Source organism: Oncorhynchus mykiss, chromosome 12 (genome assembly GCF_057628025.1).
Source record: "Oncorhynchus mykiss isolate SJ-2025 chromosome 12, ASM5762802v1, whole genome shotgun sequence".
In the NCBI taxonomy this organism is placed as follows: Eukaryota; Metazoa; Chordata; class Actinopteri; order Salmoniformes; family Salmonidae; genus Oncorhynchus; species Oncorhynchus mykiss.
Genome location: NC_143033.1, coordinates 69,502,471 through 69,632,260, shown reverse-complemented (window position 1 = coordinate 69,632,260; position 129,790 = coordinate 69,502,471). Strand labels below are relative to the sequence as shown.

The 129,790-nt window shown below is 42.4% G+C and overlaps 6 protein-coding genes and 1 long non-coding RNA gene across 19 annotated transcripts; 1 reads left to right on the top strand and 6 right to left on the bottom strand.

Annotated features, from left to right (window-relative positions):
* Positions 1-11,753: 11,753 nt before the first annotated feature.
* Positions 11,754-21,166, bottom strand: LOC149979352 (uncharacterized). The gene is made up of 4 exons (XM_090193137.1): positions 21,001-21,166; positions 12,857-12,922; positions 12,484-12,712; positions 11,754-12,325 (listed from the first exon to the last, which is right to left on the bottom strand). The coding sequence occupies exons 2-4, from the start codon at positions 12,886-12,888 to the stop codon at positions 12,203-12,205; spliced, it is 384 nt and encodes a 127-aa protein (XP_090049263.1). The 5' UTR covers positions 12,889-12,922; positions 21,001-21,166; the 3' UTR covers positions 11,754-12,202.
* A 351-nt stretch (positions 21,167-21,517) lies between these two features.
* On the bottom strand, positions 21,518-42,656 carry LOC110538063 (abl interactor 1). 8 transcript variants are annotated; one of them, XM_021624627.3, is made up of 12 exons: positions 40,757-42,656; positions 40,412-40,627; positions 31,282-31,452; positions 28,849-29,028; positions 28,096-28,154; positions 27,379-27,480; positions 26,890-27,194; positions 26,296-26,421; positions 25,782-25,913; positions 25,272-25,367; positions 23,109-23,237; positions 21,522-22,930 (listed from the first exon to the last, which is right to left on the bottom strand). In XM_021624627.3, exons 2-12 carry the CDS (start codon positions 40,541-40,543, stop codon positions 22,764-22,766), a joined length of 1,599 nt encoding a protein of 532 aa, XP_021480302.3. In that variant the 5' UTR covers positions 40,544-40,627; positions 40,757-42,656; the 3' UTR covers positions 21,522-22,763. The 8 variants fall into 8 exon arrangements, 5 of the variants coding, with proteins under 5 accessions (XP_021480304.3, XP_021480306.3, XP_090049260.1 ...); XR_016485205.1 differs by lacking the exon at positions 21,522-22,930 and having other exon boundaries at positions 25,141-25,367; XR_016485207.1 differs by lacking the exon at positions 21,522-22,930 and having other exon boundaries at positions 25,141-25,367; positions 27,379-27,477; positions 40,757-41,194.
* Positions 41,191-42,629, bottom strand: fam187a (family with sequence similarity 187 member A). The gene has a single exon (XM_021624632.3). It carries the CDS (start codon positions 42,627-42,629, stop codon positions 41,334-41,336), a length of 1,296 nt encoding a protein of 431 aa, XP_021480307.3. The 3' UTR covers positions 41,191-41,333.
* On the bottom strand, positions 41,191-49,524 carry LOC110538065 (dynein axonemal assembly factor 19). Of its 4 annotated transcripts, none has more exons than XM_021624633.3 (4): positions 49,050-49,524; positions 44,200-44,346; positions 43,868-44,006; positions 41,191-43,502 (listed from the first exon to the last, which is right to left on the bottom strand). In XM_021624633.3, exons 1-4 carry the CDS (start codon positions 49,148-49,150, stop codon positions 42,957-42,959), a joined length of 933 nt encoding a protein of 310 aa, XP_021480308.3. In that variant the 5' UTR covers positions 49,151-49,524; the 3' UTR covers positions 41,191-42,956. The 4 variants fall into 4 exon arrangements, with proteins under 4 accessions (XP_021480308.3, XP_090049262.1, XP_021480309.3 ...); XM_090193136.1 differs by having other exon boundaries at positions 41,191-43,393; XM_021624634.3 differs by lacking the exon at positions 49,050-49,524 and adding an exon at positions 48,857-48,986.
* Positions 46,528-49,051, bottom strand: LOC149979351 (uncharacterized). Its single transcript, XR_016485208.1, has 2 exons — positions 48,002-49,051; positions 46,528-47,849 (listed from the first exon to the last, which is right to left on the bottom strand). It is a non-coding gene; the product is annotated as an uncharacterized LOC149979351 (long non-coding RNA).
* LOC110538062 (integrin alpha-3) lies at positions 49,524-87,301 on the bottom strand. Of its 2 annotated transcripts, XM_021624626.3 has the most exons (26): positions 86,730-87,301; positions 62,435-62,562; positions 62,046-62,137; positions 61,546-61,789; positions 61,144-61,239; positions 60,578-60,809; positions 60,183-60,376; positions 58,405-58,493; positions 58,055-58,191; positions 57,804-57,881; positions 57,583-57,650; positions 56,575-56,711; positions 56,243-56,389; positions 55,876-55,973; positions 55,488-55,656; positions 55,149-55,232; positions 54,951-55,030; positions 54,732-54,809; positions 54,509-54,611; positions 54,243-54,419; positions 53,871-53,993; positions 53,533-53,646; positions 53,318-53,416; positions 52,974-53,099; positions 52,566-52,721; positions 51,925-52,055 (listed from the first exon to the last, which is right to left on the bottom strand). In XM_021624626.3, the coding sequence occupies exons 1-25, from the start codon at positions 86,927-86,929 to the stop codon at positions 52,614-52,616; spliced, it is 3,201 nt and encodes a 1,066-aa protein (XP_021480301.3). In that variant the 5' UTR covers positions 86,930-87,301; the 3' UTR covers positions 51,925-52,055; positions 52,566-52,613. The 2 variants fall into 2 exon arrangements, with proteins under 2 accessions (XP_021480299.3, XP_021480301.3); XM_021624624.3 differs by lacking the exon at positions 52,566-52,721 and having other exon boundaries at positions 49,524-52,055.
* A 15,016-nt stretch (positions 87,302-102,317) lies between these two features.
* On the top strand, positions 102,318-122,950 carry LOC110538061 (globoside alpha-1,3-N-acetylgalactosaminyltransferase 1). 2 transcript variants are annotated; one of them, XM_021624622.3, is made up of 7 exons: positions 102,318-102,507; positions 116,824-116,862; positions 117,014-117,049; positions 119,814-119,867; positions 120,212-120,244; positions 120,478-120,612; positions 121,193-122,950. In XM_021624622.3, exons 1-7 carry the CDS (start codon positions 102,440-102,442, stop codon positions 121,881-121,883), a joined length of 1,056 nt encoding a protein of 351 aa, XP_021480297.3. In that variant the 5' UTR covers positions 102,318-102,439; the 3' UTR covers positions 121,884-122,950. The 2 variants fall into 2 exon arrangements, with proteins under 2 accessions (XP_021480297.3, XP_090049258.1); XM_090193132.1 differs by lacking the exon at positions 102,318-102,507 and having other exon boundaries at positions 116,830-116,862.
* Positions 122,951-129,790: the final 6,840 nt, after the last annotated feature.

Genomic DNA, 129,790 nt, shown 5'->3' with positions numbered 1-129,790 from the left:
CCAATCAGAGACAATGATAAACAGCTGCCTCTGATTGGGAACCACACTCGGCAAAAAATAAAGAAACTAGAAAGCCCACCCAGTCACACCCTGGTCAAACCAAAATAGAGAATAAAAGCCTCTCTATGGCCAGGGCGTGACAGGGGCAAACGTTTCGCGTAGCCTTCCACAAACTTCCCACAATAAGTTGGGTGAATTTTGGCCCATTCCTCCTGACAGAGCTGGTGTAACTGAGTCAGGTTTGTAGGCCTCCTTGCTCGCACACTATTTTTCAGTTCTGCCCACATTTTCTATAGGATTGAGGTCAGAGCTTTGTGATGGCCACTCCAATACCTCGACTTTGTTGTCCTTAAGCCATTTTGCCACAACTTTGGAAGTATGCTTGGGGTCATTGCCCATTTGGAAGACCCATTTGCAACCAAGCTTTAACTTTCTGACTGATATCTTGAGATGTTGCTTCAATATACAGTGCCTTGCGAAAGTATTCGGCCCCCTTGAACTTTGCGACCTTTTGCCACATTTCAGGCTTCAAACATAAAGATATAAAACTGTATTTTTTTGTGAAGAATCAACAACAAGTGGGACACAATCATGAAGTGGAACGACATTTATTGGATATTTCAAACTTTTTTAACAAATCAAAAACTGAAAAATTGGGCGTGCAAAATTATTCAGCCCCTTTACTTTCAGTGCAGCAAACTCTCTCCAGAAGTTCAGTGAGGATCTCTGAATGATCCAATGTTGACCTAAATGACTAATGATGATAAATACAATCCACCTGTGTGTAATCAAGTCTCCGTATAAATGCACCTGCACTGTGATAGTCTCAGAGGTCCGTTAAAAGCGCAGAGAGCATCATGAAGAACAAGGAACACACCAGGCAGGTCCGAGATACTGTTGTGAAGAAGTTTAAAGCCGGATTTGGATACAAAAAGATTTCCCAAGCTTTAAACATCCCAAGGAGCACTGTGCAAGCGATAATATTGAAATGGAAGGAGTATCAGACCACTACAAATCTACCAAGACCTGGCCGTCCCTCTAAACTTTCAGCTCATACAAGGAGAAGACTGATCAGAGATGCAGCCAAGAGGCCCATGATCACTCTGGATGAACTGCAGAGATCTACAGCTGAGGTGGGAGACTCTGTCCATAGGACAACAATCAGTCGTATATTGCACAAATCTGGCCTTTATGGAAGAGTGGCAAGAAGAAAGCCATTTCTTAAAGATATCCATAAAAAGTGTCGTCTAAAGTTTGCCACAAGCCACCTGGGAGACACACCAAACATGTGGAAGAAGGTGCTCTGGTCAGATGAAACCAAAATTGAACTTTTTGGCAACAATGCAAGACGTTATGTTTGGCGTAAAAGCAACACAGCTGAACACACCATCCCCACTGTCAAACATGGTGGTGGCAGCATCATGGTTTGGGCCTGCTTTTCTTCAGCAGGGACAGGGAAGATGGTTAAAATTGATGGGAAGATGGATGGAGCCAAATACAGGACCATTCTGGAAGAAAACCTGATGGAGTCTGCAAAAGACCTGAGACTGGGACGGAGATTTGTCTTCCAACAAGACAATGATCCAAAACATAAAGCAAAATCTACAATGGAATGGTTCAAAAATAAACATATCCAGGTGTTAGAATGGCCAAGTCAAAGTCCAGACCTGAATCCATTCGAGAATCTGTGGAAAGAACTGAAAACTGCTGTTCACAAATGCTCTCCATCCAACCTCACTGAGCTCGAGCTGTTTTGCAAGGAGGAATGGGAAAAAAATTCAGTCTCTCGATGTGCAAAACTGATAGAGACATACCCCAAGTGACTTACAGCTGTAATCGCAGCAAAAGGTGGCGCTACAAAGTATTAACTTAAGGGGGCTGAATAATTTTGCACGCCCAATTTTTCAGTTTTTGATTTGTTAAAAAAGTTTGAAATATCCAATAAATGTCGTTCCACTTCATGATTGTGTCCCACTTGTTGTTGATTCTTCACAAAAAAATACAGTTTTATATCTTAATGTTTGAAGCCTGAAATGTGGCAAAAGGTCGCAAAGTTCAAGGGGGCCGAATACTTTCGCAATGCACTGTATCCACATAATTTTCCTTTCCTCGTGATGCTACCTATTTTGTGAAGTGCACCAATCCCTCCTGCAGCAAAGCACCCCCACAACATGATGCTGCCACCCCCATGCTTCACGGTTGGGATGGTGTTCTTTGGCTTGCAAGCCTCCCCCTTTTTTCACCAAACATAACGATGGTCATTATGGCCCAACAGTTCTATTTTTGTTTCATCAGTCCAAAAAGTATGATCTTTGTCCTCATGTGCAGTTGAAAACCGTAGTCTGACTTTTTTATGGCGGTTTTGGAGCATTGGTTTCTTCCTTGCTGAGCGGCCTTTCAGGTTATGTCGATATAGGACTCGTTTTACTGTGGATGTAGATACTTTTATACCGGTTTTCTCCAGCATCTTCACAAGGTCCTTTGCTGTTGTTTTGGGATTGATGTACACTTTTCGCACCAAAGTATGTTCATCTCTAGGAGACAGAATACGTCTCCTTCCTTGCTCCCAAGGATGAACCAGACTACAATTTTTCTTCTGAGGTCGTGGCTGATTTCTTTTGTTTTTCCCATGATGGCAAGCAAAGAGGCACTGAGTTTGAAGGTAGGCCTTGAAATACATCCACAGGTACACCTCCAATTGACTCAAATGATGTCATTTACCCATCTAAAGCCAAGACATAATTTTCTTGAATTTTCCAAGCTGTTTAAAGGCACAGTCAACGTAGTGTATGTATACGTCTGACCCACTGGAATTGTGATACAGTGAATTATAAGTGAAATAATCTGTCTGTAAACAATTGTTGGAAAAATTACTTGTGTCATGCATAAAGTAGATGTCCTAACCAACTTGCCAAAACTATAGTTTTTTACCAAAAATTTGTGGAGTGGTTGACAAACGAGTTTTAATGACTTCAACCTAAGTGTATGTAAACTTCTGACTTCAACTGTATATGGGGCTTTGGTGACAAACGGATGACACTGTGATAGACTACATCCAATTTGCTGAGTAGAGTGTTGGAGGCTATTTTGTAAATGACATCGCCGAAGTCGGTAGGATAGTGAGTTTTATGAGGGTATGTTTGGGGGCATGAGTGAAGGATGCTTTTTGAGAAATAGGAAGCCGATTCTAGATTTAGATTTAGATCAAACACGGTCTATGACCCCTGATTGGTGTCACACTTTATCCCCAGCCCCAGCGAATACACCTGACTCCAATAATCAACTAATCATGATCTTCAGTTTAGGACGCAATTAGTTTAATGAGATGTGTTTGCTAGGGATGGGGGAAAAGTGTGACACCCATAGCCACAGGACGTAGGGGTGCTGAGGGTGCTGCAGCATCCCCTGATAAGTCATAATAAAATAATTATTAATATACAAATAAATTACCCATCTACGAGCAGAGAAAACTAAAACAAATGAACTGCTGCTGAGGTCCCTTATACTTTGAGGGCCTAACCACAGTATTACATGCCTTTATTTTTAAATCACATGTAGTCCCATTTCAGCGTACGTGTAATGTTTTGTATTGTAGGATGGAGCGCTACAGCTCTCTGAGCCGAGAGGAGGTGGTGGGGAACATCCCCATGATGTTCATTCATTCCCCCTCTGCCAAAGACCCCACCTCCAGAACCCGCCATCCAGGTAGCTGTCTCAACCCACACATGCACCAATAATAAATCAATCACATCCAATGTGTGACATGCTTCGTAAACAACAGGTGCAGACTAACAGTGAACTGCTTCCTATATAGAATATAACACTGTATTTGAATTCATAGAGCACCGTCACACCCACAGAAACTCTGAAAAGACAGAGTAAAGCACAGTAAATCAAATTTTAAAAAATTGAGATGATCAGTGATGATCCTTCAATGCTGCCGAAGGTCTTTTCATACAAAAAAAAGGGCAGAGAGTTTGAGATATTAATGATGAGAAGCAGTATTTATAGTTCAAATGATTGTGTTCTAAGACTCTCTCTCCACCTCCCAACAGGGAAGTCCTTTATGACTCTGTTGACCATGGCCAAGTTTGAGTGGTTTGAGGACTGGAAAGATACCGAGCTAAACAAGAGAGGGTTCGATTACGAAGAGCTGAAGATGAGCATGGCCAAGGAGCTCCTAGATTGGGCACTGGTTGTCTTCCCTCAGCTCAGGGATAAGGTACTTTGAAAATATAGCTTCATTTGAACATAACTGGTCAAAATACATTGTCATATTCAATTTTAGGATGTATACCGTAGAGTAGAGTTTTTTGGACAATCCAAAGAGGCATTATAATTCGTTACCACACCCATTGTGCTTGAAATCAAGACTTCTTTGAAGCAATAATGTCATCCAATTGTAATGATGTCTCATACCTGCTGGCTGTCTCTGTACCTACCAGCACAAGATGTTGAAAATATGTATTTTTGGTTGAAAGATGTTGAAAAAAAAACGTATTTCATCCAATTTTACTCACTGGGTACCTTGTGTGTCTATAGGTGGTGTATATGAATGGATGCTTCCACATCCCTGACCAACATGCACTACCTGGGCGCCCCGCGTGGGGAGATGTATGTGGCTGAACACAACCTGGACTGCTACAGCCGGGAGACGGTGGCCAGAACCCGGCCCCCCACGCCCATCAAGGGATTCTACCTCACCGGTGAGAAAGAAATTGTTCAGTGTTGTAGTATTTGAGTTTTATTTGAGTACATTTGTCACAAAGGCACAAGGTGATGCTCGACTGTGGCAGTTGTACGAGTTAGTCAGTGGAATAAAATGCAAGAACTGAAAGTCATTTTAAGGCGCTACCGTAGATAATACTGTTTCTGGTCTATGCTAGATGGTTCTACACATTGTACAAACTTACCATCAGTAGTTTTCATTTCAGCAAACCCTTTTGTCTTGTTCTGAACCCCAGGCCAGGACGTGTTCTGTAACGGGATGGCTCTGCACAGAGGAATCCTGTGTGCCTCGACAGTTCTGGACCGTATTCTCTACATGGACCTCCTAGCTCTGAAGAAACATCTCAAAAAGCAGACTCGTGAAAAGGCTCGTAACAAAGCCTGAGAAACCATTTGGACACAGCACTGACCACAGTCAAAATCATGATATAAACCAATATAATGTAGGTTACTGCGTACAGTATGTCACATTTCTTCACCCTATCAATCAGTTTAATGTAACAGCGCCATTTTGTCTTATATTGAATTCCATATGTCTTTCTTTATTACCTGTTATTATCTGTTACCTGTTATGGTCACTTTGCCATCTGGATTCCACACAGTCGTGAATGATTACTACTCTTTAGTCAGATCACACCAGGCAGAAACGTGGTTTTGTTTTATGCTTTGTTTCCATTGAAGTGCTTCTGTAGTACAGACACGCCTCATTAAGGTGCACTTTTCCCCCTGAAAGTCTGTTACATTTGTCCTCTCCAATGTGGGTAGTTTCAACCAGATTATGTACAAATTATACTTGTTACAATCCATTGCAACCAAGTAATTCTGTAACGGTAATACCTATCACTGTAACACTGTGGTTACACTGCTGTAACTTTTGCGCCTAGTACTGTAGCCAGCCACCGGGTAGGTTTCAGCTTGTTCTGTTCTATCAGCTTGTTCTGTTCTATCTACTCAAATGCAGATAGGAGAAAATAAGTCACTCTCAAATGCAGATAGGAGAAAATAAGTCACTTTCAAGCTGCACCTCACGTCTCAGTACAACACTGTGCTGGGAACTATACTTTGAACTCTCATGCCATTAAAAACACTTCACAACCAGTATTACAGTGCATTTGGAAAGTATTCAGACCTATTCTTCCACATTTTGTTATGTTACAGCCTTATTCTAAAATTGATTAAATTGTTGTTTTCCCTCATCAATCTACACACAATACCCCATAACGACAAAGCAAAAACAGTTATTTTGTACTTTTATTTTTATGTTATTAAAAATAAAAAACGGAAATATTAAATTTACACAAGTTTTCATACCCTTTACTCAGCATTATGTTGAAGCACCTTTAGCAGCAATTATAGCCTCGAGGCTTCTAGGGTATGACGCTACAAGCTTGACACACCTGTATCAGAGGAGTTTCTCTCATTCTTCTCTGCAGATCATCTCAAGCTCTGTCGGGTTGGATGGGGTGTGTCGCTGCTTAGCTATTTTCAGGTCTCTCTAGAGATGTTCGATTGGGTTCAAGTCCAGGCCCTGGCTGGGCCATTCAAGGACATTCAGAGACTTGTCCCGAAGAAACTCCTGTGTTGTCTTGGCTATGTGCTTAGGGTCATTGTGCTGTTGGAAAGTGAACCTTCACCCCAGTCTGAGGTCCTGAGCGCTTTGGAGCAAGTTTTCATTAAGGATCACTCTGTACTTTGCTACGTTCATCTTCCCCTCGATCCTGAGTAGTCTCCCAGTCCCTGCCGCTGAAAAACATCCCCACAGCATGATGCTGCCACCACCATGTTTCACCAAGCATCCTACAGATGTGACACTTGGCATTCAGGCCAAAGAGTTCAATCTTGGTTTCATCAGAACAGAGAATCTTGTTTCTCATGGTCTGAGAGTCTTTAGGTGCCTTTTGGCAAACTCCAAGCGGGCTGTCATGTGCCTTTTACTGAGGAGTGGCTTCCATCTGGCCACTCTACCATAAAGGCCTGATTGGTGGAGTGCTGCAGCGATGGTTGTCCCTCTGGAAGGTTCTCCCATCTCCACAGAGGAACTCTAGATCTCTGTCAGAGTGACCATCGGGTTCTTGGTCACGTCCCTGGCCAAGGCCGTTCTCCCCCTATTGCTCAGTTTGCCCGGGTGGCCAGCTCTAGGAAGAGTCTTGGTGATTCCAAACTTCTTCCATTTAAGCATGATGGAGGCCACTGTGTTCTTGGGGACCATCAATCATGCAGAAATGTTTTGGTACACTTCCCCAGATCTGTGCCTGGACACAATGCTGTCTCAGAGCTCTACGGACAATTCCTTCAACCTCATGGCTTGGATTTTGCTCTGACATGCATTGTCAACTGTGGGACCTTATATAGACAGGTGTTTGCCTTTCCAAATCATGTCCAATCAATTGAATTTACCACGGTGGACTCCAATCAAGTTGTTGAAACATCTCAAGGATGATCAATGGAAACAGGATGCACCTGAGCTCAATTTCGAGGATCGAAACTTCTGAATACGTATGTAAACAAGGTATTTCTGTTTATTTTTAATGTTTAATACATTTGCAAAAAAAACAAAAAAAAAACAGTTTTTCACTTTGTCATTATGGGGTATTGTTTGTAGATTGATGAGGACATTTTTGTATTTAATCCATGTTAGAATAAGGCTGTAATGTAACAAAATGTGGAAAAAGTCAAGGGGTCTGAATACTTTCTGAATCCACTTTATACTATGTAAAAGTTGATGAATCACACTCACGTGTTGAGTAACTTTGCACTGAGACCTGTCCTGAAGACATGTGTTAGTTCCCCAAGTTAATGCCTAGGGCTAACACAGTCCACAAGCAAACAAGAGACCCAGGTTTCGAACCCAGTCTGTCATATTTGCAAAATGCTAGTATTGCGCATCACACATTTTGAGACCCAAAACAGTGTTGGGTTAGTAGCATTGAGGCATCTCAATAACAACTGCTCAACCTCTGGTCTAGTCTTAGATAACGAATAACAGAGATGGGCCATATATCTGTTTTGATCATAGTTCCTCATAATTTTGATCATAGTTTACGGTCATAGACGGAGTCCATCCAAATCATCTTGGCTCCTGGACTCTGTCCATGCATTTCAAGGCTGTGTTGAAACAATGACTTATCAATGATCCAAGACCAGCTAAGTAAATCCCTGCCATTGTGACAATGCGTCATCATAATGCTGACTCAAATGTCCATGATCCTCAAGGCGTTGTCAGACACAATGTAAGTAATGTAATGTATGTCCCCCTAATTGCCCTGAATTCCACTGTTGATCTTACAGCTATTGTATGCAGTAATCATTAGCCTATGAACCAGAGTTATACTGTTAGCACTGAGGCGGTGTGCCCTAGTAGGAAGAACGCTGTATGCAGCTCACCCTGCACTATCAGCCCCAATATAAATAAAATGACCAAGTCTACTTCTGATAAGCTTCCCAGTAAAGCTGTCACACCCTGATATGTTTCACCTGCCTTTGTGCTTGTCTCAACCCCCCCTCCAGGTGTCACCCATCTTCCCCATTATCCCCTGCGTATTTAAACCTGTATTCTCTGTTTGACTGTTGCCAGTTCGTTTTGTTCGTGAAAGCTACCAGCGTTTGTTCCCCTGCTCCGGTCTGTTTCTTGCTCCTGTTTTCTAGTCCTTCCTGGTTTTGACTGTTCTGCCTGCCCTGACCCTGACCCTGAGCCGGCCTGCCTTTCTATACCTTGCCCCACCTCACTGGATTATTGACCCCCGCCTGCCTTTGACCGGTCGTTTGCCTGCCCCTGTATTCTAAATAAACTTTTGTTTCTTCGACACCATCTGCATCTGGGTCATACCTGAAACGTGATAAAAGCATTAAAATCAATCAAGCAGCCCAGAGAAGTGCTAAAAAACTGTCCACATGAACATATGCAGCCTGAGAAACAAGGTCCATGAAGTCAATAACTTGCTTATAACAGATGACGTTCACATTCTGACTAGCTCTGAAACTCACTTACATTATACCTTTGATGATACAGTGGTAGCAATATATAACGTCTACAGAAAAGACAGAAATGCCAATGGGGGTGGTGTTGCAGTCTGTATTCAGAACCACATTCCTGTAAAGCTTAGAGATGATCTCATGTGAAATACTGTTGAAGTAATATGGCTACAGGTTCATCCGCCTCACCTTAAGCCCACTCTTGTTGTAAGCTGCTATAGACCACCAAGTGCTAACAGTCAGTATCTGGATAATATGTGTGAAATGCTTGATAATGTGATATCAACAGTATATTTTCTGGGTGATTTAAATATTGACTGGCACTCATCAAGCTGCCCACTCAAGAATAAAATTCAAACTGTAACCAGTGCCTGCAGCCTGGTTCAGGGTCTCAGTCAACCTACCAATGTATTTACAAACAGCACAGGAATTAAATCATCAACATGTATAGATCACATCTTTACTAATGCTGCAGAAGTTTGCTTTAAAGCAGTATCCAAATCGATAGGATGTAGTGATCACAATATCGCAGCCATATCTAGGAAAACCAAAGTTCCAAAGGCTGGGCCAAATATACTGTATAAGAGGTCATACAATAAGTTTTATAGTGATTCAAATGTTGATGATGTAAATAATATTTGCTGGTCTGTGGTGTGTAATGAGGAGCAACCAGACGCTGCACTTGACACATTTGTAAAATTGCTTATTCCAGTTACTAATAAGCCTGCACCCATTAAGAAAATGACTGTAAAAACGATTAAATCCCCTTGGATTGACGAGGAATTAAAAAAATTGTGTGGTTGAGAGGGATGAGGCTAAAGGCATGCCAAATAAGTCTGGCAGCCCAACTGACTGGCAAACATACTGCAAATTAAGAAATAATCTGACTAAACTAAATAAAAATGAAAATAAACTATAATATGAAACAAACAAAAATAAATTAAATAAAGAATGCTAGTATAAAGCTTTGGAGCACCTTAAATGAAATCTTGGGAAAAAAGGCAAACTCAGCTTCGTCATTCATTGAATCAGATGGCTCATTCATCACAAAACCCACTGATATTGCCAACTACTTTTTCATTTGCAAGATAAGCAAACGTATATATGATATGCCAGCAACAAACACTGACACTACACAGTCAAGTATATCTGACCAAATTATGAAAGACAAGAATTGTACTTTTGAATTCCGTAAAGTCTTTGTGGAAGAGGAGAAAAAATTATTGTTGTCTATCAACAATGACAAGCCACCGGGTTCTGATAATCTGGATGGAAAATTACTGAGGATAATATCTTGACGATATTGCCACATCTTCAATTTAAGCCTACTAGAAAGTGTGTGCACTCAGGCCTGGAGAGAAGCTAAAGTCATTCCGCTACCCAATAATAATCAATCCCCCTTTACTGGCTCAAATAGCCGACCAATCAGCCTGTTATCAACCCTTAGTAAACTTCTGGAAAAAATAGTTTGACCAGATACAAAGCTATTTCACAGTCAACAGATTGACAACAGACTTTCAGCATGCTTACAGGGAAGGGCACTCAACACGCACAGCACTACTGATGATTGGCTGAGAGAAATTGATGATACAATGATTGTGGGGGCTGTCTTGTTAGATTTCAGGGCAGCTTTTGAAATTATCGATCGTAGTCTGCTGCTGAAAAAATGTATGTGTTATGGCTTTACACCCCCTGCTATAATGTGGATAAAGAGTTACTTGTCTAACAGAACACAGAGGGTGTTCTTTAATGGAAGCCTCTCAAACATAAACCAGGAAGAATCAGGAATTCCCCAGGGTAGGTGTTTAGGCCCCTTACTTTTTTCAATCTTTACTAACGTCATGCCACTGGCTTTGAGTAAAGCATGTACTGTATGTGGATGACTCAAAACCATACACTTCAGTTACTACAGCAACTGAAATGACTGCCACACTTAACAAAGAGCTGCAGTTAGTTTCCGCAATAGGTAGCAAGGAATAAGTTAGTCCTAAATATTTACAAAACTAAAAGCATTGTATTTGTGACAAATCACTCACTAAACCCTAAAGCTCAACTACTTCTCATAATGAAAAATGTGGAAATTTAGCAAGTTGAGGTTCACAGCCCCAAGTCCAGAACAGACTATGGGAGGCGCACAGTGCCACTTAGAGTCATGACTACATGGAAGTCTATTCCACATCAGGTAACTGATGCAAGCAGTAGAATCAGCTAAAAAAAAAAAAGGTAAAAATACACCTTATGGAACAACGGGAAATACACCTTATGGAACAACGGGAAATACACCTTATGGAACAACGGGAAATACACCTTATGGAACAACGGGAAATACACCTTATGGAACAACGGGAAATACACCTTATGGAACAACGGGAAATACACCTTATGGAACAACGGGAAATACACCTTATGGAACAACGGGAAATACACCTTATGGAACAACGGGAAATACACCTTATGGAACAACGGGAAATACACCTTATGGAAGAACGGGGACTGTGAAGAGACAGAAAGGTACAGACACATGCATACACATACATTGTGATATTGTTGTATGGTGGTATAGTACATTTTGTTTTGTAGATGTGTAGTGGGGTAATAATGTTATATGATGTTCTGTTTTATGTTTTGTTTTATATGTAATGTAAGTGCTTTAATATGTTTGGACCCCAGGAAGAGAAGCTGCTGCCTTGGCAGAAGTGAATGGGGATCCATAATAAATAGAAATAGGCAAGGGGGCATTAATTGAAGGGGTTACCATTTTGCTGTCACTTCATACACTACACATCATCAGCCAAAGACTTGTTCCAATTCATGTAAGGATATATGATTGGGCAACTGGAGTAACAGGAAATAACAGATTTATAACCGAGAGCTATGCCACAACCTGTCATGTCCATCACATAGTACATTTTTATCAGATTGTCTGTTCAATATCTTCCCAGTGTTTCACAGAACAGCTTCCTGGGTAGAGCTGTTATGTAACCTATTGGGCCAAAGAGCATGGACGATGTGTTACAGCATCATAAATGGCTAATATAGGACAGATCAGATCATTGATATAAGAACAGACTTTATTCCCAATGTCAAAAAAGTTAAAATAATTTACCATATTACACCAGGTCCATGACATTGATACATAAATTAATAAACTATTCTGAGTAACACTTTGAAAAATAAAATGTGAAAGATTTCTTAATATTTACACACTGGTTGTACAGATTGGTAGCTATAGCTACTACGCAACCCCATTCGATCTCTTATCCCCAACTTTTGCTTTAAAGTACACACTTTCATAGACGTCCAAACACGCTTTTCCTTATGGTCTCCAAACTTTCCACCTCACGTCCCCATTCCACATTCCCAAGGACCAAGTCTCTGTGGTATACATGTCCAGCTTCAGGATCCCCACTCCACATACAGTATGTGCCATTTTCTGTGTTATTTATCCCTTAGTCTGTGGCCTCAGGCCTCCCCCTCACAGGATTCCTAAGGTGGTACAGTCCTATGGTTGGGAGTGGGGTTCAGGAGGCACTGAGTAAGATTGCATGGGGAAAACAGGTGTGTTGGAGAGCTCAGAGTAGGCTGGAGGAAGCTCTGGGTGGATAAAGTCTGGCTTCATCTCCACCTAGACATAATTAGATCAAAAGTGGATGAATAGAGATTAAAACACATTTACAATACAGTACAGTGTTTTACCCAACACATGTGAATAAAAATCCATTGTATTGTGTAAATCCTACTGTGCGGTACAATTTTTACCTCATGTTTAGGATGGACTATTACCTCATTGTAGGCAGGAGGTGGGCTGTAGAACTCTGAGGTGCTGTAGCGAGGAGGCCTGTGGATGTCTTCGTTGTCATAAGATACTGCGGGGAAGGGAATGACATAGATGGAGGGCCTGTCTCGTCTCTCCTCCCGGTCCAGATGCACCTCGCGGGCCCGGTGTAAGGACTTACAGAAGGCTATGCAGCAGACGATGCTGATGCCAAATGTGATCAACGGGATGAAGATTCTAAGGGAAGAGAAGGTAATTGGTTGGTGAATTTCTCATCGCTGTAGGAGTTCATGACAAGTGACAGGCAAAGTCTATTTCAGCGTGTGCTTGTGCGTGTGTGTCCTCGACGGATATGAATGTGAACAGGAATGGGACTCTTACTCTAAAATGAGAAACGTGTCTTGTATCGGCATCTTGTGAAGTTAACACCTGCACCTCAGTAGAAACCTGCAAGGACAAACACAACTACCTCATGAAGCTGGTTGAGAGAATGCCAAGAGTGTGCAAAGCTGTCATCAAGGCAAAGGGTGGCTACTTTGAAGAATCATAAATATAAATTAATTTTGATTTGTTTAACACTCTTTTGGTTACTACATGATTCCATACGTGTTATTTCATAGTTGTGATGTCTTCACTATTATTCTATAATGTAGAAAATAGTCTGTAATAATTCAAAGTGCAGAAGTATGAAGAATAATATTGTTATAATAGGAATAAAGAAGGATGAAAACAAAAACTATCAGTCAACGGAGGAAAAAGTCAAGGTGTTGATGAAACGTAATCTCAAGATGACAGGTGGTTTTCAAAGGGAAGGCCTCGTCCAATCGTAGCTATGCTGACGCACATTACAAAATGAAAATTGCCTTGTTACAACAGGTTAGGGAATTGAAGAACACCCCGTTCTCTATTAATGAACTATTTCCCCATGAAATAGTGAAGTGATGACGTGCCCTGTACCCCATTTCAAAGGGCTCCGAGCAGAGAAGAAGAATGTTCGTCTAGTGGTCGATAAATTATAAGTAAACAACCAAATGTTCAAGGACTCAAAGATTGCAAGGTGGCTGTGAGTGATAGCTACCTCCTGTTGAAGTAGTCCTCGATACACATATGCACCTCATTACAAAGTACAATTACGGATTAATTTGTTTTTTTACAAAAAATGTTTTTTTCCATTATGGACTTTCTTTATTCATGCTGTATGGAACCGTGGACTAAGTGGACTTAAAGTTAGACTTATGGCAATGCAGAATGGATATGATAAACTTGAATCTTCAAATTAAATCATGGTGCTTTTTAATGGTAAGTTTACAAACATTGGTTGTGATAAGTATAATGGAAACTTGGGTATCATTATGGTAAGTGGGGAAATAAGTATAGCCAGTTGTAATTGTAATGACTTAGCAGATAATAAATAAATAAAAAATATTATTTCTCTTTGCAGGTAAAAATGTATCTATTGTTTACAGGAAACTCATTCTACAAATATAGATTATGTTCAGTAGAAAAAGGACTGGGAGGGAGAAATATATTTTTTGTCATAGGCAAATAAACTCAAAAGGGGTGATTATACTAATTAATACACATTTTGATCCGAATGTGCAAACTGTGCAAACAGATCCACAAGGAAGATGGATTATTTTAAATCTGGCTAATTAATCTACAGTGCCTTGCGAAAGTATTCGGCCCCCTTGAACTTTGCGACCTTTTGTCACATTTCAGGCTTCAAACATAAAGATATAAAACTGTATTTATTTGTGAAGAATCAACAACAAGTGGGACACAATCATGAAGTGGAACGACATTTATTGGATATTTCAAACTTGAACAAATCAAAAACTGAAAAATTGGGCGTGCAAAATTATTCAGCCCCTTTACTTTCAGTGCAGCAAACTCTCTCCAGAAGTTCAGTGAGGATCTCTGAATGATCCAATGTTGACCTAAATGACTAATGATGATAAATACAATCCACCTGTGTGTAATCAAGTCTCCGTATAAATGCACCTGCACTGTGATAGTCTCAGAGGTCCGTCAAAAGCGCAGAGAGCATCATGAAGAACAAGGAACACACCAGGCAGGTCCGAGATACTGTTGTGAAGAAGTTTAAAGCCGGATTTGGATACAAAAAGATTTCCCAAGCTTTAAACATCCCAAGGAGCACTGTGCAAGTGATAATATTGAAATGGAAGGAGTATCAGACCACTGCAAATCTACCAAGACCTGGCCGTCCCTCTAAACTTTCAGCTCATACAAGGAGAAGACTGATCAGAGATGCAGCCAAGAGGCCCATGATCACTCTGGATGAACTGCAGAGATCTACAGCTGAGGTGGGAGACTATATATTGCACAAATCTGGCCTTTATGGAAGAGTGGCAAGAAGAAAGCCATTTCTTAAAGATATCCATAAAAAGTGTCGTTTAAAGTTTGCCACAAGCCACCTGGGAGACACACCAAACATGTGGAAGAAGGTGCTCTGGTCAGATGAAACCAAAATTGAACTTTTTGGCAACAATGCAAGACGTTATGTTTGGCGTAAAAGCAACACAGCTGAACACACCATCCCCACTGTCAAACATGGTGGTGGCAGCATCATGGTTTGGGCCTGCTTTTCTTCAGCAGGGACATGGAAGATGGTTAAAATTGATGGGAAGATGGATGGAACCAAATACAGGACCATTCTGGAAGAAAACCTGATGGAGTCTGCAAAAGACCTGAGACTGGGACGGAGATTTGTCTTCCAACAAGACAATGATCCAAAACATAAAGCAAAATCTACAATGGAATGGTTCAAAAATAAACATATCCAGGTGTTAGAATGGCCAAGTCAAAGTCCAGACCTGAATCCAATCGAGAATCTGTGGAAAGAACTGAAAACTGCTGTTCACAAATGCTCTCCATCCAACCTCACTGAGCTCGAGCTGTTTTGCAAGGAGGAATGGGAAAAAAATTCAGTCTCTCGATGTGCAAAACTGATAGAGACATACCCCAAGCGACTTACAGCTGTAATCGCAGCAAAAGGTGGCGCTACAAAGTATTAACTTAAGGGGGCTGAATAATTTTGCACGCCCAATTTTTCAGTTTCTGATTTGTTAAAAAAGTTTGAAATATCCAATAAATGTTGTTCCACATCTTGATTGTGTCCCACTTGTTGTTGATTCTTCACAAAAAAATACAGTTTTATATCTTTATGTTTGAAGCCTGAAATGTGGCAAAAGGTCGCAAAGTTCAAGGGGGCCGAATACTTTCGCAATGCACTGTATATGGGCCAAATAATGATGAGCCATACTTCTTCGAAAATATATATAATAATCTATTGAGCTCACAAGCAACATATTCATCTATTATTATCTATTATGGTGTGAGATTATAATACGGTTTTAAGTACATCAATGGATCGTAAAAGAAATCACACAACAAAACTATCACCCTTCAAGCACTTAAGGAGATCCCGAAGATCATGTATACATTATTAGAATATATGGAGGCTGAAAAACCCTGACCTAGTGAGATATACATGGGGGAGGCTTAATCAAGTTCACCGTCTTGATTACTTCCTAGTCTCATTCTTGATGGCATCAAACGTTTTTTTTAAAAGTATTAACAGGAGACCGAATGCGATTGGACCACCATCTTATTGGCCTCTAATAACTCTTACAAAATTTCCACGTGGACAGGGATATTGTAAATGTAATCAAAGCCTATTGAATGTTCTTAACTAAGACAAAATTATTTATAATGTACTTTTTTTGCACAACATAGGTACAGAGGATCCTCTTCTTGTATCGGACAGTTTTAAATGTACTTTTAGAGGCCATTCAATACAATGCTCATTGTATTGAATTGCAGCAGGTAGGCTAGTGGTTAGAGCATTGGACTAGTAACCGATAGTTTGCCAGATCAAATCCCAGAGCTGACAAGGTAAAAATCTGTCGTTCTGCCCCTGAACAAGGCAGTGAACCCACTGTTCCTAGGCCCTCATTGTAAATAAGAAGTTGTTCTTAACCGACTTGCCTAGTTAAATTAAGGTAAAATTTAAAAAAGTACTCATCATTAAAACAAAAGCAGTTTGGGTCAAAAGAGTTTAGACTAATGAAGGAAAAATAAGTAACAGCACAGGTAACTGAAACTGGACTATAGAGAACTGTCACGCGACTAGGGAGGTTTCTAGGTATTATATTTCTATGTTGGTGTGTGTGTATGGTTCCCAATTAGAGGCAGCTGATTGTCATTACCTCTATTTGGGGATCATACTTAGTGTGTCCTTTTTCCCACCTGCTAGGTGGGATATTGTTTTGTGTGAGTGCCTATGTGCGCTACGTATTTCGCGATCGGTATATTTTTGTTGTTTTGGAAGTATTCACTATCATTAAAATGTAGAACTCTACTCGCGCTGCGCCTTGATCCAATTATTTATACGACGGTCGTGTGTCACGGCTTTCTTCCTGGGAAGGAGAGGCGGACCAAAACGCAGTGTGGTTATAGTTCATGGTTCTTTAATAAGAGACACTAAACATGAACAACTACAAACCAAGAAACGTGAAAACAGTCCCGTGTGGCACAAACACTGACACAGGAAACAATCACCCACAAAATGCCCAAAGAATATGGCTGCCTAAATATGGCTCCCAATCAGAGACAACGATAAACACCTGTCTCTGATTGAGAACCAATCCAGGCAACCATAGACTTACCTAGACACCTAAAAGAACACAACCCCATAAATCTACAAAAACCCCTAGACAAGACAACACATAAATCACCCATGTCACACCCTGGCCTAACCAAAATAATAAAGAAAACAAAGATAACTAAGGCCAGGGCGTGACATCGTGACAGAAACAAAATAGGTTAGAGGAAAAACAAAATGAAATGGAGGTACTTATTCAAGAATGATCAAGTGTAATATATTACAAAAATAAAGCCAAAATAGTGACAAATTCACAACATTTGTATTGAATCTTCAACATAGAAATGCTATCAAAAATAATTTACAGAAACTCGTTACAACTGATGGAGTCATCCATGATTCCCAATTGATATTTTGAAAGAGGAAGCAAAATATTTTACGCATATGTTTTCTTTTCATTCTCCTCCATTTCCACTGAATGGTATTAATTGTAAGGATGTATTTCCTAATAATAATGTTAAAATTATGTACTGCAACCCCAGATGTAAAATAGAAAATAATTGTTACTTCTACGAAAGTATTGAGCTTTTATGAGGAGTAAAACAAGGCTGTCCATTGTCTCCATACATATTTACTATGGCCATTGAAATACTAGCTATTAAAAGTAGATCCAATAAGAATATCAAGGGGTTAGAAATCCAGGGGATAAAAACAAATGTGTCAATGTATGCTGATGACTCAAGTTTTTTCTTAAGTCCGCAATCTGGATCCCTGCAGTCTCATTGAAGATCTTGATCACTTTTCTAGCCTCTCTGGACTAAAACCTAATTATGACAAGTGTACCATATTACGTATTGGATCGTTAAAAAACTGTTTACACTATTTTGTAGTCTACCAATAAAATGGGCGGATGGTGAAGTAGACATACTTGGTATTCACATCTCAAAAAATATAAATTGAACTTGCCAGAATTAATTTCAATAGAAAGTTAGCAAAAATAGATACGATTCTGCAACCATGGAGAGGTAAATACATGTCTATCTATTGAAAAAAATCACATTGATTAACTCTTTGGTCCTATCACAGTTTACTTACTTACTAATGGCCCTGCCTACTCCCCCTGCCTACTCCAGATGACTCGATTTTTGAATCATATGAGCAAAATATATTTAATTGTATTTGGAATGATAAGCCAGACACATTTAAACATGCCCACTTACAGTTGAAGTCGGAAGTTTACATACACCTTAGCCAAATACATTTAAACTCAGTTTTTAGTAATTCCTGACATTTAATCCTAGTAAAAATTCCCTGTCTTGTGTCAGTTAGGATCACCACTTTATTTTAAGAATGTGAAATGTCAGAATAATACTAGAGACAATTATTTATTTCAGCTTTTATTTCTTTCATCACATTCCCAGTAGGTCAGAAGTTTCCATACACTCAATTAGTATTTGGTAGCATTGCCTGCATTGCCTTTAAATTGTTTAACTTAGGCCAAATGTTTTGGGTAGCCTTCCACAAGCTTCCCACAATAAGTTGGGTGAAATTTGTCCCATTCCTCCTGACAGAGCTGGTGTAACTGAGTCAGGTTTGTAGGCCTCCTTGCTCGCACACGCTTTTTCAGTTCTGCCCACACATTTTCTATAGGATGGAGGTCAGGGCTTTGTGATGGCGACTCCAATACCTTTAATTTGTTGTCCTTAAGCCATTTTGCCACAACTTTGGAAGTATGCTTGGGGTCATTGTCCATTTGGAAAAGCCACTTGCGACCAAGTTTTAACTTCCTGACTGATGTCTTGAGATGATGCTTCAATATATCCAGATAATTTCCCTGCCTCATGATGCCATCTATTTTGTGAAGTGCACCAATCCCTCCTGCAGCATAGCACCCCCACAATATGATGCTGCCACCCCCATGCTTCAAGGTTGGTGTTCTTCGGCTTGCAAGCCTCCCCCTTTTTCCTCCAAACATAACGATGGTCATTATGGCCAAACAGTTCTATTTTTGTTTCGTCAGACCAGTGAACATTTCTCCAAAAAGTATGATCTTTGTCCACATGTGCAGTTGCAAACCGTAGTCTGGCTTTTTTATGGCGGTTTTGGAGCAGTGGCTTCTTCTTTGCTGAGCGGCCTTTCAGGTTCTGGCAATATAGGACTTGTTTTACTGTGGATATAGGTACTTTTGTACCTGTTTCTTCCAGCATCTTTACAAGGTCCTTTGCTGTTGTTCTGGGATCGATTTGCGCTTTTCGCACAAAATTCCCTTAATCTCTAGGAGACAGAATGTGTCTCCTTCCTGAGCGATATGACGGCTGCGTGGTCCCATGGTGTTTATACTTGTGTCCTTGTGCAGATGAACAAGGTACCTTCAGGCATTTGGAAATTGCTCCCAAGGATGAACCAGGCTTGTGGAGGTTTACAATCTTGGCTGATTTCTTTTGATTTTCCCATGACGTCAAGCAAAGAGGCACTGAGTTTGAAGGTAGGCCTTGAAATACATCCACAGGTACACTTCCAATTGACCCAAATTATGTCAATTAGTCTATCAGAAGCTTCTAAAGCCATGACATAATTTTCTGGAATTTTCCAAGCTGTTTAAAGGCACTGTCAACTTAGTGTATGTAAACTTCTGACCCACTGGAATTGGAATAATAAGTGAAATAATCTGTTTGTAACAATTGTTGGAAAGATTGGGGTGGCATTTCTTTGGGGGGAAAAGGCGTTGTTGTGCCCTCTTCACGACTCTCTCTGTGTGTTTGGACCATGATAGTTTGTTGGTGATGTGGACACCAAGGAACTTGAAACTCTGGAGACGTGACACTTCATGTGTGATATCATCACGTGAAGTGATTTCACATATTGAAATCGTGTTTTTCCACAACTGTCATAAACATGAAACATGACTCAAACATTAAATAGTACCTTTGCCACATTCAGATAGAAAAGAACCAGAGCTGTGTTTTGTCGCAATGTAATCCCAACACCCAGAACCAAATCTCAGCTACGAGAGACTAGCTGCAATATCATTTTTTATTTTACCTTTATTTAACTAGGCAAGTCAGTTAAGAACAAATTCTTATTTTCAATGACGGCCTAGGAACAGTGGGTTAACTGCCTGTTCAGGGGCAGAACGACAGATTTGTACCTTGTCAGCTCTGGGATTTGAACTTGCAACCTTTTGGTTACTAGTCCAACTCTCTAACCACTAGGCTACCCTGCAAGTTTGAAGAGCATTGCAGCAAAAATGGAATATAAACTTCTGTCACCCTCAATTTGAATTGGTCAGAATCAAGGTAGAGTTAGTATCGACCTTCTACTATGGCTTGAGCGAGAGGCATAGGTGATTATTTTTTACAATGATGGTCCAAATGCTAATGCTAGCACTAATATATCACAGGTGATAATATACCATGTTATTAAGTCCACAGATTGATAAAATTCCAAGTAGATAAAACCATATGTGGAAGTGGAGTGAAAGAACTAGCTGCCAAAGAAAAGCATACCGAACCGCATAGTCAATGTGTACAACACAGAGTCAACACCAAGAATAATCTATTCCATCTGTCAGAGTAGATTGTTTATTTATTTAACTAGGCAAGTCAGTTAAGAACAAATTCTGATTGACAATGACGGCCTACCCCGGCTAAACCCTAACGACGCTGGGCCAATTGTGTGCCGTCCTATGGGACTCCCAATCACGGCCGGTTGTGATACAGCCTGGAATCGAACCAGGGTCTGTAGTGACGCCTCTAGCACTGAGATGCAGTGCCTTGGACCGCTGCGCCACTCGGGAGCCAAATCATACATTCATACCAACAACGTTCTGTTGACCTATAGTCATATTATACTGAATGTTAACGCACAGCAAATAAAGGAATCCAAATTAACTTTATCTTACCTTAAAGACAGCAGCCACTCCAGTAAACCTGGGACTTCAAACGGAAATCAATAAGGACCTGAACCTTCTTTGTACTGTGTGTGTGTGTACACGTGTGTGTGTGTGTGTGTGTGAATATAGAAGACCTGAGTGTATGTGTACTGTGTTAATATGTCTCTTATCTGGCAAAAGGTGTGCTATGGGACTGAGGGTTAAGGTTACAGGTTTATGGCAACCCTTTGCTGTTTAAAGGCACAGCACCTGATCTGCCATGGCCATGATGAGGCCAAACACAATGGTAAAGTTACTGTATCATGCTGTCTTAGCATTAGAATAAGACCTATTGGGGCATGTTTTAGACAACAAAATGACATGGACTTAGTTTGTTACTCCTCTTAATGCTCTTCGTAGCACATACAGTAGTCATCTTTTTTTCTATAGTTGGTTTCTAGACTAGCATGAGAATATTGGAAGAGATTAACTTTATCTGAATTGGGTTGAGGTTTTATAATTGTAAGAGGAGTTACAATCGGAAAAGTTCATTTGGAAAAGCATTTATTGAAAGACATGTCAATAAAACATTGTTCAATCTAAAAAAGGTGTACTAAATATCAAAATGAAACTAACTGAAAACATGAACAAGTTGAAAAGCACTTTCAGATTTTTCAATTTCATGACATCACTACAGTAAAATATTTTCACCACGTGATAGAATTCAGACAAATATATTTTTTTTTTGTATGAATTTTCTCAATAATCCATATATTACTTCATCTTAGTTTGAATATTACAAAATATATTAGTGCAATTCTAATGCAGAGACCAATATCATCATGCAGAGCCAAAAACTGCAGCAGCAAAACAGGGCCTGGTTCCATTGACAAAAAAAACAGATGCAACTTTACCACATCATTTTGCAGCGTTCCGGGCTTGTCCTAGTGAGCACAACAGCGAGGCCAATCTAGTTCACATACTGGTACTACAGTACTTGTAAAACAATACTTAACAGGACATACAGCTATTATATAACTTGCAACGCATTTTCCCTCTTTACCAAGTATTCACTACCTTCATGGTTAATCAGCAAGCCGACTTTGAATCTTGTATCTAGTCTTGGTTGAAAGATAGCAGATACTAAGTCGTCCTACCTAGTGACCCTCTTGGTAATATATATATATATCCTTGTATGAATATTGCTTTATTTTCCGTTCACATTACTTTGACCTGTAGAGGTCAGTAGAGGTCTTTCTACAAAGCTAATAGTTGACTATGTCCCCATCAAGAAACAACCCAACAACCACTAGCCCTAAACTCTGGTGGTTGAAATTCCATTTGGCCTATCAAAGGGACAGGTGACGCTACAATAGTTATTGATTTTTTACCAATGATGTGAATAGGTATGATTATACCTGTCCAATTCTTCCTGGTCAACATACCTAGGTAGACTTAGGGTATAGGGTTAGGGGTCATTTGTGGACAGAGCCTACTTTCCCTTTTCATATTACAGGTAGAATAAGCGAAATGACATTGCCACGAGCAGCACCACATTTATTGTGATAAGCGAGATGCACGACTCTGCTCTCACACAGTCACACACAGAATCTGCGCATGTGCACGGGTTCGCTTCACACTTGTACAACATGGTAGCCACAAGACCAAAACAGAGGACAAAGTTGAGCCTCGAGCTTCAACACTCTTAGTTGTAGAGGAAATTGACCCACTATGCTGTTTACTTTCTGCGTATACGTCATATCGCTGAGTCTACCTTTAAGTGGTCTAATATCTTAGCTGGTGGAGGAATCTACGTAGTTCCCAGGGAAGAATCCCTCTACTCCGTTGAGCAGTCCCTCACACCAGCCATCTTCATTCCTCTTGATCAGGTAGATGACTTCTCCCTGCAGGAACACCAGGTCTCCAGGCTTCCCTGAGTTGTAGCTGTACAGCGCCACCACTGGGAGGGAAAGTGAATTGCAATGAGACAACCAAGACAAAACACAAATATAGGCCAAATGTTATGGTATGATTTGGTCAGACATTGAATAAGTACTGTAAAAGTATGCATGCAATTCGGGCCATGACGGCATTTAGTAATTTATCTATTGGTGAATACGCATGGAGCACTATCATACCTTTCTCCAAAAAGTCTGCAGGGCCAGTTGTGTCATAATCCGCAGGGGGGGGTAGGGGTGACATGTCGTCATCAAAGCCCACCACGCTGTCGGTAAAAGGTGGAGGAGGAGGGGCTGGGATCACCAGATCTACAGGATTGGACAAAAGTCATATACAGTTGAAGTCGGACGTTTACATACACCTTAGCCAAATACATTTAAACTCTGTTTTTTTGCAATTCCTGACATTTAATCCTAGTAAAAATTCCCTGTCATAGGTCAGTTAGGATCACCACTTTATTTTAAGAATGTGAAATGGCAGAATAATAGTAGAGAGAATTATTTCTTTCAGCTTTTATTTCTTTCATCACATTCCCAGTGGGTCGGAAGTTTACATACACACACATACACAATTAGTATTTGGTAGCATTGCCTTTAAATTGTTTAACTTGGGTCAAACGTTTCTTGTAGCATTCCACAAGTTTCCACAATAAGTTGGGTGAATTTTGGCCCATTCCTAATGACAAAGCTGGTGTAACCGAGTCAGGTTTGTAGGCCTCCTTGTTCGCACACACCTTTTCAGGTCTGCCCACAAATTTTCTATGGGATTGAGGTCAGGGCTTTGTGATGGCCACTCCAATACCTTGACTTTGTTGTCGTTAAGCCATTTTGCCACAACTTTGGAAGTATGCTTGGGGTCAACGTCCATTTAGAAGACCCATTTGCGACCAAGCTTTAACTTCCTGACTAATGTCTTGAGATGTTGCTTCAATATATCCAGATAATTTTTCTTCCTCATGATGCCATCTATTTTGTGAAATGCACCAGTCCCTCCTGCAGCAAAGCACCCCCACAACATCATGTTGCCACCCCCGTGCTTCACGGTTGGGATGGTGTTCTGCCTCCCCCTTATTCCTCCAAAAATAACAATGGTCATTATGGCCAAAATGTCTATTTTTGGTTCATCAGACCAGAGGACATTTCTCCAAAAAGTACGATATTTGTCCCCATGTGCAGTTGCAAACCGTAGGCTGGCTTTTTTATGCCGGTTTTGGAGCAGTGGCTTCTTCTTTGCTGAGCGGCCTTTCAGGTTATGCCGATATAGGACTCGTTTTACTGTGGATATAGGTACTTTTGTACCTGTTTCCTCCAGCATATTCACAAGGTCCTTTGCTGTTGTTCTGGGATTGATGTACACTTTTCGCACCAAAGTACGTTCATCTCTAGGAGACAGAACACACCTCCTTCCTGAGCGGTATGACGGCTGCGTGGTCCCATGGTGTTTATACTTGCATACTATTGTTTGTACAGATGAACATGATACTTTCAGGCATTTGGAAATTGCTACCAAGGATGAACCAGACTTGTGGAGGTCTACTGTTTTCTTTAACTGAGGTCTTGGCTGATTTCTTTTCATTTTCCCATGATGTCAAGCAAAGAGGCACTGATTTTGAAGGTAGGCCTTGAAATACATCCACAGGTACACCTCCAATTGACTCAAATGCTGTCAATTAGCCTATCAAAAGCTTCTAAAGCCATGACATCATTTTCTTGAATTTTCCAAGCTGATTAAAGGCACAGTCAACTTAGTGTATGTAAACTTCTGACCCACTGGAATTGTGATACAGTGAATAATAAGTGAAATAATCTGTCTGTAAACAATTGTCGGAAAAAATGACAAAGTAGATGTCCTAACTGACTTGCCAAAGAGTGGTTGAAAAACAAGTTTTAATGACTCCAACCTAAGTGTATGTTAACTTCCGTCTTCAACTGTAAACCCAAACTGATGATAGGCTGCACCACTTGCCATACAAGTAATTCAGCATACGTTCCAAAGTGTATCAAAACTAGAGCTATACTGCATAACTTGTTCCGAGGACTCTTTAAATCAATTTCCAGTACCTAGCTTATTTGAAACTCTTTTCTACACATAAGGTGTTATCTGTCACATTGAAAAACACAAGACATCATATCTATCAAGGGAAAAACAAAGACGTTACCAACCCAGTGTCTGACGGACTTTTAGAGGACAGAATCTGTCCATGGCTTTTACCTTCCAACACAGTAGACTCAACAGCAATAGCAGCAGAAGCAGAAGCAGTCATTTGGACAGAAGTCACCCTCTCACGCCCCCCTCTCCATGGCCTGGAGGGTGTACTGCGGTCGCACACAGTCCCCACTTACCCAGGTGATCCAGGCGGGCGGGCAGGCTGGACAGGGGGCTCAGCGACACGGGAGGGGTGAGGGGAGGGGGGTATGACGGGGGAGGGGGGATCATGACTGACCGGTGAGGTCACAGAGGGAGAGGTAGGAATGGGTGACGGAGAAAGATGACATCAGATCAACCAAAAGGGGTCTTTAGCGGGGACTCCACATGTATTTTAATCAATGTTTTATTGGACCTTTATTTAACTAGGCAAGTCACTTAAGAACAAATTATTTTTTACAACGATGGTCCAAATGCTAATGCTAGCACTAATATGAAGCTAACACAATTGCTTAAGCAAGGCTTGAACTTTCATCATGCATCATAAACCTAAACAACGGTGGTGTAATATTAAACCAGTTTCGCATTAGCCATGTTCAGCTCCTCATGAACTAATGATTGGTATATTAATACTAAGTCATGAGGCCATATTGGACTACAGCTGGGGGTAGGACCTGGGATGTGGTAGGTTGCCAAAGTAGCCTTACGTGATTGGATGGTTGGCAGGAAGAGCGAGCGAGTGTAGAGCGAGCGAGAGCTAGGGCCTTTGCGGACCCTGAGGGACATGGAGCGCGAGCTGGGAGGGTGACGACGTAAACAAGACCGTCTGGGCTGCAGAGCTGAGCCGGAGAGAGACAGGTCACAGGTCAAGATCAAGCAGACAGACACAGAGAGAGAGAGAGCGAGAGAGAGAGAGAGAGAGAGAGGAAGACACAGAAGAGTCTAATAACAGAGATAAGGACAAGAAAACACCAAAGATCAGCATCAGCGAGCATGCTCTACATAGAAAGACAGACAGATAGATAAACAAACCTCAGACAGACAGCTAAACAAAACAAATAGATACCAACATTTTAACAAATCAGATCCTTTGCGGCATTAGAAATGGATGTGAGGTCTCATTCTAGAGTCCTTTCAAAACCACTTGTTGAAAGACCATTAAAAGTACAGTGTGACACATTTAGGGCTGGGTGGTCCACCAATCCAACCCGCTCCTTTTACCTTCATCCACCTCATCACTCGGTGGACGGGGAGGGCCAGGGAGCTCCAGGCCCTCACTGGTTGGTGGAGGGAGAGGCTCGTCAGATGGTGGTGGCATAGGAGGCGGGAAGCCGTTCTCTTCAGCCACTAAGAAAATAGTATATTTATGGAAGAGTATCTGCTTCCTTCATCTGATTTAAGTTGATATTCAGCGTTTCATACCGTGTGACACAGGCATGCAACTAGGCCATAAAAGTATTTATTTTAGTATCACAGTGCAGGCACAAGGTTGCTTGTTCCTGGTTTTCTGCCTCTAGATGTGTCGGCATGTGCATGTCCCTGGGTGTCTCTATGCACACTACGTGTTCTCATTTCCTCTGCTACACTGTGCTGTGCAGTGTGCGTGAGCTGTCTCACAGCGTGGGCAACACAAAAACAAGCGATATTTTCCACCTAGATGTTTGATATTGAGTGTGATATTCATTTTATGACATGTTAATGTACTTTAGTTACTCATACAATACGTTTACAGTCAATTACTAATAGTATTTACGCTGGTTCCAAAAAGTGTATTCATGCTTTACGAAATTCATGATACAGTGTACAGACACTTACCAGTCTCCAGTGGGGGTGGGGCAGGGGGAGGGGGGATGTAGGCTAGGCTGGTATGGGCAGGTTTAGGGGTGCTGGTTGCGGGGGGCAGTGGAGGGGGAGGAGGGACAACCAGAGAGGAGGCAGGCGGCGCCATGGGAGGAGGAGGAGAGGCCGGAGTGGTCATGGCGGCGTCACCATCCTCCATCAGAGACAGGGGCGGTGGTGGGGGCGTGGCCTCCTTCAGCAGAGTGGTGATGATGTCAGAGTCAGGTGACGTGGGCCAGCTGGGGACCACGGGGGGAGGCACGGCCTTGCCGAAGCTGGACCTGTTACAGGAGGGGGAGGGCAAAGTCAAATTAAACTCAGGGGTATATTTCCATGGTCTGGGTGGAGATATTCTACAGGCTACTCTACACACAAAATATACAAATCCAGAAGCACCTCACTTAACTGAGGTGTCTGAGTACTCGTAAGGAATGGACTGTTTAGTAGTGAGAAGTGTTTTTTTACCCAATGGAGCGATCATGGAGAGAGGTGAGGGACGCCCCTCGAGACAGAGAGGGGGCTACGGGACACTGGACAGGCTCTGGGTGTGCTCTGGAAGTGCTCCTGCTGAAAACACACACACAGCCGTAAGCGTCACATAGCATCATCACAAATACTGGCACTTGAACTCACACAGACCAGCTCTATCAACTCACACATAGTGAGAAACATGTAGAAAGCTTCAAATCATGCACATTGACTGAGAGATGTTATCTTCTCTCACTCAACAGTTTAAATATACTACTCAGTGCAAATGATACCCGCATATTTGATTTCTATACTTCCTGGTTTGTTTTTGGCATAATCACATTGTGAAATCTCTGTGCTCTTTCTCCTGCCCACAGTAAATCTCCCTCTGGCTGAATGGCATTCAATCCCCTACTGAATGAACACAACAAACATGATTGGACAGGAGGTGTGGTTAGCCATGAATACTGTTTAACCTCCTTCCCCAACCCTACCCACAGCACACACAAATTATTTTAAGGATTTCTTTTGCTGATGTTTCTGGTCTTGAATAAAAGTTAAATAAAGTGTTTTTGTGGGCCACTGAGCATAGAGGACGTGCGGAAAGTAGGCTTCCTGTCTGAATGACTATTTACAGGAAGTGAAACAGCTACAGTTAGACTGACAGTGTGAGAGCAGAGCAGTCAAATGGAGCCAGCAGTGTCAGCATCATACCTGATGGTGCCGCCATATTTGCGTGTTGACCCTGGTTTCCCCAGCAGCTTACCAGAATCCTGCGGGGAAGTGGTGAGAGAAAGATAGATAAAGGGAGAGCACAGTGAAAAAGAAGAGGTAGTTTATGTGTGTGTGTGCGTGTTGTAGATGAGTGAATTGTGTTGGAGCATCAATGAAGTGGCTTAGCCTTGGCAAAACTAATTAGTGCGTCTAGCCATTTTCCCACGGTGCACAGTGGCCTGCTGGCTGCTTAATCTCTGTGTGTGTGTGTGTGTGTGTGTGTGAGCAAGCGTGCGTTGCATCCGTGCATGCTTGTGTGTGTGTGTGTGTGTGTGCTAATCGAGGTCGGCACTACGCAACAAGCTGCTCCTCTCTAAGTGGATGTGGTGTAGACTAGAGGCACGGCGGTAGAAAATAACGGCTGCTGCTGCCTAGCTGCATCAGAAAGGCTCGTTGAGAGGGCCAAGGAAAGCTAACGGAGCCTTTGTCTCCCGCCGTGGTATCCTGGTTTTGAAAAGTCATTTTTCGCCAACTTTGTAATACGTAATTACATTTGCACCTCAGTCATTTCCAACATTACTGCTGAACACTGATTGCAACGTACAGTAGTGTACAGTTTTGTATCTGTGTAGTAAGACACTTGCAGGGAAAAGTATTTATTTGAACCGTTGACCTTTTTTCAATGGCGTGGGAATGTGAGGTAAAACATGTGTTGTGAGTAACTGCACTTGAACTCGAGAACTCACGTCTCACCTTCATGCCATGTCCCTGTGTGTCCAGGTCCGAGTAGGTGATGGGACTACGGGTGTACTTGGGTTTGGGCTCCTTGCCTGTTGCCGGGGGGATTATTTTGTGACTGCGGGGAACCCTCTTGGCTGTGGTGAAAGCCCCTATCTCTCTCCGGGCCACCTTCTCTCTGTGCATGTCCACAGTCTACAAGACAGGAGGCAGAGGATGTTGCCATCAGGGTATGAACCAATAACACTTATTAAATTAAAAAAAAAATTGAACTACAGATAAACATGTGCCATTCTTAATTCCTCCCCTCTGGTAAAACGTTTTCCAAAATACAAAATAAACCATACAGGATGGAATAGCATGGTACCCTTTCTCTGACAACATCATTAGCTCAAAGCTCATTCATGAACGTGGTAATATTGTCAAACTTTCTTTCCTTCCCCAAATAGAGGAAGTTCAAGTGAGCCCTATCATTTAGTATACAGTTGTTAGGGACCCTTCATGGGTGCCAGCAGACAATGGAGGACATCAATCAGAGGTTAGCAGGAAGGAACATTCCATCCCAGCCCCTATGATGCTCTGCGTTGAAGGTCAAGGTTCACACTGTAGCCCCTTAACCCACTCGCCCCTCCATCCCCAACCCCCTCCTCAAGAGACCTGGTTCCGTATGATAATGCTGGGCACGGGGCATGCAGGAATGACTGGGGTCTGTGCCAGCTTTGGGGACAGTGGGGCTACAGAGAGGGGTAGAGGGGGCAGCGGGGGACAGTTGGGCTGGTGTAAACCTGCAAACCTGCCTTTTTAACAAGGATAACTGTGGATTTCTGCTAACCAGTGGAGGCTCCTCAGAGGAGGAAGGGGAGAACCATCCTCCTCAGTGAATTACAGAAAAATATAAATAGTGAAACACTAAAATGTTGTATCCTTTTTAGATAAAACTATGCTAAATATATTCACGTCACCAAATAATTGATTAAAACACACTGTTTTACAATGAAGGTCTACAGTAGCCTCAACAGCCATCTGTAGGGTAGCACCATGGTGTAGCCAGAGGACAGCTAGTTTCCGTTCTCCTCTAAGTACATTGACTTCAACACAAAACCTATGAGGCTCGTGGTTCTCACACCTTCCATAGACTTACACAGCAATTATGACAACTTCTGAAGTACGTCCTCCAACCTATCAGAGCTCTTGCCGCATGAACTGACATGTTGTCCATCCAATCAAATGATCAGAGAATGAATCTAGTACTGAAAGCATAAGACACAGCTAGCTAGCACTGCAGCGCATAAAATGAGTAGGTGACTCAATGAGAGAGAAAGACAATAGTTTAACAGTTATGAACAAATTAATTTCTTCAAAAATGAATAAGAGAGAGAGAAAGCTAGCTATATTTCAGTTAACTTTTTTGACACGTTCACTTACTTAGCTAGCAAATGCAGCTAGTTCGTTTAGCCTACTCAAACACCCGGCTCAAACAAAGAGGGATGCTATGTTAGTTAGCTGGCTATGACTATCAAACACTGGAACTCTTACAAAGTCAAGGTAAGCCTTTGGTTTTACTAATTTATTGCCACCGGGGCTTGCCAGTGTAACTGCTAAACTGCTTGCTGATGACTGTACACTGTACTGCATGATTGTCACAGGTTTACTAACGCGTTAGTTCTAGTAGCTATGTTGAATATGACAATATGGTGACAACGATGTAGGCTGTGTGTGGCGGTTAACGGTTATGTTAAGAAGGTTTTGCTTGGAAAGGTTTCCTTGCCTGGTCCCAGACCGCTGATGTGTTAAACACTGAAGTCCACAAGCTAAGGGAAAAGGTGAGAGGAGGAGAGGGCATAGATGTGAGAAGGACTATACAATGATCAAAGTGATAATGCTGTTTGTATGTGGCTGCTATGAAAGTGAACCGTGTTTGCATGTGACCAGGGGTGTATTATTTCCGCCAAAAACTTTTCTTAAACAGAGGCAAATGGAACGAAATGGGTATAAACATACCTGAATTTGTCCAATAGAAACTCTTGTTTCCAACTGTTGGACTAATGATTACACCCTAGATCAGCTAGATGGAGGCAAGAGTGTACAAGGCGGTATTGAATGTGTTAATAATGTATGTCACCTTTCAAATTTCTCTCGACCTGTGCACCTACGTTGTAAACTTTCATTCATAGGCTAGGTTGTAGCAACCTCATGATGGGTATAGAGACAATTTGAGTATCCTGTAGTAACCTAAACCTAGCGATGTTACATTGAGCTGGGTAAATGGAATATGAATGGCAGTCATCCAATACGCTGTAATAGAAATTAGGCCATGCTCATGAAAAAATAATCGTCCTCCCTCCTCGGCACCAACCACCACTGCTGCTAATATACACATGCTTGTGTTCTCTTCCTGAAACTGAATCGGAGCCTAAGACATAAGTTGAGACATGCTAGACATGCTACCTGTCCGATGAGGTTGACAGAGGACTCCATGTGTCTGAGCTGGGAGTTCTGTGCATCCAGCAGCTTGAGGACGTTGGAGGCGAGGTTGCTGATCTGGTAGGCCACACTGGCCAGAGACTGGGTGGTGAAGTTCTTAGTCTCCTCCAGGGCCTTGGCCGCATCTGCACCTGCCTAACGGGAGGGAGAGAGACATGGAGAGACTGACAGTCATGAAAAACATAAATGCATGCATGATGCTCATGACCAACCATCAAACAGGAAAAGCGTCAATACAGGACTAAGATCGAATCGTACTACACCGGCTCTGACGCTCATCGGATGTGGCAGGGCTTGCAAACCATTACAGACTTCAAAGGGAAGCAGAGCCGATAACTGCCCAGTGACACAAGCCTATCAGATGAGCTAAACTACTTCTATGCTCGCTTCGAGACAAATAACACTGAAACATGCATGAGAGCACCAGCTGTTCCGGACGAGTGTGTGATCATGCTCTCCTCAGCCGATGTGAGTAAGACCTTTAAACAAGTCAACATTCAGAAGGCCGCAGGGCCAGATGGATTACCAGGTCATATACTGTGAGCATGTGCTGACAACTTGCAAGTGTCTTCACTGACATGTTCAACCTCTCCCTGTCCGAGACCCGTAGCACTCACTTCTGTAGCCATGAAGTGTTTGAAAGGCTGATCATGGCTCACATCAACACCATTATCCCAGAAACCCTAGACCCACTCCAATTTGCATACCGCCCTAACAGATCCACAGATTATGCAATCTCTATTGCACTCCACACTGCCCTTTTCCACCTGGACAAAAGGAACACCTATGTGAGAATGTTATTCATTGACTACAGCTCAGCGTTCAACACCATAGTGCCCTCAAAGCTCATCACTAAGCTAAGGCCCCTGGGACTAAACAGCTCCCTCTGCAACTGGATCCTTGACTTCCTGACAGGCTGCCCCCAGGTGGTAAGGGTAGATAACAACATATTCCACACTGATCCTCAACACAGGGACCCCTCAGGGGTGCGTGCTCAGTCCCCTCCCTGTTCACTCATGTCTGTATGGTCAGGCACGACTCCAACAACATCTTTACGTTTGCCGATGACACAACATTGGTAGGCCTGATCACCGACAACAATGAGACAGCCTATAGGGAGGAGGTCAGAGACCTGGCCGTATGGTGCCAGGACAACAACCTCTCCCTCAATATGATCAAGACAAAGGAAATGATTGTGGACTACAGGAAAAGGAGGACCGTGTACACCCCCATTCTCATCGATGGGGCTGTAGTAGAGCAGATTGAGAGCTTCAGGTTCCTTGGTGTCCACATCACCAACACACCAAGCACACCAAGACAGTCATGAAGAAGACATGACAAAACCTATTCCCCCTCAGGAGACTGAAAATATTTGGCATGGGTCCTCAGATCCTCAAAAGGTTCTACAGCTGCACCATCGAGAACATCCTGACTGGTTGCATCACAGCCTGGTATGGCAACTGCTCGGCCTCTGATTGCAAGGCAGACCGTACGGCACAGTACGGTGCCACCCCACGGCAAAGACTCCAGCCACCTTGGTCATAGACTGTTCTCTCTGCTACCGCACAGCAAGCGGTATCGGAGCTACAAGTCTAGATCCAAGAGGCTTCTAAACAGTTTCTACCCCCAAACCATAAGACTCCTGAACATCTAATCAAATGGCTACCCAGACTATTTGAAGTGCCCACCCCACCCCCATCTCCCATTTTACGCCACTGCTACTCTCTGTTATTATCTATGCAGTCACTTTCATAACTCTACCTCAATTACCTCGACTAACCGGTTCCCCCGCACATTGACTCTGTACCGGTACCCCCCTGTATATAGTCTCGCTATTGTTAATTACTGCTGCTCTTTAATTACTTGTTCCTTTTATTTATTTTTCTTATTTGTAATTTTTTAAACTGCATTGTTAGTTAGGGGCTTGTAAGTAAGCATTTCACATTCTACACATGTTGTATTCAGCGCATGTGACAAATACAATTTTATTTTATTTGATCACTTGGGGATCATAACAATCATGATAATAGTAGCATCTCATTTTGAAATTGACAATGTGGGATGACATTTTTCAGAGTTATGAGTCATATGACGCTGTTGAAGTGTCTGAGAAGAGCAGTGAAATCAGACCTCTCACTTCCTCCTCACACAGTAGAATTCCTTCCTGTTCTAATTCTTCGATAATATCGAAACACACAGCTCAGTGCTAAACACAATACCCCCTTTTTTAGATGCCCAGTGAAAGCACCTATTTACTAGCCTGGAAGAAACAGCCTGATCGCTGCCTTCACAATTCTATTTCATTTCATGGTGAACGTACACAGCAATTTCTCCAGTGTTAAATCAACTCTGACAGTGTTACATTTAACACTGGGCATGTGTCGTTACAGGTCCACACATTTGTGCGTTAAATTAACAATGAGCTTAGTGCTGACGCTGTTACACTTTGTCAGTGATGGGGAATTAACACTTTCAGTGTCGTGCAATAACACCTCACAAAGCATTTCTAACACCAGGAAGTGTATATGTTTTACACCAATGGTGTTATGCAATAACACCTCAAATAGCATTTTTAACCATCACACTAAAAGGTCCGTATCTCTTGACAAGGTCATTTCATGTTGGACATTATAACATTATTTACAAGTCGTTAATGCCACCTGCTCTTATGTAAGGTTTTACAAAGACTTCAGAACTGTCAGCAGACGCGCTCAGACTTGAATTTAAAATGTTTTTGATTTCTCCTTTATTTAACCAGGTAGGCCAGTTGAGAACAAGCTCTCATTTACTGCGACCTGGTCAAGATAAAGCAAAGCAGTGCGACACAAACAACAACACAGAGTTACACATGGAATAAACAAACGTACAGTCAATAACACAATGGATTTTTTTTTTTTTTACATAACCATAGACCACTTAATTGATACAACACTTCTACTCACGGGTGGCCAAAACTAAATAATTCAAAGCCACGCCGCCCATGACCCCAATATAATTTCAGACTGTGCGTTGCCTTTTTGAGTGAATTATAGAGTTACCACCCATGACTGTACTTGTTAGTGACAGAGACATGATTGTTGAATTCGTTCATTCTCAGTCCTGTAGACTTCAACGAGTTCCTACTGCTAAACTGTTTATGACAATATGTTACATACAGTATATCATAAGGTCTTACTTTGATGGCCATGTTTTACCCCAACACAGAGGTGTTACAAACCTACTGGTTTACGGGCCACATCAGGCCTGCAAGTCACATTATGCTGCTTGTAAAGTGATATGTAATTCCCATTGGAATCCAGCCAGAGTTAGGGCAGCCAACAGTTGTAATTTTTATTCACCTGCAATCTGCATTAAGAATGACTGCCAGGGTTAGGAAAATTGATAAAGGAGCCTACCTATACAATTTAAACTGGAACAACTATTTCAGTGATTGGATTTGTTTAGAAAAATGTATGCAATTTATCTTTGTGTAGCATAAGATGAATCAATCAATATCTGTTCAAAAACAGAGGTATTAAAAACAATCCCAAACAATCGAGCATGCTGGGAAATCACATAATGTTGGTTTGGTTTTGATGTGAACGTTTTACTCTACACCAAGAAAATCGGACAGAATCAGACATACACTCAACACTGGTTCTTAACATTAACACTGGGGTTATTTTACACCACTGAGAGTTAATTTCACTCCTGAAATAAAACCTTGTAATGTTACACTGAAAAATCAACACTTAGGTAACATTGTCCAATTTGCTGTGTTGCGATCAGACATGTTCCAGCAGGCTACTTCAGTATTTAGAGCATCACCTAACAACTAGGTTGACAATAGGCTGCACAGCATGGGGAAGTAGAGCCTGCCCTTATATGTGCACTCCTTCACAGTCACATAGAAATGGGCACATAATGCATGCTCACTTCTAACACGCAGATGCACAGAGACTTCCTGTGTTACTTTCTGTGCTCAGATGAACTCTATCTCTCTCACACTCAAATGCCGATGGAGAGACACGTCACACACAGACACAACCAATTAGGATGCACTCAGTTGTGTTTCTCTTCATCTCGAAATCCTCTCTTTACACTGAAATATTTGAAGGAGGTGGGTGTCACCGGAAGTGCACTTCGTCTTGCTCATCTTGACAATGCACAATCTAGCAGCATCACTGTTCCAGTGTTCACACTAGATTAGAATACAAGCACAGAAATGCTCTTTGTCAATTTTGTAAGCTTTCTAAACTAGTGTGAGTACTTCTGACTTCGTAAACTAATCTGTTCCTCTTTCTTTGACAGGGATGTTTCTTAATGTACACTGAACAAAAATATAAACGCAGCATGCAACAATTTCAACATTTTACTGAGTTACAGTTATTATAAGGAAATCAGTCAATTGAAATAAATTCATTAGGCCCTAATCTATGGATTTCATGACTGGGTATGCATCTGGTATGCATCTGATACAAATATGCATCTGTTGGTCACAGATACCTTTTTTATTTTAAGTAGGGGCGCGGATCAGAACACCACTCAGTATCTGGTGGGACCACCATTTGTCTCATGCAGCCCGACACATCCTCGCATAGAGTTGATCAGGCTGTGGATTGTGGCCTGTGGAATGTTGTCCCACTCCTCTTCAATGGCTGTGCGAAGTTGCTGGATATTGTCAGGAACTGGAACAAGCTGTCATGCATGTCGATCCAGAGCATCCCAGACATGCTCAATGTGTGACATGTCTGGTGAGAATGTAGGCCATGGCAGAACTGGAAAATGTTCAGCTTCCAGGAATTGTGTACAGATCTTTCCGACATGGGGCTGTGTATTATTATGCTGAAACATGAGGTGATGGCGGCAGATGAATGGCACGACAATGGGCCTCAGGATCTCGTCACGGTATCTCTGTGCATTCAAATTGCCATCGATAAAATGCAATTGTGATTTTTGTCCGTAGCTTATCCCTGACCATACCATAACCCCACTCCCACCATGGGGCACTCTGTTCACAAAGTTCACATCAGCAAACCGCTTACTCACACGACGCCATACACGTGGTCTGTAGTTGTGAGACCGGTTGGACGTACTACCAAATTCTCTAAAATGACGTTGAAGGCGGCTTATGGTAGAGAAATTAACATTGCATTCTCTGGCAACAGCTCTGGTGAAGATTTCTGTAGTCAGCATGCCAATTGCACGTTCCCTCAAAACTAGCATTGTGTTGTGTGACAAAATTGCACATTTTAGAGTGGCATTTTATTGTCCCAAGCACAAGGTGCACTTGTGTATTGATCAAGCTGTTTAATCAGCATCTTGATATGCCACACCTGTCCGGTGGATGGATTATCTTGGCAAAGGAGAAATGCTAAAGTGCCAAAATGTCCCTCCATCCACCCTCTGTGACTTCTAGGAAGATTTTAACCCGCTAATCCCAGAACATACTCCCAGGTTTTCACCATGATTGTAAAGCCCTTTTGCGTTGCTTTGACAAAGTTATTTCTGAAGATTATTATTTATTTCATGTGATTAGTGATTAATTTAAGTCTGTGTTTTCAACCCTGTTAGCCATGAATAGACATGTTTTAACAATTTAAAGTTTGTAGTGAATCTTGCATTCAATTGTCCCTCCATGTTGCACACAATAAGCTTCCATTCCCCTTGTCACAAAGGGATTCATGGCTGATTTAACTAATAATTACCAGTTGGAGGGCCGTTCAAGTGGATTTTTCCCAGATGTGGTAAATTCCCATTTCCCACTTGGTTACGAACGCACCATAACACTGCTAAAACTCCACTGTAGAGCTGTATAGTAGTAAAGTAATAGTATAAACACTAATTGGAAGCACAAGACACAGACCTACACTTTGACATATTGTGGACCGTTGTACAGTTTATTTAAATCAAGCACAGCATTTTTTCAACATTATTTAACTACGCTGAAGAGAGGCCCATACTATAGTAATTTTATTTATCTATTGAGATTGGAAAACATTTTTCACAAAGTTGAACAAGTGCCGTTTATGACAGAATGTTAAAATTAGGTGTAATCAATGTTGTTGTTTTTTACTCACCATCACAATTTAAATGATTTCACTGCCAAGTTTTGGCTTGGTGGCCCCAAAAATTATCTCCATTGGTCAATATGTAAAGAGTAACTTAAGAAGCTGAATTAGGAACCACTTTGGCCACGTGCTAGACTACACTCTTAGAATTAGTGGTGATTCGAGGAACCCTGGAGATTCTAGTCAATGGTTCATATTTGCACATTCGGTTACTTGATGGGTTCTTGGAGGAACCTTGAATGGTTCAGCGTAGCATGGCATTTATGGAGGAACCCTTGAGTGGAGATATATACACTGCTCAAAAAAATAAAGGGAACACTTAAACAACACAATGTAATCCAAGTCAATCACACTTCTGTGAAATCAAACTGTCCAATTAGGAAGCAACACTGATTGACAATAAATTTCACATGCTGTTGTGCAAATGGAATAGACAGGTGGAAATTATAGGCAATTAGCAAGACACCCCCAATAAAGGAGTGGTTCTGCAGGTGGTGACCAGACCACTTCTCAGTTCCTATGCTTCCTGGCTGATGTTTTGGTCACTTTTGAATGCTGGCGGTGCTTTCACCCTAGTGGTAGCATAAGACGGAGTCTACAACCCACACAAGTGGCTCAGGTAGTGCAGCTCATCCAGGGTGGCACATCAATGCGAGCTGTGGCAAGAAGGTTTGCTGTGTCTGTCAGCGTAGTGTCCAGAGCATGAAGGCGCTACCAGGAGACAGGCCAGTACATCAGGAGACGTGGAGGAGGCCGTAGGAGGGCAACAACCTAGCAGCAGGACCGCTACCTCCGCCTTTGTGCAAGGAGGAGCAGGAGGAGCACTGCCAGAGCCCTGAAAAATGACCTCCAGCAGGCCACAAATGCGCATGTGTCTGCTCAAACAGTCAGAAACAGACTCCATGAGGGTCGTATGAGGGCCCGACGTCCACAGGTGGGGGTTGTGCTTACAGCCCAACACCGTGAGGGACGTTTGGCATTTGCCAGAGAACACCAAGATTGGCAAATTAATGCACTGGCACCCTGTGCTCTTCACAGATGAAAGCAGGTTCACACTGAGCACATGTGACAGACGTGACAGAGTCTGGAGACACCGTGGAGAACGTTCTGCTGCCTGCAACATCCTCCAGCATGACCGGTTTGGCGTGGTGTGGGGTGGCATTTCTTTGGGGGGCCGCATAGCCCTCCATGTGCTCGCCAGAGGTAGCCTGACTGCCATTAGGTACCGAGATGAGATCCTCAGACCCCTTGTGAGACCATATGCTGGTGCGGTTGGCCCTGGCTTCCTCCTAATGCAAGACAATGCTAGACCTCATGTTGCTGGAGTGTGTCAGCAGTTCCTGCAAGAGGAAGGCATTGATGCTATGGACTGGCCCGCCCGTTCCACAGACCTGAATCCAATTGAGCACATCTGGGACATCATGTCTCGCTCCATCCACCAACGCCACGTTGCACCACAGACTGTCCAGGAGTTGGCGGATGCTTTAGTCCAGGTCTGGGAGGAGATCCCTCAGGAGACCATCTGCCACCTAATCAGGAGCATGCCCAGGCGTTGTAGGGAGGTCATACAGGCATGTGGAGGCCACACACACTACTGAGCCTCATTTTGACTTGTTTTAAGGACATTACATCAAAGTTGGATCCGCCTGTAGTGTGGTTTTCCACTTTAATTTTGAGTGTGACTCCAAATCCAGACCTCCATGGGTTGATAAATTTGATTTCCATTGATACATTTTATGTGATTTTGTTGTCAGCACATTCAATCATGTAAAGAAAAAAGTATTTAATAAGAATATTTCATTCATTCAGATCTGTTTTTTTTTTTTTTTTGCATGTGCAAGCGTTGCAAAATAAACATACACATACATGTTATTCAATAATTTAATCCAAACTGCTCGCTTGAGTCAACAAGCGTCTGTTAGCCAGAACATGATTTTGTGTGAATCAAAATGGGTCAAAATTTTACTAAGATCCAGAAAAAAAAGACCTTGTGCATTTCAAGTAAAATAACAACCCAATGTTTATATCCCAGGACAAATTATCTAGCAACAAGCTAGCTAGCTAGCTAAATGACCATGAATGTCTCATGTGTTTCAACTTGTCCCCAAATTAACATAGTTGGTTCAGAATTCGTTTTGATATTTCAACCTGCGTGTCCTGATCACATTTTTTGTCGATGGGCAAAATCAACATGCGCTCATGTGCCGGGTCTAGTCAGCATGTTTGAGTAAATGTCATTCCTGTTCATCTGTTATATTGTATTGTTATCACATGTTAAGGTTGAACACTAGCAGTTGTATAGCTTCAATAAGGCTAACAGAGTTATGAGCCTATGTAAATCCCAAAGTTGGGGTAGTTACCACTTTATTACTGTATGAACTCAGCAAAGTTAATATATTATATTACAATATGTGTAATATGCATACATATTCAAGGGACATCTTAATTTGCAGTTTACAAACTTAACATTATGAACAGGAATGACATCTACGCTAACATGTGACCAAAAATAACAATCGGAAAGCCACGACTCCAATCTGATAGGCTGCCACACCTACAATGTATTTCGTTTTAAAAAGGTGGAACGCCTCCCATCACAAAAAGGTCCCGGTTTGAATCTTTACACAGGGGTTCCTCTAAGACCTTTTTCAGAGGGGTTCCTCAAGGAACCTTTTTAAACTGGAAAGGTTCTGCCGGTGTGGTGACCCAAAAGGTTCTTCCAGGCACCTTTACATCTAAGAGCGTACACTCTTTGAAAAAAAGGTTCCATCGCAAACCTAAAATGATTCTTTGACTGTCCCCATAGCAGAACCCTTTGAAGAACCCATCTTGGTTCCAGGTAGAACCCTTTCCACAGAGGGTTCTACCTGGAACAAAAAAGGGTTCTACCTGGAACCAAAAAGAGTTCTCCAAAGGGACAGTTGGCACTATGCATTGAGGTAGGTAGCGTTCTCCTAGCATCCGCCAAACCCAGAATCATACTAGCTACGGTATAACTTAGGCCCGTGTCCTAAATGGATGTCTGCACTAAACTTCCATCTCACCTGCAGGTAGTTATTCTCGCAGTATTCGGCCAAGTTCATCAGGTTGTTGTAGTTGTCCAACAGGGCTTGTCTCGCCGGCGCAGCCTCTTGGAAGATTTGTGTAATTTCATCAGTACAGCTTTGGTCCTTCATGACGAACCTTTTCGCGCAACTCTCTTCCTTGGAAACCCGTGGCGACTTCAACCTCTCCGCGAGACCCTTGTGGGAACTTGTTAGCTGAAAAAAATAATCACTTTATAAGTCCACCACTCAGTGACATCATCACTTTGCAGAAGCAGTACCAAAAGTAGGGCTGGAGAATCTCCCGACTTGCGTTACCAAAAAAAGAGAAGCTGTTTTACTTACCACTTGGCTGTGTGTGTCGTGTAGCTCACTTGATCTTCCTCTTTCTGCAACGCCTTGACATTTTGCAAGGCGTAGTTGCTAATGGTGTGTGCAACGCAACGCAAAAAGCCTTTGATGTTGTTTCTATGTGAACCTGCCGCGGAATATCACTGCGCATAATAAATAGGCCTAATGTATGGAATTGATCCCTAAATTACCTCCTTAAAACCAGTGAGTAATGGCAATCAATCTTTTTTTAAAGGTATGCATGTCAGTTTAGCCTACGGTAAAACATGTCTTAAATGAAAAAGTAATAGGCTACGAGCTGTCTGTCGGCGTCATAGTGTCCGCATTGACATCCAGGCTAATGCATGCAGCACTAGTGCCACCTATTGGCTATAAGGCAAAAATCCAATAGGGTAGGCAATTACATACGTTTTTTTTTACACACATTCCTACATCATGAGCACACTTTATTAACACACTATTTCTTTAGCTAAGATTTAGACAAATTGGACGTAAAGACAATCATACATTTCACAAAATGATTTGTTCAAAATAACTCAAAAAGAAATCTCATCAAGTGGCAAGCAGATTTCTAGTATTTGGCTACTTTTGGTCTTACTGTGCGCCAAGTATACTTCAACAGCACTATCAAAACAAATACCCCAGTCATCCCCCCGTAGCAGAGGAGAATAATCCTCAGGGCATAGAGCGACTCAGGGTCAGAGAGCAGACGCTTGCGGCCCAGACGGTAGTAAACCCCCAGCCTGATCTCAGCAGCCCTCTTCCCCTGGATCCAGCAGTAGTAGGACCCTCTGTCATCCTGTGTTGCTGGGCTGAAGTGCAGGTGGTGGCCTGTGTCTATGAACAGACGGAAGGTCACGTTCAGACCCTCCATGTACTGGGAGCGATACAGAGGCCTAGAGCCTTGGTCCCAGGCTACCGCATGCTGAGGTTTGGCTCCAGGGCAGGAGAGGATGAGTGGGGTGTCCACTGGGTGGTTGTGGTAGTAGACAGGGACCCCATTAGCTGCTGGCTCGTTGTAGCCCAGGAACTCCAGCAGGGCCTGGTGTTCTGGCTGGGCGATGGACTTGGGGGGGCAGGGGACCTGGCAGCTCCGCACCCCCAGCTCTGCCCCTTGGTGGTTGGTCTGGGTGAGGCCAAACCGTTGGGGTACAGCGGAGGAGCCGCAAGAGGCCACCGTCTGAGATGTCCACCTGTAGCGCACGTGGAGGTAGTCGCTCTTCACGTAGCAGAGTCCTACGCGGGTCTGCTCACCCCGCACGCCACAGCGGTCGCACACAGACCACGGCCAGAAGCTGGTGAACACCTGGTAGAGTGGAAGATCCTGGTTTGATCTCGAAGCTGCCCTCGCCGCCACTGCTGCTGCTCTCCCCCGTCTCTGGGCACGACTCCAGGGAAAGGACACCCTGTGAGCCTCTTGGACGTCCACGTCATAACCATAGAAGAAGTCCCCCTTGTTCGTCCCACAGAGGTAGTGGCCCGAGTCTTCCTCCTGGGCCCTAAAGATGAGCAGGCTGAAGAGGCGGATGGAGAACCTACTCCGGAGGTCCCCTCCCCGGCCCACTTTGGATGAGTCCACCACAGAGGTGCCCTGGAAGTCAGTGAGGGCCCTGGTGTCCGGGCTGCCCAGCTTTTTCTGGTAGTACCACACCACAGAGTGGGCCTCCTCAGGCTTACAGTGACAGGGCAGCTCTACGGTCATGTCAACCAAATAGGCAGCATTGTCAAACACAAGGAAGGCAGGACAGGCCCTACTGGCAAAAATGTCCTCCTTGTCTTCAGGGGCCTCATAGGTAGACAGTAGGGAGAAAGAGAGGATCTGGAGGAGGAGTAGCAACAGGGACATGTGTTTTAAAGGGATCATCATGTCCCTAGCCCCATCGTTGTCCTCTTCAAGTTATTCTTAGTCTATCGAGATATGCTATGAAAGGGCCATTACGTATTCTAGAATGTTCAGAGATCCACAAAGAGATTCTCTGGTTACCATGGTAGCTATTGTCATTTCACTTTGACACTGCATTGCATGGTACTGAACATTGTCCTTCATATAACTTATACATATTATACATTTCAGAATAAAGAACAAACAAACGATATTGAAGTTTTTGCAACCACATAAAGCTCTACAATGTATAGTAACAGTCATTGTTATTTCTGAAAACAATAAGTCCAATATGGGTTTGTGTAATGTTTCTTACTGAGGAGGAGAGACCGTTTGAACCCCATACAACTGCATTATACCATTTAAAGTTTCAGTATCACTGCTTCTTCCGGCAGCCTCGCTGGTCTGTCCTGGTAACAGAGTCTCTGGCTCAGCATCTTGTGTCTCTTTAATCTCTTCCACATTACTTCCATGGACAATGACATCCCCTTTGGATCCTTTGACACTGCTATTCCCCGCTGCTGATGCTTTCCTCAGGTTCTGAAACAGATCTCCACATGCCTCTCTCTCAGCCCGGCTCAGGAGGAACACATTGAGGCCAAACCTGGGGGTCTTGGACAGCCCCTCCAGGATCCCTATCACCATGGCCTCATCCCCAGGCTGGAGACCACTGGAAAGGAACACAAGAAATTCCCCTAGTAGTCCGAACCCCACCTCAGCCCTGAAGATGTTCCGAAGGCCTTCTCCACCTAGGGAGAGCAGGAGACTGTATTTATCCTCTGGGTTTTCACTGCCGAACCTGCGCCAGTCCCGGCTGAACTCTGATGCTGTCCTGGGCTGGAACTCGGACAACTGAGGCTTAAAATAACATATAGGAGACATTGTGTGTCAATTACTAATTTAATGAGATTGTTTGTTCATCAGATTGCATTAATATGCTTTGCATGCCTGTGTGGTAACATCCCTGCCCTATACTATGAATATATCCTGTCTAATATAAAACTTGGACTCCATATACAGGGTTATCCCCATGATTTTTAACAGCAATCTAGAGAAAAAAAACAACCTAATATGGTGTGGTGCTTGGCCTTAAATTACATTTCAAATATAATAAAATGACATAGTGGTGCAGCCAGTCCACAAGGTGGCGCAGCACCACTCACATAATCCTGCTATTAGAATGGAGAGATGTTTGTGTTGGTGTGTGGTGGCAGAAGTCTAACCTTTAGGCCTATTTCATCACAGCTAGTCTGGTTCTGCCCTTTGTCAGTGGAGGCGAGAGCATTCCATGGCTGTTTGCGAGGAGCTCCAGCTTTATCCTTCCTGTCCAGTGGTTTCAGGTTGGATGCCAGGACTATGTCCCTGAGAGGATTGATGGTCAAAACAAACCATAAAAGTGTCTGCTGTCTGGACTTCATTGTTTCAAGACAACATTTCAATTCTAATGGGACATCATTTATGATGAAAAAACATAGTACATGTGTTGTCTATTCATTTGTGAAACAACCGTGTGTAGGATATTATATTGAAAAGAGAATCAACCTAACCATCTCACCTAAACTCCTCATACGTTCCGACCTTCTGGTGTAGAGCACGAAACTTTGCATCATTTTCTCTTTGATATTTCTTGTCTGCTTCAACAGCAGACTGCAACTCCCGCTCCAGCGCTGAGAAGTTTAAAACCTCAGGAGAGTCATCCATCCTGTGAGACAAGACATGACCAGTGAACCAATGGAATCTCTTTTTAGTTCTGTGACACAGACAATGTACTCAGAATTGCCTGACAATCAGACTGTGATACTGTACCTCTGGTTCAGTCTGAGATTAATGTCATATCTTTGTTTGAAAAATGTCCTATCACAAGCTCTACAAGCCAGAATGTTGAATACAATTATATTTGAACTTACTTTACTGGTTGTCCGTGCAGTCTTTTTGCAGGTAGGAATGTGAGACAATATCCACAGGAAAGAATGATTAAATCAACTTTTCAATGCAGTAGTGACTTCAGATTTCTATCCCCGGACGCATGCATAGGACCTTGCACCCACTGGGCACAGATATCAAGTCAATTCACCATCTTCTTCACATTGGTTGAATGTCATTTTATTTAAATGGAGTGGAAACAATGGTTGAATCAACCAGTGATTGCTTAGTGGTTAAACACATGCACAAGCTTGGCAAGTATGAATGCATGTATTTTCATATTGTGCAAATGCTTCAGGTGATAGAAACTTGAATGCACTAATTTTCCAGGGCTTTGAAAAGTTATTACACAGTCCTGTGAATGTCTTACATCCCTACATGCAAAATGACCAAGCACACAGTTAAATACCATTTTATTTAACATTCTGGCATGAAGAGGTCTTGAGAGGAAATGTTTCTGATCCAAACACGTTTATGCCCGACGTAGAATTCTATCCAATTCCACGTCGTGTCTTCAGGCTGGCTATACGTCTCAGAACTGCTTGGAGAATTAACTCCAACTATGTTGCCAGATAGAAACCTTCAGAGACTACATTTTATTTCATTGATAGCGCGGTGGTGAACTTACCTGAGCTTTAGGTTAGCTAGCTAGTATTATTTTGATGAACAATCTTAATATGCTGATGCTCTTGCTGCAAGTCCGTGTCCCCTTCCTCAAACACACGTCGTCACCATGACAACTTGGGTAAGGAAGGTACTATTTAGGCTAGTTGGGACGTCCCAACACCATTGAATTTGAAAATGAGGTAAGGATTTGGGTTTAAGGTTAGGGTTTTAGCAAAGATAGCAAATATGTTTGTCATATCTGTGTTTTAAGGTAGGGACCTTCCAAGGATACTGGATTGCACGAGCCTTAAAAGCCCATGTGTAACACAACTTCAAAATAAAAGTTCCCCACGATATGTCTCATTTACTGAGACCCAGCAACTCATTTTTGTCCACACCAATGAACATAATTTCTTGGTCCGTATCATTGACCTCATACTTAAAAAATAAAAAAATTGTTCAGTCCTGTTGCACATTTGAGAGTTTCAGGGCTTTTCAATGATATCACGTGTTTCGGCGTGTGAATTTGCTAACTTTCTCTTACTGGTTCTTCAAATTGGCTGCTAATCACAATTACCACATTTTATGGTAAAACGAAGTTGTGTGTGTAATTACAATTTTTGTGAGTTTGAAATTAAAATAGTTTTTACTAAGGAAGTATCTCAGGAATAGCTTGGGGTGTTTTCAAAAAGTGTTATAATTTCTTCACATTAAATAAGAGCTTGTTTATAAATGTCTAATGTAGAGGACATCAGGGTGTGCCAACTTATTTTCTGTACACATTTACTGTAATGCTACATTTTTATATTTACTAACCAAGTCCTAATGTCCACATACCATACACACACACACACACATACATATATATATATATATATATATAAGGCCTCCCGAGTTGCGCCACAGTCTAAGGCACTGCATTGCCGTGCTAGAGGCGTCACTACAGACCCGGGTTTGATCCCAGGCTGTATCACAACCCGGCCGTGATCGGATTAGGGGAGGGTTTGGCCGGGGGGGGCTTTACTAAGCTCATTGCACTCTAGCGATTCCTTGTGGCAGGCCTGGTGCCTGCAGGCTGACCCGGTAGTCAGTTGAACAGTGTTTCCTCCAATACAGTGGTGTGGCTGGCGGGTGGGTGTTAAGAAGTGCGGTTTGGCGGGTCATGTTTCGGGAAGACGCAATAAACAATTAACCTTTTAAAATGATAAACTTGGATTAGCTAAAACAACATGCCATTGGAACACAGGAGTGATGGTTGCTGATAATGGGCCTGTACGCCTATGTAGATATTCTATTTAAAAAAAATAATAATAATAAAATAGTCATTTATAACATAATCAATGTCTACACTGCATTTCTGATCAATTTGATGTTATTTTAATGGGGCTTTTCGTTCAAAAACAAGGACATTTCTAAATGAACCCAAACTTTTGAATGGTAGTGTACACCGGTCTATAAAAAAATATAAATAAGCATTTTATATTTAAGACTCGGGCACATGGGGCCACTGATGTTGACTTGCTATTTTTGTGTAGTACTCCCAATGTCCATGTGTTATTCCACACACTGAGACATTCAATGGGGTGCCTTCCTCTTCCAGCAGCATGTGCCATGTCCACGCTCTCCTATGGAGCTCTTTGCGGGGCGTGCGTGTCCCTGGCGAAACGTTGCTGTTGGTCCAGGGTTGGTTTTGCCAAAGTTTGATAGAGCGGCTATGAGTTCACTGTCTGTTTTCATCTTCTTGAAGCTGGAAACAAAGGATGCTACTTTAGAACTCACAAGATCCTCCCTCATCTTCTTTTTGAGGTCTTCAAAGATCTCCATCCAGTCTTCCTCTAACGTCGCACCCTCAGCTGGATTTCCAGATGTACCTTGGAGAGCATTACAACCATAGTATTTGAATTACAACCATCATTCAGATTACCAAATGAGTTATAGGTATACAGTCTTCAATTGAAGCCCTTCACTTGGTATCAGATATATTGTGGTGATATTGTAGATATACCTGAGCCGTTTACATCCGAAACGGGAGCACACTCGATTTCAACAGTGTCCTCAGACACGTTGCCACAGTCTATTGTAGGAGAGAATTACAACCATCAGACAACCAGATTGTTAGTCTTCTATATTGCCTGTCAGGGATAATGTTGCGTAATTGTAGATTTCTTCAGTTATTGAGGAACATACCGAAAACATAACATTCTGGTGAACATTCTTCTTCATTGCAGTTATCCAGATTCTCGTGAGAATCGTCAATCTTGTTCTCTACATACGATGCAACCCATGCTTCTTTGAAAAGCTTGTGGTATAATCTGTAATGGACAAATGAGGAACACACCTAAAGCAAATGATTTCTGGTAATAACATTTAAATACACTGTATGAATCAGCAGATCAAGTGTGTCAAGCAACTGACTTGTAGCAGAATTGAAGCTGGGGCAAATGGAGGGGTCCACAGAGGCATGCACATGGTTGTCTCCATACTCCACTTGCAACTCCTATTTGATCATGTTTAGAGCTGATGAAAGAGAGTGGCCTATATCAAACAGCTTTGTCAATTTCTCAATGGTGTCCGCTGACACATTTCTCCTCTTCAGCACCTCAGCACTTGTCAGACTGTGGTTGTCGCCATTCCGTAAACGCCCATGAAAGAGGCAACCTCCTTTCATATGGAGATCTGCAGACGTACAATGAATGGGATTAAAATAGGAGAATTCCAAGGTACTTTCTGAAAACAGGAACTTCATAACTATTAGGCCTACTTAATAACTTTGTTTTGACTTGTCTTATGATAGTGTGGGTAAATTGTGTTGCACTTATATTACAAACCTTGATTCTCTTCGTTGCGAATGAATCAACCTCTTCGGGATGAAGTACATTATTGCACCACAACATGTGTTGTTGGTACTTCTGGCTGAAGTGGATCTTTTTCTCCAAGTCAAATCTGATGTTCTCTGGAAGTCTTTCAACCACTTGTGGGCCTCTTCCTCAGAGCACAGTTTCAACTTCAGGAAAGATCTGAAATGTGTTTCTCCCAGTGGTTAGTATGAGCCCAATGTGTTGTCATAGTTCTCAGGCTAGAGAGTCTTACAAATGAATAGCCAAGTAAGTTATCAAACTCTGGTCCACGCACATGCACTGCAAGCTGCGAGTACATCCAACGCATGCGCACGGACCAGAGCCAGTCGTCTACTATGCATACCTTCATATACAGTCATTGAGGCATTCAGAGAAAGGTTTGCCTGCACTATAGCAACAACTTTACTTTGGTGAGTTACGAAAGTAAAGTATATTGAAACTAGTCACTAAACATTGGTAAAAAAAAAAAAAGAAGGCGGCAGAGGGAACTTGTTGCTGTTGTCGCGCGACATACAAGGTCTACTAGTTAGTTAGCTAGTTAACTTTAGCTGTAGCTATTACGCTACAGTAACTTTAACAATTCTGTGAATAAATTATTTTGTACAGTGTATTCTTATATTTTTACAATAGGGAGATAGGCCTAGATGTAACAAAAACAATGTTAACAGAATGGGTTGGTATAATTTGTGGAACGTTCCAACAAGAATCTGTTCCAAAAACTTCGTAAATAACAAGGTTGTCAACAAACACCGCATACAGAGTTGTATAGCGGCCGAATAAGACACCGGGTAGGGAGAGGGCTATATCATTCAATCTTTCACTCACCACGTTTATTCCGAAAATGTCTGTCCTCACTCTGGTAGCCCATAGACAAACATTGAGAATAAGCTACGTGGTGAGTTGATCGTGCTACTTTGTATGCGTTGTTTGTTGGCAACCTTGTACTTTACCTTTTTAGAACAGATTTCCTGTTGGAACGTTCCAAATTATACCCACCCTAACAGAGTTATGACGTTACCTAGGCTGTATCACATCCGGCCGTGTTTGGGTATCCCATGGCACAATTGGCCCAGCGTCGTCCGTGTTTGGCCGGGGTAGGCCGTCATTGTAAATACACATTTATTCTTAACTGACTTGCCTAGTTAAATAAAGGTTAAACAAAATACAAATAAAACGAGCTGCCGTTAGCTAACTCCGGCTGGCTACAAGTTGTTAGCTAACTTGATCCTGCCTCCAAAGTGTGTGTGGTCACTTTCCACACAGCACAGATGACACCAAAACAATGTCAGTTTTCTTTTCATTCATAAACTCTCAGATAATTTTACGACAGCTCGTTTGTTTACATTTAGAGGTAATTTAACCTCTGACTGGGGAATCATTTCCGGTGAAATGTATGTATATTGAGCCTTCAAAATAAAGGTCCCCTGTACATCGATTTTGTGTACAGGGGACCTGTAGTGTTATAAATGATAGTGTAGAAAGAACATACAGCATGTAAAAATACTTTAATATAAATGAGGTACAGAAGTAGACACCAGAAAAAAACAATAATGAATAGAACCATCATGGTTGAGTATACACATAGAAAAAAGCATCAGAGACACTATACAAATAACTACAAACAGAGACAACAGAACAGCATTAAACTGCACTCAGGCAATTGGCCCCCAATTCCCACACGACGTACCAGCTGTTAATAGCTGTCCTTTAGGGAGCTTTGTAGGCTCACACTTCACTTTTTTTTAAGCAACCCACATTAAAAACATCATCACAGTTTACTATAAATTACTACAGTACATACTTACTAAATAATACTACAGTACTTGCACTATAATTATAGCAAACTGTAGTATACTATACTACACACGGTAGTATCCCTTGATCATGTGTAGAACTTACTATAGAATGTTGTAGTATACTGTAAAATACTACAGTAATGTATGCAAAAACACTACACTTTTTGAACTACAGTAAATGCTACAGTATTTAATTTGCAAATATCTATTCCCTTCCCCCATATCGCAATTTGTGCCAATGAAAAAATGAGAAACCTAAATGCCAAATATAGACCATATATTTTGCCCCTACAGGTTACTCTCCATTCAGATACCAATAGGTTATGGAAAATGTAGTAGTGCTCCAGGAGTTTTCCTGAAGGAGAAAGCCTCTGCTTCTTTGTAAAAGAGAATAAAACAAAAACACTATAGTAAATACTACAGTTATGCCTGCAAAACACTACTGTAAATACTATTTACTACAATATTTATATGAGTTAACTGTAAATACTACAGTGAATACTACAGTAAAGTCCTCAAACACTTGAGTGAATACCGTAGTATTTATAACATAGTATATATGCTATAGTATTTTTTTCATGTGGGAATGCCTACTTTCACTATGTCACATACTAACAAAGACATGTATACAGTTAACAGCCAAGCACAGTGCTCCCAGTCCCAAATTAATTTGGTGTATGCCATTGATAGTTAGGAGAGAGTTCTAAAATTATAGTCCTACTCTCTATTTTCTAGACTGATCATATTATTTTACAGAATACACACAAACAAAGCAATCAGACAATGACCAAACCATTAGACCTGTAGTTTACAATACATGTACATTGAACGTTTTGAAATTACCCCGACCTCACAATTCTCTGTGATTGAAACTTCTCCATGTTCCTTTCTTCTTGGTTCAGGAGTGGCAGTAGTGCCTTGGAACACTACTGTGTGAACCACTTCATCAGTCGATCTCTGATCCATTCCTCAGAATTAGGCCACTGGGATCAAACATACTGTACTTTCTATTGGCACATTTACATCCATCACTCAACTTGGGCTCATACAGTGTAATACATCAGAAAATTAATGTAAACAAATCACATACTAGTTTAAAAGCATAGTTTTAAAATAGTTTTGAAAGCATTTCTATTCAAACCACAGTACAAAATGACAGGACGTGCAAATATCAGTCTGTTCCAGTTGGAAAGATCAAATCATAAGATAAAAATAAAGAGCTTTTAGCAAATCTAAAACTGTTTCAAATTAGTCTTTTACAATCCACATACAAAAAAAACACATTTGAGTATACAAAACATTAAGAATACCTGCTCTTTCTATGACAGACTGACCAGGTGAATACAATTTTAAGCTATGATCCCTTATTGATGTCACTTGTTAAATCCACTTCAATGAGTGTAGATGAAGGGGAGGAGATAGGTTAAAGAAGGATTTTTAAGCCTTGAGACAATTGAGACATGGATTGTGTATGTGTGCCATTCAGAGTGTGAATGGGCAAGACAAAATATTTCAGTGCCTTTGAACAGGGTATGGTAGTAGGTGCCAGGCGCACCGGTTTGTGTCAAGAACTGCAACGCTGCTGGGTTTTTCACGCTCAACAGTTTCCCGTGTGTACCAAGAATGGCCCACCACCCGAAGGACATCCAGCTAACATCACACAACTGTGGGAAGCATTGGAGTCAACATGGGCCAGCATCCCTGTGGAACACTTTCGACACGTTGTAGAGTCCATGCCCCAACAAATTGAGGCTGTTCTGAGGGCAGAAGGGGGGGGGGGGGTGCAACTTAATATTAGGACCGTGTTCTTAATGTTTGGTACCCTCAGTGTATAATCTTGTTGACATCAGAACAACTAACATTAAAAGTACAATTCTTGAAAATAACATTTCGGTCCAGAGCATTCAATCTTGTACACTGTAAGGAATGTGGTAGTCACAACACCATCAGTCCTGTTCCCAATAATGTCCACAAATCCAGACTTGCGCCCAGCCAATGCATATTGAGATGGAGCTTCTCAATAAGAGTAGTGGTAGTGTTGAAGGTATCAGTCAGTAGTAATGTTGCATTTCAGTCCAGTTTGTGATCCAGTGCTTCTTTCTTTTATTGGGATTTGGCTCCTCGATAAGGAATCCCTCATTTACCTGGTAGCGCTCCTCTTTGCCAATCTTCACTCCCTGGTGTATTGGCATCATTTTGAAGTGGTTGGGCCGCTTGAAAAAGCCACACTGTGGGACAATGGTAGACGACACAAAGTGAACATTTGAATAGCGTAGACGTTTGGGTATTATCATGTTATTTTGAAAAGTATTTCTACTATTGGTGCCACCGGTATACATTTTGTGATGCAATCTCAGTCCCGCTGTTGTTTACATACTTGCCAGCTTTCTAATGTCAACACGGGTATCATGAGATATGTGAAATATATGATCAAATCACCACAACCAATAGACTCAAGCTCGGCAAAGCTGGTTAGGTAGGAGAAGAGACTAAATAGTTAGCAATGGGGAAAGGGTTAGAAAAATAGTTAAATAAACATATACAAGTCAATCAGACAAGTCACAGCCCCTGAAATGCTGTTTACCCCTGTGGATAGAACCTCTCGATTAAGAGAAACCATTAAATCATTTATAATTTGACAGCAAGAGAGGAAGACTGAAGTTAAGGAAAGCCACTGCAAGCTGCAAAAAGCCGTTGGAAGCTGAAAGGAGTGACAGACGGAAGGACTATTATTTTACCGAGGAAACCCAGTGCATTGTTCCAGAGGCCCACAGGGGGGGGCCTCACTACTCCTCAGTCAGCCTCTCCACCTCCGACGGCTGGGTCTTCATCTCAGCTTTCTGGGCCTTGGCCTCGTACATCTCCCTGGTGCTGGCCCTCCTGAAGAAGCCACACTGAGGAGGGGAAGGCGGTCAGAATAACAAGTCAAACAGGATCCATCGTGGATCCAAAAAGGTGGACCTTTTGAACCAGTGGACAGTAGAAGTCTCGCGGTACGCGTACCATCAAACAGTTTTGTTTGGATTTGTTGTTGGAGGCGAAATTGAATCTCCATTCTCCTCTTGCTGCTAATGTCAGTGCAGGATATTTGTTCAATTGGACCTAACTGGCAGACCATTGTAATAACTAATATACTGGATCGTTACCTTCCACATAAGGAGGATGATGAAGGCCAGAAGGAGGATGCCAGCGATAGCAGACACGATGATGATCCACAGGGGGACCTGGTACGTAGCCTCCTCCCCCAGCTCTGGGTCTATATTCAGGGTGAACTACACAGGGGGATATCAAACAGAGGACATTAACTATGTCTGCATTTAGGCTATATGTAAAAGTGTGTGCTCAATTATTATTCTGTATATTCCTCCTCTATCATGTATCAACTATCATCATCAACATCATCATCATCATACAGTAATCATCATGGCCTTTAAATTAGTATGGATGTAGCCTAGCTTTTGTTACAGTATGACTAGTATGGCGTCATTACCTCTGTGCTCTCAGTGTTCATCCTGATGGTCGGTTTGTCTGTGACCAGTTTCAGTGTGGCCTTGCCATTCACTGTCACCCGCCACGCTTCCCTGTAGTCCTATGGAAACACAACACATAAACAGGACTTTATTGGTACACCCATTCCAGTCACTCTAATGAAGCTGAGGAGAAAGTTCACATTAAGACTAGACCACTGTGCTTTGGTGACTTTACCTCCAGCATGGTGCTGTTCCACACTCTGGCCCTGACAATGATTGTCGCAGTGTTGTTCATGTTGCGGAGAGGGCAGATGAATTTCACACAGTGAGCAGTGCCCGTGACACAGTCCTACAGACAACAGCAGTTGAAAGGGAGTTAGCACCAGTACACTATTTGGGCATACACATTTCAGTTGAGTGCATAATGTGACCGGCGGGGTTCAAACCCAGGTCTCCTGCTCACCAGGGGAGAGCATTAGCCCACTAAGCCAAACGCCTAGGTATTGGCTCAGGGAGACAATTCAATGCTTCAGGTCATAGGCTTATGTATAAGATGGTGGGGACGGGCCTCACCAGTTTAAATGACTTTTTGCGAATTCCCTTCAGATTGAGGGAGGCCTGGAGTTCTCTGGGGTGCACCTCCTCTGTGGAGCCCTCCTCTCGCTTCCTTCTCCTCCTGGCTTTGCTCTCTGGTAACTATGAGGAAAAAGAAAACAGACAAAAAGGCACAGACCTCATAACTCAGTATTATAATTTTGGAACTTAAAAGTAGCTGTTTTTTAGGTGTCATATTGACAACAACATGATCAACTGTGCACCTGAAGTTGAGATTTCCATCTGAAACCATAAAATTGGGACACATTAACGTTAATATACCAGCTACTGGGATTCTGAATAAACAAAACACCACTGAAATAGCCCTGGTAATACTCCCAACAGGTTTACCATGAGTTTGAGTGGGTTGACGATGGCTCCAGGAGGCACACAGTAAGAGTCTGACGTCCCTTTGGTCTGGATCTCCGTCAGGTACAGTAGCCACTTGCCATTGGCTACCTCCCAGGGCCAATCAAACTCCACCTCTAGGTTTCCAAGGTTAACCAGTGGCTTCCCAAAAACATTCACCTATGAGGAGAGGCATCATAGGTGAATTTAGGATCTTCAGAGATGCTAGCAAGGATTGTTTTCTAGGTAAAAAAAATTAATAAAAAAACCTTGAATGTGAACTCCACAGGACTTCCGACGTCGCTGGCAGTCTTCATGCCCGATTCTCCCATGATCTCCCCACTGAAGTGAGTGTGACCTGTGTACTGGGCACTAGAATAGAGGCAGTAACACTGAATCAGATCCCTGTGCTATACAGTATGGTGCTACCTAATAATCTATAATCCTATAATCAAAACATGCCCTTAAAATGACTCAAAACCAATAACTTACAGTGCAAAAGACGCATCCAGTGTATACTCCACCACCATGACAAGAGGCAGCGGTTGTAGATTGCTCTGTTTACTCAATCTGAGAGAGGACAAAGGTTGAGAAGCAATTAAATGTTACAGATGATTGTAGCTGGGTCAGTCCAGAAGCCATGCTGTGATGAGGGATGATGTCCGTAGGTAATGACAGTAGGAAGTGTACATAGAAGAGAGGGACATTTACGTGGAAAGCTGCAGCGTAGAGCGAATTTCTCTGGTGTCCAGACTGATCTCAGACGTCTGAAAGATGATCTGGATCTGATCCTGGAAAACAGAACGTGGTAGAAATCCACATTTAAAACCCTATATATGGTACCATGTTCCTATCTCACTTGTGGCCCAGACGAAGTAGTGGAGAGTACTAGTTTAAACTAGAACCTACCACCTGGTTGCTGGTGAATGGGTTCCCCAGCTCACACAGTACAACCATATCCTCTGCTGAACACTTGATGGCTGGGCTGTTGCTCTGTGGAACATAGGCAACCATTTCATGAGGAGAGAGGAACTAGTCATTTTTGGGATAAATCACCAATCAGAGAAGCAAAAAGATGTGGTTGTTTACTTACCCATAGCTTAGCATTAGCATCGTTGCGTGCAAAACAATGGGAGTGATAGAACTGTTAGCCTTCTAGCTAATTAACTCTGTTACGCACCATAATAGAGGCTCCGAGGTGAAGTTTCCCCTAGGCACAGGTCTAGGATCAGCTTCCCTACCCCTTACCTTTGAGCGAAAGGCTGAGTAGATCAGCGACGGGGGAATGGTGACGTTGAGCATGGCATTGTGAGCGTCCTCCGCCGGTTTCCCTGGCGACTGGAAGTTGTTCACGTCCACGACCAACATGACCTTCTTGACACTGGCGCTGTACTGGAGGATCTGGTGACCATCATGGCTGTACAGGGACATTCACAACAAACAGAGTTAACAAAGATTACATTTTCTCTTTGATTTGATGTCTTGGTCACTCTAAAAACGACTTACATTATTCAAAGTCAACCTCTATGGTTTTACGTTCCTCTCAAGCCACCAATCATATAGCTAATGACACTTTGAACTATCCCTCCTATAACTCTAGTCAGGACCTTTGATCCCTGACCTCTGATGACTGTACCTGGGAAAAGGTGTCTGCTCTTCATTGGCAAACTCTGCCTTCATCTGCAGGTTACTCTGGCACGTATTGTCCGGGCCACAGTCTTTCTGGAAGTGAATCTGTGGGAGTGAGGGAGGGAGTGGGATAGAGAAAGAGGGGAGGGAGAGAGAGAAGTTGAAAGCAAGTATACTTATTCTCTATGGAACTAATATTATTTTCATCAACACACTATCAACAAACCCCAGAGTACAAAGCGTGGGCAGTAACTGAAGAGGCACACACACAAATAGTATAGTGGAGATTCTGTGTAAAGGGGAACATTCAAAACAGTATTATGAGTAGTCACACCTTGGTATCAAACATTAACTGAGTAAACATTAGGTCTAACCTCCTTTTTGACATGGCTGGCCTTTCCCTCACTGAGCACAGGGAAGGCATCCAGGTTCTGCAGGGACTGCCGGGCTTTGGGATGCCCCTCATGGAGGGATACGTTCAGGGAGAAGACTACGGGCTCCACCTTGTCTCGGATGGGACTCTACAGGACAGACAGCGAGACATGGTTAGGGTAACTCCCTTTGCTATTTTCAAGCATTTATCCAACAAATCTCAACAAGCAGATCATCAGTAATGATACAGGGCTCTGACCCTGGAGGAGGAGAGGAATTCAAAACCAAAGCCAGTCCATGGTCACAATAGGTTATGTCGGTGACAGTTCCTTACCACTAGTCCGAGCCTCAGCGTTTTGCATTTGGCAGATGGCATTGACAAGAAACCAGTGTAGCTGTCCAGGCCATTGTCTTGGAAACGGACCCGGTGGTTGTGGCGTGTTAGGTCGGCTTCCACAGTGTACTTCACAGCTGAGAGGACACGGGACAAAATGCTAGAATACATACTACAGGGAATTTCATAACAATTATTTATTCATTCATTTAGCAGCTTTTATCCCCATTGTTTGAATAAAAAAGTGGCTTCAATGAAATAAAACAATAAGAGCAAGTAGGCTTTGTGTACATTTGAAATCACATGAAACCAACAGTTGTGTTTGCGTACATACTGTATGCCAGACATAAGATTTATTTAGATAATTATATTAGGTATCTGTCATTTGATTTATGATTTTGGTTACAAAAGAAAGGGGACAAAGCCAGTGATGTCATAAAAAACGTATTTTTAGAGATGTTATGTGTGTGTTTCTTGACAAGCTCATAGGTTCAAGGGTAACAATGGTGGAGTTTGTTTTGCATGGCCCGGTGTCCCGGGTGGGTAGAGAATGGTCTAAAAGGAGCCAACTCCGCCCACATGGGGTATGGGAAAATTCCAGGCGAACTCCAACAATGTCTTGCTAATTTACACCCTCCCCCTTTTGATGAACAACCTGCACTAATTGGCTGGACTGTCTTGCCAATCAATCACTTTCACCAATTAGTTAATAGCTAGGCACAAATGAAACCAACAGTCACAATGGCCCTTTAGGGCTCATGTTAACGCGATGCATCCTCAGCTTGCAATTGTACCTTGGGGATAAATAAACTGTATTGAATTGAAATCAATTGAACCAAATTTAATTAAATGGGCTAAATTGAACTCCATTAGCTCCGGAAATGACATTAATACATGTTGGCAATCTTGTCATGAGGTCACTTGAATGACTGATCAACACTAAAATAGCAATGTTAGTGTTAGAGCAGTGGTCATCTAATAACAATGTTGTAAAGGAACCACACTCACTGACGTTCTTCCTGAAGTCCTTGTCCCCAGTGCTCAGTGTGTAGTTGAAACAGACCTCCACCTCCACACTGCAAACACAGAAAAACATACTCAAATGGTCAGGGATTCCCTATTCAGGGTCATAACATGGGTTTAATCACTATTGCTGAAACATTGAGTATCCTCAAGCATTGAAAAGAGATCATTATGTCCAAATACAATTATACCAAACAAAATCTTACCAGTTGTCACAGTCTTTAGGGTCCACAATCCCTGGCGTCACTTCAAGAGTTTTAATGAGGTGAATGACTGGGCGGGCCCTGATCAAATAGATAACAACATGAACATATACCATACATTAGGGATTTATGGTTGATACAATAGATTTGCTGTGCATTAAACAATATGTCTGGTTCGAAGGATGAGAACTGAGATGGACGAAAACACAATATACATCTAAATGCAACAACAGATCCCTGTTGTGATTAGCTACCTCAGTAAGGCTACGCGGTCGTCCAGTGAGCCGACCACCATGTCGGGGTAGCGGTTCTCATCCACATCTAGCCCCCCGTTGATGGAGTAGCCAAACGTCTTGAACCCACCTCCAGCTATATCCTCCCCCTCAATCACCTGAGGAGAGGGAGGTCAATACAACAACCAGATGTTGCAACAGAAATCGCTCCTCATCTGTTCAGCTCTGCAGCTCTCCTCACCACGAGCCCCATAGGATGAATTTACCCGTAGATGCTGATCTGAGGTCAGTTTTACATGTAATACCCTTACGGCTAAGGTTAGGAGTCAGGGAGGATCCTAGATCCTGTTTCTAAGGGTGTGTTTCCATACCTGACTGGGCTCCTGAGAGATGCCCTCAGCACTGCCTGTCCAGATGAACACCCTGCCTGTTCCATGGAACGGAGCGCCCACTGCAAAATCTGTGAAGAGAGGGAGGGGGAGAGAGAGAAAGACATAGAAATTATAGGCTCTTGTGTCTCCAACAAAGGTCTTCAAAAGCCTTGTTCCATCACTGAGGGTCAGGAATGTTCTATCCATTTAAGTTAATGTCAGCACTCAGCACTGAGCCAATACTTGGTGAGAGTGAAATGTTGTCAAAATCCCATTCAAACAGCTTTGATTCATGTCAGAAAGGCACATGATAGATTTATAATACCAGTGTCATAGACATTATGGTGATCTACTGTATAGTGTTCAGGACAGCAATGCTGTAAAATGATACATGTAGCTTATTCTTAAATACTGTACTCTATTTTCTGAGAGATTAAAGGTCCAATGCAGCCGTTTTTATCTCAATATCAAATTATTTTCTGGGTAACAGTTAAGTACCTTACTGTGATTGTTTTTCATTTTGCTAGGGACTGTCTAGGTGTGGCCTGAGTGGGGAGGGGGAAACTGAAAACTAGCTGTTATTGGCAGTGAGGTTTGGAACTCTCTTTCTTATGTAAGGGGATAAACGCCGAAGCTCTGTGCTTTACCTTGGAAAAGTGCATGACGCAGCGAAGTTCATTTTTCCAAGTTAATGTACAGAACGGAGGTGTTTATCCTGCTTACACCACAGCTGCCAAAGAAAACAATACTAAAGCACACATTTACGGGTAGAAATAAATAATTTCCCGTTGATATTTCCATTTTTATAAGAGGATTCATAATTTCTCGTATTTTGGTTAGTTCCGTTGTAGCCATGCTCGCTGGCAACGTCATTGTACCTTGCTTGCTAGTTACTATAGCCAACTAGCGATGGCTAACACAGTCACAACCTCCGTAGCCAGAATAACAGTAAAATAGCTGCATTTGCTTTTGTTCAAGCTGTTTTTCTATTGACATTAATTTGGATACATCCATTACGTTGAGCTGATGATGTCCGATTTTGCCAGTTCATTACGAGGAGATCGCATTGCTTATCAAACACTAGGCTAGAAGCTAGCTAAATAGTTAGTTGCTAGCAAATCTGCCAATATGACAACTGAATTGAAAAAATACCATTGCTGAAAACAGTTTGTCAAACTAGAAACGTGGAAGGATTTGACAGCATAGCGCCACTTGCTTTGTGACTGCAACATAGGGACTGGAGAAATTCATGTTCATCAATATGCCTCTGAAAAATCAAAACAATGCTAGCTAGCTAACTAAGTTCTTCCTCGTTGGGCCTGCATTTAAAATATATCCTATTTCAGTTTGTGTGGTTGTTGGTTTAGCTTTCTGTAACTTTGTAGCAAGTAAGGTCTGCATGTGTAGGCGTATATTGCATCATTATTGCAAGGTGTCCGATATAATTTAAACTTTCCAGATATCTTTTCCAACTGTCCCGCTATCTGGTTTTAATGTCCATTCTAGAATGCCCTTCTAACTAACGCTGTGGTATAATGGTCTATTAGGACATTTATAGCCGGTTGATGTCGTGAGGCAGTTCAAAACTCCATTCCACCAAAACAGGCTGACATTTCAGTCAGTTTTTCCAGACAGCTCTTACACTAAAAGTGCATTATCATAAATTTCACTATTTTATTCCAACCTCAGAGTGGAAGTATATATAAATCCCATTTTTGACTATCTATCCTAGGTTCTTTATAAGTGTGAGAAAATTTTGGTTTATTAAAATGTTTTACCTTGAAAGCCATCTTGGTTGACATCTCCAATGGCAGCCACAGCCATTCCAAACGCAGAGTCTCTAGGGCCTCGGAGTATGATGCTGGAGTTCTGCCGGAAGGAGCCGTTCTCGTTCATATAGACGTACACCGCTCCACCAAGCTCCTTCTTCCGATCAAAATAGAACGGGGCTCCGACAATCAGATCCATCCAACTACGAAAATGTGCAAACAAAGAGTGTTGTTTCATTGACAGGGTTCAGCCAATAGTATTTCAATTAAATCAATTCAGGAAAAATTTATATTGCAGTTAAATGAATTCCAAAATAAGCTAGATCAATGATTTAAAACAAGTTACTTATGTCCCATGGGGATTAAGAGGAGTAAGTAAGACAAAGTTATAATCCATACTGTACCCATCATTGTTGAGGTCTACCACGGCTAGGGAGTTCCCAAAGTATGAGCCCATTTGCTCGCCTCTCAGGGTGAGGTAGGGTTTCAGCTGGTCCCCGTCCCCTGACGTCGACGACTTCTTCACAGTCAGAATGACCGAGCCTTTGGCGTCATCCTTGTTATCCTTAGGAGCCCCTGTCACCACTGTGTCCTGGCTCTGGCTGAGGAGGCCTCGGCCCTCTGCCACCGAGTAGCCTGGAAAAGAACAACAACAAACAACATACTATTACTAACTTTTTTTAAAAAAAATACTATGTCTCACGTACGTGATCTGATCTTAATCTTAAGAAATTGTTTGTGAAGTAGAGTATCTTGCACATGCGCAGAAGGTACGGCTGTTTAGCTATCAGGAAGAGGCATCTGGCCATGCAGCCACTCTGTTCTAACTACTACACACTGACGTACTAACAACATAGGTTAACTGACAACAGAAAACGCACACATCATGTTCACTGTTAACTTTAAAAACCCGTTCAATTCAAATCTGTATATAGACGTTTCCTGGGTAAAGCAAGATAAAAAAACTTACCTATGTAAATGTGCCGTCGATTACCAAAGTTGGGGAAGCTGCTTCTCTTGGTGTCGTAGATGACATTTGGATTCATCCAGGAGACATGAACATTGCCTGAAATAGAAGCAGAACAACACACTGGACATTTTAGAAGCAAAATATGAAACAACCACAAAAACTGACACGATTAGCATGACAATGACCATATGTGTTGACATACCGCACACACAGACCAGGCTAACATACAGTCATGACCATAATTATTGTCACCCTTGATAAAGTATTTTTATACAGTTTTTTTTTTTTGCTCGTCTTTATCAAGAGTGACAATCATTTTGGCCATGACTGTACTTAACCTTACTGACCATATTGTCCCTATGGGATGTATTTTTTTGCCGCCTCAAACAAATCTATGCCTACCTTGCCACTCAAAGCTGCCAGGGGCGCCCACGATGACCTCTGTGTCAGTGATGGCAGCAGAGATGCCCATGTTGCACATGACTTCACCTGTGATGTCTTTAGTGTGGCTGCACACCTGATCAGGGTTCTGCCAGTGCATGTCTGTTTCATTATAGTTCAGGTCGTTACCACGGATATAACACTTCCCAATCATCTGACGCAGCTTCAATACGCCATGTAACTTCACAAAGCGATGGCCACAGGTCTGAGAGAGAGAGAATCAGATGTGATCCTCTTTGTCTTGGTCATTCAATACTTGGCCATTTAATCAAGTAGTATGATACAGTAAGTTGCTAGAGATAATCATTCATATCAATATTGAATGCATTTTTGCTGCAATTTACACTAATCTGTTCAGTAAACTCAGAAAGGAGAGTTGCTGGTCTGGAGGGTCACCAGAGGATTGACTGATGACCTCTTGAACCAATGAAGCTTTAATAAGCAGACAAGAAGTTACTCACCAGAATTCGCCCCCCTGGCTGTCTTTGGCTGGTCACGGTTACCCCCAGCCACATATCCTCCACCCTGTCCTCACCCTCAATGAGGTCAGGGTCTGAAAGGTCACAGTATATCACACCACTCACCATCACTGTGCTTTGGGTTTCATAACAATACAACAATAAGGCATTTGTTTTAGGAATCAGAACAAATTACTTCCTTATGTTCCTCTTCAAATCCCTTATTTCAGTTGATTTGATATTAACATTTCCTCTGTGGCATTCTAAATGGATAGTACCTTTGTGGAACAATCAGCATCTATTCTTAGTCCAAATGTCCTATAATATTTCCTTACATTTTTTAAAGCAGAATTAGCAACTCTGTGCAACAACAGCAAAAACACAATGTCTACCTGAGCCAATCAGGTTCATCCTGGTGCAATCTGATTGGGCAACGTTTACAGGGCAGGTATACACATCTCCTGTTTCATTGGCCTTCACGCCAGACTCTGCCTTCTCCTTGGGTGCTCCAACAAGGAGTCTGTGGATCCAAACAAGACAAAACAAATCTGCGTTTACATTTCAACCCCAAGATTAGCCATCTATAGTACAGTATGTTAAACTCACTGACAACCGGGCACCACATGCATGTCTGCAGGAGATCAGATGATGCCCAGTGGTGTAGTGGCAGGTATACGCAAGCATACGCCGTATACACAGTTTTTTCAGTGGGCATTGTGTAACCTCCCTTCTTAATCCCCACAAGTAGTTTACTCGAGGTATCAATGAATAAGGCTGATTTAACAGATCCAAATATTTTGGTTAAAATGTTGATTAACTATTATTTCTCCAAATTTTAAGCAAAGCAATATGCACACCATTAGAGATCTAAAGATGCAACAACTATTATGGGTTGCTACTATGACTAGGATAATGCCTTTGGCTGCTAAACAATGAAGGAAAGTTGATTTGAAAAATAGGCCTATAGAACAGGAGAGCGCAAATGAGGTTTCTATGGTCATATTTTGGCTTGGCTACTTTGAAGCAAGGTAAGACATGCCTCATAATATGAAGTAAAACATCCAGGTTTCAAACGAAGAAGGAACAGGAAACATATTGAGATGCTAACGATAGGCCTAACTGTCTTCTGGTAGATGGAAAGGCTTTCCCAAAAAACCTTCTCAATGAAATGCTAAAGTAGCCTCTGCCTACCTGGCAGAATGAAATCATGATCATTTGCATCAATCCTGTGGCCATTTGTTTAGCAAACTCACTCTCGTGTCCGCTACTTTTATTATTTTTTTTATTTTCACCTTTATTTAACCAGGTAGGCTAGTTGAGAACAAGTTCTCATTTGCAACTGCGACCTGGCCAAGATAAAGCATAGCAGTGTGAACAGACAACAACAGAGTTACACATGGAGTAAACGATTAACAAGTCAATAACACAGTAGAAAAAAAAAGAAAAAAAAAGAGAGTCTGTATACAATGTGTGCAAAAGGCATGAGGAGGTAGGCAAATAATTACAATTTTGCAGATTAACACTGGAGTGATAAATGATCAGATGGTGTACAGGTATTGGTGTGCAAAAGAGCAGAAAAGTAAATAAATATAAACAGTATGGGGAAGAGGTAGGTAAAATTGGGTGGGCTATTTACCGATAGACTATGTACAGCTGCAGCGATCGGTTAGCTGCTCAGATAGCAGATTTTTGAAGTTGGTGAGGGAGATAAAAGTCTCCAACTTCAGCGATTTTTGCAATTCGTTCCAGTCACAAGCAGCAGAGAACTGGAACGAAAGGCGGCCAAATGAGGTGTTGGCTTTAGGGAAGATCAGTGAGATACACCTGCTGGAGCGCGTGCTACGGGTGGGTGTTGCCATCGTGACCAGTGAACTGAGATAAGGCGGAGCTTTACCTAGCATGGACTTGTAGATGACCTGGAGCCAGTGGGTCTGGCGACGAATATGTAGCGAGGGCCAGCCGACTAGAGCATACAGGTCGCAGTGGTGGGTGGTATAAGGTGCTTTAGTAACAAAACGGATGGCACTGTGATAAACTGCATCCAGTTTGCTGAGTAGAGTATTGGAAGCCATTTTGTAGATGACATCGCCGAAGTCGAGGATCGGTAGGATAGTCAGTTTTACTAGGGTAAGTTTGGCGGCGTGAGTGAAGGAGGCTTTGTTGCGGAATAGAAAGCCGACTCTAGATTTGATTTTAGATTGGAGATGTTTGATATGAGTCTGGAAGGAGAGTTTACAGTCTAGCCAGACACCTAGGTACTTATAGATGTCCACATATTCTAGGTCGGAACCATCCAGGGTGGTGATGCTAGTCGGGCGTGCGGGTGCAGGCAGCGAACGGTTGAAAAGCATGCATTTGGTTTTACTAGCGTTTAAGAGCAGTTGGAGGCGACGGAAGGAGTGTTGTATGGCATTGAAGCTCGTTTGGAGTTTAGATAGCACAGTGTCCAAGGACGGGCCGGAAGTATACAGAATGGTGTCGTCTGCGTAGAGGTGGATCAGGGAATCGCCCGCAGCAAGAGCAACATCATTGATATATACAGAGAAAAGAGTCGGCCCGAGAATTGAACCCTGTGGCACCCCCATAGAGACTGCCAGAGGACCGGACAGCATGCCCTCCGATTTGACACACTGAACTCTGTCTGCAAAGTAGTTGGTGAACCAGGCAAGGCAGTCATCAGAAAAACCGAGGCTACTGAGTCTGCCGATAAGAATATGGTGATTGACAGTCGAAAGCCTTGGCAAGGTTGATGAAGACGGCTGCACAGTACTGTCTTTTATCGATGGCGGTTATGATATCGTTTAGTACCTTGAGCGTGGCTGAGGTGCACCCGTGACCGGCTCGGAAACCAGATTGCACAGCGGAGAAGGTACGGTGGGATTCGAGATGGTCAGTGACCTGTTTGTTGACTTGGCTTTCGAAGACCTTAGATAGGCAGGGCATGATGGATATAAGTCTGTAACAGTTTGGGTCCATGGTGTCTCCCCCTTTGAAGAGGGGGATGACTGCGGCAGCTTTCCAATCCTTGGGAATCTCAGACGATATGAAAGAGAGGTTGAACAGGCTGATAATAGGGGTTGCGACAATGGCGGCGGATAGTTTCAGAAATAGAGGGTCCAGATTGTCAAGACCAGCTGATTTGTACGGGTCCAGGTTTTGCAGCTCTTTCAGAACATCTGCTATCTGGATTTAGGTAAAGGAGAACCTGGAGAGGCTTGGGCGAGTAGCTGCGGGGGGGGCGGAGCTGTTGGCCGAGGTTGGAGTAGCCAGGAGGAAGGCTTGGCCAGCCGTTGAGAAATGCTTGTTGAAGTTTTCGATAATCATGGATTTATCGGTGGTGACCGTGTTACCGAGCCTCAGTGCAGTGGGCAGCTGGGAGGAGGTGCTCCTGTTCTCCATGGACTTCACAGTGTCCCAGAACTTTTTGGAGTTAGAGCTACAGGATGCAAATTTCTGCCTGAAGAAGCTGGCCTTTGCTTTCCTGACTGACTGCGTGTATTGGTTCCTGACTTCCCTGAACAGTTGCATATCGCGGGGACTATTCGATGCTATTGCAGTCCGCTACAGAAACACTGCTAACCAAATAACAGTGCTAAGTGCCTGCACACTTGAATTAAAGGGAAACTACAACTCTGATGTGGTTTAAGCATTGGTGTTGACTTAGAACTTCCAATTATTATTCTGTATTTTTTTTCAATTAAAAAAAATGTGACTTTGAGAGCTAAAAACCTGAAAGAAATGGGGAAAAATCAGAAACCTGTGAATTTCTGACTCAGTTGACATCCTCGTTTATCTATTTCAATAGTAGGCCTAATATTAGACTACTTGCACAGTACATCTTGGCTTGTCCTGACTGTGAAAGACCAATATGGGATTCATCATTTTAGGTCATTCGGAGTATATGTCACTGTTTCTCAGAGGGCGACTTTACTTCGCCGGGCGGGTCGTTCGGGAAAATGTTAGCAAAATTAGAGTATATCCACTACACCATTGATGATACCACGTTAACAATGCGTATCCACTGATCCATTGATAACTGCCTCCTAATTGGCAATCTGTTCAGAGTTATTTCACCATACAGAGAGTAGTAATTCAACATGTCTTGTTTCCTTTAGACAGAGAGTCAAATGTATGTATTTGGATTAAAAGGTGTAATAACCAAAGAATTTGAGCTGTCCTCCCTTGCTTCAATAAAAGATAATAGATGTAACACAGATGACTGCCCCAGTGAAATAGAGAGGCAGGCAGCCAAGCCAGGATGTGTATATTTTCCCCTATCTCGCTCTCTTTCTCGTTGATATGCTGTACACGCTGCAATGAGGTGAGTACTGATGAGGAGGAGTCGGGGAGAGGTCAGACACAGAGAAGTCAGACTGGAGAGAGGTAGAACGAGTAAACAGAGGAGAGACTGGGGAGGAGGGGCGAGGAGGGAGAGAGCAATGAGAGGCGACAGCCAGACAATGACAGACGGAAGACAGGGAGGACCAGTGAGGAGTTCTGAACTGAAGGGCACCTTTCTCCTCCCATCCGTCCCTCCGAGCGGTCTCATCCAGTTTGGGGGGTCTAATTTAATTTTGTCGCCCCCCCTCCCCTCACCCAGGACGCGGGTTGGGTTGTGTCATGTGACTAAATCAGGTTTGCCCGACCAGGAACGAGGAAATGAGCATGTCACGTAAAGGGTGAGTGAGCTGTGGCATACAAGGACAAGACAGCATCCAAACAACCCAAGTCAATCAGTCTCCTCTCCTTTAATTCATCATTCCTTTCTCTCTTTCTCTCTCCCTCTCTTTCTCTCCAACACGTCTCATTCATAAGTCGCTTGGGATGTGGATGGGACATTGGAGAAAGAAACATCAAACAATTCCACGCAATATTCATTCATAACAAGAATGCATTATAGTAAAGACACGACTGTGGCACACAATGATTCTATAAGGAATCCAGAAAAGGGAAAAGTGTCAAGTGAGAGCTCCTCTGGGTTAAGAAGATCGGTGCATTTGTAGCTACAGAGACAGATATTTCAGCTTTGACTGCAGTATCTAGACCCTGGCAGACATAAATGTTCAGAGCTCATCAGTCAAGTGGAATAAATGCCAGTCGTCACCAAGGCGATGACAGAGATAATAGGGAGGACATTTACTGACTTCCACCAATCAGGCTGTCTAGTTACACCGATAATGTTATCACAAATGCCACTGGCCCACTGGAGAGAAGGAGCAGATATACACATACCAGAGAGTAGAGGAGGATCACTACTGATCAGTGTGTGTGTGTGTTTGTGTGTGTTTTGTGTGCGTACGTGTGCGCTTACGTGCCTACTTGTGTAACAAACACAAGGTAATTGTTCCACTCATGTGACATCTGGCCTGGGAGTGCTCTCCCGCTCCTTTAGCAAAAGGAGCTCCAGTACTGGCAGCTGGGGTATGTCATACAGGTAGCATGGGTTACTAGGAAGGAATGCAACACTACCAGCACACAGGCTAATGGTGCCCATGCCGGCGTGCTCTGCATTCTCACTGTACTGTAAGACATAACAGAAGAAAGTGTCCTTCAAATACTTTGAGCGTTTGCTTGAGCCTGCATTCAGTGCCTGATGGGCTGGGTTTGTGTTGTTTAAAAAAAATAATCTATTGGTTTATTGGTTTAGCCAGGCCAGCACAATTGAGCACAGATAAAGTATTTGAAAGGATTTCAAATACTATTTGAACCCAGGCCTGAAAAGAGCACATGATATTAGAGCTAATCAAGCCCTGATGTGTCTTCTCTATGGAAAAAAAAACATGAATTTCTCATGTCATCTTATGTGAAGTTAATGTGATCACGTGGCAACATGTAAAAGCAACATGTGAAAACATGATCTCATTTGAAACAAATGTGACAACACGGGGATGCACCATTTCAACATGTGATACCATGAAACTACATGTGACAACATTTGAACGTTTTTCACATCAAAATGCAATTCCACATGTGAAAGTTAGATTTTCTCGTGAACATTTTTCACGAGATGAAAGTGCAAGTTTGATTTTCACCTGTGAAAGTTTTTCGTGTGTGAATGCTAATTCCACGTGTGAATCTACAATTCACATGTACGGTGAAAACCTGTTATTCTCCTCACAGATGAAAAGGTGGTGTCAACATTTAACGTGTGACCTCTACACTGAGTGCATTAAACATTAGGAACAGCAGGTGAATCCAGCTGAAAGCAATGATCCCTTATTGATGGCACTTGTTAAATCCACGTGTATCAGTGTAGATGAAGGGGAGGAGACAGGTTAAAGAAGGATTCTTAAGCCATTGGGACAGTGTGTCCTTCAGAGGGTGAATTGGCAAGACAAAAGATTTAAGTGCCTTTGAACAGGGTATGGTAGTAGGTGCCAGGATTGTGTCAAGAACTGCAACACTGCTGGGTTTTTCACGCTCAACAGTTTCCCAAGTGTATCAAGAATGGTCCACCACCCAAAGGACATCCAGCCAACTTGACACCACTGTAGGAAGCATTGGAGTCAACTTGGGCCAGCACCCCTGTGGAACGCTTTCGACACCTTGTAGAGTCCATGCCCCAACAAATTGAGGCAGTTCTAAGGGCAAAAGGAGGTGAAACTCAATATTAGGAATGAGTTTTTCTCTCAATGTATATTGAATACATGTGAACATATAGTTTCACATGCGAACAGCTGAACTCACGTGTCTCTTGTTGAACATTTCAGCTCAATATGTGAAAACAGTTATTTCGCATGTGAAATTTCCCTTTTTTTGTGTAAGGGAAGTTATGAAATGGTATCGGTGTTTTAAGGTAGGTGATACGCTGTTGAGTTAAATGTGTTATAAAAAAAGATGTACAAATCTTTAATCAGTGACAATATGATTGCATTTTACATGATCACTTAGTACTGACCTTTCAATATGACCTCATGTGGGATGTGAACTCACAACCTCTGGATTACAGTGATCTTTCTGCTGCTAGTACGCATTCATTACTTATAACATATCTTTGGACTTGGAGAAAGAGTGTCACCTGCACTGCTATTTAGTTATCAGTTAATCTTACTATTCTCTCATCATTGATTTCTTTCACTTATCTTAGCGTTTCAAGGGTTTTCTGTATAGTTGTCTAGGGGCGTATTACTCCTGAATCACTATGATAAATATAATAGCTTTTCTTGGGTGTATTATACAAAGTCCAAAGTGTATGAATACAGGAGCAATCAGTCACTGACACAGAAATAGTGGCATAGCAGGAAGATCAGAATGCTGTGAAGCAAGAAGTTGAGAGTTCAAATCCCAGGTGAGGACATGTTGAGTAAAAATTACTATTTAAATAAACATACATAATGTAGCCATATGTAAGTGGAAAACACTGTGGCTACTTTGGGGCATCCCAGCACCTTCTTGTTTGCAGGGTATCAGTTTAAATCCACATGTGAAAGGTTATGTGACATATCATCACATGTGAAGTGTTCCAAAACCAAATGGTTTCACATGTGAAATCATGTGTTTCTTCCCGTAAGGGTTATGCCCAATTGCCCACTGAACATACCTTGTACGCAATTACATAGGCAGGCAGCCTGCCTTCTTCCCTGCTATATGATATTACACGCTTGGACAGGCTGCTTTGCTTGCTTGGATTGTTAGGATATCATCCGTGTTTGGGATGTTTGTCTTCACTTCCAAGTATTTGTTAAATGTTTTTCACCTTTGCTCTTAGCAAATGCCCTGTGATACACAGTATAGGGGGTAATCTGAATTCTCTGGTTCAATTCTGATAGTTTAATTTACAATTGTTTAAGTAGAACTCTTATCAACATTCTACTATTTGAGTACACCGGATTTAAACCTACTCAAGTCAGTGGCTGTTATCATGGGAATGATTGAGCCTTTGTGGGTTGGGTAAAAACAACAACACAAATTGTTTGAAAGTTGTTTGAAAAGACTGAAAGCCAAAAGGTGCTCAATTCCTTTCATTCGCACAGCCTAACCGTTTTAACGATGCCATTGTCATGAGCAGTTAACAAAAGACACATTACCAAACCCCTTAAGCAAACACACTCATTCGTGCAATAGAAACAGCGATTCACTTGTGCTACCGCAGGCAACGCTGTGGGCGACTGAAACGAGAGAAGCATAAAGGTCTCCGATTGAGTTGCATCGGCTGCATGGGAACTCGTGCTAAGACACGTCACAATCACTTATTCACTTTATCTCAGAATCGCAAGCCAAATCCTTCAGCGATGAGGTGGGAAGTCAGGGATAAAGGGGAAGATATGGCACAGTTCATAGTCAGGCTGTGTGTAAACACACATACTGTAGACCCACTGTGCACACACACACACACCTCTTAGTCCTAACCATCCCATACTGTACAAAGGTCACCAATGACAATGCTCAGTGGGGAAGAGTTGGCAAAGTAGAGTAAATAAATGACTAAGATATCTACATGAACACGAGATATCGTGAAAAGGCATGCCCGGTAATAAGAAGTTAGCTTTTTTTTAGGGGTGGTGTTTCTTAAGGCATAAGTCTCTGCTGGGTCTGAATGCACTTCACTTTGTAGCGCAAGACTCACTTGAATGAACTCTCAATGTTGTGTGACTGGAAGCAAAGTCTACCTGTAAAGGTCACAGGGTGATGAAGAACTTCTTGCCATCTTCCCAATAAGTGATTTTACACTGGAATCTCAATTTTGAATAATCCTCTCACAAAACCCCTAAATCCAAAGGACTGAGACAGGGGTTAGACCTCTTAGTGGCTTGGCAGGCCATCTTGGTGAGTAGTCCACTGAAAATTCCACCACACCTTTCCAAAGCTGCTCCTAAAATTGAGCAACCCACTTCTTGGAAATCAAGAGAACTACTGGTTTAATAAGTAATAGAGAGAACAGAGGAAGCATTGCAAAAAAGACTGATGTAGCTGGCTGGTAGACTGAATCATTTCCTCTCCCATATTGGCCCAGTGCCCTGGCACACACAGTACAACAGACCACGACACCTGAGACAGGATGTGGCCGATCACCTCCTAGGACATACTGGAACTTGTTTTACTCTGTGGTGAATACCAGGACTATAGCCAGGTGGATGAAGTATTTAGAATGGACTTGACGATTTAACGCTTGGTCAGTTTGCTGTGAAATAGTGAATGTCCAAGATTGATGGATGGTAATGTACTGTATCATCAACATGGCTGTTGTGTCACCTCTCTCACAGAGTAGTCCGATAACTAATAGTTGTCAACAAATTGTTAGCACTAGCATTCGCTAACTTATGTGACCTGGTCTTTTCAAACATGGCTTTTGGGGAAAAAGGCATGGGTTATATATATTTCCTGTGAGGGAGAAAACTGAGGCCTGGCTTTGAAAGTGTAGCTAAACAACTGGCAACATGAGGGTGGCCTGAATACACAATGCAATATAAGATCACCATGGCGATAAGCTCCAGGAACCTGCTGCACGGTCGTCGGCGACAGCTAGGCCTGACAGAGAGAAGGAAGTGAAACTGCCCGTAGAGAGAGACAACACGGACGGCTGATCACCATATTGTCCCCTGGCACGAATGCATCCACATGAGACTAAACATAGCACCTTTCTGTCAACGTGTAGGGCCACATCTAAAGACATTCAGCACAATCAACAGGATTGGCTTCTTTAGGCATTCCAGTGTATTCGGTGTTTCCTGCACAGAGCAACACGGTTGAAGACACGAGATCAAGATCAATCTGTTTCACAGAAGGAGAAAAAACATCTAAAAACAGCCACTGGTTTACATGGCTTCCCACATGAATAAATAATTATATCTTGACCCTCACAGAGATTCTAAAAGAATGTAAATGTACGTATTAGAAAGTAATCAAAAATGCACATCGGATTTTTATTAGGGATATACCAAAAGGAACACAGTGTGCTGCAGTCACAAACGTTGAAGTAGCATACGCCCCCAACTGAAAACACGTAATGTCCAGTTTGGTCTCCGCAAACAGAACAGAGATACCACACACCCATCACATCACGGGGGGGGGGGGGGGGAATGGAAAGTTAAGTAGCAGTGGAAATGACATCAGTCCGAACTTCAGAGAGATGATGCTGTAGCTTTCGCAGACCTCGTGTACACAGGAAGCACACAGCAGTGTTTCCAGCAACACAGTGTGTCGCACAGCCTTCAAGGACAAGACGAGGCCTTCTGCCCGTTGCCATCAAGCTAATCAAGCCTCATCCAAATGATGTTGGATGAACAGGGTATGCTTTGAAGATGGACATGTTGATATTTTGAGGCAATACATGCCCCAAAAAATTGAAAACGTACTTGATTCATACAAAGAAACAACAGTACATTTTTCACACGCACAAAAAAATAATAAGAAAGAAGTATATTTTGTAAGTGTCCGTTTATTAAAACATTTAAAACAGTAATCTTTGACATTTTATGCAATCCTCCTTTGTCTGTTTATTCAGCGACTTTGCATGCACGGGTACAAAAAACAAACATGGAGGAAAAAGAGACAAGACGCGTGATTAGGTTACAGTATCGAGCAGCCACGGTAAGCAGAGGCCTAACCAGCCGAGGCGTCTTCAGAACCCGTGTGTTAACTAATAGACAGACTAAATCAAGTCGGACAGCAGACGCGGCTGGAGTCCAGAGTTAAACACAAGCCAGACGTGTATATCTCATTCATTATGTGGAATTACCTGGTGTCGGAATCGACTCTCTTGAAAACAAATACTACTCCCGGTCAGAACCATTAACCTGACTATATGCCTCTGTCTGTCTGTCTGTCGTGATGCACACACTCACACACAAAGAGAAATCCCTGAAAATGTAGATGCCAAGGATGTTTTAGCCCTAAGGTCATTTTAAATACTATCTAACAATAAAGTCCATTAATGAGCTGACCCCTTACCTTGTTGTTTTAAGCGACTTTTAAAATAAGCATGTTTAGTCTGTCAGATCTATAGGTGGTGCCTGATGAACCTGTAAACATGATGAATCACTAGTTGGCTGTTTTACCTCAAGGCACGGAAGGAGACAGAATTTGGGGGGACTAAATAATAAAACATACTTGTTGTGTTATCATTGTATTATCCTGTAATTCATAGTATTAAAACAATTATGAAATCAGTCTCTCCTCAGATGACGGGTAGATCAAAATGTCATAGCTAGGTATCTGGAGTGCACAAAATCAACAAGCCACATGGTGACTAAATCACATGGTGTGAAGTAGCTCAGGTCTCTCACAGAGCTGTCAAATCAACAGCAGGTACAGCAGTGTTCATGGGAGTAACCCCGCTAACTCTGCCCCTTGTGTTGACAGTCTGGAATTTATCACATCAAAGTGTCAGCTAACTCGACCCTGGACTTGGCTATTGTCCAGAGAAACAGAGAAACACTGGAGTGGACTGTCAAGACTAGACTTCACGCCAAGACAGGACGCGATCAATTGTCCGATGCTCAGAAATAAATCGTGATTTAAATCGTAGCATACTGTAGGCTACGTTTGAACGGATGAATCAATGAAACGATCATCACACCATACGCAAATACAACGAATAGGCCTAATAATATGAGTAGACAATAACAGCGAGCACAGAAGTACAGACCAGGTGTGATGTAGGAGCATAATGAGACCATTACAAAAACCACATCCCGGTATCTGATTAGCAGTCCACCAAAGCAACATGAGCTAAAAAAAAAAAAAAAAACATTTACATTTTTTCAACCACCATATGGGGAAGTCATCGTCATGGTGCTGTGGGACAGGACAGGATACCCTATTAAAGTCCAGAACTGGGTTCAAATACTATTTGAAATCTATTGATTACTTAAGAGTGCTTTAAGTAAGTCTTTCCTGGAGAGCCATATGGAAGGGGTTTGCAATTTAGGGACTTTTCTATTGTTTCCATGGCAAAGCTCAATCAAGTACAGCTAAAGTATTTGAAATGATTTCAAATAGTACCCAGGTCTGTTACAGAGTACAGCCAAGACCGGAAAGAATGGGTTACTATGACGGAAATGGGTGATTTGTCTGCAGGACAAGAGGGCTGAGAGTGTGGGTATAAAGCTTTCATTGACTTAAAAGGTTTCCGGGGGTCACATTACTCCTCTACCGGAACCTTTTTATGTCTGCGACACCGACAGTGGTGGAAGTGGAAGGGAGTGTGTAAACGTTTTGACTGCTGTGGAAGTCTGGAATAAAACGTGGCATGCCAAATACAACCTTTGAACTCCCCACCTGGGGTTCGTAATAAGGGCCGGTGTGTCGCTCACGTTCAGTTATGTCATGTTGGAAAGAAAGCTCGGGAGGACTCGCCAGATCCAATTTCCCCTTAAATTTAGGAACCGACAAACTGGAGGACTCGGGAGCCTCTCTGTAAAGGGAGAATGTCAAGAATCTTTTTAGTTAACCATTATTTTTAAAAGACCCCTGAGGTTATAAATCCCTTTTTGTAAAGGCAACCTGGGATATTTACCCCAACAGTAGACATATTGCCTACTAGTCAAGCAACATCAGCCAACTGTATGACTTACTATCTCCCGTTCTCTCTGTTGCGGTTGATACAGTGAACGCGACCACCGAGGCCTTGAAAAAGGAGCCTTTGAAACAGGGAGAACGTGAAGAATCTTTACTCCCACAGCAGACAGTCAAACAATGTCAGACATTTCAATGAGTTATGTCCCTTTCTGTCTGTTCTGGTTGATACAGCAAAACCGACCACGAAAGATCTGCTTCCTATAACACTCAGAGCCGGAGCCCTGTCCATCCTCTTGAGTTACTATCATACGTCCCAAATGGTACCCTATTCCCTATATATAGTGCACTACTTTTGACCAGGGTGCAGTTTGGGCCGGAAGCCTAACTTGACAGGTGCTTCCTGTTGGAGTGATGTTTCGAATCTCTCCAGTTCCCCCACAGAGCATTAAACAGGCACTTCACTTTTTACCCCCATATTGGAAGGTAGACACTGGTATGGTGCTGGAAATAATAAATGTGAATTTTAAAAACAGGTGAACTGTCCCTTTAACATGCATCTGCCTCTCATTAGCACCTGACACAGCGATGTTACAAACAGCCCACCTCAACCCGACTCAGCCTGACCAAAGCAGGTTCAAGTGTAGTACCACACCACTTGGGATCATTCGCCCGTGAATTGATGTCAACACTGTCAGCCGTTTTAAATGTTTGTTGCTGTAATTACTATGTTATACTTTAGAGAAATGATCTGGTACCTTAAAACACAAGACAAATATGAGTATGATTCAACAGCATGCAAGTATGGATTTGGTTTTGTCTCAAATGTATAGATAAGCATGAGCAAAAGAGTTGTAAAATCGCTCCACATTGAGACCAACCAATTAAGTGAAACGGAGAATAGGACTGCTGACGCTAGCATTAGTAATATCACCCATTGAAAAGGAAGTCGTTGAAGGACAAGTATTTCAAATCACCCAATCGTAATCAGGCTACAGGGAACCCGTTCATTCTGTGAGTAAATCACTTCCATTCACATCCCCTGGGGTCAAGGACCCAAGGGATTTCCTCCTCTGCACTTCCTGACATGACAGCACTGGTGACATGTAAGCATAATGGTATGTCCCTGACTTAAACCACCACAACTTTAACCTGAACATCATTTTAGATGGCAAAAGTTTTTTTTTATATTGGTTTTGGTCTATGCGTTCATTTTTTTATGTCTTTGAATCTGGTGATGATAATTCTTATAATCCTATATGTATAAAACATGTCCTTAAATAAATATTAGAAATTTGTGGGTTACACTAACTTGAGAAATCTGTAATTTGAGTCCAACTGGTCCTAACACAAATGTATACAGGCAAGAATATTTTACATTCAGTAGTCCATTGGCGATAGACTTGTGGGAGAGCAGTGACATTGTTAAACCAAAAACACAGCAGTCTACCAGCCTACGCACAGGATGTATAAGCTACTTCCCAGTCCTGAATTAAAACAGACCGTATTCCGTCAGCCAAATTCACTCTGCCAATTTTACAGCAGATTATTAGAGGGATGGACCACAACACATGTACTTTTCATCTGGGTCAGACGGTGCAGTTAATTGATATGGCGTGGGGGTTTACGTATGGATTTCCATTAAAAGCTCATTCAATTAGGTGGAATAAAGGCGAGGAGAGAGAGAGAGAGAGAGGCTCAGCTGCCATAATGTGTTTAAGGTTCACAAAGACCCTCCATTGACCTGCATGTCAACTCTTGTCCAGTTCAGATGAGGGTCTCAATGGTCACTGAATTAGAAAGCTTTATCACGACTGAATGAAGCAGATGAAGCAGGCTTAAGTACAGTTCAGTACCAGTACAAGATTGTTGAATTTCAAGACATGAAGCGCTAAGACAAATGGTGCACTTACGGTATATGCTATGTTATACAACGGGTAGGTGTAATCCTGAATGCTGATTGGTTAAAACCGCATTCCAGCCAGTGTCTATTCCACAAGTTTCCACCGGCTAAATCTATGATGTTAAAATGTCTATTTACTCTGTTCCATCTGACTGCGCAATCCACTCCAATCCAATCCCACGCATCAGCCCAGCCAAGCAATTTATAAACTCGATCTCCACTATGAAAAGCATCTAGACATTATTTCACATTTCTTTTAGACTTCTGTCTGTCTCTCCAACATTTGCAACATTGTTTCAATATTCAAATTGAACAACAGTGTCCTGACGAGAGAGCACATTTTCAAAGCCAGGCAAAATCGCGCCTCATTAGCTCATTGTTATGGATGTATCCAAATAAATGTCAACAGAAAACACAAAAATGCAAATGCTGCTACTTTGTTGTTAGTCTGGCAGCTTTTTGACGTGACTGTAAGTTAGCCGTAGTTGGCTAGCTAGCAAGCAAGGGATAAGAACGTTGCCAGCCAGTATGGCAATGGAACATTTAGAATGAAAGACTGGGTCGCATCCATAGATACAGAACAAAAAGACTGAACAACTGGGTTGCGTCTCTAGCAACCGAACCGATATAACGAACGACCAGCCGGCTTGGAAAGCAACCCTAGATTTGTGTCAGCACTATATCTTGAGGAAGGATTAAATAGTATGAATAAATTAATCAAAATAAAGTTAAAGAAAATATGTCAATCATTATTTGAATATGTTGGTAACCTGTTCTATAAAAGTGATAATGCCCTCGAAGCCGGTGTTTAGGGGATATATTGGCACGGTTTTCCAGCCCTTGACTTCGTCTCAGGCCTATGAACACCCGTGCCAGTATATCCTTCAAACACCGACTTTGAGTGCATTATCACTTAAATATCAAACTACAATATACACAAAATTATTTCCACAGCTATGACAGCTGTTTATCATTTTAATTAAGTGTATTAATTAATAGAAAAATATTGTTTTAAATAAAAACAGGTAGAAATGTATTAATAAATAATATATATACATATTTAAAAAAAACAGGTTAACCCCATGTGCTAATGAATACAACACATATTTCGCAACCATTCTTTATCTTTCATTAAAACAGGTGGTAAACCTCTGTAGCAAATGGGGGGTTTTAGGAAACAAAAACATGTTGCCTTACTGTCGTTAGTACTGTACCTCTTTCAACCAAATGTTTTGCCGGGATACATAAGCTGGCGCAATAGCTGCTATAGCCTCTTTCTATTGAATGGTTTGAAACCAGTTAAGTTCTCATCATCTCTTTACAGGGATAGAGATGTTGAAGCAGCTGGATCTGAGCCAAGCACAGTATTACCCTTTGCCCTGATGGTTCCCTGTTGCATCATGAGGTATTCTAAACGTATTATTAATGCCTCGACACATTCATCTGAGGGTTGATTTGACTGCTCGAATTCCTACAGTACTTCAGGTCAGCTTAACCCGCCATAAAAAGGGGCCAGACACCAGCAGCTTTCCTTGAAGGGAAGAACCAGCTCTAGGGTGTTTTACTTCTCTCTTAGCCAGTCTTTAAAGCTGCAATATGTCACTTTTTGGGCAACCGACCAAATTCACGTAGAAATGTGTGCTATGGGTCTGTCATTCTCATTAAAAGAAAGAACAGCTCTACCGCTTCTTAGACTAGGTGCGCTATTTCTATGCTTCCCGTTCTTAAGTTTATTTTTGCATATTTTACTTTCGGTTTTGAACACCAGCTTCAAACAGCTGAAAATACAGTATTTTGGTTATGGAAAATATATTTCACAGCGGTTTATTTTTTATTCTCTACACTATACTTGCTTGTTCTGTCAAATAAACTGAAAATAGGCTAACTATTCTAATTTTAGCAACAGTAAAATGGTGGAGACAATTTCTAGCAAATCTCTCTGATTTTTGTTGGATATCCAATTGAATCACTATGATATTGGAAGAAAGAGGGAAGGGGACATACCAGTATCCTGGCGTAAGAGAGTAAGTCCATCACCTGGTGACTGAGTAAATAATATTGGAGAAACCGCTAACACTGTAACCCTCTTGTAAGACAAGATTTGCTGTGTGTCACTTGACTTGAATCCAAAACGGATCTGAGACCGGCTTGTCAGTCGTCAGAACTGATCTTCTCTAATTAGAGCTGCATTCCAGTCGGAGCCTGTGTGGGGACGACACTATTGATCAGCCTATTGATTCAGAGAACCAACTAGCTCCTGGAGCTGTCTGACAGATCGCCTAATGAGGAAATCTCGCTGAGTACTCCCAGCCATTCCACTTATTTGATGAAATCCATTACTAGCACACCTGATCGAATCCACAACTAATCACCAAGCCTTTCATCAGTTGAATCAGGTGTGCTAGGTGGTCTGGAATACATCAAACACATGGAGCGGCTGGGGGTACTCAAAGAGAGATTTGTTTGTGCATGAAGTATAACACTTCTTCAGTCCCTTGTGCCTACAGATCATATGACAATTGATAACACGGACAGGACACACACACACACACACACACACACACACACACACACACACACACACACACACACACACACACACACACACACACACACACACACACACACATTTGAACACAAATATATACAAAACAATGAAGTGTAGGGGTATAACTGTAATTTCCCTGTACAGTAAGTGACCTTTGTAAGATAAATAATTGGGTTACCAATGTATTGCCTCAGTTCTCTCTATTAAGAACTACTTGGCAGACCCCGGCTTTGCTAGACCGGTCAAATTGAATGCAAGCCTTGCTTCTCAGTGCACTCACGATTTCATTCCCATCTACTGCAGTAAGATCCAGATTTCTGTGCTTTATACAAGCTTCTCCAGGCTGTGTTGTGCCCTGTCTCTGAGGACATACCCTGCACATCCCCAACAAAACCCTCTAAACCCCACCCAACCTCCCCAAATCACCCACACCAAACCCATAGGGCTATGCAACAGCGGCTCTACGAAGAAATAACCCGCAAGTGTTGCCTCAGAACCATTGGGTTGCCAAAAGTCGAACTCAGATCTGTGTATTGGCCGGGGTTACACAAAGCAACCAGACCAGGAAACCGACCAGGAAACTGGTTTTCCAGACCAGGAAACTGGACAGTAGTTTTTCTCGGTGAGGTCATATGGTCAGGAAAAACCTCCTGGCCCAAACAATAATAGCCCCCCCCCCCCACCCCAGGCCATGTGTTCTCATGTCTTCTCTGCAGACACTGAACAGCCTTTTCCTAGGGGACCATACAACAGGAACCCAGTCAAGATTCTTCCTCCTTCCCGGACCAGCAACCAGGAAGACTTCAGACAGACCCATCCATCCAGGCCACATAATACCATCATAACCCCAGCCACAGTCACACAATACAGGGAGGACACCATTAAGGCTAGGGTCATTTTCCTGACAACATGATCTGACCAGGACAGACTCTTGCCCTTAGATGGCCTATCACATGAAGAGCTGCACATTCTCCGTTCCCCATATCTCGTCTCAATATCATAAGACACTTCTCTTTTAAAGGGCTACTCGACTACGGCCATTTTGTTACGTCGTGTATGAAACCACCTTCCGGTGTCTTCCACAGATGGCGTGGGCAACTACACAAGAATGTGTGGAGGGGACAAGACATAAACGACAAAAACAGCTCATCACATCTGGTTAACAATCAGGATGTTGCTGCTATGAACTCGTGAAAGACTCTGAGAGTCAGAGGTAACAACTAAAATGACAGAATGAGAGCAATAAAATAAATCACTGACAAGTTCATTCAACCTAAGAAGAATACTGGCATAAATGCAACATTTTGAGGGGGTTGCGTGTTAGGGACATGAGCTAACATCATATTCTACAAAATCATAATGAATTGCATACGGCCCGGCCCGTGCATTGTGTTTACTGGTTCAGCCCGACACCATAATTAAATGTTAATATGGCTGAGATGTTTTTCCCAAATGACTTAACTTGGCACAGTCTCATCACCCACTGATGCTTTGATGAAGACAACCCACAACTGAAGAAACACATCAAACAAATAGGTGTTGACTTACTTACACAATTTTTCAACTTCATATTTATAATCTCCAGCTACAACATGTGTGAAAATGGCTGGTTCCTATGTTTGTGGGGAAATAAATATGTGTTTCCAATGACATCCTCTGTGTGCATCGTGATTTTAACCAATTATGAGTAAAGCATTGCCAACTAATTGTCTACTAACTGGTTGATGAAGTCATTAGAAACACAAATCGTCCTCTCTCTTTTTTTTTTACTACAAAACATAGAAACGTGGCATTTCCATATATGTTGATGTTGGGGTGGTGCTGGAGATGATGAACATGAAGTTGAAACATTTTGAAAATGTCCCTTTGGCAAAGCTCCTACTTGACTGAAAACTATCCACAGCCCTCCTTTTATGAGTAATTTTGAGGAAGATACGTGCGTGCGGCCTATAATTAAATAGTTTGCCCACATTTTGGGCCGTGCTTTGTGTCTGTGTCAAATGGGAGATTCTAAGTCAAATGGTCAGGATTGTGTGGGTAGTGTTCACATACACAGGCCTACAGTATACTATACAGAGTGGTTACGTAGTTGTGCACTGCTTTACAGTTTAATTAAGTCACCGCAACAAGACATTACACACATAAAACACACATACAGATAGACACAATAAAAGATACAGAGTCCTACATGTGATTCTACATCGATTCAAGCGCACAACAAAATCCTGCGGATGATGTTAGGTAAAACTACCTGCCCTTTCCCATTATGTTTGACCTCATATTGGACGTACTACACAGAGCTAGAGATGTTCAATCTTGGGACTCACCACATTTTCCCTACAGCGCTGATGTCGGGCCTTTCAATCAAAACAGGATTGTGTTATGCCCAGCATCAGATCCCATTGTAATAAAAAGAAAACAGCCTGTATGTAAGACCTGCAGGCCTGTTGCATGACATGCCCCTATTGTGTAATCCGTGGCATGCCATCCGCCCTGAGGGAGGGGCTGGCATTATGAGCCAACCACCAGGCCTGTTGGGGCTACAGCAGAACAGCCTTAGCTAAGCATCTCCTCCTGCCACTATTACTGCAACCAGCCAGAGGACAAAGTGGAGGATTGCTAAAGCCAAGACCAGGCATCTTCCCATGGGAATTATACAAGAGGCAATTGTCTGAGTGCTGGGAGCAATTTGTATATGCATTTGAACAGTAACAGTGTCTGCATTTTAAGTAAATGTGCTTATTTGTGTGACTCTGTAGGCTCATGTTGTGGGCAAGTCTGTGTAGAGTTTTCTAAATGTGTGAAATAAGAAGTAAGTATGCAAGTGAGTGAGAGAGAGAGAGAGAGAGAGAGAGAGAGAGAGAGAGAGAGAGAGAGAGAGAGTGTGTGTGTGCGCGCACAGGTGTGGCACTCTCACTTCAACTCTCTCCTTGACCACACTCTGGCCACTCAAACACTGGTCAAATAAATCAAGGAACGTTTAACATGTAGTGATGTCACTACAAGGGCATCCGGTTTGTACCAGCCCAATGGTTCCACAGAAACAGCAAAGAAATTGACATAAAAAAATACATGACACATCAGCTTGTCCACTCTCAGGTCTCAGCGGAACTTTGTGGGCCATTAAAGGTGATTGGTGGCTTGTGGAGGACGGGGGACAAACTCCCAGGAAGCCTATAATTACTCGTCCTTAACTAGGTTGAAGATGACAAGGTTAAGACAAGGTAATAATTCCATGTGGCAGCCTTAGAAAACAAACAAATTCATTTTCGCAAACAGTTATGGGATATTACAATTCCGTTCTCTTAACCTTTGTCATCTTCCACCTAGGTCCTTAAGAGAGCTGCTCTCCAGCTCTGGAGGGACTCTCCAATTAAATGCCCAGCTAAATCAGAGCTGGAAGGACTGGGAGAGCTGGTTAATGGGTCGGAGGGAAGAAATACAATTCAATACTGGGCTATTGGATGATGAGGTGACACACTTGGGGAGTAGCTGCCCATGACCAGGAAAGGGCATAGCCCACTATGTGTGTAATGGAGATGGTCCGGTGGAATAAGATCACGTGATTCGTGACCTTGCCTGTGACTGAGGCCTGAAGACACCCAGGCTTTAGCTCAGCAGGCTAACAGAGTCTTGTGGTGCCACTCCGTCATATTTGGCTGAAAGCCTCTTTGATAAGATGGCACTGAAGCGGATGGCTGCTATTTTGTTTGTTTTTTTGTTTGTCATTTTTCTTTTTTAAACACATTTTGTACATAATGTTGCTGCTACCGTCTCTTATGACTGAAAATAACTTCTGGACATCAGAACAGTGATTACTCACCACGAACTGGAAGAAGCTTTCTCCTTTAACGAGTCCGACGAGAAGGATATACTGCTTTCTTGGGAACAAGGCCAAATCCCCATAATTTGGGTGAAGAAAAGATGGAGGATTAGAGGGCGCAGATCGGGCTGCCTTCTGAGAATCCGGAGGCGAGCGAGTAAACTCCCACTGTCATCCTTTCTACTTGCAATCATTGGAAAATAAAATTGATGACCTACGATTACGATTATCCTACCAACGGGACAATAAAAACTATCATATCTTATGTTTTACTGAGTCGTGGCTGAAGGACAACACAAATAATATTGAGCTGGCGGGATTTTCCATGCATCGGCAGAACAGAGAAAAAGCTGGTACGGTTGGTAAGATGAGGGGTGGGTGTGTGTCTTTTTGTCAATAACGGCTGGTGTCGCGATACCTAATATTAAAGAAGTCTCAAGGTATTGCTCGCCTGAGGTAGAGTACCTTATCTGTAGCTGTAGACCACACTATCTACCAAGAGAGTTCTCATCTAAATTATTTGTAGCTGTCTATTTACCACCACAGACCGATGCTGGCACTAAGACCACACTCAACCAACTCTATAAGGCCATAAGCAAACAAGAAAATGCTCATCCAGAAGCGGCGCTCCTAGTGGCCGGGGACTTTAATGCAGGCAAACTTAAATCAGTTTTACCAAATTTTTACCAGCATGTCACATGTGCAACCAGGGGAAAAAAACTCTAGACCACCTTTACTCCACACACAGACATGCATACAAAGCTCTGCCCTACCCTCCATTTGGCAAATCTGAACAAAATTATATCCTCCTGATTCCAAGCAAAAACTAAAGCAGGAAGTACCAGTGACTCGCTCAATACAGAAGTGGTCAGATGACACGGATGCTAAGCTACAGGACTGTTTTGATAGCACAGACTGGAATATGTTCCGGGATTCATCCAATGGCATTGAGGAGTATACCACCTCAGTCATCAGCTTCATCAATAAGTGCATTGACAACGTTGTCCCCACAGTGACCATACGTACATATCCCAACCAGAAGTCATAGATTACTGGCAACATCCTCATCGAGCTAAAGGCTAGAGCTGCCGCTTCAAGGAGCAGGACACTAATCTGGACTCCTATAAGAAATCCTGTTATGCCAACCATCAAACAAGCAAAGCGTCAACACAGGATTAAGATTGAATCCTACTTTACCGGCTCTGACGCTTGTCGGATGTGGCATGGCTTGAAAACTATTACGGACTGCAAAGGGAAACCCAGAAGCGAGGTGCCCAGTGATGCAAGCCTACCAGCTAAACGCCTTTTATGCTTGCATCGAGGCAAGCAACACTGAAGCATGCACGAGAGCATCAGCTGTTGTGGATGACTGTGTGATAACGCTCTCGGTAGCCAATGTGAGCAAGACCTTTAAACAGGTCAACATTCACAAATCTGCAGGGCCAGACGGATTACCATGATGTGATCTCAAAGCATGTGCAGAAAGAAGTGTCTTCACTGATATTTTCAACCTCTCCCTGACCGAGTCTGTAATACCTACATGTTTCAAGCAGACCACCATGGTCCCTGTGCCCAAGGAAGCGAAGGTAACCTGCCTAAATGATTACCGCCCTGTAGCACTCACATTGGAAGCCATGCAGTGCTTTGAAAGGCTGGTAATGGCTCACATCCACAGCATCCTCCCGGATACCTTAGACCCACTCCAATTCACATACCACCCCAACAGATCCACAGATGACACAATCTCAATCGCATTCCACACTGCCCTTTCCCACGTGGACAAAAGGAACACCTGAGCAAGACAAAGGAGCTGATCGTGGACTACAGGAAAAGGTGGGCCGAACAGGCCCCCATTAACATCGACAGGGCTGTAGTGGAGTGGGTCGAGAGTTTCAAGTTCCTTGATGTCCATATCACCAATGAATTATCATGGTCCAAACACACCAAGAAGAGGGCACACACAAAACGTTTCCCCCCTCAGGAGACTGAAAAGATGTGGCATGGGTCCTCAGATTTCCTCAAAAAGTTCTACAGCTGCACCATCTAGAGTATCCTGACCAGTTGCATCACCGCCTGGTATGGAAACTGCTCTGCATCTGACCATAAGGGTCTACAGAGGGTAGGGCGTGCGGCCCAGTACATCACTGGGCTCTAGCTTCCTGCCATCCAGGACCTATATAATAGGCAGTGTCAGAGGAAAGCCCATAAAAGTGTCAGAGACTCCAATCACACAAGTCATAGACTGTTTTCTCTGCTACCGCATGGCAAGCGGTACTGGACCAAAAGGCTCATTAACAGCTTCTACCCCCAAGCCAAACAATTCATCAAATAGCCACCGGACTATTTACACCCCCTCCATTTGTTTTCTACACTGCTGCTACTCACTGTCAATTATTTATACATAGTCACTTTACCCCTACCTACATGTACAAATGACCTAAACTAACCTGTATCCCCACACACTGACTCGGTACCGGTACCCCCTGTATATAGCCTCGTTATTGTTATGTTATTGTGTTACTTTTTATTATTTTTAATTTTTTACTTTAGTTTATTTGGTAAATATTTTCTTAACTCTTCTTGAACTGCACTGTTGGTTTAGGGATTGTAAGTAAGCATTTCACGGTAAGGTCTACACTTGTTGTATTCGGCGCATGTGAACAAATAAAGTTCGATTTGATTTGGATTTGATGTTCTTCTAGGTCAGAGAACGCATTCCGATGTTCAGCTTTTGCCCACCAAAGAAAAGTCTGTGTTTTTATTGGGAAGCTCTAATCATTTCCATCCGGGGACATAAAGACGCAAAAGGTTTAATGAAAAGTTTTGTGGTTCCATTTGGGGCTTTTAAGACAGGTGGCACCCAAAGGAGATGTATATAAAATATCCTCAATAAAACATCAAAAAAAATATCTTCGTTACAAATGTTTGTTCTCTGTGTACTTCTATCAGTTTGCATGGCTCCCAGCTACACTATCACCAAGCCTGACCAATACTGGCAAACATTTGTTGTTCCTTGCTCAAGACAAGTACCATCATGAATGGTCACCCACCTCCATGAGCTTGGTTGAGCCTAGCCTACTCTGTCAGACTGTGAGTCATGATTATTGTGTAGTTGAGACATGGAGATTAATCATTTACTGAACAGAATGAACCTTATCCACACCTTGCATGGGGTTAAACTATATCCCCAGCACCATGTTTTTACTGTTCCTGTTGCATGTGCATGCTTAGGCCTGTGTGTGCAAATGTGTTTATGATGGTACCATGGTTTATGTTATAAATTGCATGAATGTACAAACCTCAAAATGTTTGTAGCCTGGTAAAACTCCAGGAGACATGTGCGATCCTAATGTGACATTTAGCCTGCATATAAGAGTTTTCCAGAGCTAGACAGATTGAAGTGTTTGTTGCTGAACTTAAATCACGGAGAAGCGACAGCCAGGAATTTGACAGTAACTTACAGGCAGCTCAGTGGCAAGTACATTTCTGTGTTTCATATTACAGTACACCTACTGGAATATAAATATAGTATCAAAGAAAGTACTGTGTAACAACACAGTACAATGGCATAAAATTGACTGTATTATACTGTAAAAAATGTAAATTCTACCGTAATCACAGTATTTTACTGTAATCACAAGGAATATGTGCAAGCAGGGTGGCTGCTAGGTAAAGTGTTTACACAGCATAATGTATAAGGTACTGTTTTCTGTGGGCTGGAATTACAGTACCATTCAAAATAAAGCAATTATTTTCCCAGAAATGCACCATAATTTACAGTGTGCTGTTTTTACTGTTGATAATACCCAAAATCATCTATAATTTACAGTTTTCCGTTACAGTACGGAAAGGTAGTTTGACATCCACAGATGCAATGCCATATTATTTCCCTTTATCTTGCCTGTGCACATTCTAGAATAGCAAGATTGATCAAATCTAACATTTGACAACACTTACAGGTATCTTTTCTCTCCCACCATCTGTTTGTGAAGTGCCACCGAGAACCCAAAGAGACTTCCCGGGGTCTTTCCTTCCTTGACAACAGGGAACCGCACATCCAGGTTGAACCCCTGAAGAATATGTACTGTGCACAACAGGACAAGCAACAGGAGATAGTAGGTATTCGTAGAAAACCGGAGTAGTTGAAAGATTGCCATGTGGAATTCCTTATTATATTTTCTTCTCTAACATCCGTTGTTCAAATGCAGACTTTGTTGTATAATTTTTTTTAAATGACTTTCGAATCTTTCTCTCAAGTCAAATAACCGTGCGCACTGAGCAGCCCTCAACGAACTCTACCCTACCTCCCTCTCTCCGCTCCGTTCTCTCTCCCTTCTGTCGTCAAATACATACAACCAAATACGGCCGATTGAACCTCAAACGTGCTCACTGTACAGTGCACACATTAGTCATTCTTCCGGGGGGTAGTGCGGTCATCATAAATGAAATCATTGGGAGGTTGTACCGAGATTAAATTGGGCGCGCGTAGGCACCTTGTCTGCACGACAGCTCAGCCTGGTCTCATACACTAGACATTACAAAGTAAATTTAAATCCGGACACTCAAATAATTATAATATGTTACGTTTGGTAAGGTTACATAAGACATAAAACATAATTCACAACACATCATACATTTAGAAAATTCGTAACATATTGTACGAATTGCAACATCGTAACATATCATACATAATGGATGATGGACATCCATCCACAAATGAATACACACCCTACGAAACGTAATGTAACATATTCATTGGAGTGTCTCAGGTTTACATTTACTATGTTACGGTACAGGTTGGACAGCTCCAGACTACCAATAGAGCAATTGCAATTATGCATTGTGAGAATCCTTGCCAGACAGCATAGAGTGGCCTATTCTCTAGTCTAGACAGTTTATCTCCAAGTAGTGTGGGAGTTTAGAATATGATATGTAAGTGTGTCTATAGTGCCCCAAGGAGAAAGTGGTGATTGGAATAATCATGGCTGGTAGACAAATTGCAAAATAAAAAAGTAAACATGCGCTTTAACCTTTAACCTTGCTCTTCTGCAATACAGTTCATTTGCAGTTGGATACACGGAGTGTATGATAACCTTTGAATAATGCTGAACAACTGTTATAACAACACACACTGTTCTCACTGTCTATAGTAGTTGAAAAGTTTATGAGCATAGTTCTGTGATGTCATTAAGGAATACTCCCATATGACTTAATTATGTTGATCTTTCTCAGAAGAATGCCATGTCATTTCACATAATAATGCTTGTAGTAGACAGTGTATGCCCCCAAGGCACATCTCTCTCTGTGAGGTTTCCCGTAGGAATGCTTTTGATGATGATGTCTGACTGAGTTACGGGTTCAAGAATTAGTTTCAGAATCACAAAGCCAGGTTATCGTTGTCCTTCCTCTTGTTTTTTTCCTTCAATAATTCACATTATCCCTCACTTCTTCTCCTATCTATCCCTTCTTTCTCTCAACCATTGTAGAAGTTTCCCACAGCCTTGTTCTGAGCAAGCCTTCTTCTACCAGGCAGCAGCTGCTGTGACAGTTATTGCTGTCTGAAAAAAAAACGTTGATTTGACTTGAACGCACCTCTTACTTCAGAGTAGCATTTGTGAAATGGTTATGAGTGAGTAACAACCTAAAAAATCAGGATGAATGAATCATCTTTCTGCCCGATATTGAATGTCACCTTTTCACCAAACTGATTCTGGGCTCTATGTTTGGCAGGTGTTAAACCAGTGCAATTGTCAAATGTTTCCCACATTAAAAGTGAAAGTCACCCAGCAAAATACTACTTGAGTAAAATTCTAAAAGTATCTGGTTTAAAATGTACTTACTGTAAGTACAGTGGTGTAAAAAAATACTCACTTGAGTAAAAATTAAAAAGTAAATGCTATACATCAAATTCCTTATATTAAGCAAACCAGACACCACAAATGTCTTGTTTGTTTTTTTACACACCGATAAGTACCCTTTAGCCTACTGGAGATGATTCTGCAAGGAGAGGATACACGGGTGGTAGGACTGCTGACAGCAGGGCATGTAAGGTCACAATACCAGGTCGCAAACACACATTTACACATACGGCTCCAAGGACCCGGTGACAAGACACATCTCAGAAACTCTATCCCAGATATACAGTTCACCCAGAAAAAAATGACTTATAGGATTCTACACCAAGCCATAACAGTCAACTTTCCTTGGGTCCCAGCTCACGTGGGGGTGCCTGGGAACGAGAAGGCAGATGAAGGAGCCCTACATGACGACACCAACATCATAGTTCCAAAGTTAAAATCAGGAAATGAAGTCACTCATCAGAATCAAAATAACAGACAAATGGCAAAAGGAATGGACAGAAGGGGGAACAGGAAGGAATATAAATACAACATCCACTGACTGGTTTCAATCAGCAATAACCACAAAGGGCTCTCAAGACGATCAGAAACCATAATCACCCATCTACAAATAGGACACAATGGCCTCAATCACTCTCTCAAAAGTCCTGCAGCAGAAACTACAGATCAAATCCTCCTCCCCTGTCAAACCTATGAACATCAAAGTGAAAAAAACAAAAAATGCTTAGAATAACGATCACATCACTGGGGAATAAGCTTCACCCTCTCCAACTTACTCAAAAGCTGTCCAGAAAAAACGGTCATTCATTTAGCAATATATTCCTTCTTCCATTCATATAGACTTGAGTGCAGAGTCTAGGACACCTCCATAGTTTCATCACACCCAAGCCCAGTAGGTGGCGGTAGTGTACGAAATACTGGTATGCACACGGTTATAAAACCCCAATGAAGAAGAAGAAGAAGTCGGTTATAAAACCCCAATGAAGAAGAAGAAGTAAGCGCTAATCAAGATTAAACTTCCAAACAATGTTCATCCCTGTGATCATAAAAAAAAAACTATTTCTTCCTCTCTGACTAACTCTACCAACTCACTTCCCTTCTACGTAACATATCAGTGGCACCAGACTCAAACAAAATCATGATTTGAGGGAGGAGTTTCTTAAAATAAAATCCCAACCAAACCCTTCTTATGCAAGTACTGTAGTAGGCCAATGTAATGAAACTCTGTCCTCTGTCCTGTACTGCAGTGATTGTTCCTATTACATCCGGGCACTCTTATCAGTTCCTCCCACACTCTCCATCCCACCCAGGGGCCCTAATAGGGGACGGACAGGAAACAGGAAGTGTAGACAGTGCCACACTGCGCATTGGGTTATGTCCCAAATGGCACCCTATTCCATACATAATGCACAAAAGTAGTGCATAGCAAATAGGGTGCTATTTGGGACAGAGCCAGGGTGTCACGTTGATAATCAATGGGGAATTTTCCCAAAAGGGCAACAAAGATCTTATTCCGTACATTATACAGTACCAGCATTTGCAACTTGGCAGTTGTAAGCTCTTAGCCTTTCACTACTGCAGACTGAGGGAAAGGTTGTGGTTGCCGGAGAATTCCCCATACATCAGTCCTGAGTCAGTGACAATTCTTCTTTGGAACTTGAAATGGTTTGAACTTTGAAGTACATAAAGAAAAGGGTGAGGATCACTGCTCTTTGGTGTCAGTTCAATTCAAATTCTGTAATTGATCGATCCAATTACAAATAGGTATTCCAATGATGCAACATCATCAGGTTATAACCATTATGACTGTCTCTAAGTAGAGGACAATGTCTCGACCTAATGTCCACAAAAATGCAGTATACAAACTGTGGCCTCATGTTATTTTCATGTTTCAACGCTTACAACAGGCAATCACATGTACCTCACAACCAAATCGCTGCTTGTTATGTTCCAACAATGTTTGCTTACTTACACGCCTTATCTTTTCGAGGATGCACTTGTACGATTTCTTAAGGAAGGATTGCCTGCGTGATCAAAGCAACATCTTGTTTGGACAGGTGGAGATATCATACTTACTCTGTCAGACTTCATACAGTCAGGGTAACACATGGACGACTTGCGCTGAATACACTCCAAACACAAACCTGGCAGGGGATCCTAGATGGTCAGATCTTGTCACATTGAGTTTGAATAGACGGAACTTGACACTGTCATAGAGCAGGTGAATTTATGTGAAACCCCCTGAGATCCGTAGATATGTTTAAGCAATAAGGCTCGAGAGGGTGTGGTATATGGCCAATATACTATGGCTAAGGGCTTTTCTTAGCACGACGCAACGCAGAGTGCCTGGATACAGTCCTTAGCGATAAACCCTGAGGTAGCTTATTGCTATTATAAACACTAGCAAGGAAGGGATAAGAACGTTGCCCGCCAGTATGGCAGTGGAACATATAGAACGAACGACAGTGTCGTGTCCATAGATACAGAATAAAAAGACTGAACAACTGTGTCTAGCAACCGAACCGATAGAACAAATGACCAGTCGGCTTGGGTAGCAACCCTAGATTTGTGTGGGGACTATATATTCCGGGAAGGATGAAATAGTATGAATAAATTCATCAAAATAACGTTTTTAATGAAAATATGTCAATTACAATTTGAATATCTTGGTAATACCCTTGAAGCTGGTGTTTGGAGGATATATTGGCACCTCATGCATCTTAGTTTACAGTATAGAACACATTCCAGTCATTCTAATTTCTAATTCTATGGTTGGAATATACTGTATTCAAACCCAGGCCTTCCTAAGATTTGGATGCAGAATTTGGTAATATGGTACTGAATTCCTCTTGACAGTCATTGGTGTCAAGTCATTTTTGTCAAGTCATTGGTATTATATTGACACGATCATGGGATGAATATCAGGAGATGTGTTGATGATGGTAGGAAGTATATGTGGTTCATAGTAAGTGAATCACATGATAAGACCTCTTAATATTGAATCACACTTGTAGTAGTAACAAGCTAAAACTGTTTGCATGTACTGTAAGTCTAGAGAAAGCACAAACTTGCACTTTCTGCTCAATAAATGCCACACGGTTTCTCCCACAGTAGAGGTTTCACACCATGGCTGTCACATTGCAGAACCAACAGATCTATCTTTCCACCATAGACTGTCTGTTTCCCACGGTCCCAGCCAGGCAGAGGAGAGATGAACAGAGTTTGAGCGCTCACAGACAGACAACCACTCCATACTGTATACAGAGGAGAACTAGGCTACATCCCAAACAAATGACACCCTATTCCCTACATAGTGCAATACTTTTGACTAAAACCCTATGGGGACTATATAGGGAATAGGGAGACATTTGGGCCACCGACATAGTCAACTACACAAGAGCCAAAGCTTTGATTAACATTCGAAGGAATCAGGATTCTTCCTCGTTGATAACGTAATGACGACATCATTGAAAAGACAGGCCGCTTCTCTCTGTTCCCCTCTTTCTCCCACCCAGTGATACACTATCTAGAGGAATTCAGATATGAAGTACATACAGTACACTACACCCCCCCCCCACGCACACACACACACACACACACACACACACAATGCTTGCTGTTAACACACAAATCAGTATGAAATATGATACATACTAAACAACATTGCACATTTCATGTCTGGACACATGGTCGGCAAGGAAATCACTTATTTCAAGGGGAAGCTTTGTGGTTGTTTTTTTTCAACACAGCTTGTGTATACTGTGTGTATCCTGTAGACATTGCCAACAACAAAGTTAGAGACACACCATCAAAGAATTGGTCTTTGTGATTAGATATATTTCACACAAGTTGTCATCAGAAGCATTTCCTGCACTGATTAGACACGACAGGAAGTTTTTGGCAGTGACAGGGGATGGGTCACACAGGAAGGTCCTAATTAGCTGTGTGTGTGTGCGCGTGTGTGTGTGCGCGTGTGTGTGTGGAGCCATGAAGAAACAGGAACAGCTGTAGCTCTAGTAGTTTATCTGCAGGCCAGTCTAACAAGGATAGCCTAAACCATTACACCCCCTTCCTCCTCTCTCCCAATCCTCAGATAAATGGCTTCCCGGTCAGACGCAGGTCAGCATACAGATACAATACATCCCCTTGCCTGGCAAACAGATCTGGGTTCAAATACTATTTCAAATCATTGCAAATACAGTGCCTTGCGAAAGTATTCGGCCCCCTTGAACTTTGCGACCTTTTGCCACATTTCAGGCTTCAAACATAAAATATAAAACTGTATTTTTTTGTGAAGAATCAACAACAAGTGGGACACAATCATGAAGTGGAACGACATTTATTGGATATTTCAAACTTTTTTAACAAATCAAAAACTGAAAAATTGGGCGTGCAAAATTATTCAGCCCCCTTAAGTTAATACTTTGTAGCGCCACCTTTTGCTGCGATTACAGCTGTAAGTCGCTTAGGGTTTGTCTCTATCAGTTTTGCACATCGAGAGACTGAAATTGTTTCCCATTCCTCCTTGCAAAACAGCTCGAGCTCAGTGAGGTTGGATGGAGAGCATTTGTGAACAGCAGTTTTCAGTTCTTTCCACAGATTCTCGATTGGATTCAGGTCTGGACTTTGACTTGGCCATTCTAACACCTGGATATGTTTATTTTTGAACCATTCCATTGTAGATTTTGCTTTATGTTTTGGATCATTGTCTTGTTGGAAGACAAATCTCCGTCCCAGTCTCAGGTCTTTTGCAGACTCCATCAGGTTTTCTTCCAGAATGGTCCTGTATTTGGCTCCATCCATCTTCCCATCAATTTTAACCATCTTCCCTGTCCCTGCTGAAGAAAAGCAGGCCCAAACCATGATGCTGCCACCACCATGTTTGACAGTGGGGATGGTGTGTTCAGGGTGATGAGCTGTGTTGCTTTTACGCCAAACATAACGTTTTGCATTGTTGCCAAAAAGTTCAATTTTGGTTTAATCTAACCAGAGCACCTTCTTCCACATGTTTGGTGTGTCTCCCAGGTGGCTTGTGGCAAACTTTAAACAACACTTTTTATGGATATCTATAGCCACTCTTCCATAAAGGCCAGATTTGTGCAATATACGACTGATTGTTGTCCTATGGACAGAGTCTCCCACCTCAGCTGTAGATCTCTGCAGTTCATCCAGAGTGATCATGGGCCTCTTGGCTGCATCTCTGATCAGTCTTCTCCTTGTATGAGCTGAAAGTTTAGAGGGACGGCCAGGTCTTGGTAGATTTGCAGTGGTCTGATACTCCTTCCATTTCAATATTATCGCTTGCACAGTGCTCCTTGGGATGTTTAAAGCTTGGGAAATCTTTTTGTATCCAAATCCGGCTTTAAACTTCTTCACAACAGTATCTCGGACCTGCCTGGTGTGTTCCTTGTTCTTCATGATGCTCTCTGCGCTTTTAACGGACCTCTGAGACTATCACAGTGCAGGTGCATTTATACGGAGACTTCATTACACACAGGTGGATTGTATTCATCATCATTAGTCATTTAGGTCAACATTGGATCATTCAGAGATCCTCACTGAACTTCTGGAGAGAGTTTGCTGCACTGAAAGCAAAGGGGCTGAATAATTTTGCACGCCCAATTTTTCAGTTTTTGATTAGTTAAAAAAGTTTGAAATATCCAATAAATGTCGTTCCACTTCATGATTGTGTCCCACTTGTTGTTGATTCTTCACAAAAAAATACAGTTTTATATCTTTATGTTTGAAGCCTGAAATGTGGCAAAAGGTCGCAAAGTTCAAGGGGGCCTTACTTTCGCAAGGCACTCTACTTTATCTGAGCTTGTCTGGCTTAATTGAGCGGTAGAATAGCCCATATAATCCCATCTGGCACTCCAGGCAGACTAGAGCAAAACATGTCAAATACTATTTGAAACCAGGTCTGCTGACAAGCAACAGAAAATGTGCAAGTCTCTCCTAATCAGACTGTCACAACAAGTCTCTTTCCTTAGTGTACAGAATATTGGATAATGGCTTGTGGAGTTGAAATTAAGTTAAGTTTAAGTTACTATTAAGGTGGTGAGGAAAAATATCATATCCACACTATTTTAGAATTGGGCTAACTGTATATTAAACATTCAAACTCAGAGGCATTGATGACTTTAAGCCAAATGGATTAGTGTGTAGGTTGTTCAAGACTATCAGACTGAGTAGAATTCATTGAATAGCTCTGAAACTACGTGACATATGTATCCCCTGTCAGTCTTAATGCTCCCACGTCCTGCCTGACCAAGGATATCTTTGAAAATGCCTCTGCCTACCGATTCTCCAATGTTGACCTAAATGACTAATGATGATAAATACAATCCACCTGTGTGTAACCCTTCTTGTTAGCATTGTTTCAGAGGTATCAAGTCAGAATGTTTATTTTAACATTGGATTCAGGGGTCACCTTTATTTAACTAGGCAAGAACAAATTCTTATTTTCAACAACAGATTTGGGTTAACTGCCTTGTTCGGGGGCAGAACGACAGATTTGTACCTTGTCAGCTCAGGGATTCGAACTTGCAACCTTTCAGTCACTAGCCCAAAGCTCTAACCACTAGGCTACCCTGCCACCCCCAATGTATCGAGTCTGTCCAGAGCTACAAAGATGATGCATCTCCACAGTGTGCTCCTCTAACCATGCCATTAGTATGATGAATTAGCTTATACTTATCTAATCTGTGCCCCTGACAAGGGAGCTGCTGCCTGAGAGCTTTGTTCAAATCTGCACACAGAATGCAATGGAAGATGTGTAATAAATGTTTTATCGATGTGGTTCAATATTTATACATATTAGGTTCTTATTTATTGCACGGTTTATTCAGTTTGTCAGTCCCCTCAGGCTTCAGGTCATCTGTAAACATTGTGACATACAAAATGATACTTTCCTGTAAGTCACAGATCATTTCCCCAGAATGCTAACATGGATCAATACAGTGCTGGTCTCTCTCATCTCTCTCAGATGCAACAGGAACAGTATGGATGCTGCCCATCAGTTCGGCCTTAGCCATGCTACAATGTATTTAATAGCAGATGTCTAGCAGATGACTGTGAAATGTGGGTGTTTTACCTACCTTAGTTGAATGCACTGATGGTAAGTTACTCTGGATAAGAGCACTGGTTAAATGATTAAAATGCAAAAATGTATGTCCCTTCATTTACAATAGCCCTTGGTTTATCATAGGTCTGTGTTACAGACAGGTCTATATTAACACATTACATTGTAAAAGATCCATTGCCATCACAGCACAATGTACAGGTGCAGTCTCCACACAATGTCAGGCCCAGAATACAGTTGATTTCCATGCCAGAGATATACAGTACTTGGCCCAAAGACAGGCCCATCCATTCATGTCCGTCCATTAAGCTGTCTCAGTAAGGCTCAATGGGTGATTTACCGCCACTAAGATAGAGCAGACACAATTTCACCAGACTTCACCATTCTGTGATCAGGCCATTAAAGCAGGGATGGCTTTTTATGAATCTGTGTGCCATCGTTAACAGACAGAAATACATATATGGGAGGGTAAAGCCAAAGCCTCTGTTAGAGGGCAGCAGGTAGCCTAGTGGTTCAGACGGTTGGGCCAGTAATTGAAAGGTTGCTGGTTTGAATCCCAGAGCCGAATAGGTGAACAATCTGTTGATGTGCCCTTGAGCAAGGTACTTAACACTAAGGCTCCTGCAAGTCACTCTGGTTGAGAGTGTCTGCTGAATCACTAAAACCAATGGAGTGGCATCCTCTGTGCCAGGGTAGTAGTAGATGACATGGGAATTCTCTCGTCTAGTGAACACCCCTAAGGGCTGACTGTTATATGAATGAACAAGCTCAACATATTAGTTTAACATGCATGTCAGTCATATTTATTGGCTTGTCAAATAACAAGTGAGTATAATTCTGTTTCGTTGGCTTGTGAATCCAGACACTGCAGCATGACACACAGTCATAACACACACAGTATGTGTCACTGTAAATTAGAGGACATTTTAAATGAAAACTCATTTCTTGCCATCTTAGATGCTCTGATGTCCTCTGATGTATCCTGTGTCCTCCCATAACTCCTAGCCTCCTTTTTTTATCTTCCTCACATTGTTTCTACTCTTCTCTCTAATCACAGGATAAAATATGTTTATGTTGTTGGGGGGACGGGAGGAACGACACTTGTTAAAATGACAGCAGCGTCCTCTCGGGACTCTCCAAATGACAAGGTGACCCCAGCGCCTCGTCTCCACGCTCCTCATCATTAAAAACAACATGCACACACACACACACAAATAGTCGCACACAGACACGCTTCTCCTCCAATGTCCTTCTGCATGGCAACAGGTGATTAGGCGCTGATTGATGTGCTGTTTTAATTTAACCTTGGTGGTAGTAGAGACAGCATGGCTGAACTCAAGGTCTCCTTGGTGCTGTTGTGGTGGCACATCTTCACACTCCCACTGTCAGTCTGCCTCTTAAAATCACCACCTGCACACACACACACACACACACACACACACACACACACACACACACACACACACACACACACACACACACACACACACACACACACACACACACACACACACACACACACACACACACACACACACACACACACACACACACACACACACACACACACACACACACCAGTTCAGAGGTTATTTTCAGGAGGCAGTAAACACAGGGGTGGAAATTAAAGAGGAAGCTACCATTGAAATTAATTCCTAAAAAACGTAATTATTTTCAATAAATATTTGTCAATGTATTTGTGGAATTTTGATTTACTTCCTGAATTGACAACTGAATTAACCTCAACCGTAATGTTCACAGCAAATGTTTGACTTGACCATGGGGACATCTGGTGGAGAAAAGTTGAAATGACTAATTTACTCCATTAGAGAGCATTTTCAAGGCCATCTATGTCATGACTAATCAGTGGTGGAATAATTACACAATTATAATATTTGAGTAAAGGTATAAATACCTTAATAGAAAGTTACTCAAGTAAAAGTGAAAGTCGGCCAGTAAAATAGCACTTGAGTAAAAGTAAAAAATAATTGGGTTTTAAATATCATTAAGTATCAAAAGTAAATATACTTAAATATTGAAAGTAAAAGTATAATAATGACAAATTCCTCATATTAAGCAATGCACCATTTTTTATTTTTTATTTATGGATAGCCAGGGTCACACTCCAACACTATGCATATTTTATTTACAAAAGATGCAATTGTGTTTAGTGTCAACCTGCCCAAGCATTCAAAATGTAATGAGTACTTTTTTTTGTCAGGCAAAATGTATGGAGTAAAAAGGACATTATTTTCTTTAGGAATGTAGTTAAGTAAAAGTAGATGTTGTCAAAAATATAAATAGTAAAGTACAGATACCCCCAAACACTACTTAAGTAGTATTTTAAAGTGTTTTTACTTAAGTACTTTACACTACTGCTCAGAAGCCAAAAGTGTTCCTCGAAAACTGTGTACTACGTGAGAAATGTGCAGATAAAGTATGTGCACCAAGTCATTTTGCTCTCTCTCTCTCTCTCTCTCTCTCTCTCTCTCTCTCTCTGCTGTGTGTGCATGATGAGGCTCTTGCTACACTCAGAAAAAAAGGGCTCCAAAAGTGTTCTTCGACTGTGTCCATAGGAGAACGCGTTTTGGTTCCAGGTAGAACTCTTTTGGGTTCCATGTTGAACCCTCCGTGGAAAGGGTTATACATGGAAATCAAAAGCGATTCACCTGGAACCAAAAGGGTTCTACCTAGATCCGAATAGGGTTCTTCAAAAGGTACTCCTATCGGGACTGAAGTACCGAAGAACATTTTTAGATTCTAGATAGTAGCTTTTCTAACAGTGTTAAGGGGCATGCCAAGTCACTAGATTTTTTTGGGCTAATTGAGGTAAAACAGTAATTCCGCTCATAGATTATGCATGTATAAACTAGGGTATTGACACTACAATCCCAACATGCTCTTAAATTATTAACTAATAATTTGTCTACTACTGAGCGACCGGAGTTGAGAAGCAATACCGCCGCCTATAATGTTGTTGATGTACCCAGCTACCTTGTTCATGTATATTATTTTCTAGAGCAGCTTAAGTGTGAGTATGTGTGTGAGTGTGGTTTTCCACCCGCTCTCTTAGCTTCCTCATCTGCCCGTCTATTACCATTGCTGACGCTGCCCATGCCTTTAGTATGTGCTTAGCATTTACAAATTGCTACTTTTTTTGGTAATAAAACTGCCTCTAGTAAATTCAAGATTAGCTGGGCATGGGTAATGGGTTTATCCGCTGTGGTAACCGTGCCCCTGTTTCTCCACTGAGCTGCAAATACATGGACTGTGTTAAAATCATAAGCGCTATCAGTATGTATCGTAATGCATTTACCCATCCCCAACTCACAAGCCCTGGTAAGGGCAACAATTTCAGCTTGTTGAGCAGAGTAATTATTTGGTAAAGCTTCAGCTTCCAACACCTCAGTGAGAGTCACTACCGCAGAACCAGTGGCATTTGAGCCATCTGGGTTTTTTTTTCCTGGAAGACCCATCAACAAACATAGTTATTTCAGCATCTGGCAAAGGCAAATCAGTCAGATCTGGTCTAGGGAGAACTACTTTCTCCGTCTCCGCTACACAGTCACGGGGTGTTGTAACTTTAATGTGTTACATAGTTAATGTTTAAGTTTATTAATTGAGCTGTATCTAAATATATTTCTTTACAGTTATTTGCATATGTAATTGTATTGGGTTGTGGTGAATTACGCTTTTTGACTGCAAGTTCCAGAATGCCTTGCGAGAGGATAACGCGACAATTATGTGCAGGTGCAGTGATTGTGGCTGACGATCCGATAGCATCTTACCTGCATTGCTCTGTACCAAAACAAAGTTGTTAAATGTAACGTGAACAAGTATTATTACTAAAATAAGCTTTCGTATCAAACCCGACGTCCCGAGTCATTACGTTGAAGTTAGTTAATCTAAAACGGGGACACCCATCGGTGGCTATGGGGATCAAGGTAGTACATCGCACAATTGTTAGATTTGGCATATTTAACTAAATTATCATACAAGACAAATGTCCAGCCGGTGACATGTACGCCATCTTGTGTTCTAATAATAAGATTGAAACGGCATGTGGTACCCTCAATGTCAAATCATGGTAAAGTACTATAGAGGCTGAGTCCTCCACAGCCCGTGCTGCAGCCACCACTGACTGTAAACACAGGGGCATTGCTTGCGCCACCTCATCGAGACGGGAGGAATAATAGGCCACCGGCTTATTCTTCCCTCCGTGTCTCTGAGTCAACACTGATGTCATGAACCCCTCCCTGCAATCCACAGTCTGTGTGAATTCACGGTCATACCTAGGAAACGCCAGAGCAGTGTCAGATATCAATAGCTGTTCAATAGTCACAAACTGTTTCTCCACCTTGCTTGTCCATACAATATTTGTCTTTTGCTGTCATAGCCTTACCATAGATCAAATCACCAAGTAACCCTGTATGCAGTTCAAAGTGTGGGACCCACGCCCTACAATAGTTAATCATGCCCAAGAAACTCATCATCTGCTTTTTGTTAAGTGCTTTGGGTGCTTCTAGAATGGCTTTCTTTCTGGTCGAATTGAGTGTTCTTCCTTCCTGTGTTGTAGTGTGTCCTAAATAGAGCTATAACTTCCTCTTATTAACTTTGTGACCTTGGTCTGCTAGAAAGAGGAACAGAGCAAGAGTATCAGCTTTACAGGCCTCCTGTGAGCAATTTGACAACAGAATATCATCAACATACAGTGGGGCAAAAAAGTATTTTGTCAGCCACCAATTGTGCAAGTTCTCCCACTTAAAAAGATGAGAGGCCTGTAATTTTCATCATATATACACTTCAACTATGACAGACAAAATTAGGATTTTTTTTTTTAAGTCACATTGTAGGATTTTTTATGAATTTATTTGCAAATTATGGTGGAAAATAAGTATTTGGTCGTCACCTACAATCAAGCAAGATTTCTGGCTCTCACAGACCTGTAACTTCTTCTTTAAGAGGCTCCTCTGTCCTCCACTCGTTACCTGTATTAATGGCACCTGTTTGGGGGGGGGGGGGGGGGGGTGGGGGGACTGTGGGAGGGGTCTCGAATGGTTGATGTACAGCTATTGGGGAATTTCAGTTTATTGTTAACATAAAGGTAAAGTTTGCTCTACAGATAAATAATAAGTGCTGTTGTTTATGTCAGGTTGACATTGAAGTTCATATCCAAGTAAAGGGGGGGATGTTGTGTACCGATGTGACGTTCTGAGATAGGACGTCACCACGTCAGTAAAGGAATGTGAGGGATTACACGTATAGTGATGGAGTACAAACATGTTGAAGTTTACCTCGGAGTCTGGTTTATTTCATTCAATATAATATCTTCACTTAGCACGAGTTGTAAGTATAAGATTGAACACCATCCCAAACTAAAAAACTGGAAGGAAAACAAAAAGTGGAGCAAAATGAAAACAGTGAAGATGAGATAAAGGATTGTTGTTGTTTTTTTCCTCAAAAAGGGAGCACCAACCGGAGCTCTGGGCCAACTGCTCTTAAATAACACCTGTGCCAGCACAGGTGAAACACCTGACTAACGAAGTGACGTCAATTGGTATGGCCAACTTGTCCAACCTCAAAACACAAATGGAAAAACCAAAACCCGTAACAAGGACACACTCATGACTTCAATGATGGAATAATAAAACAAGCATTAAATTCAAATTAGAATTTCCCCTGTCATTTTACAAGAAATAAACCTCAGTAACAGTTAAACATTACATTGTCGAGGTATTGCAAATGTTACATGTGTCAAGTCTCAAAATCAGACAAACAAATGCAGGTGGCTGATAAATAGGCACGCTTCTCAATTCTTGTTTGAAATTGTGCTAACTCCAAAATAACTTGGTGCCTTATGGAATAGATGCGGTAAAGAGGGCAATGGAAGGTAGACTGTGGGAGATAGAAGAAGGATTCCGGATTGGTGCACATTCGACAAATCTGATCTAACAAATTGAATATTCGTAAAATCCGTCATGATTGGTCCGATTTGGATATATTTGGCTGTTTTCGCTGCATAACATTTAGAAGTAGTCCCTTTTCAGGTTCAGAAGAAGTGGCTGCTAAATGCTAACTCCTGTTCGTATAAACTGGTAGCGTAACTAGCATAGAGAAATGGTGGTGGAAGTCAAAGTTGTTTTTAACTGTAATGCAGTTGATTGGTGACGATGAAATGAACATGTATTGGGGTTGACATCCATACCATCATGATACTTAGATTTTTCCCTCAACATATTGTGAAAAACACAAGTAAGCAATAGCCTAAATATAGGCTAATTTTGCTGGGGGGGCAATGAGATTCAGGATCTTTCCTCCACATGTATCCATGGCATTTCCTTTGTTCAGTTCCATTTCTCTCTTTACTGCATCTTTACCACTTCACTCTGAAGCCTGTAGTGTAGCTGACTCCTCAAACTGGCTATCTAATTAGCCCCTTAGGGGGTGATTTGTTAATCAGCCAAAGAGAAAGAAACAGGAAGAGGCCCAGGAAGGAACCTCCTTCCTTATTATAGGCTACACAAAATATTATTATTATAGGCTACACAAAATACATACATACACATTTTTTTCCTGTCACACTAGTTTAAACTGATATCAAACATATTTTACTCGGCCCTAAATCCAGGATTGATTTACAGTACTGGTGATAGTAGATAACTCTATCTTACTTGAGACCAGTATTAATAGGATCAACTAAATCTTTTGGCGACACTATTGGATGAACAATGCGTTTAAGTTCAAATGTCAAGCCATATGTTCTGCTTCTCATTGTTGGAACGTTCTTGCTTCTGGGGTATGTAAACCATTTGGACATTACTTCCAGTTTGTTCCTTTGTCTGGTATTAAATCAGGAGCTTTTGAGATAGAAACTAACATGAATTTTTTTTAGATACATTTCTTGAATGTGACTATGTTCTAATCTGTTAAGGGTTGGATGGATTTAAGAAATTAGATTTAATCAGGTGTAAATGTATAACATACCTCTTGAAAAGTGAAATGATGGTTTATGTAAGGAATAATCAACGAGGGGCTATGCGTTCTACGGAATATTAATTAACGCCGTAGAAGGTGTGTTCTATGGAGGAGTTAGTGGAGTGGAACTAACCTTCCAATGAGTTGCATCATTTCCCAGAGAATGCAGAGAGCCCCAAATTTGTCGCTAGAAATGTGTTAATTTGCAGGTAGAAATGTGTTCAGCTTCCACTGAAGAAGCTAGCAAGTTTACTAGATAGCTACAGGATTTGCCTTGGTAACCAAACAGACTTGATAGTTTAGCTAACCAAACCATCAGTCCTAGCTTGCTATTATGAACATCAAATTCGACATAGCCAATAATAATAATTCTAATTTTGCTTTCAAAAGCAGCTCAAACATAGAACATATAAGAATGACATATAGCCATTGAATTCTACCGTGCTGATATACTGTGCGTTATAAGGAAATAATGCATGCTCTAGAATGCCCTTCAAGCCAATCAGAAACAAGTATTCAACAATGCCATGGTATAATAAAGCAATTGTACACGAGAGGGTGTGCTAAACTACTTTTTTTTTAGCACGGCTGTGCTGCGGTAGATCAGCACAGCCGTGCTGAAAAAGTAATTTAGCAAAACCTTGAGTGTACAGTTGTTTTTCTAAAACTGGTTACCAATTAAATAAAAAAGCTTTCTTTTGAAAAATTTAATAATAAGCTACTACTTTATTCCTCAGAAAAAAATATCTGTCTTGTCCCAAGCTGGTTGTGAGTTCATTCTATCGGTTAGGTTGCCAGAAATGCGACCCAATCGTGAAGCTTTTTTGTTCTATATCTATGCGACCCAGTTTTTTGTTCTATATCTATATCTATGCGACCCAGTTTTTTGTTCTATATCTATGCGACCCAGTTTTTTGTTCTAAAAGTTATATTGCCATCCTGGCTCGAAGCGCTGTAAACCCATTTTTGCTAGCTAGCAAACTACAGCTAACACAGTCACGTCAAACCGTGCAACCACAATAACAGCAAAGTAGCTGTGTTTCATTTAATTTGACCTGTTTTCTATTGACATTTCTTTGTATAACATATTCATAAAATTATGCTGATTCATAATTTCGAATGGCTAAGTAAAGATGTCCGTCTCGTCCTGACACGTTAATTCACAATAGGACAGTGGAGATCAACTATCAATATTGAAACTATGTTGCAAATGTTGAGAAACAGCAACATTTGCACAAAAATTAGGGGTTCAACAAGGGTTCTTCTAAGATCCTCAAAAAAAAGTTTTTGGCACTGAAAAATTACCCCATAGGGGTTGGGGTTCATCGAGGAACCGCTTTAGTTCTTGGGGGTTCTTGCAGGAATCTAACTGCCCAGCTGAAATATTTCAATATGAATTTGAGATAATTATATTAATACGGGAGGCGGGGTTCAAAAATGGACCCCACAGGGTTCTTTGGGGAAACATTAATGGGGGTTATTTGAGGAACTTATGGGGGTTCCTCCACAGTTCCAATTAGAAGAACCCCTAAAGGATCCTCCAGGAACCTTTTCTTTTTAGAATGTACAAACCCCTGTTGTTGAAAACCAAATGTTAGGCTAGAAGCAAGGGTAAATAATTTTAACTAGTCAGTTAAGAACAAATTCTAATTTACAATGACGGCCTAGGAACAGTGTTACGGTGCGTGAATGAGGACCCAAAAGCGAATTAACTTAAACAGAGCTTCTTTAATTACCAAACATAGGTAGGCTCAGACGGACCGGCAGATTCCGACAGGACAAGACAAGGTTACAGCAAACATGACGACAGTCTGGTTCAGGCATGAAACACAACAAACAAGAATCCGACAAGGACAGGAGCAGAAACAGAGAGAGATATAGGGGCCTAATCAGAGGGAAAAAGGGAACAGGTGGGAAAAGGGGTGACGAGGTGGTTAGGAGGAGACAAGGCACAGCTGGGGGAAAGAGGGGGAGAAAAGGTAACCTAACAACGACCAGCAGAGGGAGACAGGGTGAAGGGAAAGGACAGAGACAAGACACAACATGACAGTACATGACAGTACCCCCCCACTCACCGAGCGCCTCCTGGCGCACTCGAGGAGGAAACCTGGCGGCAACGGAGGAAATCCTCGATCAGCGCACGGTCCAGCACGTCCCGAGAGGGAACCCAACTCCCCTCCTCAGGACCGTACCCCTCCCAATCTACGAGGTACTGGTGACCACGGCCCCGAGGACGCATGTCCAAAATTCTACGGACCCTGTAGATGGGTGCGCCCTCGACAAGGATGGGGGGGGGGGGGGAAGACGAGCGGGGGCGCGAAGGACGGGCTTGATGCAGGAGACATGGAAGACCGGGTGGACGCGACGAAGGTATCGCGGAAGAAGAAGTCGAACTGCGACAGGATTAATGACCCGAGAAATACGGAACGGACCAATGAACCGCGGGGTCAACTTGCGAGAAGCCGTCTTAAGGGGAAGGTTCTGAGTGGAGAGCCAAACTCTCTGACCGCGACAATATCTAGGACTCTTAGTTCTACGCTTATTAGCAGCCCTCACAGTCTGCGTCCTATAACGGCAAAGTGCAGACCTGACCCTCTTCCAGGTGCGCTCGCAACGTTGGACAAAAGCCTGAGCGGAGGGGACGCTGGACTCGGCGAACTGAGATGAGAACAGCGGAGGCTGGTACCCGAGGCTACTCTGAAAAGGAGATAGCCCGGTCGCAGACGAAGGAAGCGAGTTGTGGGCGTATTCTGCCCAGGGGAGCTGTTCTGACCAAGACGCAGGGTTGCGAAAAGAAAGACTGCGTAAGATGCGACCAATAGTCTGATTGGCCCGTTCTGCTTGACCGTTAGACTGGGGGTGAAAGCCGGAAGAGAGACTGACGGAAGCCCCAATCAAACGGCAAAACTCCCTCCAAAATTGAGACGTGAATTGCGGACCTCTGTCCGAAACGACGTCTGACGGAAGGCCATGAATTCTGAAAACATTCTCGATGATGATTTGTGCCGTCTCTTTAGCAGAAGGAAGCTTAGCAAGGGGAATGAAATGAGCCGCCTTAGAGAACCTATCGACAACCGTAAGAATAACAGTCTTCCCCGCTGACGAAGGCAGTCCGGTGACAAAATCTAAGGCGATGTGAGACCACGGTCGAGAGGGAATAGGAAGCGGCCTGAGACGGCCGGCAGGAGGAGAGTTACCGGACTTAGTCTGCGCGCAGACCGAACAAGCAGCCACGAAACGACGCGTGTCATGCTCCCGGGTGGGCCACCAAAAACGCTGGCGAATGGAAGCAAGCGTACCCCGAACGCCAGGGTGGCCGGCTAACTTGGCAGAGTGAGCCCACTGAAGAACGGCCAGACGAGTAGGAACGGGAACGAAAAGAAGGTTCCTAGGACAAGCGCGCGGCGACGGAGTGTGAGTGAGCGCTTGCTTTACCTGCCTCTCAATTCCCCAGACAGTCAACCCGACAACACGCCCCTCAGGGAGAATCCCCTCGGGGTCAGTGGAGGCTACTGAAGAACTGAAGAGACGAGACAAAGCATCAGGCTTTGTGTTCTTAGAGCCCGGACGATAAGAAATCACGAACTCGAAACGAGCGAAAAACAGCGCCCAACGCGCCTGACGTGCATTAAGTCGTTTGGCAGAACGGATGTACTCAAGGTTCCTATGGTCAGTCCAAACGACAAAAGGAACGGTCGCCCCCTCCAACCACTGTCGCCATTCGCCTAGGGCTAACCGGATGGCGAGCAGTTCGCGGTTACCCACATCATAGTTACGTTCCGACGGCGACAGGCGATGAGAAAAATACGCGCATGGGTGGACCTTGTCGTCAGAGAGGGAGCGCTGAGAAAGAATGGCTCCCACGCCCACCTCTGACGCGTCAACCTCGACAACGAACTGTCTAGAGACGTCAGGTGTAACAAGGATAGGAGCGGATGTAAAACGATTCTTGAGGAGATCAAAAGCTCCCTGGGCGGAAACGGACCACTTAAAGCACGTCTTGACAGAAGTAAGGGCTGTGAGAGGAGCTGCCACCTGACCGAAATTACGGATGAAACGACGATAGAAGTTCGCGAAGCCGAGAAAGCGCTGCAGCTCGACGCGTGACTTAGGGACGGGCCAATCAATGACAGCTTGGACCTTAGCGGGATCCATCTTAATGCCTTCAGCGGAAATAACAGAACCGAGAAATGTGACGGAGGAGGCATGAAAAGTGCACTTCTCAGCCTTCACAAAAAGACAATTCTCTAAAAGGCGCTGGAGGACACGTCGAACGTGCTGAACATGAATCTGGAGTGACGGTGAAAAAATCAGGATATCGTCAAGGTAAACGAAAACAAAGATGTTCAGCATGTCTCTCAGGACATCATTGACTAATGCCTGAAAGACAGCTGGAGCGTTAGCGAGGCCGAAAGGAAGAACCCGGTATTCAAAGTGCCCTAACGGAGTGTTAAACGCCGTCTTCCACTCGTCCCCCTCCCTGATGCGCACGAGATGGTAAGCGTTACGAAGGTCCAACTTAGTGAAAAACCTGGCTCCCTGCAGGATCTCGAAGGCTGAAGACATAAGAGGAAGCGGATAACGATTCTTCACTGTTATGTCATTCAGCCCTCGATAATCTATGCAGGGGCGCAGAGACCCGTCCTTCTTCTTGACAAAAAAAAACCCCGCTCCGGCGGGAGAGGAGGAGGGGACTATGGTACCGGCGTCAAGAGCTACAGACAAATAATCTTCGAGAGCCTTACGTTCGGGAGCCGACAGAGAGTATAGTCTACCCCGGGGGGGGGGGTGGTTCCCGGAAGGAGATCAATACTACAATCATACGACCGGTGTGGAGGAAGAGAGGTGGCCCTGGACCGACTGAACACCGTGCGCAGATCGTGATATTCCTCCGGCACCCCTGTCAAATCACCAGGCTCCTCCTGTGAAGAAGAGACAGAGGAAACAGGAGGGATAGCAGACAAACATTTCACATGACAAGAGACGTTCCAGGAGAGGATAGAATTACTAGACCAATTAATGGAAGGATTATGACAAACTAGCCAGGGATGGCCCAAAACAACAGGTGTAAAAAGTGAACGAAAAATTAAAAAAGAAATGGTTTCACTATGATTACCAGAAACAGTGAGGGTTAAAGGTAGCGTCTCACGCTGAATCCTGGGGAGAGGACTACCATCCAGGGCGAACAAGGCCGTGGGCTCCTTTAACTGTCTGAGAGGAATGTCATGTTCCCGAGCCCAGGTCTCGTCCATAAAACAGCCCTCCGCCCCAGAGTCTATTAAGGCACTGCAGGAAGCTGACGAACCGGTCCAGCGTAGATGGACCGACAAGGTAGTGCAGGATCTTGAAGGAGAGACAGGAGTAGTAGCGCTCACCAGTAGCCCTCCGCTTACTGATGAGCTCTGGCCTTTTACTGGACATGAAGTGACAAAATGACCAGCGGAACCGCAATAGAGACAGAGGCGGTTGGTGATTCTCCGTTCCCTCTCCTTAGTCGAGATGCGGATACCTCCCAGCTGCATGGGCTCAGCACCCGAGCCGGCAGAGGAAGATGGTAGTGATGCGGAGAGGGGGGCAACGGAGAACGCGAGCTCCTTTCCACGAGCTCGGTGACGAAGATCAACCCGTCGCTCAATGCGAATAGCGAGTTCAATCAAGGAATCCACGCTGGAAGGAACCTCCCGGGAGAGAATCTCATCCTTTACCTCTGCGCGGAGACCCTCCAGAAAACGAGCGAGCAAAGCCGGCTCGTTCCAGCCACTGGAGGCAGCAAGAGTGCGAAACTCAATAGAGTAGTCTGTTATGGATCGATTACCTTGACATAGGGAAGACAGGGCCCTGGAAGCCTCCTCCCCAAAAACAGATCGATCAAAAACCCGTATCATCTCCTCCTTAAAGTCCTGATACTGGTTAGTACACTCAGCCCTTGCCTCCCAGATTGCCGTGCCCCACTCACGAGCCCGTCCAATAAGGAGAGATATGACGTAGGCGACACGAGCAGTGCTCCTGGAGAAAGTGTAGGGCTGGAGAGAAAACACAATATCACACTGGGTGAGGAACGAGCGGCATTCAGTGGGCTCCCCAGAGTAACACGGCGGGTTATTGATTCTGGGCTCCGGAGATTCGAAAGCCCTGGAAGTGGCCGGTGGATCGAGGCGGAGATGGTGAACCTGTTCTGTGAGGTTGGAGACTTGGGTGGCCAGGGTCTCAACGGCATGTCGAGCAGCAGACAATTCCTGCTCGTGTCTGCCTAGCATCGCTCCCTGGATCCCGACGGCTGAGTGGAGAGGATCCGAAGTCGCTGGGTCCATTCTTGGTCGGATTCTTCTGTTACGGTGCGTGAATGAGGACCCAAAAGCGAATTAACTTAAACAGAGCTTCTTTAATTACCAAACATAGGTAGGCTCAGACGGACCGGCAGATTCCGACAGGACAAGACAAGGTTACAGCAAACATGACGACAGTCTGGTTCAGGCATGAAACACAACAAACAAGAATCCGACAAGGACAGGAGCAGAAACAGAGAGAGCTATAGGGGCCTAATCAGAGGGAAAAAGGGAACAGGTGGGAAAAGGGGTGACGAGGTGGTTAGGAGGAGACAAGGCACAGCTGGGGGAAAGAGGGGGAGAAAAGGTAACCTAACAACGACCAGCAGAGGGAGACAGGGTGAAGGGAAAGGACAGAGACAAGACACAACATGACAGTACATGACAACAGTGGGTTAACTACCTTGTTCAGGGGCACAACAACAGACCTTGTCAGCAAGGGGATTTGATCTAGCAACCTTTCGGTTACTGGCCTAACACTCTAACCACTAGGGTACCTGCTGGCCCTTTCCTGTGGCAATTGTGATTAAATCAATGCAGTATTGGCCACTTTCAATGCAACATACCAAAACAAAACGTACTCTGCAAGATATTTTGTTGTAGGCAGAACCGATCAGAGTAGGATACTATTTCCCATGACTCAGCCCATGCTCCAGGCCGATATGCAAATAGACCATTGCCAAATATGGATCTGTGCCATTTACATTCAACTTGACTGTTTTCCCAGCTGTGGTTGTGAGTAGGTGGCTTGTTTTGAGTTCAAAGCATGTAGCCACTTATGCACATTTTGTTCATATAATTTCTCTAGTTGGTGAGTTATTAACACAGTTACAGATCGATCAATAAATCAACTGCTTTTATAAAGGCCTTTTTATATCAGCAGATGTCACAAAGTGCTTATTCAGAAACTCAGTCTAAAACCCCAAACAGCAAGCAATACAGATGTAGTCAGCAATAAGGGAGTGGTTGCCTCCTAGAAGACCACAAAACATGTACATTTCTAGACATATTTTAAAAGCGAGTCAGGTAAAGAGATTTTTTTGTTTTTAAGGGGCAATGTTGTATATTGGGACAGGCTTGAATAAACTAAGTAGCCAATAGGCAGAGGGGAGCATCATTTGTCTGATTCTCTGTAATAATGGTATGGCAATAATGCATTTTATTTTGTAAATTGGTTACTTGCATCAAACAAGTTGGTTACTTGCATCAAGCCCTGCATTTTTCCCCCAAAAGTCTTATGGAATGTAAGCATGGCCATTAAACACAACACATTGGCTGCTACTGTAGGCTGAATGATAGAGGAGCTATTTCCATGTTAAAATGCATGTTTTTGATGGTAGGCCATTCTGGTAGTTCTACATTATGATCAAATAGCCACATTAGACTTCTTGGCCACTGTTAAAACTGTAACTTAATGCGTGTACAGCCTCAGAGTTCACAGTAAACGAGAACAGGAAGTTGCACATCATTTAAACAACGTTTAAAGTTTGCGCTCAGCAGACCTGAAATTAGCTCAGTGACAAAATACAGAGGGGACATTGCTTAGAACGCGTCTCAACCAATCAGAATGCTTTTACCTTTATTTAACTAGGCAAGCCAGTTAAGAACACATTCTTATTTACAACGACGGACTACCAAAAGGCAAAAGGTCTCCTGTGAAGACGGGGGCTTGGATTAAAAATACAAATAAATTAAATTAAAATATAGGACAAAACACACATCACGACAAGAGAGACATCACAACACTACATTAAGAGAGACCTAAAGACAACAACATAGCATGGCAGCAACACATGACAACACAGCATGGTAGCAACACACCATGACAACAACATGGTCACAAAACAACATTCTAACAGCACAAAACAGGGTACAAACATTATTAGGCACAGACAACAGCACAAAGGGCAAGAAGGTAGAGACAACAATACATCACGCAAAGCAGCCACAACTGTCAGTAAGAGTGTCCATGATTGAGTCTTTGAATGAAGAGATTGAGATAAAACTATCCACAGTTTGAGTGTTTGTTGCAGCTCGTTCCAGTCGCTAGCTGTCTCGAACTGAAAAGAGGAGCGACCCAGGGATATGTGTGCTTTGGGGACCTTTAACAGAATGTGACTGGCAGAACAGGTGTTGTATGTGGAGGATGAGGGCTGCAGTAGATATCTCAGATAGGGGGGAGTGAGGCCTAAGAGAGTTTTATAAATAAGCATCAACCAGTGGGTCTTGCAATGGGTATACAGAGATGACTTTACCTACCGATCTATAAATTACATCTCCGTAATCTAGCATGAGTAGGATGGTCATCTGAATCAGGGTTTGTTTGGCAGCTGGGGTGATAGAGGAGTGATTACAATAGGGGAAACCAAGTCTAGATTTAACTTTAGCCTGCAACTTTGATATGTGCTGAGAGAAGGACAGTGTACCATCTAGCCATACTCCCAAGTACTTGTATGAGGTGACTACCTCAAGCTCCAAACCCACAGAGGCAGTAATCACACCTGTGGGGAGAGGGGCAATATTCTTACCAAACCACAATGTCCTTTGTTTTGGAGGTGTTCAGAACAAGGTTAAGGTAATGAGGTAGGTAGAAGGTAGCGTTCTCCTGGCATGCGCCAAACCGAGATTCGTTAGTCGGACTGCCTATGACGGTGCCACATTGAAAGTCCCTGATCTCTTCAGTAAATCCATTCTACACTGAATGTTTGTCTATGGAGATTGCATGGTGGTGTGTGCTCGATTTTATGCGCCTGTCAGCAACGGGTGTGGCTGAAATTGACGAATCCACTCATTTAAAAGGGGTGTCCACATACATTTGCATATATAGTGTATTTTTCCCCAATGTTGTATGCATGTTTGAAGAAAGAAAATATATTTCAAAAATAGTATTAAGCAGTTTGTTGTGCCAAGAGGTGTAATTGATCAGGATGAACATGTATCAAAACCTCAAACAAGTTGACGTTCAATAATACAATCCATTCCCAACCACCAACAAGATCATGTGCACCACTGACAGAGGCTTACAGCTTAGTGGAATTAACACGTGCTCAACAATGCCTGCTAAGGTGGGTTCAAATGAAAAATGGCCAAATTCATAAAACAATGCTAAACATTAACACATGATCACTTACTAATCAGAACTACTTATACTTGTTACAATGTGTAATGAAGGTTAATAATTTAAGTAGAACGGACCCTAAATGTTTATGTTCAATACAACAAATATTTAATGTTCAAGTAACTTAAATTGTTAATGTTCAGAATATACTACAGTTTACTGTCAAAAAGTAAATAGTATTTAGACCTTAGAAAGACAGCCATATGGGTGGTGAAAACACCCGCCCGCGGTGCCCTCGGCTATGGCCCTTGACAGGGAGGAACGTCCATCTCAAATCGATCAGTAATCTGCGCCGCTCTGACATGTTGTCAACAAGGTCAACATGGTGCATCGTCCAGAAACATACCATATCTCTTCTCTATAAAATATATATTAGAATTTTCAAACTAGTTTTGCTTGGGATGGCAGATAAATCGTTTATCAGCAATCCTGTGTTTTCACAGAAGCCGTTGACTTTAAACAGGTCACCTAGCTAATGCCCGGGAGGCGGATGTGAAATGTCATATGTTTAGTTTCATGGTATCACATGTTGAAATTTTGCATCCCTATGTAACATTTATTAAGCTACACAGATTGAGTTAACCTTGCATCCTTATTGAAACTTTTATTTTTTTGCACTCTCTCTATGCACACTCAAAGAAACCCTCAACCCATCATCTGCTCATTCACACATAATATGCACATAAATGTATACTGAGTCTACACATACGCACACCCACTCACATACAAGCTAATGCTACTCTGTTTATCTAATATCCCGTTGACTCGTCACCTTACCCCTAGACATACAGTGCCTTCGGGAAAGTTCAGACCCCTTGACGTTTTCCACATTTGGTTATGTTAGTCTTATTCTAAAATGTATTAAATAAAATAAAAATCCACATCAATCTACACAATCTACACCACATCAATCTACACCCCATAATACCAAAGCCAAAACAAGTTTAGATTTTTTTCAAATGTATTAAAAGTAAAATAAATAAATACGTTATTTACTAAGTATTCAGACCCTTTGCAATGAGACTCGTAATTGAGCTCAGGTACGTCCTGTTTCCGTTGATCATCCTTGAGATGTTTCTACAACTTGATTGGAGTCCACATGTGGTACATTTAATTGATTGAAAGTGATTTGGAAAGGCACACACCTGTCTATATTAGGTCCCACAGTTCACAGTGCATGTCAGAGCAAAAACCAAGCCATGAGGTCTAAGGAATTGTCCGTAGAGCTCCGAGACAGAATTGTGTTGAGGCACAGATATGGGAAAGGGAAGCAAAACATTTCTGCAGCCAAGACGCATACAAATCCTCCTGATTCCTGCTTACAAGCAAAAACTAAAGCAGTAAGTACTGGTGACTCACGCAATATGGAATTGGTCAGATGACGTAGATGCTACGCTACAGGACTGTTTTGCTAGCACAGACTGGAATGTGTTCCGGGATTCATCCAATAGCATTGAGGAGTATACCACCTCAGTCACCACTTCATTAAGTCCATCAATGACGTCGTCCCCACAGTGACCGTACAAACATATCCCAACCAGAAGCCATGGATTACAGGCAATATCCACACCGAGCTGGGGCTAGAGCTGTCGCTTTCAAGGAGCGGGACACTAATCAGGATGCTTATAAGAAATCCCGCTATGCCCTCAGACGAACTATCAAACAGGCAAAGCGTCAATACAGGACTAAGATTGAATGCTACTACACCGGCTCTGATGCTCGTCGGATGTGGCAGGGTTTGCAGACTTATGTGCTACAAAGTGAAACCCAACCACGAGCTGCCCAGTGACGTGAGCCTCCCAGATGAGATAAAAGCATATGCTTGCTTCGAGGCAAGCAACACTGAAGCATGCATCAGAGCAGCAGCTGTTCCGGACAACTGTGTGATTACGCTCTCCATAGCCGATGTGAGCAATACCTTCAAAGAGGTCAACATTCACAAGGTCGCAGGGCCAGACGGATTACCAGGATGTGTACTCAAAGCATGCGCGGAAAAACTGGCAAGTGTCTTCACTGACATGTTTTACCGTTCCCTGACCAAGTCTGTAATACCTACATTTTTCAAACAGACCAACATAGTCCCTATGCCCAAGAAAGCGAAGGTAACCTGCCTAAATGATTATCACCCCGTAGCACTCACGTCAGTAGCCATGAAGTGGTCTGAAAGGCTGGTCAAAGCTCACATCAACACCATCATGCTGGAAACCCTAGACTCACTCCATTTTTCATTTTTCATATTGTCCCAACAGAGCCACAGATGACACAATCTCAATCCACACTGCCCTTTCCCACCTTGACAAAAGGAACACCTATGTGAGAATGCTGTTCATTGACTACAGCTCAGTGTTTAAAACCATAGTGCCCACAAAGCTCATCACAAAGCTAAGGACCCTAGGACTAAACACCTCCCTCTGCAACTGGATCCTGGACTTCCTGAAGGGCCTCACCCCAGGTGGTAATGGTAGGCAACAACGCATCTGCTATGCTGATCCTTAGCACTGGAGCTCCTCCGCTTAGTCCCCTCCTGTACTTCCTGTTCACCCACAACTGTGTGGCCAAGCACAACTCCAACCCCATCATTAAGTTTGCTGACGACCCAAAAGTGGTAGGCCTAATCACAGACAACGATGAGACAGCTTATAGGGAGGAGGTCAGAGACCTGGTAGTGTGGTGCCAGGACCACAACCTCTGCCTCAGTGTTAGCAAAACAAAGGAACTGATCGTGGACTATAGGAAAAGGAGAGCTAAACAGGCCTCCATTAACATTGACGGGGCTGGAGTGGAGCGGGTCGAGAGTTTCAAGTTCCTTGGTGTCCACATCCCCAACGACAGTTGTGAAGAGGGCACATCAACACCTTTTCCCTCTCAGGAGATTGAAAAGATTTGGCATGGGTCCCAAGATCCTCAAAAAGTTCTACAGTTGCACCATCGAGAGCATCCTGACAAGTTGCATCACCGCCTGGTATGGGAACTGCTCGGCATCTGACCATAAGGCGCTACAGAGGGTAGTGCGTACGGCTCAGTACATCACTGGGGCCAAGCTTCCTGTCATCCAGGACCTATATACACTAGGCGGTTTCAGAGGAAGGCCAAAAAATGTGTCAAAGACTCCAGTCTCCCAAGTCATAGACTTCTCTCTGCTACCGCATGGCAAGTGGTCCTGGAGCGCCAATTCTAGGTTCAAAAGGCTCCTTAACAGATTCTACCCCCAAGCCATAAGACTGCTGAACAGTTAATCAAACGCCCACCTGGACTATTACATTAACAACCCCCCCCCCCCCCCCCGTAATCTGCTGCTACTCGCTATTTATTATCTATGCATAGTCACTTTACCCCTACCTACATGTACAAATTACCTCAACTAACCTGTACCGCCGCACACTGACTCGGGACCGGTATCCCCTGTTTATACCGTAGCCTCGTTATTGATATGCAATTTTCTTGTGTTACTTTTTGATTTGATTTTTTTACTTTAGTTTATTTAGCAAATATTTTCATAACTCTATTTCTTGAACTGCATTGTTGGTCAATGGCTTGTAAGTAAGCAATTCAAGGTAAGGTTCACACCTGTTGTATTCGGTGCATGTGAGAAATACAATTTGATTTGAATTGTATGTCTAAAGGGCATACTACGCCATGGAAACAAGAGCATGGGGAGCCCTGCCTAACACATCACAAACAGGTTCTTAGTTAGTGGCAACATATTGAATTCCCGTTCCTCCACAATAGGCAATGCAAACTGAATGACTGAGGCTTTATTTTCAGCCTGGTCAAAAAGGAAAACAAAGTTTACACAATGATTTAACCAACAGGTTTTGTTGCATGGTTGAGGGAAGCACTAACTAAACAGTCATTGAACTTCTCAAGATTTAATCAAACTATTCAATATATTAACTAGGTATATTGGGATCTTCTATACAACATACCCCTCTCTGATGGGCATTGAATAAAGACAATGGCTCTCTGAAGCCACATGCAATTAATATCAGTACAGCATTTTTGTTAAAAGCAAAAACATGTAACCCTTTAAAAATGTCTGCACACTTGTGAACCGTTGCATTTTTCAAGTGTGCAACATTATGTGCAATATGGTTTAACTGAAAAGCTCCTGTATACTTTAAATATCTTGCCTACTTTTATATACTACTAGATAGCAAGGGTACTCAACTCTTACCTTACAAGATCCGGAGCATGCTGGTTTTCTGTTCTTATCTTCTAATTAATTACACACACCTGGTGTCACAGGTCTAAATTAGTCCCTGATTAGAGTGGAAGAATGAAAAAAATGCAGTGGAACTGTCTTCGAGGTCCAGATTTGAGTTTGAGGGTACTATGGTATTCATGGTATGTTAATAGCTGCACAGACATGCAGCATGAATGTGGCTTTGGCAACACCACATCCAAGGTAATATAAGGATAGTGTAAAGCCTAATTTACACCTTACTCAATACAATAAGGAACGCAAGTGTGTGCTTTCCAGTATTTTGTAACTCCACGAAAATGCGTAGGATTGCCATCTTGTGAAGGTAATTGTGTCCTTGTGTCGTGTACTGGCGTAAGAGTATGAATTATATTTAAAATAAAAGTAACAACTGATGTCGAAGAAAGGCTGCGCCGGCAAAACATTTTGTTAGTGTTAAAAATAAATGTTTTCATGACAGACTTGAACTGATTCTCTTCTGCCTCTCCAAAGGTATGTCTACTTCAACTTCTTCTCTGAAAGACTCAACAGGTAAGATCAAGTTCTGTTAATCTATTACAGCCTAATGTCGCTACAGTGTGAAATGAAAGTCACAGTGTTGTCTGATTCTTAATAACAGGGTGTGGTTTGAGGCTTGAATTTAAGGGGAACATTTATATTATGGTTTCATTGTTACCAACAGAGATATCCTAATTGATGAGGACCAGAAGAGCACCAGGTAAGTTGAGAGAAACTGAGAATTTCCCCCAACATATTGTGGTACTTGGTCATTTTAATGGTAGGATGGTACATTTAAAATGTAAGGATTTTTGTAGTTTTGTTCTGTCACAAGATAATCCGTAAAATTGAGGTAAACCGTGCCATACTCCAGCAGTTTTGTTGTGATCACAAGAAAATCCTAACAATTCAGGCTGATATGGCTGCGAGGGCGTTCAGAGTTTCATAACATTCGGGGCTCAGTCCTGACGGGCTCATGGGTTTGTGCGCTGAAGGGGGAAAGAAAGGGCCTTTTCTAAAATCATTTCCTGCAATTCTACATGACTTGGAGACATGAAAAGTATTTTTTTATATCACACAAATGACCAAAATGACAAGCTACTATGACAATTATATATTGAGATCAATAAAACAAACAACCCATATCTGAAATGCAACCAATAGCATAGGCCAATGAAAATAGTGGATACACAGATTTTAGGCCTATAATATGAGGAGGACATTATAACCCACCAACCTTTCAGTGTCACTTACCAATTCAAACAGATTTTATAATATGAGGAGGACATTATAACCCACCAACCTTCCAGTGTCACTTACCAATTCAAACAGATTTTATAATATGAGGAGGACATTATAACCCACCAACCTTCCAGTGTCACTTACCAATTCAAACAGATTTTATAATATGAGGACATTATAACCCACCAACCTTCCAGTGTCACTTACCAATTCAAACAGATTTTATAATATGAGGAGGACATTATAACCCACCAACCTTCCAGTGTCACTTACCAATTCAAACAGATTTTTACCGTCATGATATTATGAAATGTTGCCCAAATACCTTCTAGCTGCTGCCTGCTGTTCATTGACAGCCAGATCACAACAATCAGTTGTTTTGTGTTTTCCGCACTGGCTGCTACTTAGAAATGCTATAACAGTTAATAGATTACATTCACTGATAAAAAGCTGTCTCCAAAATAATCACATAGTTTTCACAGATCCACCGTGGACCAAAAACATCTCTGTGCGAAAAGTCGTCATATGGTCTGTTTTGTCAACAAACTCAGACAAAAGTAAAAATACTTTAAAGTACTACCTAACTCGTTTTTTGGGGGTGTCTGTACTTTACTATTTTACTTCTACTTTTACTTAAGAAAATAATGTACTTGTTACTCCATAAATTTTCCTTGACACACAAAAGTATTCGTTTCATGTTTTATGCTTAACAGGACAGGAAAATGGTCAAATTCATGCACTTATCAAGAGAACATCCCTGGTCATCCCCACTGCCTTTTGATCTGGAGAACTCACTAAACACCTGCTCATCAAACATTTCAACAATTATCAACATTCCCATGATAATTTCAATATCATGGGCATTAAAATGGAGTTCGTCCCCCATTTGCTGGTATAACATCCTCCACTCTTCTGGGAAGGTTTTCCACTAGATGCTGCAACAAAGCTGTGGGGACTTGCTTCCATTCAGCCACAAGAGCATTAGGGAGGTCGGGCACTGATAATGGGCGATTGGGCCTGGCTCACAGTCGGCATTCCAATTCATCCCAAGCCCATTTCATGAAGCTCCAGATGAACAGGTCTTGTGCTGACGTTGATTCGAGGCAGCTTGGAACTCAATAGTGAGTGCTGCAACCGAGGACAGACAGTCCTGTTCTGTGAGCTTGTGTGCCCTACCACTTCGCAGCTGAGCCGTTGTCACTCCTAGACTTTTCCACTTCACAATAACAGCACTTTCAGTTGACCGGGGCAGCTCTAGCAGGGCAGAACTTTTACCAACTGACTTGTTGGAAAGGTGGCATCCTATGACGGTGCCATGTTGCAAGTGACTGAGCTCTTTAGTAAGGCCATTCTACTGCCAATGTTCGTCTATGGAGATTGCATGGCTTTGTACTGGATTTTATGCACCTGCCAGCAACGGGTGTGGCTGAAATAGCAAAATACACTAATTGGAAGAGGTTTCCAAATACTTTTGTATGCATAGTGTACTGCAGCAGGTAACTTACATCAAACCACATCCACTGCGCGCACACCTGTGGACATATGGGATCAGTGCATGACTCAGTTGTGCATGTTCCTAACAGAAAACAGCACCAGTAAGTGTCCCACACGAGTGATGATGGCTCATCTCCAACGCTTGGAAGAGCACTTTTGGACCTACTTCCCAATCTGTTTGACAGTAATCCTGGATGTGACAGGAGGGATGAGGTTACGTACTGTCGACCACGCCCCATGTCTTTGAGAAGCTCCCTCGCGCCATGCCTCAAGCACACTCGTCTGATTAGTGGTGGTGAGATAAGAGACATTATGGCCAGACTAGTTTGCAATTGAGTGTCATAGCCCCACATTAAAAGTATGTGATGGCGAGTTGAGTAGACAATCAGAAATAATGCTAGAATGTTTTTCAATTGACTGCCATAGCCCCCCCCCCCCCCCCCCCAAACAATGGCAGTTAATTACATAATTCTTTTCACGTGGGGTCATGGATCTAGAAGGTTTTGGAACCCCCTACACTAATTGCAACTATCCCACTACTATTTGTAATACATTCCCTACTACACTAACCTCAAATTGTCAACACTAGCCTCTAACAATTTAAACTTATTAACTCCTTCCACTAATATAAAAATATTTCTGGGCAACTGAAGCAAGTCACACAATTATTTTTCATGTAAAAGTACCCTTTCTAGTTTGTTTGATCTTCATTGTGTTTTTCTTCCTACTATGTTTTTATTTTCCTACAGCCTGAGTCGACTCGTGTTCAGGAGCAGAATACGGAACATGGTCTCTCCTGAAAAGTATGCATCTGCATTTTTACCCTACCATCTTTCACCATAGCAGTATGGTGTCATGCTATCACATCCATCCTACAAACATCTTCCAAAAAGCACTTACAATCAATCAGAATAGTGGTAATTCTATGTCATAGCATTGTACATCAGTGTCATGTTTTATTCACTGCATGAATTGGTGATGGGATGCTGTATGTGTTGAGTTTATAGCACGATGGTTGGGGAAGTAGTTCTATCAATGTATATTTTCTGTAGTAGTACAACTATTACATGTCGGTCTATCTAATACTACCAATATCAGCCCATCTCTTCATTACAATTAAGTAATTATTGACATTTTGTTCTCCCAGGCTATTGTACAAGCAGCCCAGTGTCTTGGTGGGGTAAGTAGCATTTTATTATTTTATGTTCAAGACATATAAGCTGAAAAACTATACTGTAAGTGTCTGACATCAGTGTGGGGAGCTTTGATATATTGGGAGGCCACACCTGACATTAGTGTCTGACACATCAGTGTGGGGAGGTGTAGCCTAAAACACCACACCGTGTTTCAAGGTCCTTTAAATGCTCTGGTCAGTACAACACAGTCAGGCAGGACCCTGTTCTGTTCCTCTAGACGTACTGATGTGGTGTCAGTGACCCCATGGTTGGCACCCATCATCTGGGAAGGCACCTTTGACCCTGTGCTTGTCGACAATATCTACAAGCCCATGAACCTCACAATAGCAACCACCGTGTTTGCCATTGGAAAGTGAGTACAACTTTTACCAAATATTCAAAAGGGGAATTGAACTATCAATACTTTTGCAACACTGCAACTATAAGGACATGAGTCCCTGATGTAATAAAATATAATGATGTCTTGGAACAAGTGAATAATTGTACTACTTCTTGTACTGTATTATCTGCTAGACTGTATACTGGTCAGAAAGTGGTATAATGTATTATGAGAATGATGCAGTTAAGGGGATACCAAGTCAGTTACACAACTGAATGCATTCAAGTGTGTCTCCCGCATTTAACCCAACCCCTCTGAATTGGAGATGCTGCCTTAATGACATCATCGGCACACAGGGAGAAGTTGTTGTTGGGAGTTAATTGACATGCTCAAGGGCAGAACCACAGATGTTTTCACCTTGGCATGTCTCAGCGATTCGAACCAGTGACCTTTCGGTTACTGGCCCAAAGCTCTTAACCAGTAGGCTACCTGCCGCCCTATCAGTTACAGATGGTTGCTGGTATCATAATCTCAGGTGTGACCTACTGCCGTTGTGTCCTTGAGCAAGGCACTTATTAATCCTTGTGTTATGTATGCCTTTAAATACTGACAGATACGTCAGATTTCTCCAAGATTTTCTGGACACAGCAGAGAAGCACTTCATGGTCGGCTTCAACATGCGCTACTACGTTTTCACTGATCGTCCCCACGATGTTCCTTCAGTGAACCTGACTCAGGGGAGACATCTGAGTGTGATCCAGGTCCCGGGTTCAAACCGCTGGCAGGAGATATCAGCCCAGAGGATGGAGATCATCCAGACCACCATCGAACGTCAGATCAGAGGGGAAGCCGACTACATCTTCTGTCTGGACGTAGACAGCAAGTTCCACGCTCGCTGGGGGTCCGAGTCTCTTGGAAGGCTGGTTGCTGTGATACACCCAGGTTACTACGAGCAGACCCGTGACCGCTTCCCGTACGAACGGCGTCCAGCCTTGACGGCCTACATCCCCATGGATGAGGGAGACTACTACTATGGCGGGGCTATGATCGGAGGGTTCGTGGAGGATGTGTACACACTAGCAAAGGTATGTCGGACCCAGTTTGAGGAAGATGCGGGGAATTCCATCGAGGCTGCCTGGCAGGAGGAGAGCCACCTCAACAGGTACCTGCTCTACAACAAGCCAAGCAAGGTGTTGTCTCCAGAGTACCTGTGGCAGGACTTCAAGGCCAAAACCAAAGAGGTCAAAGTAATTCGCTTCTCAGGGGTCATTAAAAACTATGCTGAAGTTCGTTCCAATGTATAAAACGAGGAAGTGGCTATTAGACCGGCAATAGCGGTAAAATAAATTGAGGTTAGGTTTAGGAACAAGGGTTAAGTTTAGGTATAGTTTGACTGGGGTTAAAAGTTATGGAAAGGCTTAATGTTAATAATAATTTGGGGGTGTGTCGAATTAGTTAGGTAACATTGATAAATAAGATGTTTTATTTTCATAAATATGCTTATGTGGGAAAGTCACTTGGGGCCCAGAGAGGGGAGAGGTCAGGATTGTCTTCATATATGAAGGTATCTGTTAAACCATGAGAAGGGCTCCACAATGTCTGTACACCAGTCACTCCCTACTTTTCCCATTAGGGGGAGGAGTATGGCAGTGTCTGGAACCATTGTCTGTCCCCTCTGATGTTGCCCTTATTTTGACCTAGAGGCTCACTCCTCTCCGTGAGCTTGTCCAGGAAGGGTTGGATTTGAGATGGGGTAATATCTAGAATTGACAATTGATATGCCATTGGATGAGGTAATGTTTTAGTGATAGGAAGTACCAAGAATGAGAAATAGAACCTCTTCTAAGAGAGAACTGAACAATAATGTATAGCTAATGCTGTCTGGCTATGGGATACTCCTCTCTCAAGTAAGTCTTCCTTTGTGCAGTTTTCCTAAGACCTGTGGTTCGTCGTTGGGAGGGGTGGATCTTTGCTATAAAAGATCTCAGTTGCCATTATGTTGACACTCTCAGAGAATTCATTTATAGACACTGAATTGATCTGAGAGTCAAAGGGCTATGGTGAAGCTCATATTATTAAAAGATGAAGTTTAAAGTATAACTCTGACTTGTGTGTGGATTGTAAACTTTCCTTTCACTTAGTAATACAGGAAATGACCACGACAGGGATGCTTATATTGGTCACCTGTGGGTGTTTCTTGCACAAATGTGTAATGGAAATGTGTTTCTTGCATATCACAACTCCTGAGAGTGGGGTCACGGGCTAGGGTCACCATTGTTAATTTTTGAGTGATAAGAACATGTTTTTTTCTTTTTCTATCTATTTTGCAATGTTGATTACTGTGAGGGAACGAATAAATAAATATGTCAAATGTAACACAATAGCATTAGTATTATTTCTTATTGTATGTTTTACCACTTTCCATGTTTGTCACTACTTCTTGTTTAATCAAGGGCCAAAGTGGTGTTTTGATTTAGAGCTTTACACTTTAGTGGGATTCACACTAAACTGTTTAAATAGTGCCTTCCTCTGGTGGACAGTTATAGTACATGAAATACTGGGAAATTAAATGTATTCCATAGCCTAACTAAAAACAACAACTTTAGTGAACCAGAGAACACATACTTGGACTAGCTAAGGAGCAACACCGGACTGGAGGAGGAGGAGATTGCATCTGCAATGGAGGATAGGCACCTCTGGAGTACCCATTTATCGACCCAATACATTCAAATCCAAATGGTGAGGACTTTTTAATTGGCGAAGAAAGGATGAGCTTTATTCAAATCACACTCATGAATAAGTTATTTGAATGACTCATAATAAACAGATGTAGGACATATCAGAACACTTTCCCTTAAAAAAAAGCAATATGGAGGAGGCACTTTATTGTGTAAAAACATCCTGCCAGTGTCAGAGCAAACTGCCCTGAAAGCAAACAGAATTTAAACCAGGTCTGTATCTGCCATATTTGACCAAAAGCATACAGTATTGTACTTTTAACCAGTGAACGAGGAAAGATGAAGTAGCCAACAGACAAGTGACTTACTACATGTTGCTTATACATACAATAGGCATGTAATAATAATGTTGCGTGAGCTAGCCTACCATGCAAGCATTTCACAGCTAAATTTATACATGATGTTCACTGTTTGTGACAAATACATTTTGATTTAATCTCCCAATGCATTCAACTTGTATTTTAAAGCACGTAGTTGAGAATGGCATTCAATTGAATAATACAGCCAGTTAGGAATTCTAAGCATCCATATCTTCTCTTGTCTAGCTCTAACTACTATAGCGTATGTCCACATACATGAATTTTAAGCGTCATCTTCTCTAAAACTGTCCTCACAACAGCACCTATCTACATTACTTCAAGCAGAACAGAAAATGTCTTTGTTCATGGGGTTGTCTCAATCAGATTACACTCTTACTGAAATATGACAGGCAAATTCTTAGAGAATAGCAAGTATTGTAGATTATAATGCAGCGTTAGACAGTTTTCTATTTTTGGGGCTTATAGCCAATAAAGTAAGGTTACATTTATTGTCATGATGTACAACATTGGCAGCTAAACACTGAATTGCAATGTTCAGTTCATTTAAATAAATAATTACATAAACAAATCAATAATGTGAAATCGTGATATATTCATAAACATATATAAAGGTTATGTTCAAAACCATATGAGAATTCGCGACAGTTGAGCTAACCATGTTAAAAGGTGACGTTGTGTTCTACCTATAGATGACCAAATGCAGTCGTACGTAAAACGGTTGTTTTCGAAAGTGAAAGGGATTTAGGATTTGTATCAAATCAAATCAAATTTTATTTGTCACATACACATGGTTAGCAGATGTTAATGCGAGTGTAGCGAAATGCTTGTGCTTCTAGTTCCGACAATACAGTAATAACCAACAAGTAATCTAACTAACAATTCCAAAACTACTGTCTTATACACAGTGTAAGGGGATAAAGAATATGTACATAAGGATATATGAATGAGTGATGGTACAGAGCAGCATAGGCAAGATACAGTAGATGATATCGAGTACAGTATATACATATGAGATGAGTATGTAAACAAAGTGGCATAGTTAAAGTGGCTAGTGATACATGTATTACATAAGGATGCAGTCGATGATATAGAGTACAGTATATACGTATGCATATGAGATGAATAATGTAGGGTAAGTAACATTATAAGCTAGCGTTGTTTAAAGTGGCTAGCGATATATTTACATAATTTCCTATCAATTCCCATTATTAAAGTGGCTGGAGTGAGTCAGTGTCATTGTCAGTGTGTTGGCAGCAGCCACTCAATGTTAGTGGTGGCTGTTTAACAGTCTGATGGCCTTGAGATAGAAGCTGTTTTTCAGTCTCTCGGTCCCAGCTTTGATGCACCTGTACTGACCTCGCCTTCTGGATGATAGCGGGGTGAACAGGCAGTGGCTCGGGTGGATGATGTCCTTGATGATCTCTATGGCCTTCCTGTAACATCGGGTGGTGTAGGTGTCCTGGAGGGCAGGTAGTTTGCCCCCGGTGATGCGTTGTGCAGACCTCACTACCTTCTGGAGAGCCTTACGGTTGAGGGCGGAGCAGTTGCCGTACCAGGCGGTGATACAGCCCGACAGGATGCTCTCGATTGTGCATCTGTAGAAGTTTGTGAGTGCTTTTGGTGACAAGCCGAATTTCTTCAGCCTCCTGAGGTTGAAGAGGCGCTGCTGCGCCTTCTTCACGATGCTGTCTGTGTGGACCAATTCAGTTTGTCTGTGATGTGTATGCCGAGGAACTTAAAACTTGCTACCCTCTCCACTACTGTTCCATCGATGTGGATTGGGGGGTGTTCCCTCTGCTGTTTCCTGAAGTCCACAATCATCTCCTTAGTTTTGTTGACGTTGAGTGTGAGGTTATTTTCCTGACACCACACTCCGAGGGCCCTCACCTCCTCCCTGTAGGCCGTCTCGTCGTTGTTGGTAATCAAGCCTACCACTGTTGTGTCGTCCGCAAACTTGATGATTGAGTTGGAGGCGTGCGTGGCCACGCAGTCGTGGGTGAACAGGGAGTACAGGAGAGGGCTCAGAACGCACCCTTGTGGGGCCCCAGTGTTGAGGATCAGCGGGGAGGAGATGTTGTTGCCTACCCTCACCACCTGGGGGCAGCCCGTCAGGAAGTCCAGTACCCAGTTGCACAGGGCGGGGTCGAGACCCAGGGACTCGTTGGTGTTGAATGCCGAGCTGTAGTCGATGAACAGCATTCTCACATAGGTATTCCTCTTGTCCAGATGGGTTAGGGCAGTGTGCAGTGTGGTTGAGATTGCATCGTCTGTGGACCTATTTGGGCGGTAAACAAATTGGAGTGGGTCTAGGGTGTCAGGTAGGGTGGAGGTGATATGGTCCTTGACTAGTCTCTCAAAGCACTTCATGATGACGGATGTGAGTGCTACGGGGCGGTAGTCGTTTAGCTCAGTTACCTTAGCTTTCTTGGGAACAGGAACAATGGTGGCCCTCTTGAAGCATGTGGGAACAGCAGACTGGTATAGGGATTGATTGAATATGTCCGTAAACACACCGGCCAGCTGGTCTGCGCATGCTCTGAGGGCGCGGCTGGGGATGCCGTCTGGGCCTGCAGCCTTGCGAGGGTTAACACGTTTAAATGTTTTACTCACCTCTGCTGCAGTGAAGGAGAGACCGCATGTTTTCGTTGCAGGCCGTGTCAGTGGCACTGTATTGTCCTCAAAGCGGGCAAAAAAGTTACTTAGTCTGCCTGGGAGCAAGACATCCTGGTCCGTGACTGGGCTGGATTTCTTCCTGTAGTCCGTGATTGACTGTAGACCCTGCCACATGCCTCTTGTGTCTGAGCCGTTGAATTGAGATTGTACTTTGTCTCTGTACTGACGCTTAGCTTGTTTGATAGCCTTGCGGAGGGAATAGCTGCACTGTTTGTATTCGGTCATGTTACCAGACACCTTGCCCTGATTAAAAGCAGTGGTTCGTGCTTTCAGTTCCACGCGAATGCTGCCATCAATCCACGGTTTCTGGTTAGGGAATGTTTTAATCGTTGCTATGGGAACGACATCTTCAACGCACGTTCTAATGAACTCGCACACCGAATCAGCGTATTCGTCAATATTGTTATCTGACGCAATACGAAACATGTCCCAGTCCACGTGATGGAAGCAGTCTTGGAGTGTGGAGTCAGCTTGGTCGGACCAGCGTTGGACAGACCTCAGCGTGGGAGCCTCTTGTTTTAGTTTCTGTCTGTAGGCAGGCATTTGTATTCACCAATGGCATCATGCCCTGCGACAGAGGCTGTCCCACTTTCATGGCTAGAAGGGTTCCTAATTGCAAAATTTTTTTAGAATAGCTTGACATTTTAGCTAACCCTAAACCTTTTCCTAAACTTAAACCTTAATTCTTATTAAACCTAATTAATTCTTAATTAAACCTGTCGTAGCAGAATCAGAATTAGTTAGGTAACATTGATAAATAAGATGTGTTATCAATTTTCATAAATATGCTTATGTGGGAAAAAGTCACTTGGGGCCCAGAGAGGGGAGAGGTCAGGATTGTCTTCATATATGAGGGTATCTGTTAAACCATGTGAAGGGCTCCACAATGTCTGTACTCCAGTCACTCCCTACTTTTCCCATTGGGGAGAGGAGTATGGCAGTGTCTGGAACCATTGTATGTCCCCTCTGATGTCAAAACTTATCTTGATTTAGTATATGATCTAGAGGCTCACTACTCTCCTTGAGTTTATCCAGGAAGGGTTGGATTTCAGATGGGAGTATCTAGAATTGACAATTGATATATGCCATTGGATGAGGTAATGTTTTGGTAATAGGAAGTACCAAGAACGAGAAGTAGAACCTCGTCTAAGAGAGCAAACTGAACGATAATTTATAGCTAATGCTATCTAGCTATGGGATACTCCTCTTTCGAGTAAAAGGTTCTTTCTGAACTGTTCCTGAGATCTATGTTTCGTCATGTGAGTTGAGATGGGTGTGTCTTGGCTATAAATGATACTAAGAATTGTTTTTTAAGCACTCTCAGAATTCATTTATAGACACTGAATTGATCTGAGAGTCAAAGGGCTATGGTGAATCTCATATTATTAAACGATGGAGTTTAAAACCTGTTGCGACTCTAGGGGGAGTATTTTCATTTTTGGAAAAAAAACGTTCCCGTTTTAAATGGGATATTTTGTCAGGACAAGATGCTAGAATATGCATATAATTGACAGCTTAGGATAGAAAACACTCGAACGTTTCCAAAACTGTAAAGATATTGTCTGTGAGTATAACAGAACTGATGTTGCAGGCGAAAGCCTGAGAAAAATCCAATCCTGAAGTGCCCCATATTTTGAAAGCGCTGCGTTCCAATGAGTCCCTATTGAGCTGTGAATGTGCTATCAACCAGATTACGCTTTCTACGTATTCCCCAAGGTGTCTACAGCATTGTGACATAGTTTTACGCATTTATGTTGAAGAATAGCCGTAGGCGGCTACATTGCGCAAGTGGTCACCTGATGCCCCCAGAGAGATTCTCGCATAAAATACAGAGGTAGCCATTACTCCAATCGGTCCTACTGAAAAATGAATTGTCCCGATGGATATATTATCGAATAGATATTTGAAAAACACCTTGAGGATTGATTATAAACAACGTCTGCCATGTTTCTGTCGATATTATGGAGCTAATTTTGAATATTTTTCGCCGTTTTCGTGACTGCAATTTCCGGGCGATTTCTCAGCCAAACGTGAAGAACAAACGGAGCTATTTCGCCTATAAAAATAATATTTTTGGAAAAAAGGAACATTTGCTATCTAACTGGGAGTCTCGTGAGTGAAAACATCTGAAGCTCATCAAAGGTAAACGATTTAATTTGATTGCTTTTCTGATTTCCGTGACCAAGTTACCTGCTGCTAGCTGGACAAAATGCTATGCTAGGCTATCGATAAACTTACACAAATGCTTGTCTAGCTTTGGCTGTAAAGCATATTTTGAAAATCTGAGATGACTGGGTGATTAACAAAAGGCTAAGCTGTGTCTCAATATATTTAATTTGTGATTTTCATGAATAGGAATATTTTCTAGGGATATTTATGTCCTTTGCGTTATGCTAATTAGTGTCAGGCGATGATTACGCTCCCGCATGCGGGATGGGGAGTCAGTAGAGGTTTTAAAGTATAACTCTGACTTGTTTGTTGTTTGTAAACTCTCCTTTCACTTAGTAATACAGGAAATTACCACGACAAACCTAATTCTCCTAACTTGCTACGCTAATAATAACATTCTATCTAGATGTAAATTCGAAATTAGGTCCAAAAGAAATCGTTTGAATTGCTTTTTTATATGCCAATGTCAATTTGTTTTGTAACGAAATAATGAAATGCAATGTCGCCAACAAGTAATACATTTCGATACATGTCGAGTCCAACTATTATCATCAAATTCTTCTTTAACAGAGTAGCTATACAATTAGTTACACGTTCCATCCCTTGAGAGAGGGGATATAAAAAAAGTATGCATTTAAATGCTTATATTGTAGGCTATCATGCCTACTTAATAAAGGTAAAATTGAAAACAAAAAAAATAGATAGGCTACTGTATTAAAAATGCATTGCTTGAAGAGCCATGTGTACCTGTCATTATATTATTCTCTGTTTTGATGATGTATTGGTTCAAATAAGTATTTACATAGCCTATCATTTGAGCAACATTCTCGCGCTCACCTGCACACAAGTAGATAAAAATGCAACATTTCGTCAACAGCTATGCAAGGTGAAGGAACGGAATTTGCAATGCTTCAGTTTCCCTGCTTGAAATATCATTACATATTACCTCAGCCATGGCATTTCAAGGAGGGAGACTATAAAGGTAGGGCATGTAGTGTTAAGGGATTTATCAACTGACTGGCAACTCTTAACGTGTACTTTGTGGTACATCTTATGTGTATAATTGTCCTTTACCCGGTTGTGTATGCTAAATGCAGTGACCGAAAATAGCAAATATATTATCTTTCTCGAACTCACGAGACCCTCAATGAGCTTGCCCAGGTAGGGCAATTTCTTTAACCTGTTAAAAATGGACAATATATGCAGAGACATATTAGAAATATGGCACTGAATACAGGCTGTAGTATTTTATACTGTGAGATCACAAGTTACATTGCATTCGGAAAGTATTCAGACACCTTGACTTTTTCC

Coding starts and splice junctions, on each gene's coding strand:
- LOC149979352 (XM_090193137.1), bottom strand. CDS start 12,888: ATGCCGATACAAGACACGTTTCTCATTTTAGA. Junction 12,713..12,856: donor GACACGTTTCTCATTTTAGA/GTAAGAGTCCCA, acceptor CTCTTCCCTTAG/AATCTTCATCCCGTTGATCA. Junction 12,326..12,483: donor CACCTCCTGCCTACAATGAG/GTAATAGTCCAT, acceptor AATTATGTCTAG/GTGGAGATGAAGCCAGACTT.
- LOC110538061 (XM_021624622.3), top strand. CDS start 102,440: ATGCGTTTAAGTTCAAATGTCAAGCCATATGTTCTGCTTCTCATTGTT. Junction 116,863..117,013: donor TTCTCTGAAAGACTCAACAG/GTAAGATCAAGT, acceptor TGTTACCAACAG/AGATATCCTAATTGATGAGG. Junction 120,613..121,192: donor ACCGTGTTTGCCATTGGAAA/GTGAGTACAACT, acceptor AAATACTGACAG/ATACGTCAGATTTCTCCAAG.
- LOC110538063 (XM_021624627.3), bottom strand. CDS start 40,543: ATGAAGGACCAAAGCTGTACTGATGAAATTACACAAATCTTCCAAGAG. Junction 27,481..28,095: donor AAATATGGCGGCACCATCAG/GTATGATGCTGA, acceptor GTGTGTTTTCAG/CAGGAGCACTTCCAGAGCAC. Junction 23,238..25,271: donor CGCCCGCCTGGATCACCTGG/GTAAGTGGGGAC, acceptor CCAATCCTGTAG/ATCTGGTGATCCCAGCCCCT.
- LOC110538065 (XM_021624633.3), bottom strand. CDS start 49,150: ATGTGTATTTACAATGACGGCCTACCCCGGCCAAACACGGACGACGCT. Junction 44,347..49,049: donor CCGGATGTGATACAGCCTAG/GTAACGTCATAA, acceptor CTTGTCTCACAG/GATGGATGACTCTCCTGAGG. Junction 43,503..43,867: donor GTGATGAAATAGGCCTAAAG/GTTAGACTTCTG, acceptor TGTTATTTTAAG/CCTCAGTTGTCCGAGTTCCA.
- LOC110538062 (XM_021624624.3), bottom strand. CDS start 86,929: ATGGCAATCTTTCAACTACTCCGGTTTTCTACGAATACCTACTATCTC. Junction 57,651..57,803: donor CCTAAAGACTGTGACAACTG/GTAAGATTTTGT, acceptor CTGTGTTTGCAG/TGTGGAGGTGGAGGTCTGTT. Junction 53,647..53,870: donor GCAAAAAGTCATTTAAACTG/GTGAGGCCCGTC, acceptor TGTTGTCTGTAG/GACTGTGTCACGGGCACTGC.
- fam187a (XM_021624632.3), bottom strand. CDS start 42,629: ATGATGATCCCTTTAAAACACATGTCCCTGTTGCTACTCCTCCTCCAG.